Source organism: Mauremys reevesii, linkage group 6 (genome assembly GCF_016161935.1).
Source record: "Mauremys reevesii isolate NIE-2019 linkage group 6, ASM1616193v1, whole genome shotgun sequence".
NCBI classification, from domain to species: Eukaryota; Metazoa; Chordata; order Testudines; family Geoemydidae; genus Mauremys; species Mauremys reevesii.
Window position 1 is genome coordinate 28,439,021 of NC_052628.1, and position 106,508 is coordinate 28,545,528.

General features: G+C 44.1%; 2 protein-coding genes across 3 annotated transcripts; one reads left to right on the forward strand and one right to left on the reverse strand.

The window, feature by feature from the left end:
• Positions 1-369: 369 nt before the first annotated feature.
• On the forward strand, positions 370-73,271 carry NIM1K (NIM1 serine/threonine protein kinase). The gene is made up of 4 exons (XM_039545206.1): positions 370-665; positions 52,534-53,688; positions 70,405-70,673; positions 72,406-73,271. The coding sequence occupies exons 2-4, from the start codon at positions 53,397-53,399 to the stop codon at positions 73,153-73,155; spliced, it is 1,311 nt and encodes a 436-aa protein (XP_039401140.1). The 5' UTR covers positions 370-665; positions 52,534-53,396; the 3' UTR covers positions 73,156-73,271.
• A 1,747-nt stretch (positions 73,272-75,018) lies between these two features.
• On the reverse strand, positions 75,019-94,482 carry HMGCS1 (3-hydroxy-3-methylglutaryl-CoA synthase 1). 2 transcript variants are annotated; one of them, XM_039545204.1, is made up of 10 exons: positions 94,228-94,482; positions 83,738-84,195; positions 83,094-83,219; positions 81,472-81,636; positions 80,619-80,787; positions 80,312-80,482; positions 78,988-79,094; positions 78,483-78,608; positions 77,789-77,952; positions 75,019-77,380 (listed from the first exon to the last, which is right to left on the reverse strand). In XM_039545204.1, the coding sequence occupies exons 2-10, from the start codon at positions 84,183-84,185 to the stop codon at positions 77,288-77,290; spliced, it is 1,569 nt and encodes a 522-aa protein (XP_039401138.1). In that variant the 5' UTR covers positions 84,186-84,195; positions 94,228-94,482; the 3' UTR covers positions 75,019-77,287. The 2 variants fall into 2 exon arrangements, with proteins under 2 accessions (XP_039401138.1, XP_039401139.1); XM_039545205.1 differs by lacking the exon at positions 94,228-94,482 and adding an exon at positions 87,112-87,261.
• Positions 94,483-106,508: the final 12,026 nt, after the last annotated feature.

The window sequence follows — 106,508 nt, forward strand, 5'->3', positions numbered from 1 at the left end:
CGTGTTTCCCCTTGCCTAGAAAGCGTTGCCTGTGTAACGTAAAGCGAGCGAGCGGAGCTGTCCAAGGTTGTCGAGGAAAACAGCGGCTCGCTGGCTAATTGCATTGTAGTTTCTTAAAGCCCCTGTTTCCCCCACCCCGAGTAGCTCTGCCCTAAAAAAGGATGCCCCTGATCTTGGTCCCCCTTCAGTCCAACGCGTTTCACCAGCTGCCAGCCTGGGCTCCCCGCGCGGGGAGCCTCCGCAGCCCTGCGGTGGCCAGGCGGGCTGTGCGGTTCGCTCCTAACCCATCCCGCCGCTCCCGGCCTCGGCTAGGGCCGCCTCCCCCAGCCCGGGGGCCGCCTCCCGCTGCCGCCAATCAAAGCCGAAGGGCGCTTCCCACGGCGGAGCGGGTGCAAAGGCGGCTGGCTCCCCGCGGTGCTGCTGCACCGGGCCTCCCCGGGCTCCGCTTCGCCATGCCCCGCGCGCGGCCCTCGGCCTTCCCCGGGGGCTGCCGCTCTAGCAGCTAGCCCGGCCTCCCGCTGCCCGGCGGCCCGCCCGCTCCCGGGTCTCCCCTCGCTCCCTCCCCGCGGCCTGCGAGCCAGCCTGGTGGCCCCGGCCGGCAGGGGGCGGCAATGAGTGCCCCGCGCGGAACCAGCCTGGGGCAGCCCCGCAGCCTCGCTGCGCAGGTAAGGGGGCGGGGGCAGCGCTCCATTAGCCTGGGATGAGAAGGGAGGATGGGTGGGGCAGCCCCCCAAGTGGCGGGAGGCTGGAGCGGAATGGGTGTGTAGGAGGGGTGCTGGGGGGTGTCTGTGTAAATGGAGGGGCTGGATATGTTTGGGGTAGAGGCAGCAGAGGCTCTGGGGGAGCTAAGGGGATGCGTGGGGAGATGTTGGGATCTAGGCGGTGTCGAGGATTTGGAAGGGTGGGGGTGAGACTGAATGGAGAGTTTATGCTGCACCCTGCAAAACTTTCAGATGTATTTCAAACAGTCCATTGTTATGTGTTAGCATATTGAGATGTAATTAATTAAAATAAAAAGTTTGATGCCAGTAGGATGCTCAAACATCCCAATATTAGGGGCTTTGTCTTATATAGGCAGCTATACCCCAGAAAAATAAAAGTGTCCTGCTTTTTCACACTTGCTATCTGGTCACCCTAGCTGCCCTTCCGGGGCTTGCCGAGGTCATTGCCTCTAGTATCCCTGGCTGCAGCATGTTCCACAGCCTGTATATCAAGCCAAGCGTTCCTAGTGTTTGTGGAGTCAGAGGGAGACATGGTAACCTCTTTCATTGGACCAATTTCTCTTGGTGAGAGAGACAAGCTTTCGAGCATACACAGAGCTCTTCTTCAGGTCATTTGTGAAGTCATGTTTTTCCTATGGAAAACTTAAAGGAGACTGTTGGCCTGTTATTGCTTTAGTTCTACAAAGCATTTCTGAGATGTTCATTCATCTGCAGTCTAGGGCCCACTTGCTCTGGTGGAGTGTGGCAGCTGCTTTGCACTGTCCCATCAGTTCAAAGCAGCCTAAAGCTGGCAGAGCCAACCCAGGTGGGAGGGTGGAATATCTCCCTAGCACAGGGGGAATTCTCTGATGGCATAGAGCTGGCATAGAGCTGGCTGCTGTCCTGTCCTCCTTCCCTGATGCAGACTTCAAGAGTATGATCAAGGTTTTCTTACTCCCCACCAACTCCCGCTGCAGTATGGGATCTGTAGTGTAGTTATGGACTCCCCCAATTGATAACAAAAGGTCTGAACCAGCACACAGCCAGCCTAGTATTGGAGGACTGCAAAGGCCACCTTTTGCATGTCCTCTTCCTGAGCTGAGCTGTGTGTCCCTTAGACATAGTTGAGGATCTGGGCCTATAAATGTATCAAAGAAGAAAAGTTTGTTTATGTTGTAGCAGCGGGTGGCTGCAGTCATTATAGTAGAGTTATTTAATAGTTTCCATTCTAAACCTCTGTCCTCATCTTACACCTTTCTGTAAATTCCACCTTTTGGGCTGAAATATCAGGGCATTGCCTCTGCCCCCCATTGATTTTTCTGTGCAAAATATTTGAGCAAAAACAGTTCAGCTGTATTTGAAAAAGAGAATGAAAATACTACTTTCCTCACTATTAAAATGGAACAGTACTACATTTGGAACCTGAACCTGAAAAGTGACATGCAAATAGACCTGCTTGAGGAGAAATGCCTTTGAGTGTTCCTGGGAAATTTGGTTTTGATCAAAAATTGTTTTTTCATGTGACTGAGTTAAAACTCTTTTAAGGTCACATCCTGCTCAGGCACACGTTGGCTGTTTCTTGGGTGTTGGCCTTTCCTTTGCTAATCTTCTAAAATGAACATTTGAGGAAGCGGGCTATGTGTTCTGCATGGCCAATTTAGCTGCTTATTGAAAAAAATATTAAATCTGTACATAAACCAAGGAAGGAGCTCCACATTATCGCTTTTTCCAGCTACTTGTGCAATGCCTTGCTAAAGTGCACCATAAGGGAGTGAGCTGCTATGGTCCCTCGCAGCTTTCCCCCTGGAGTAGGATCCTGTCAACAGGACTTGGAACTCCACTGGACAAGCACTTTCTTGCGAGAGCCTCCCATTCCCTCAGTCTCCTCACTGTGTCTCACCATAGGGAGAGTTCCTGTGACAGTGGCAAGGTGAGAATTGATTGAGAGAAGGCTTCAGTGCACCATATAAGGGGCACTGGATGAATCCTTGCCCTTCCATACTTTAAGGTCTCTCCATCTGACAAAGACATAAGGTTCCTTGGATATGCAAGAGAGGGGCTCTCCCAAGGTGTATGGGACGGACTGTTCCAGCAGGCTGCTGCTAACTTGTTTCAGATTGAGTCCTGTGGCACCTTATAGACTAACAGACGTATTGGAGCATGAGCTTTCGTGGGTGAATACCTACTTCGTCGGATGCATCCAACAAAGTGGGTATTCACCCACGAAAGCTCATGCTCCAAAACGTCGGTTAGTCTATAAGGTGCCACAGGACTCTTTGCTGCTTTTACAGATCCAGACTACCACAGCTACCCCTCTGATACTTGTTTCAGATTGTGAATGTTACCCACATTATTGTCAATTTTCATTGACCCAATAGAGCTAGTCAGTTTTGAAAATCCTGGCCATAATACATGAGTGCTTATGAAAATATGAATGTAAATACCATAGAAATAAGAGAAAGTATCTTATACAAGGTTTAAATCAATAATGACATAGAGCAGGATTATGAGAATGACGCTAATGAAAGAAGAATGAAAAACAATTGCAAGATAATATCTGTGAGAATTTACAGTTGGAGGGAAAATGGCACTATATATTATCTGTGATGCAATATGTGATTTAATTAAAGATTATACTGTAATACATACAAGGGGGCAGTAACTTTAGAGTGCTTAATCATTAATCTTTAATGGTCTAATGTGGTATTTTTTGTATGTAATAGCAATCCTTCCCCTTACGTTTCTATTTTAATTTTCTTAATCGTGTAAAATAACTTAGGGGGTGAACCAAATCTCCTTGAAATGATTGGAAAGATTCCCACTCACTTCAATAGGCATTGGATCAACTTTATTTTGTCTGTTCATCTGGAGACTCTTGACAATGGAAATACTTTGTTGTTTTAGTAGTTGTTTGGTGCTGTCACGAAAAAAAGAAAGATCTGGAGTAAAACCTTTTTTCTAAAGGGTGCCTAACAATTTTATGTCAAATTTCTAATGACTCACATAAGACTAGTACCTCACTCCACAAGTAGTCCTGCTGATTAACTGGAACTATTTTATGCAATAAGGTGGCACTCTAGTTCTCAGATTTTTCTTTCACAACTCTGAGGTTGTGTTATGAATCCTCCTTGTTAGGCAGAGCAGGATTAAAAGTAAATATTGTCTAAAACAAACTGACAAAAATATCTTTCCCTTTGCCCTATGCCAACCTGAGTTTAAAAAAAAACTGCTGCAAAGAATCTGACCATGGGTACTTAAAAAAATCTGTCCAATATATTCCCACATGCTGTGCTTAACTTTAGAATCCAGTACTATAATCTATAATAAACACATTTCTAGGTTGCTCAGTTTTCATCTACAATCTAAGTATTTTGGGGTAGCATTCCTTTATCTCTTATAGAATTACTGATCTTTTTGGCCCCTGTAAACCAGATAAAATTATTGTTCCCCTGACAAGGTTTGCCTCTTCTGTTTCTGCAAGGTGACTGGTTGTCCTGGTCTGAACCCTCACTTGAAACTGGGCGGTTTCAAAGTGAGGACCAGCATGTCTTCCCCCCACCCCAAAATCCTAGGGTAGGGTCTCCTTCAGCTGCCCACCCACGGTCACACTCGTGGGGGACACCACCCCTCCCTCCCCCTTGGACAGATCATCATCAAGAGGAGGAGGACTCCCCCCCTCCCTCCCCTCTCCCTCTCCTCCCTGAGAGGAGACAGAGATGGCCTTGATCAACCGCTCTGAACACAGGACAGCAAGCAGCCCCCCCCCCTCCCCCCCTCCTGAATTTCCCAAGGAAGGAGGAAAGAAGGAAGAAGAAAAAAGAAAGAAAAGAGAAAAGAAGAAAAAAAAAAAATATGAATCCAAGCTGGGCACTCATAGGGTATAACAGTTATAAGTTCTGGAGAGTTCTCTCTGAATCCTCTCTTCTCAGTACAACCAGTAAGCATAATCAAGAAATAAATATCAATATCAAACACAAACACACAAGATTAGGGATATAGGATTATTCTATAACTCACTATCTGGACTAGAACTAGAAGAAGAAGAAATTAGGAAAGAGAAAACTCAGAGGACTTTGGAACTCTCTTCTGTCTCTTAACTCCTCTTGAAAAACAAAGAGAAGAGAGAAAAACAGAGAAAAAAAGAACTCCTAGGAATTTCTTCCAATCTTCCCTGTCAGGTCAGGTCAGGTCCAGAGTCTTCAACCTTACCTATTACTAACTTTTAACCTTACACTGGTATATACATTTCCTTTGTATTACAGTACATGATTTTTTTTTTTAATTGAAATTGTAAATCAGAAGTAACTGCACTGAAGTTAATCAAGTTATATTGGCATTAAAATGGTGTAAATGAGGCAGAATAGGGCCCCCAGTTTATGCGTTTAGGCCCCAAGCCATCAAAGTATCTATGCACATGCTCAGCTTTAATGATGTGAGTAGTTCCATATATGTTAATGGGACTAACAACATGCTTAAAGTTAAGCACATGGTTAAATGCTGTGCTGTATTGGGGCATTATTAATATTTTATATATGTAATTGGTGCATATGGCAGCATCTGACAGATGCAGTTATTTACAAGAAAATAACATATCCCTGCCCCAAGAAATTTAAAATCTAAGGCTCTGATCCTGCAAAGACGTACACAGAAGTTTAACTTCACACACTATGAGTAGACTCATTGAAGGTGTGTTTGTGTGTGTGTGTGTTTAATAATTTAATTTTCCCATGGGTAAGAAGAGGGAGGCTAGAAGAGGGTACAATATTATATTAATACTATACAAAATTATATTATTTGTATGTCTATAATGTAACAAACATTATTCAATCAAATAAAATTTACTTTTAGTCATACTTACGTACATCCTCTCACACTTCCTATCAGTACCAATTCACTGGCACACTTCCAAAAAGCAAGACTTGGTTTCTTGATTTTTTAAAAAAATATATTTTTATCACTTTTCTTAAATGATTTTTTAAATCTTAAATAGTTTATCGTCTAACATTTTCTGAGATTCAGAACAGTTTCAGAGACTGATCAATCCAATTGCTAAAGTTGAGAGAGAGTAATTTTCCACTATTTATTTACCCTGCCATTTGTATATTGTATGGGCCAAACTCTGGTAGCTTTTCTCCCATTGAGAGTTCTTCAGTAAGGACAACTTGACTTAAAAATAGTCCCACTGACTTCAAGCAACACACATGATGCCAGTCAATTAGACTGTTTGGGGAAGAAGGTAATACTCATTGTGAGGGTATCAGAAAATGGGTTTATATAAAAAAGGTCTCATGAAGGCTGCTATTTCTAGATTTTGATGTACTAGTTTAGGAATTGTGACTTTGGAATCTTATTGTATCATTGTGTTTAAAAACTGCAGAAGTAAACTTAAAGTTTTATTTAAATTATAAGATCTTTGGGGCAAGGTCTATCTTTTTGTTATGTGTTTGTACACGGGGCGGCTCCAGGCACCAGCACGCTAAGCACGTGCCTGGGGTGGCAAGCCACGGGGGGCGCTCTGCTGGTCGCCGCGAGGGCGGCAGGCAGGTTGCCTTCGGCAGCACGCCTGCGGAGGGTCCGCTGGTCCCGTGGCTTCGGCAGACCTCCCGCAGGCGTGCCGCTGAATCCGCGGGACCGGGGACCTCCCGCAGGCAAGCCGCCAAAGGCAGCCTGCCTGCCGTGCTTGGGGCAGCAAAATACCTAGAGCCGCCCCTCTTTGTACAGCACCTAGAACAATGGGGCCCTGATCCATGATTTGGGTCTCAGCGTGCTACTGCAGTGCAAATAAATAATTATGATTAACTATGTTGAAGGCAGTTAAATTACACCAGGCATGAATCCACTTAATGTGGTAGCATCACAATAAACTGAGTGTATATCCTTTTGCTTCCAAGGTCAGGTTTTCCTGTGGGTGCTACCCCCCACCCCCAGTAGAGTTTTCTGGACTCTGAAATAACATGTCCTCTTGAACAAGTATATCAGCAATTCCCACTACACAACGTGATGCAAGGCACAGGCATAACCAGATGTGACATGTCATCCCGGGTGAAGTGCTGAGCTAGCAGGAAATAAAAACAAAACAGTGGATTAATCTGAGCTATGTTTTAAAAATGTTTGTTTTTCATTGGAGCAAATATGAACATGAGCGTATAAATTGTAGCCATACTAATAGGGAATAGGGGAGAGTCCCATACAGCTGGGAACAGCACACACAGCATCTGGCAAACTACTAAAATTCAAAATTTTGGGGAATTGACCCCCACACACACACCTTTTGCATTTTTAGAAGGGACCTAAACCATATCCCTGATACTCGCCTCCAACAATGGAATGGTCTTGTAGAAATTCTACGGGGAGAAACCTACAATTTCTCGTTCCCTATGTGGGTTTTCAGTGTGTAGGACCAGAATGTTCCTTAGTGCTTGTATAATGCTCTAGTATTTCAAAGCATTGTACAAACATTAATTAATTCAGTTTCTCAACACCAATGTGATAACTGAGGTACAGACATATTCAATGATAAAGATTATATTAAAGCTCTACAGGGAGTCAGTGGTGGTACTGGGAATAGAACCAGGCATCCTGACTCCCTTTCTATGGCTTATGAACAAAACCCTCTTTACCTTCAATGAAGCCAGGATATTGGAAGAATTAGAACTCCGCTCTCTAGTTCTCTGAGTGGAAAATAGATACCCCTGTCCCTTGTTTGAACAAGCAAGGTGCACCTCTTTCCTCATAATTTATGTCAGGAGTACTGTATTATTTCTAGGATTGTCAATTAATCACAGTTAACTCAAGCGATTAATGCAAAATAAATTAACTAGTTTTAAAAAAGTAATGATTAATTGCAGTTTTAATCACACTGTTAAATGGTAATAGAATACCCATTTAAATTTATTATAAATATTTGTGGATGTTTTTCTACATTTTCAAATATTGAATTCAATTACAACACAGAATTCAAAGTGTACAGTGCTCACTTCATATTATTTCCAATTACAAATATTTGCACTGTAAAAAAGATAAAAGAAATAGTATTTTTCAATTCACCTCATACAAGTAATGTAGTGTGCTCTCTTGTATCGTGAAAGTGCAGCTTTCAAATGTAGAATTATTATTATTATTTTTACAAAGCTGCACTTAGAAACAAAACAATATAAATCTTTAGAGCCTACAAGTCCATTCAGTCCTACTTCTTGTTCAACCAGTTGCTAAGACAAATGAGTTTGTTTACATTTATGGGAGATAATGCTGCCCGCTTCTTATTGACAATGTCACCTGCAAGTGAGAACAGGCATTCACATGACACTGTTGTAGCCGGTGTTGCAAAGTATTTACTTGCCAGAGATGCTAAACATTTGTATGCCCCTTGATGCTACAACTTGTAGGCTATAAAGTTTTACATTGTTTTGTTTTTGAGTGCAGTTATGTGACAAAAAAAAATTCTACATTTGTAAGTTGCACTTTCATGATAAAGAGATTGCACTATAGTACTTGTATGATGTGAATTGAAAAATACTATTTGTTTTGTTGATCTTTTTTTAGTGCAAATATTTGTAATCTGAAATAATAATATAAAGTGAGCACTGAACACTTTGTATTCTATGTTGTAATTGCAATGAATACATTTGAAAATGTAGAAAAACATCCTGATTAGATTTATAAAATAAGAGCCTGTCTGAATGCTCTGTTTCAAAATACAAATAATCTCATGGAAGTGAATTATAAATATACATATCAAATAATAACCAAAGGTCTCTCTTTCCTTCCAATGTTGCTCTTCTCACTGATTGTTAATTGCAATGCATTTTCAAGTACTTTGCTATTTATTAAGATCTAAAGAGAGCTAGATTATACCTATCTAGGTATCTGAAATAAAATCATCCTAAGTATGTCAGTGCTGGTGATAAATCCTGTTAAAGATACATGGAGACAGACTTGTTGAGAGATGATTAACAGGATACATTGTCTATTGGTTGTCGTGACAACCATGACTCCATGCAGCTGTAAAGCAGCATGTTAATCCAGGCAGGTTAATCTAGTTTCAAAATTAGCTCATCAATATCAAGCCACTAAATAACAGGTGGATTAAATGCCTTTTATTCTTTTTCTTAAAAAAAAAACAGCCCCAAAAACCTATACAAATAACAAAGAAATTATATGACCCAGGAAGATATTTACACTTTGAATTAATTTGTTGATCCAAATTATTATTATTATTAATTACAGCAGTAACCAAAATGTGCTAGGTATTGTACATATATATGTGAAAACAGAGTTCTCCCTCGCCCCCAAAGAGTTTACAATATAAAATGTCTAGGGTTGGGGATATGCATAAAATCTACTGGAAACATAGTGAGAGAAATGACGACTGGTTTATGTCTTCTTACTGCCATGGTTGCCTGTTGTTTGTTTTGTTCAGTTATTAGATTTTTCATAAATGAATGTCTGGCTCATTTCTTATAGATGTCATTGGCAGAAGTGGATGTTGAAAAATGATTTGATATCCTGATACAGCACAGCACATAAGCATATGTTTAACTTTAAATTTGTGAACAGTTTACTTCAGTGGGACTACTCACATGCATAAAAGTAAGCAAATACTTAAGTGCTTGTTCAAGGATGGAATGAGGAATGGCCTGGTGTATAAGCTCAGGAAGAGTGCTCTGTTCATAGTGCTAGTGGAGAAAAGGGGGTGGCAGGCAACATAACAGATACCATGTAATCAATAGGGTGGAGCAGAGTTATGTAGCACCTGGAAGGCCAGGACAAAAAACTTCAAGTCAAGCGGCTCAATTTATGTGATGAAAATTGAAAATGAAGCACTTTGTTTCCACGTGAAGCAAAAGAAAATAAGAGGGTGAGAAAAGGTTCTTAGACTAATTAGTCTGCTGGTCTGGCAAAGTTGCAGACTTTGGCAAAGTTAGAACAGCCATCTAGGAATCTAGATTCTTGGGTTTATTCCTGTCTCGGTGACTGGCTTGCTTTTTATCCTTGAACACATCACTTAGGCCATGTCTACATTACAGGTGCTGCAGCGGCACAGCTCTGGCACCGTACCTATGCCATTATAACACTGTATTGTAAATGCACACTACAGCGATGGAAGGGATTTCCCCATTTCTGTAGTAACTCCACCTCACCTGTGGGTTGACTGAAGCATTCTTCCATTGACCTAGCCGTGTCTACACTGTGGATTCTGGGGCTTTATCTATGGTGCTCTGAGGTTGTGGATTTTTCACACTGCTAAAGCATGGTACCTATGTCAACCTGAGCTTTTAAGCATAGACCAGGCCTTAGTAGCTCAATTTCTCCATATGCGAAGTGGGTGTATTAATACTTATTGTACCTCACAGGAGTGTTTTAAGGCTTTATTAATGTTTACAAAGCTCTTTGCAATTCTTTGGTATAAAAGACCCTGCAGATATGTACGTTGTTGTTGTTATTGTTATTATTATTTTATTAGTTAATAGTCTGATATAACAATGGCACTACTTAAAAATAATCTGAGCTGTCGGCGTGGTCTTGACTATAATCATAACTGTTGAATACAACAAGCATTAATAATTTAGGCTAAATACAACCTAATTTTCTGAAATGTAGAATACGTATGAGTTTTTCAATGAGATAAAATGTATAAAAAGTTTGAAGAGTCAGTGCTATTCTGTTATTCAAATCATTCAAGTCAATGAGTGCTGATGTATTTTTTAAAAATATTTTAAAATGTTTTTCATGGAAAAGTAAGAAAGTTTGTCATCCAGAAAATGAATTAGAAAATTCAGTTGTCCTCAGAGGCACAATTATAACAAATTTCATATGAAATTCATTAATTAAACTATAAAGTATGGGTATTTTAGTCTTGTTTTAAGTAGAAATCTCAACTCAGCCTGAATGGTTTCCTTTTTCTTTTTAAATCCAGCTTCATGAAAAAGAGGAAAGACAAGGGCCTAGATTTTGTGTGGCAAAATGGCCACTTTATGCCACCTCATTGGCATAAAGAAGCCATGAGGGACCCCCACAGAATACACTCATTAAAGCCATAGAGCAGTTCTCCATAACAACTCTATGCCAGCCCTTCTCCAGTGCTGCTCTGTCTTGTCCAACTGGTAACTGCCCTCTATGGCCTGTTCTGCCGCAAAGAAAAGGTGGATCATATTGCATACCAGTCACACTTCAGCCTCCTTCTACACTGGCGGTGGGGGACAGTGTAGAGCCACTGTGCCAGCTGTATGCCATATTGAGAACCACCCTTCAATGGAGGGATTCTGCAAGGACCATTTAAGCCCCCCGGTTATGGCCCCTTTATACGGTGGAGTGTCTGTTTTGCCATATTGAAACTGAGCCCTTGTTTTCCTGTCTTCAGACCAAAAAATTCATTTAACTGAAGACAAGGTTAAAAGTATTGTCAGTCCAGGAGGTGCAAAAGTAGGAACAGAGCACTGAAGAATTTAGAACAAGGTCCCTGCTTGAAGGGGACAACTCACTGTGGATAAGGGTGGCACAACTGCATCCATGGCATGTAGATCATTTTGCAACATCAGTTACATTAATTGTTAGCTTTTTTTGACCCAAGTAGGTCTTCCGGGTTAGTACTGTTAGGTGGAGAAATTGATGATGGAATCAGGTATTTCTTTGGTACGATCCTGTTTATTTACAATGCATGTACAAAGTCCTGTTTCCCTGAACAAATCAAATGGCAGGAGACTGTTTCTTTGCTCACACTTCCAAGCCTCTTTCAACCAGTACTCTACCCAAAAGCGCTCTCTCATGTAGCTTCTTCTCAGGTTCATGGTGCAAGTGCTTCTCCAGGGCTTCCTTGTTTCCTTCTCTGTGTGCTTCTGTGTTGTTTCTGATGCTTTTCTCCACACACATCCAGCCACTCTGCATTTGCATTCAGCCCCCAGTGAAACCCCTTTGCCTGCATAGCTGAAATTCTTCACCACCCTTCATGTGGCCTGTATTTTGTGAGAGGGCTCCCATTATCTCAACTGTCTATTCCATAAAGGAGCTTACTTGTATTTTTACATTTATCCTGAATAACAAATGGTTGTCACACACCCCAGCTTCAGCAAGGTTTCACCCAACCCACAGTGTAGGAACATAAGAATGGCCATACTGGATCAGACCAAAGGTCCATCTAGGCCAGTATCCTGTCTTCCAACAGTGGCCAATGCCAGGTGCCCCAGAGGGAATGAACAGAACAGGTAATCATCAAGTGATCCATCTCCTGTCACTCATTCCCAGCTTCTGGAAAACAGAGCCTAGGGAATCCATCACTGCCCATCCTGGCTAATAGCCATTGGTGGGCACAGCAATATATTTCCCAAGGCACATAATTTAGAGCCATAGAGTGAAATGGGAGTTTTTTCATTGACCTCAGTAGGGCCAGGATTTCATCCATGATTTCTTTTTTGCCATAGGAAAAGTTTGTTTTTTAATGGTTTATGTTGTCATAATCCAATGATATTGTGGAGTCATTCTACAAACAGTACAGTTCAAACTATATTACTCTTTATGTTTCAGACATGTTAGTGTAGAATGTCTTAATTTTCCATCTGTTTTACTTGAACAGAATTGATGCTCAATGCAGGTTTTAATGATAGGTTTGATCTCTTATAAGGTACCTCCTCTGCTAAGTGACTGTACCCCACTGGAGTTGTGATGTGCTGGTCAGTGTAGTGACCAGCCCCTGTGTTTGTGTGCTAGCTAGAAATCCTGCCCTGATGCTGTACTCTTCTCCCTCCAACCCCTCTCCTGAATGGGGTAGGTTTTAACCCTAGGACTCTTGTGTTCTTGTTACAATTAAAGCAAATGTGACTTAAAGGGGTGATCATATTACTACTTATATCTCTTTCCAGATGCTGTAGATTATTAAAATTTCATGGCCTTGGTGCCCAATTTTGTGATTGCCTGTTTATTGTTTCAGTGTAGCACTCTTTGGTGAGAGCTCTGTATGCCTAATTGCTTAAAGAGCAGGTAATTTGGGCAATAGTTTTCTTTCCTTTAAGGCACTGTATTTATTAATGATTTAATCCATTTCTGCATATCTGTTCTGCCATGAGTGCAGGGGACTGGACTAGTTGACCTCTCAAGGTCCCTTCCAGTTCTACGATTCTATTGCTAATAAATTAATCATGTTCACATTATATAGATGCATGTGCACAGACACCATATTCCTTTCTTTTATGTTTTGTATTTATGACATTTTAAAATATACTAAACACAATCCAGGGTCTAGTAATCGAGAAGATGGTTTCCACCACACACCCTCTATGCCTCAAAAAAAGTAATAATGAGAAGATACAACTGTCCATTGCTTAATGACTTCAGTGTGCAGAGATAGGAGTTCAAGAAAAAAAAGGTTTACCTTTTAGAACAGGGAGCAAGGGGTGGAAGGGAGAGGTCTAATCAAGTTTATTCTGGGCCCATTTTATACTCTTCAGTAATGCATATAGCCTGGTTGCATAGAAAAGCTGTTCTTCAGTGTCATTGGGCAAATACCTCGTCCTCTCTTTTTACATTACTTTGTTGAGTGCCCTGCAATATGTTCTCTCAGGAAGCATGGACTTAAGATGAGTCAGGCAGTAAATCTCTTGAGTGTTAGTAATTACTCTCTCAGCTGTGTATCAGAATTGGCCTTTTTGCTGCTTAAACATGCTAAAGGCATAGGGTTATGGCAATTTCATCATGGTTGTGGGAATTTTTCAGTGTCTCTTTCACTGTGATACCCTTCATTCAAATGCCCAGACTTCACAACGCTAAAGGCCCTACTGGCAAGTTGCCAGGAATCCAAAGTCTGCGGCTGATTTACATGTAAATGCATTGCACACTTATGGCACCATAAATAAACACTAAATAATAATCATACTACATGTGCATGTCTTTTTAAAAATAGCTAGTGCTCATGGGCATATCCTTGTATCTTCCTGACAGAGCAATACGAACTTCTTCCTGTTTGAATTCACCAACGATAAACCCTTACCCAACACTGTGCTGTTACAGCACAAGGAAAGCTGCATTTCTCATTTTAGGATGCTGCAAGCCATATTTGTCACTAGGGCTGCATTTGAGCAGCCCTAATCTAGGGACTGATCCTGCAGGGTGCTGAGACCTGGAGCTCCTGTCAATTTAAAGGGAGTGGAGAGCTCACAACATCTCTCAGGAGGTGTTCAGTACCTTGAAGAATTGGCCACCTAATAAACATCAAAGGCAAGCATCTATCTAAAAGGCATCCTAATGCAAACTGTGTGCTGCCACCCATTAGATAAGCAACTGTGATTTATATCATCTTAATTTTGAAGCATAATCAGAGCTTCATGTGAGGAGGAGTTTTATCTTAGTAGCAATTCAGTGGTAATTACTCTGACATGTTCTTGGTTCACTACTAAGGATTTCTTTTTCTATTTTTCTCTCAGGCCTTCCCACCAATTCCCTCCCTGCTCACCATTTTATCTCCCCGCTTCATTTGGCTGCTAGATGCCATTGAAACAACTGATGTCCTGCGAGGTTAGGAGAATGATGCAGGGACTCCCTCCAGAGCCAAAGAGCCAGAGCTCTTGTAAGAGGTAGTAGGATTGGCAACTTTCCCAGACACAGATTACATCCCCTCTTTGGTGTTCTTGGCCTCTAGTGACCCAGCATTTGATGAGCTTCTGAATGCTTGTTTGGCAGAACAATGAAAGTGCTGATTTGCTTGGCCACCACAAACTGGCCCCACATTTTACATGAAAATACAGACTTCAAGAAAAAATATATAAATGCAGGTTGTGAGGCGGGAATAAGCTGGGCATTGCTAATATTCATTATACATATTGGACATGTCAAAAGAAGCAAATTAGTGATTAGTTTTAGTTCTAAATAGGTACTGGGAATGGATCATCCCAGCCCATATCCTCAGAGAGAGCACTTCTTGCAGTCCTTTGGCTGCAGGCAAAACTCCTGATGACTTCAAAGGGAATTTTCTTATATGAGGACTGTAGAATCTGGCCCATAAATGCTGCTGAAGAATTGTTATAATTAGATTGAACTGAAATCAGGTGATTAGATCATCCTTTTGGAAACTCTGTGTCTGATGGCTAGAAAGAAACAGGCTTGTGTGTGTGTGAATTACAGTAAATCACAACACATAACGTAAATCACAACATGAATCGAAGGCACAAAAGGATAGTTTCAAGCAATAAGCTCTCTTAGAGCTCTGCTTCTTTTTCACTATCCACAGGGCAAAGGGAGTCACACTACCAGTACAGGCAGCATCCGTCCTTTTGTCATCAAGTAGCAAATCTAGTCCTGGTTCTCTCTCTATCAGGTTCCCAGCCTATAACTAGGAAATAGCTCCCTTTACAAGTATGTTGCAGAACATCGTTTCCTTCAGAGAAAACCCTGTTTTGGCAGTTCTTCATTCTTCTTTGACATCTTCTGCTATCCTGTGTTATCTGCAAGCTTCTGATTTTACTAGTTAAATTATACTTTGCTCCTTCTTAGAGACTCTTGTGTGAATTTTAAATCCCTAATCGGTTGAATGGTTCCCTGAATACTTGAAAGAGCTGCAAACATGCTGAGCTTTATTAGCCCACTGTGACAGAATGACCTTTAATGAAAAGGTGCTGTAACTGTAAATGCCACAAAATCCTGGGATTAGTAGTTTAGCATTTTTCACTAGTAGAGCTCAAAGTGCTTTAAAAAGGAGGTGAGTATCATAGCCCCATCCCTCACACCATGTATTCAAGTGAAGAACGATGATTCAGAAGCTCTGGCAGGATCCATAGTTTGACATTACTAGCCAAAGGGAAGGAAACTGGGAAGCTTCAGTCTTGATTACGGACAGGAGCAGAAGGAAGAATCCCAGCGGATGCCATCTTTCCATGATTGGTGGCTTTCCTTGGCCGTCATGCGCTCCTATATATAAATCTGGGTATCTAGACAGTAAATTATATATAGTCATGAATTATGAGACAGTAAATTATATATGCATTCATGAATTATGTATCTTAAGTGGTTTTTAAATTAAAATTTAGGGTTAGAATAATGCATATTTTAAATACCTAAAAACCAGAATTGTATACAGGTATGTTTAAAAAAAACCTGACCAAGAACTCCCTCAGTCACAGCTTGTCCACTCACTCCCATATGACATCTTTGGTCCTTTGGTATCAGTTAATGCTGAAATAAAGGGAGCATGCACTTTTCTTGTGTATTGTATTCATACCTGGGAAAAGCTTTCTTTCAGCATGCTGTTGTCATTTAGGACATCTTATAGATGATCAATTGTTTATTGTCAAACAAGGGTAATTGACTGGAAAACTACATGAGAAAGAGAATGATCAGATATTCTGTAGTAGTTTGGGAACCCATATAAACTCAAAACTAGGGCTGGACAAATGATTCAGCACAGAGATGAAGTTGTTGCAGGCTGGAGTTCAGCAGATTATAACCCGTGATATGTCTGTGTTGTGATATGATGCCAGTTGTGTCATTACACCATCTCATTGGAACAACATCCCACAAGAGCCTACACTCTGAGAATTGAGCCCTAAAGCATGAAGAGAGGAAGGTCAGTCCCTTCCCCAGGCTGCAGGCTTTCTCCACTCTAGAGCTGAGATTTAGCGGGTAGGCATTATGACATCATGATAGTTAGTCTGCACTACATTATTGCAAGGGGCGTTGTACTCTTAAACCAGTTTGTCAGTCAGGATTTCCTGAATGCCAAACCTGGCTTGGATACTGATTCTCTCTGCAGTCATAGGCAACTCTGTCAATTTCACTACCTCTTTTTCCCTATCTGTAAAATGGAGATAACTAACATATCTGCTTATAGTGCCAATCTGAGGATTAATCAGTGTGTTTTAAAGTATTTCAGCATACTCAGTGCAAGTGGTGTGAGGAGGCACAAAAGCATGCTTACATTTTATCTGATTCTCATAACAAACACATCCTTCCAAATAACTGGATTATCTGTTGGACCCATTTAAGAGAGGCTGGGGGAAGGGGAGCCTTCTCTCTGTTTTTTATCAGGAATTATTTCCATCATTCTATCTTGCTTGAAACGGTATTTCAAAAATGTCCAAAATTTAATATACTTTTTGTTTTTAATTTCGAAGAGACTTTTGCTGAAACTCTTAAGGTTGGGATTCCTAAAATGGGGCTGAGGGAGTTAAGGGCCCATCTCCCACTGAAAGTCAATGGGTGTTAAGCCCCCAGCTCTCTTAGGCCCCATTCAAAGTCCCAGTCTAAGGGTATGTTTACGCTATGAAATTAGGTAGATTTTATAGAAGTCAATTTTTAGAAATCCATTTTATACAGTCGATTGCGTATGTCCACACTAAGCGCATTAAGTCAGCGGAGTGCATCCTCACTACAGTGGCTAGCATCGACTTATGGAGCGGTGCACTGTGGGTAACTATCCCACAGTTCCTGCAGTCTTCGCCGCCCGTTGGAATTCTGGGTTAAACTCTCAGTGCCTGATGGGGCAAAAACATTGTCGCGGGTGGTTTGGGGTACATGTTGTCAGTCGCCCTTCCCTCTGTGAAAGCAACGGCAGACAATTGTTTCGCGCCTTTTTTCCTAGGTTACCTGGGAAAACGCCATATCACGGCAAACATGGAGCCCACTCAGCTCACTGTCACTGCTGCTGTTGCATCAGAGAGGCTTTGAAAACCAGTTTCATGACTGGCCAGGCTTCAGTGTGACAGTTGTGTTTCTCCTTGATACAAACCCGCCCTCTTTGTTGATTTTAATTCCCTGTTAGCCAACCACCCTCCCCCCTTCGAAATAAAATAACTATTGTTTTGAAACCAGGCATTCTTTCTTTATTAATTAAAAAAAATGAGATAACAGACAAGGTAGCCCGTGTGGGGTGGGGGAGGAGGGAATGACAAGGCCACATGGCTTATTGTAGCCACACCAATAATCAAACTGTTTGAATGACAGCCTTCTGTTGCTTGGCCATCCTCTGGAGTGGAGTGGCTGGGTTCCCGGAGCTGCCTCCCCCCCGTGTTCTTGAGCGTCTGCATAAGAAGGCTATGGAACATGGGGAAAAGGGTCGTAGTTATACAGTGGATGCAGTGGGGTCTGTGCTCTTGTTGGCTTTCCTGCAGCTCCAAGAGACACTACACCATGTCCATTTGCTCCCCCATTAGCCTCAGCATCATGTCCTGCCTCTGCTCTTCGCGCTCACTTAATTCTTTCCTGGCCTCTGCCACTGAATTAAGCTGTGTCCTATCAGTGCAGAAGGACTGCATGAGCTCGGAAAACATGTCATCGCGAGTGCATTTTTTTCACCTTCTAATGTGCAATAACCTCAGGGACGGAGATGATAGGGAGAGCGTAGAAACATTCAACGCTCTATGATTCTGGGGGGACTGCACGATCACCTGTGCTGCTGAATTTGCCACGCTGACCAAACAGGATATGAAATTCAAAAGTTCTCAGGGCTTTTCCTGTGTACCTGGCTAGTGCATCGGAGTTCAAAGTGCTGTCCAGAGCGGTCACAATGGAGCACTCTGGGATAGCTCCTGGAGGCCAATACATTCGATTTGCATCTGTACTGCCCCAAATTCGACCCAGCAAAGTCAATTTTAGCGCTACTCCACTCACCGGGGAGGAGTACAGAAGTCGATTTTAAGAGCCCTTTAGGTCGACGGAATGGGGTTGGTTGTGTGAATGCATTCATTTTTAAATTGACCTAATGCAGCTAAATTCGACCTAACCCCGTAGTTTAGACCAGGCCTAAATGCTTTGGGACAACCTTAAAGGGATTGCAGTTGGTTTCTAAGAAAGCCCAGGATTTACTTTTAAATCTAGAGTGAAGCAGCCAATGTTAGCAAATTTGCTGGGGCCTCACTGACGCTGAGATACGTGCAAATGAGATTTATATGCTAGTGTTAAAACAAGTTACTCAGGGAAAAGGTAAAGGGATTTCCTTCTCCTAAATAATAAGACTGTGCCTATGAGCCAGGTATCAAACTAGTAACCTTATGCTCACACTCTGAAGATTAAGGAACCAAGTTCTACATGATAGTCATGGGAAGGGTATAAAGTTTTTTATATATATTTGCAAATGGTTCACTGAACCCAGTTATTTTTCTGAAGGTAAATATGTTCAAACAGTTTTTGTCTGGATGATATGTATTTTGTTTTGCTGGAAAGATATCAGAAAACACAAAAGCTGACTATGTTGGAAGGAAGAGAGAGCATCATGTGAGGAGAAAGTTAATATGCAAACTAACATACAACCGCTAAAAAACAGTAACCATCTCTACTGCAATCACTGCCGTGCACCTTGTTAGCATGAAACCCTTTTTCAGTACATTCCCTTCAAGCCCAGTGAATCTGATCAATGTGCACGTATAGAAATTGCATCTTATCTCCTTTTCTAAGAAACAAGACAATATAAGCTTTGGAATCAGATTTTTTTCTGTTTTCACCTGATACATATACCCTAGATTTCTAACTCTTGGGTTGATTCACTAGGGTGTTATTCCAGTTTTACATTGGTGTAACTAAATTAAGTTCAGTGAGGATACACTGAAGTCAAACTTGAGTAATGCAAGGGTGAAGCAGATACTATGCTTTTACCATACTTGCTTAACAATAGGTCAAAATAGAAAAGTGCAGAAAGAGAACTGTTTAATTCCTGGCTTATCTCCATCAACTAGAATACAAGGTAATGGATGGAGAATGGATCCAATGTCCATTAAATTCAAGGAGACTCTTCCCATTGACTTCAATTAATATTGGATTTGACCCTAAGTGTGTATGTAGTGACTCCATAAAGCAAGAAACTAGCACAATATGGAAGCAGGCATTTTTTTGTTTGTTTTTTCTGAGGTCTACAATCTATAGAAACTTCCAGTTCTGTTATATATTTAGCAAAATTCTTCTGAGTTATCCATAAAAAGTGTGATCCACTGCTCCAGCTTTGACACTGAAACAAACTTCCACAATAATGGTTTCACATTTCTCTGGTTTTCTTTTTTAATTCTCCCTCTCACTTTTTAATCTGTAATCACTCATGGATGTTCTCACTGTGAAACAGAATTCTCATGTTCTGTGCTATTAACACCAAATCTTGCCTAAATAGTTACCAGAAATTTAAACTTATGCTAAACCTGACTTTCTTTCCTTTAATCCTATTGCATGGAAAACAATAGGATTCTGCAAAAGACAGCACAACAAAAAAGTTTCTTAACTTTTGATTACAGATTAAAACACAGTTGCCAGAGTAACTGTTGTTCTTTGATTGGATCGTTTGTATGGATCTACACTCTTGGGACAGGTGCAGCTAGGTGTGAAAACTCAGAATCATTTAAAAAGCAGTGCCCCTTCATCCTTGTGTAGGTTTCCAAGCATATAAAAAGGGGGAATAGGGAGTTGTCCTAACTGCCCTCCAGTTCCTTCTATTAATTCAGGCCTTCATAACCCAAAGCTCCAAAGAAATGGAAAAGGTGGCTCGATACAGGTCATAATCTTGAGAACATTACAGTTGCTATCTGTTTCACTGAGTTTTAGGGCCAGAAAGCGACCTATTAAATCATCTAGTCTGACCTCCTGTATATCACAGACCATTAATTTAACCCAGTTACCCCGGTATTGAGCCCAATAACTTGTGTTAGGTTATAAAGCATTTCAGTGCTCAGGAGACTAAACTGACAGATTCAGGAGAGACAAAGGTGCCACCAGTGCCCAAGGCCCTGCAGGTGAGGTAATCCTAGATGATTCTAGCAGGTGGTCCATGCTCCCTGCTGCAGAGGAAGATGAAACCCTCCCCCTCAAGTTCCCTGCCAAACTGACCTGGGTAAAAATTCCTTCCCGACCACAAATCTGGCGATCAATTTGATCCTGAGCATGTGAACAAGACCCACCAGCCAAGTATCTAAAGCCTGGTCAAAACTAGTAATTTACTTTGGAATAGCTACGTCTCTTAGGGGTGTGAAAAATCCACACCCCTTGAGAAAGACATCTCTAACCCCCAGTGTAGACCAGTGCTGGGTCAACAGGAGAATTCTCCTGTCAACCTAGCTACCGTCTCTCAAGGAGGTGGATTACCTACACCAATGGGAAAACCCTGCTGTTGGCATAGTTAGAGTCTTTACTGAATATCTGCGGCTGTGCCTTTGCAGCATTTTAAGTGTAGACAAGTCCTAAGAAAAAGGATTCTCTGTGCCAACTCAGAGCACTGGTCCACCCCATCGGGTGTCCTGTCTCCAGCTCTGGCCGATCCCTAATGTGTTAGAGGAAGGAAAAAAACTAGCAAACAAAATACATCCGGCCAATTGTGCATTAGGCGGGGAAAAAGTCCTTCCTGACCCCGCACATGCCTGGCTGATGCCCTGAAGCATTAAATTTAATTATAGTCATTGTATTATTGAAGAGCTGCAAGTTTTATGAGCTTGTTAAGGGCAGTGCAGAGCTTTCTGTTCCTCCCACGGCCTGTGAACAGAGGGGATGAACCAAGGAATTCACAGATTCCAAGGCCAAAAGAACACACCACAACCATCCAGCAGACCCACCCCACCCCCAACAAGTCATAGAATTTCTCCAAGAAGCTGGATTAAAGCATATCTTTTAGAAAGATATCTACTCTTGGATTTTAAACTCCAAGCAGTAGTGAGTCCGCCACCATGTCCCCTGGCAAGCTGTTCCAGTGTTAATTATTATTGCTGCTATTTCAAGGTTGAATTTAGCTGACTTCAACTTCCAGCCACTGGATCTTGTTATGGTTTTGTCTGCAAGATTGGAAGGGCCCCACTATCAGATATCTCTTCTGTGTGTAAGCCCCTATACACAGTGATCAAGGCTCCTCCCAACCTTCTCTTCTGAATAAGCTGAATAGGTTGAGCTCCATAAACCTCACATTACAAGGCTTGTTTTTAAGCTCTTGGATCATTTTCGTGGCTCTTGTTTGAACTCTCTCCAGTATTTCCACATCCTTTGTGAAGTGCGGACACCAGACCTGGACACAGTATTCTAGTAGAGGTCTTACCAGTGCTGTGTATAGAGGCAAGAGCACTGCCCTATCTCTGCTCGCTATTCCCATTTTTCTGCATCCAAGCATCCCATTAGCCCTTTTTGCCACAGCAGTGTACTGAGCTCCTATTGAGGCAATTATCTACGATGACCCCCAAGTCCTCCTTTGAGTCACTGCTTTCCAAGAGAGTCTCCCATCCTGTAAGAATAGCCTTCATTCTTTGTTCCCAGATGTATTCCCTTGCATTTGGCTGTATTAAATTGCATTTTGTTGGATTGTGAACATTTAACCAGGTGGTTCAGATGAGTCTGTATCAGCACCTTGTCAGCCCCACCAATCTTTGTGTCATCTTCAAACTTTACCAACAAAGATTTTATATAATCATTTAGATTGTTGATAAAAATATTAAACAGCATTGAACCAAAAATGTATCCCATAGCCATTAGGTGAACTGATCAGATGACATGGACTCAAGTGCCAGTCATATGCAGATGAGCACCGCTCTATTTATCATTCACCACATGTCCATACCACCATCACCATGATGGCCCAGGGCTTGGACAAGATCAGCGCATGGATGAAGAACAGCTGGCACAAGCTGAACTTGAGCAAGATAGAGGTGATGATGGTGAGCAGAGGACAGCATTTTGAATAGTCCACATACACAGAACAATTTCCTTTGGCTGAAGGTGCACATCTAAACAACAGACTGAACAGACCTATTGTGGAAGTGCTCTTTGATTCCTCACTGACCCAAGCTCTCACATAGAAGCACACACACGTAATACTTTCTGCCATCCCTAGGTGGCTAGGAGACTCCATCCCATCCTGGTAGATGATGTCCTGGCCTCAGTTATTCATGCCTTCATCATCTGTTGTCTGGACTACAGCAATGTGACATACCTGGGCATGCAGCCTTCAGCCCTTAGGAAACTCCACCTAGTACAGAATGCTGCAGCATGTCTCCTCATTAGCGTTGGATTGTGCAAACTCATCAAACCTCTCCTCCACTCCCTACACTGGCTTCCCGTAGACCAGAGGTTTCCAAACTTTTTGCCAGCATCACCCCATTTTCATTAATTATTTCCTCTTGGGACCCCAGACAGCATGGAGGATGCCATTTTGAAGAGCAAAATGGCAATCTCTGCACAGCGTGATCTCAGTCACTGTATGTGTGAGGTCACATTATGTGGAGGAAGCCATTTTTCACTACAAAATAGTATCCTCCACAAAGCGTGATCTTGTACGTATGGTGCATGCGAGGTCGTGCTGTGTGGGAGTTGCTATTGTATAGAGCTAGCTGGCGTCCTCCATGCATCATGACCTCACACACACCATGTCAGGGTTCCCTCCCTGTAGTGTAGACCAAGCCTCAGAAGGAAGAACACCACCTACTGAATTACAAGCACCACTACTTGCAGCTCCCAGATTATGCTTAGAAGTCCCTCATCTCATTTGATCTCATTGGCCTTGTGTGACCCTACGTAGCTGTGAAATGTGACGAGGTTATCCACCCCCTATTTTCCAAATTTTCACCTGTTCACAGATTCAACCTAAAATCCCAGTCAGATTGAAAATGCTGATATATGTTTAGATATATGCAGCCATTGCTGGTAGTACTGAAATGAGCATTGCTTTTAAACCCACCGCAATAAGTGGTTTAGTTACTTTAATATTTAAAGAAACAGAATTTCCACTCATCTTTTATGTTGCTGTGGGCATGTAGCTTTGTGCGAATACATTTTAAACAGCTATTCTACTCATCTGTGACCTCAGCTACACCCACACCTATGGCTTTCACATGTAAACATTTTTTTAGTGTTGTATGTTTCTAAACAGTTGCCACCATGGTAACTTTATATATCTTTTTAATATTATGACTTTAAAACCCACATGGTAAAAAGTATATAAAAAACTAGAATGTATAATTGCATTGCATATTTTGTCAGATTATTTTCTCAGAAACTAAAGTGAAACTAGAGAGGTTTTTTTTTCCTTGATTTTTGTTTTGTTTTGTTTTCCCTTGCAACTTCTCTCCATCTAATTCTGCTCCACTCATGCAGCTGCCTTTCCGTGTGTTGGTGGCAGGTTGCTTTGAAGAGGCACAGTATTAAGGAAATCCAGGATGGATTAGTCAGTGAATGAAGTGCCAGAAGCACTGTTAATATCTATGTAAAAATAGCTTTGGCTATTTCAGAACTTCCATCAAGCAGTATTAGCTTGTAGATTCTACTGCGCTTAAAAGACTATGCCTCAGTTCTCACAATTTCTTTTGAAGTCTAGATTGTTAGCCACAACTTTTATTCAAGATCCTGGGGAGGAAGGGATTCCGAGTGACTTTTAAAAAAAAGATTTTTACACAAACTTTTGATATTGGGTCTGTGGTACGATCAGTGGTTCTGCAATTACAAAATATGGCTTATAACTTCATCAGGTAAGTGCAAATATCAGCGAGAATAAAATGTAAGGATCTTGAGTGTTTGTAGAAGAATTGGAGGTGAAGTACGGTAAATTTAAACATACTAGTGTGAATCTCTCCTATCCAGAAGTAAGTGTATACCGTTCATAGGCTGATCAATAAGAAACTTTAGTCTCCTAAAAATAAAGGAACTGATTTTGATCTCACTTGTAACTCCATAGATTCAGTCAATGGATTTACTCCCAATCTGCACTCTTGCAAATGAGATCAGAATCTGGCCCCAAACCTTTAGGAAGCGATTGTATTTTATTTTCAATGTAAAAGTTTAAACAAGTATCATCTGTCCTACCCTCTAGAAAAATATACCTTCTGGCAGTTTTTATTGTCATCTTTTTTGTGGCAGTTCAAATAGTCTATTATACAAATTTAGCAGCTCCAACATCCTTTGGAATAATATACATAATCTATGTGTTTAATTAGAAATAGCTGGTCTCCTACAGATTACCCCATTATTGCAAGATATTCAGGCCAGTGTTACTCTTTAAGGATGCAAATGTGTAAGAGTCTTCAGTTTATCCAAAAATATTATTGGACCTTTGAGTTTCTAGGCCAGATACTCAGCTGTTGTAAATGGGTGTAGCTCATTGAAATCAATAGAGCTGCAGCTATTAATAGTAGCTGAGTATCTGGCACTCTTTTTGTTTGATTTTGTTTTTTGGCTGCTCCTTTTTATTGTTAATCAAAAAATCTCATTCAGATAAAGCAAACTGTTTTATTGGGATTTTTAAAGTGTGACATGGGGAAACTGGATGTCTGTAGGGATTGGTACTGGAATATGGAGCGTTTAACCTTTAGTTACTACTCTAGTTTATAGGTATATCTAACTGAATGCCATTCTAGCTTATAGCTGTACCTCTGATTGGTACTTTCTGATAGTCCAGCTTTGGCATATGTGCAACAGTGACTCTTTGGTGGCCAACAGAGAAAACGTTTTTGGCACTCCTGCCCCTACCCCAGAGCTGCAGAGGAGAAAACACATGTTCGCATACCTACAGCGCCCCCTGAAAGATAGCGCCCAGAGTGACTGCTCTGCTTGCCCACCCCAGAACTGTGTAAAGTAAGTTTCAAGGTCTCAGTCCAGCCAGCAGGTTCTACATCACAAAACTCTTGACATTTAATTGGAACCTTTTGGAAGCTGAACCGTGCTCAAACCTTCAGAAGTGCTCCAGCCAGGACAGAGTGGAGGCACAGTGGCAGGGCAGTGTGGGCAAGCTTTCATCACTGCTGCATGTGCAGAACTTGTTCTGTGGATATATACAGGTCTCCGCTCTCCAGTGCCATCAATTCAGCATCTCTTTGAAAAGAAGTAAAAAATGTCAGATGTGAGACTTCTGTTGAACTTATGACTGAGGAGTGTTATATATTTCAGTATTTTCCTAACACTGGAAAGTATAAAATTTATGTTTACGTCCAATATGATGAAATGAGACTAGTGTCCTCTTGGAGGTCAAACATGAAATTATATGTTTATCAATGAGAAGGTGCAGTATTTGATCTTGGACATTATTAGAAATTAAATGGGGAGATTAATCTAATTCTTTGATGGATGGAATTTATATTATTATATAATAAATAGTGATCAGATTCTGATAATCTTTTCTCATGTTGAATTGTTCCGTGAATAGCCCCATTGAAGTTAATGAGTCTAATTGCGAGGCCCTTACCCACACTGATGCTCAGTTATTCAGATGTAAGCAAGGGGGTTATTGTCTGGGCCATTGGGACTACTTGTGAAATCAGAAACTACTCAACATGAGCAAGGCTATCAGAATCTGGTAAGTGATTAGGCTAACAAAACTAAGTGATTGGGCAACAAAATGGCAAATGAAATTTAATGTGGATAAATGTAAAGTAATGCACATTGGAAAAAATAACCCCAACTATACATACAACATGATGGGGGCTAATTTAGCTACAACGAGTCAGGAAAAAGATCTTGGAGTTATCGTGGATAGTTCTCTGAAGATGTCCACGCAGTGTGCAGAGGCGGTCAAAAAAGCAAACAGGATGTTAGGAATCATTAAAAAGGGGATAGAGAATAAGACTGAGAATATATTATTGCCCTTATATAAATCCATGGTACGCCCACATCTCGAATACTGTGTACAGATGTGGTCTCCTCACCTCAAAAAAGATATTCTAGCACTAGAAAAGGTTCAGAAAAGAGCAACTAAAATGATTAGGGGTTTAGAGAGGGTCCCATATGAGGAAAGATTAAAGAGGCTAGGACTCTTCAGTTTGGAAAAGAGGAGACTAAGGGGGGACATGATAGAGGTATATAAAATCATGAGTGATGTTGAGAAAGTGGATAAGGAAAAGTTATTTACTTATTCCCATAATACAAGAACTAGGGGTCGCCAAATGAAATTAATAGGCAGCAGGTTTAAAACAAATAAAAGGAAGTTCTTCTTCACGCAGCGCACAGTCAACTTGTGGAACTCCTTACCTGAGGAGGTTGTGAAGGCTAGGACTATAACAATGTTTAAAAGGGGACTGGATAAATTCATGGTGGCTAAGTCCATAAATGGCTATTAGCCAGGATGGGTAAGAATGGTGTCCCTAGCCTCTGTTCGTCAGAGGATGGAGATGGATGGCAGGAGAGAGATCACTTGATCATTGCCTGTCAGGTTCACTCCCTCAGGGGCACCTGGCATTGGCCACTGTCGGTAGACAGATACTGGGCTGGATGGACCTTTGGTCTGACCCGGTATGGCCTTTCTTATGTTCTTATGTTCTTATGGTCCCTAAGAATGGAAAGGCAACAATTCAAAAAATGTAGTGGAAGTCATCTTCACACATAGATACTCACCAGATAAAATAATAGTTTCTTCCTTCATTCTCCATTCACTGCAATTCTTTCTTCTTTTGAGTATTAGTCATTATCTCCTCACTCTCCTTAAAAATTTTTTGCAGACAGGTCAATCAGCTAGCATAGCAGTTGTCATAAACATACAGCTAAGGGTAGCATAAAATCCCTCCTTTATCTGTAAAGGGTTAAGAAGCTCAAATAACCTGGTTGATACCTGATTAAAAAGGACCAATAAGGGAAGAAAATACTTTCAAATCTGTGAGGGGAGGTTTTGTTTGTGCTCTCTTTGTTGTTCTCTCTGGAACAGAGAGGGACCAGGGCAGGAAAAAAACATCTCCTAAAACCCTACCTGAAATAAGCGTCCAAGATTACAAATATTGTAAGTAATAGCAAGGAAATGCGTTAGCTTATCTTTTGTTTTAGCTTGTGAATTTTCCCTATGCTAAGAGGAAGGTTTATTCCTGTTTTTCGTAACTTTGAAGTTTTGTCTAGAGGGGAATCCTCTGTGTTTTAAATCTTATTACCCTGTAAAATTACCTTCCATCCTGATTTTACAGAGGTGCTTCTTTGACTTTTTTTTTCTTTATAATAAAGTTCTGCTTTTAAGAACCGGATTGGCTTTTAGTGTCCTAAAAACCCAAGGGTCTGGTCTGTGCTCACCTTGTTTACCTATTTGGTTGGTATATTATTCTCAAGCCTCCCCAGGAAAGGGGGTGAATGGGATTGGGGGGATATTTTGGGAAAACAGGAACTCCAAGTAGTCTTTTTCCTGAATCTTTGTTTAATTCACTTGGTGGTGGCAGCAATACTGTCCAAGGACAAGGAAGAATTTGTGCTTTGGGGCAGTTTTTAACCTAAACTGGTAGAAATAAGCGTAGGGGGTCTTTCATGCGGGTTCCCACATCTGTACGCCAGAGTTCAGATTTGGGAGGGAACCCTGACAGCAGTGCATTGCATAATGCCAAGAAGAGCCATTCTAAAGAACTTGGAGGCAACATGGCATTACTTCCCTTGCAGGGAACACTTAAATATTTAACATGCACCCACATTAAGTTGCACAGTTATTATTCATTGCTAAACCAGCTGCTGCTTCTGGGGAGCAAAGCAAGCTATACCTTGGTTTACTCATTTGGGGAAGTGTTTTTCATTGCCACATTAAAAAGATTCTAATCAGATTTGTTTTTACCAACCCAAAAATTTCCAAGCATAATCAAATCTCAAGTCATGGACATAGAATTCCTTTGACATTAAACTGCTTCTTTGATATTTGTTTTGTAGGCTTTTAAAAATGTACAGAATACCTAACCGTGATAAGGTCTGAACTTTTGTTTTTAATCTCTTATTATGATGTTTTATTAAATATGTCTAAATTTAGCTCAGAGAGGGCGTGGGGTGTGAAGTCCTCAGTCACAGAAGAGGTACAGCCTGAGTATTAGCAGCACAAGCTTCCCCTCACTACCTGTTAATGTGTCCCAGCCCTGCTATAGAGGCATTATCTGTAGGGATGAGATAACAGTTCTAGCTAGCTAAGGTACTTAGGTGGATCCTATTACCGTCGTACTGGAACTTCTAACAATCTTTTTAATATATGTATCCTCACTATGCCCCTGTGAGGTAGGGAAGTACTGATGTTCCCGTTTCACCGGTGGGGAACTGAGGCACAGAGGGACAGACTTTGAAAGGTATTTAGGCACCTTAGGATGCAGTTAAGGGACTAGTCAGGTTTTCAAATGGGTGTTTAGACACCTAACTCCCATTGATTTGAAACCAATGTGAGTTAGGCACCTGGGCTCATTTGAAAATCCCACCAGGTACCAATCAGCATCTTTAAGCACCTAAAAACTTTTACAAATCTGGCCCAGAGAGACTCCAATTGAAGTCAGTGGGGCTTAGGCACCTAACTTGCTTAGATGTTTTTGAAAATCCCACTAGATGCCTATCTGCATCTTTAGGCACCTAAATACCTTTGAAAATCTGGATCTAAATGTCTTGCCTGAGGTCACACAGGAAAGTCTGTGGCAGAGCAGGGAATTGAGTCCAGGTCTCCCAGGTTCCCAGCTAGCACCTCAACTACTTCCTCTCTGTTCAGTTTCTATAGCCCCTTCAGCCTTTGGACCCCATATTGCTACAGGCTCCCTGTTAGTGCTAAGCACCAACCATGGTGATGGTTATTGTGATTTGTCCACTAATAAGTATTGGTCTGAAACCACCAACTCATTTTGTGAAGGCAATTGAATGATAATCAGTTAATAACAACTTAATACTGGCCTGGGATGGAATAAGACCCCAAGATGGGAAGGACTCCGTATTTAAGGTGACCATATATTCAGTTTTACTGGGACAGACCTGGTTTTTAATATGATATCCTGATGTTTATATTTACATCTTGTGTTTGTATTTACATCTATCAAGCCATGTAATGGCAAATTAGGAATAATGGGACCACACTAACTTGAAATAATACCAATATGAAAGAAAATAGTGCATTAATGTTTTCTCTTATTATCCAGTCATTGCAAATCACTGCAGTAAATTAGCATTGTATGTCTTCTTCTTCTCACTTGCATTGTCTGTTAAATGCACTATCATTTCCTTGAATAAAAACTGTTCTTATTAAAAGTTAAGTTTCTTTTTTAATAGAAACTAAAGTGTCCAATATGTTCTCTATCTGAATGATTTGGAATGGACTCATAGAATTCTATAACCTCCATTTCTTTTGAAATGTCATTCTTTTTCCTGAGTCCCTGTTTTCTCATCTGAAGTCATGGGCTAAACTAATGCCTGGTATAATTCTAGAGATGTAATGGAGCCACATGTAAGTTTGGTCCATTACTTAAAAGGCTAACAAAGACTTTCATTATATGTCTGTTCCCTTTTGGATATACGTTTAATAGAAGCTACTTTTATGTTACAGGAGCAATTCCATTGCAGACTGACCAAGGTACAATTTAAAGCAAAAAGCAAAATGACTGTCAAGGTTAAAGTTTGAGGAGAGTAAAGGACATTTTAAAATGCAGTGGACACAGCTTCCTTTTATTAAAATTAGCCCCGGGCCCCCACTGTGCCACTGACTGGACTTTTAACAGCCCAGTCAGCGGTGCCAGCCGGAGCTGCCAGGGTCCCTTTTCGACCAGGAATTCAGGTAAAAAAACGGACCCCTGGTAACCCTACTGTGTGAGCTGTTGCTGGTTGTATGATATCTCTACGACCTTTGGTCTGCAGTCTCAACACTGCCAATATGTTATTGCTTTGTAAAGCACTTTGGGAATTTATAGTGTAATAAGTGTATGGTCAAACCTGAGTACAGATATCACACTTGTCAGCTAAACTGCACACATGAAATATTGAAAATAGAGCAGGTCTGAGCCAGTCCAGTAGAACACAATGTCATACAGTCCCAGTGTTCTATATCTTTAATATGAATGGTGCTACATGAAATGATATTCAGGATTTTTTCAGTTCCAGTGTTACCTGGAGTTATCTGAACCCAAAGCTATGGTAACTAATCTGTTTTCCAGGCAGTGTCAGGAAAGAAATTAGTGGGGGATGCAGCATCTCCGTCTGATAAATGATTGGTACACACCAGAGAGCTTTCACTCAAAAATCCTTGTTTTTATTGAGTACAAATCACATATCAAAACTAGCAATACTTGAGAAGCACATATAGTTACCCAAAGTCTGAGGTGGTGTTGAGTGACAGAAGCAGGATTCCAGTGGCCAGCCTTTCTCCTAGCTGCTTGGGAGTTTGATGCCAGTCTCCTTGCTTGTAAAAAATCTAAACTTCTGCAAAGTACACTGTCTAACTAAACTCTGTGTAGATTTTCTCCAAACTGGGCACACAACTATCATAATGGCCCCAATAGGCTAACAGTCACCCTAGTATCAGCAAATAAAAATGTATTATTCTACTCATCAGCAAAGCAACTTCAACAAAAAATTTTTATAGACATAGGCACCCAGACCAAGGTCAGTTTTCCACCTCCTCCCCATGAATCTGTCCTTTCACTGTATCTATCCTGTTAGTAATAGTACAGCTTTGTGCAACTGTTTTTGTTCTGTCTGCCTAAGCCAAGGCCAGATTTTCTGACTCTGTGGCATCCTCGCTTCCAGTTTTAAGTGAATAAGATGGCTGCAGGTTATGTCAAATCCAGGTCTCTCATAACACTGATAGCTGCTCTATGGATCAGAAAATAGTCCAGAACCTATGTACAGATGCCATGGTTGTTCCATCCACTGTAGATCCAGGGACAGTGCCGAGCCACAATGTTCCCATTGCTATGCTTCAAAGGGAATTGTAAACATTAGTTTCTTCTTCTGCTGATCCAGAGCATATGTAACGGAGCTGCCTTACCGGTAGCTAGGAATTGCATTATGTGTAACTGGAAGAAAAAATCAATGCCATCAGTAGAGAAGCAGATGCATGTCCTTGATGTCTGAACTCCTGGAGTAGGCTATTTATAAAGTAAAAAGTTCTCCTGAGACTTTTGAGAAAATACAGAATCCTGCTTGTGGCTTCATTGCTCAAGTTCATGTATGATGAATGTTGATTCAGAGGGGAGAACATTTGTTTTGTAAGAATATTTAGTCTAAAGGTTTTTAATATTTTATGACAGGTTTCAGAGTTAATATTTTATGTCTCTTGTGTTTTCCTGTTTGGATTGTTGTTGATGATAATATGTGAGTCCATAAGCATGCTTTGTATAAAGGGCCATTTCTATGAAAACGATTGGATCTGCATAAAACTATGCTACCTGGTTTTCTAAATCCAAATAATTTCAGTTTTATCTCCGTGCCTCTTAACACCACCCTCCTTATCTGACTGTTTTTAAATGGTTTTTGAAACACTATCTTTCATGCTTCAATAGCTCAGAAATAGCTAAATAGATTTTCTTCAAACCTTACAAAACAATTCTGAGCCAAAAAAAATCTCAGTCCAAAAGGTAATTTGAGAAGAAACTGATGAAATTGAAAATCGGGCTTGAATTTAATGTCCCATCTTGGTTGTAGGCATAGTGTGATTTTCTTGTAATTCCTGTGGAATAATCCATTGTTTTGTTTTCAGACAAAATATTTTTATCCAAGCGAAAAGGATAAAATGTTTTGAAAATCAAGACAAGAAAAGTACCACTGAGAATTTATGCTAGACAGGGAAATTAAACTGCAATGCAGTGATACAGCCAAAGTATGAATGGCTGCAGGATAGCCAGCAGATTCAAGTGTGTATGTGCACCCTGGCTGATCCATTGTCTTCAGGCACTCATCAGAGTATACCCATCGTTTTGCAGGGTGGGTATACTGTTGTGTACAATGTATGAAATTCATCTGTGGGTAGAAGACCCACACAAGGGTCTATGTACCATTTAAGTCCTCAAAATAGGGGTTAAGTGGGATTTAATTTGTTCATAACTAGATCTCAATGACATTTTTTGACTGAAACTTTTTTGGCAAAAAATGCAGATTCAGCAACCTGTCTGGGCCAGGGGGAGCATGCAGCTGGCCTCTGTGGGCTAGGGGATGTGAGTGTCTGGGCCGGGGAGGGCCCCACAGCGGGGCTCAATGGAGGAGGAAGAGTGAGTGTCTGGCCTCCCCGGGTGGGCTGTGGGGATGAGGGGGCAGAGAAACAGGAAATGGGTTGTAATAGGGGTTTCTTTAACTCTCTACTCCGGGGGGAAAATGTGTGTGTTTTTGTATTGTTACAGACATATACTTGCTGATAGGTATTTTGAAATAAATTTCCAAAATAATTGAAACTGGTATGATTATATAGTGTTATTTAGACAAATTAAATTTACAGAATTTTAAAATATTATGTGCAGAATTTTTAATTTTTTGGCACAGAATTCCCCCAGGAGTAACATTAGCAGTTTGTTAATGAACTTTGATCTAGTCCTGTTTCAAAGAGGACTAGATCAAAGCACATTAACAAACTGTTAATGCACATCAGCAGGGTCCACATGGACAGTTAGTCCACGGCATGCTAACACAGGCAGGGTAGATTCACGCCCTAGTTTGCCATGAACTAATTGTTCAGGTAAACAAGCCCATACAGTCCAAACCCAGAAGGGATCATTGTGATCCTCTGGTTTGACCTCCTGTATAACAAAGGTCATAGAATTTAATAATTTCTCGAACAAATATTTTAGAAAAACATCCAATCTTGATTTAAAATTTGTCAGTGACGGAGAATCCACCATGACCCTTGGTACATTGTTTCAACGTTTAATGACCTTCACTGTTCAAAAATGTACACCTTATTTCCAGTCAGAATTGTCTAGCTTCAACTTCCAGCTATTGGATTGTTTTATACCTTTCTCTGCTAGAGTGAAGAGCCCATAATAAAATATTTGTTCCTCATGTAGGTACTCATAAATGGTGATCAAGTCACCCCTTGCCCTTCTCTTTGTTAAGCTAAATAATTTGGGGTCCTTGAGTCTCTCAATATAACACGTTTTTCTAATTCTTTAATGATTCTCATGGCTTTTCACTGAACTCTCTCCAGTTTATCAACATCTTTCTTGAATTGTGGACATCAGACTGGACAGTGTTCCAACAGCGGTCACACCAGTGCCAAATACAGAGGTAAAATAACCTCTCTACTCTGAATCGAGATTCCCCTGTTTGTGACCTGTCCTCTTTATTATTTACCATTCCCCCATTTTTGTGTTGTCCACAAACTCTCTACATCATTTATTCATGATGAATTTGTTTTTTTCCAGGTCATTGATAAAAATGTTAAATAGTGTAGGTCCAAGTACTGATCCACGTGGGACCCCATGAATGCACACCCACTCCGTGATGATTCCCCATTTACAATTACCTTTTGAGACCTATCAGTTAGCCCGTTTTTAATCCATTTAATATATGCCATGTTAATTTTATACCATTCTATTTTTAAATCAAATGTGTGATACCAAGTCAAATGCTCTAAGTTATCAATACTATTTCCTTTGTTAATTTGTAATAACATCAAAAAAAGATAGGCTCCAAGGATGTTTTAGTTTGACAGGATTCATTTTCCATAAAACCATGTTGATTGGCATTAATTCTATTACCCTCCTTTAATTCTTTATTAATCGAGTCCTGGATCAGCCACTTCATTATCTTTTCTGGGACTGATATCAAACCCCAGTGTCCCAGGAGTTACTGAAAATCAACATTAATGGTCCAGCAAGCTCCTCAACCAGCTCTTTTAAAACTTTCAGGTGCAAGTTATCTGGACCTGCTCATTAATAAATGTCTAACTTTAGCAGCCGCTGTTTTAACAATATCCTTAGTTACTGTGAGAGTGGAAAGTATTTCATTATCATCATATGATATGATTACATTATCTGTTTTTCCCCCAAATACAGAACAGAAATACTGATTGAACACTTCCACCTTTTCTGCATTATTATTGATAATTCTATCATTTCCATCTAGTAATGGACCAATACCATTAGTAGGATTCTTTTTGTTCCCAGTATACTTAAATAACTCCTTATTGTGCTTAACTCTACTGGCTATAAGATTTCGCCTTATATTTCTTTGCTTCCCTTATCAAATTTCTACAATTCCTAGCTTCTGGTTTATATTCCTTACTATCAACTTTTTGTTTATTTCATTTTTATATGTTATTTTTTAATATTTGAGCTGGCTTCACTTCCCCTCTAAACCAGGTTAATTTTTAATGGGCACGGCCTTCTTAATCAGTTGTGGCTTTTTGGGTATCAAGTAAAGTGTTCTTAAACAATTCCCAATTATCATTCACCTTTTTCTAATTAAACGCTTCCTCCCAGCTGATTTGGCTTGTAATTGTTTTCAGCTTTGTGAAATTGGCCCTTTTAAATCTCCAAATGTATATATTATGTGTTTAGGCTTTATTCTGTTTGCATATTATAAATATGATTAAGTCATTATTGCTTATACCCAAGATACCACTAATTTTTAGTTAATTTCCTCCTTATCCGTCAGAGTGAGGTCTAATGTAGATTTCCCACATGTTGGATGCAACACTTTTTGAGTTAGCAAACTGTCATCTATAATCTTTTGAAAATTCCAAGGATGTTTTCGTTCTGGCACCATGAGACCTCCAGCATATGTCACTCAAACTGAAGTCCCCAGGATCACACAGCTTTTTTTTCCGTCATAAATAGGTACTTAAGGAGCCAGTCATCCTGTTCTTAGCGTGATTTGATGGTCTGTAGGAGACACCAATTAATACAGCGTCACGTGCTTTATCTGTTAGGACATTGGTCCATAAGTACTCAAGTCATTTTTTTCTGAGTTGTCAGTGACTCAGAAATAGGTAATACTGTTTTAACATAGATGCCCTCCCCCTTTTGCCCACTTGATGCTTCCTAAATAGGTTATAACCATTGATTTTAACATTCCGATCATACAAATTACCCCACCAAGTCTCAGTAATACCAACTAGATCCAATTACGCTCATAAATGAGCAATAACAATTCCTCTTGTTTGTTCCCACAGCTCCTAGCACTGGTGCGTAGGCAATTAAAGAATTTCTTCTCTTCGTGTCCTTTGATTAATTTTGTTATGAACATCTTGATATTGTGCTACATGAGTGCTCTTATCTTCCCTCTTTTTACCCTCCCCTTTTGTTATTAGTTTACCCCCCTCCTGACTACGCTAGCCTGCCGCCCCTGAGGAGGTTGGTTCCCTTTCTGTGGAGGTGGAGACCATCCAAACTATTCAGCCCCCTTTCCCCATAGAGAATAGACCAATATGCCATAAAACCAAAGCCCTCCACCACTTACCTAGCCAGCAGTTCACTTCGGCATCCTCCTGCTTCTGTCTTCCTTTGCTTGTGGGACAGAGAACATTGCTTAGTCATTATTATTCTTCAGCACACTTTCTGAGTTTCTTGAAGTCCTCTGTTATCTGTGAGATGTCTTGTGATGCAGTATCATTGGAGTGTTCTCTTTTTAAGTTGCTTTGAAACTTTCTGGTATGTAGGAGTTGTCTTCTAATCTTGACCTTTAACAGCATATGATACTGCTCTAGCGCTGGTGTCTGCAACCTTCTGCAGCCTGCTCAGCTCACGGAGGTGATATAACGTTGGGTTGGCTGGGACCTTAGGGTCTTCACCACATAGTTATTTTAAACTATTAATTTTTTTTATATCAAGTATCCTCAGACTGAACACTCATGTAAAGAATGTGACTAGTTTGCTCTACACGTTTTACTTAGAGAATAGAATCCTAGTCAAAAGTTTGAGTCTGAAGTGGATAATCTGTGGAAACCAAGGATGGTGCAATTTAATCTGCCTCCCGACCCCCACCCCCATCAAAAATGGGTGAGAAAGTCTGACACTAATGACTAGTGATATCTGTAGTTAGGCAGGCAAAGCAATTAAAACCAGTGTTTATCCTGTAATTTACGTGGTCTTAAAGAGCTGCCAGTCATTTCCTACCGATGGAATTTTGTTGGTTTGTAACAGTTAGGGCTCCAATGGCTTGTTTAAACTCATGTGTAATGCTTCCTCACCAGCAATGAGTTGGTCTAACACCCACCTCAGAGATGTCCATTTATTTTTCCTGACGGCCCTGTGACCCTGTATGACCCAGTCTACTTTCAATCTTCCATTGAAGCTCAGAGCCGTTTTGCCAGCAGTCAGTAAAGATCATACAATATCTGATTTTCCCTTGACTGGCCTCTACTGAAGTCAGAGTTTTCCTAAATAAGACAAATGCCTTCCCTGATTCCAGACGTTAGAAAGAAGTTTTGAAGAAGTGTTTGTCCTTTATGTGATGTCAGAGGCCAACATCACTGTGGAACTTACTATATGGAGAACTTTATGCCACTGCTGCCCTTTATCATATCAGCAGCTGACTGATTTCAGCACTCTTCTACCCTTTAAAAAGCAAAAGGATTTTGAGAAGCAGATTACTTTTAATATATCCTCTCACTAATTCACATTGATTAAGGAGGAAGGTTGTTTTTTTTTTGGAAGGATGGGCAGATCATTTAAGATTAGTCTTTTGTGCCCACTGTTGTATCTTCTGCTCTTTACACAACATATATTATATGAACAGGTTATAAAGTATATATACCATACAAGGACAACCTACGTATACACACTGCTTCTCTGGCAGGGTTTGTGTGGCTTCTGAAACATAGTGAGGGCCACTAGAAGGCTCATAAACTATTTAAAGAGACACTAACCAATTCTTTATACACTGCACCTGCCTATAAGTTGTTCCAGACAGTTGTGCCATGCTTGAATATGTTTGGAGCAAGGAGGGTGGTGGTTTAAAAATGTATGCCTCTGTTATATAATGTTGATACAAAAATTCAGTTGGGAGCAAATATGATGAGGAAGACCTAAGCAAATCTCACTGGGGATGGCAACCTGTGGCCTTACCCAGAGTACAATCTGGACTGTTCTCCAACCTGGGGTGCCTTTTGTTCTGCTTCACTGTGAGAGCAACCATTCCTGGCCTACTCCCACACAGCCCCCAGCATGTAAATTACCCCCAGCTAGACTGCAAGAGTGCTTCAGGCAGCCAGCCTGCCACCCTTGAATTACACTGCAGAGTGACACCAGCAAATTCCCAGCCCCAGACTTTCCCCCAGAAATGTGTCTTGTACTGCCCAGTACCCTCCTGGACAATGAAAGCTCATATTAAGTCCATCATTTCATTAATAGAAAATGATATTCACAAACTTTGTTACCACAAATGGAGTTCCCCAAACACTTCAGTCCAAACACACTCTGGCTTATGTAAAACAATAAAACATGTTTATTAACTACAGAAAGATAGATTTTAAGTAATTACAAGTAATGAGGCGTAAAAGTCAGTATTTGGTTACAATTAAATAAAAAAACGCAACTAATAGCTAACTTTACAAGCTAAAGTGAATTCAAAGCAAAGAATCTCTCTCAGCACGTGTTCTAGCAGTCTTACTGGCTGAATCTTTCAGCCAGGATCAACCTCCAGTCCAATGATGCTTCCTTTGTCTTTCAAGTGTCATTGATGCCATGAGTAGAGATGAAGGGAAAGATTATTGTGTCCCCTGTTCTTTTTATAGTTATTTTCTTCTTTGAAAATCATCTCCAGCTGAGGTTCAGGAGACGGAGAGTCCTTTCGTACAGGAATTTCCAGCTGTTCCATTGCCAAAGAATGTTCTTCCTGCCAAAGAATGGTCACTTAATCAGGTGATAGTCCTTTTGATTTTGTTGACACCTGGTTGAGGCATCAGTTTACCTTTTGTCTCTGAGGAACTGGTTTGTGCCTGCTTTTCTAAACTTGGAACATGTCTCAGTAAAGTTCTATAGTAGAATCTTATAACTTTACATACAATGTTGCCACACATATTTTACCAGAACAATAATGACCAGCAAATTATGAGTTTTCAGATGATACCTCGCAAGGCATACTTTGTAAAAAAGTGCATCATAGTCTTATAAAAAGGGTGAATGTAAGGGTACAGACTGTCACACAGCCCTAAAGTTCATCTTTAGATGGAAGGCCAGTAGGAAGAGCATGTTAGCCCAGAGTGGAATCTGTGAGCCAAATTGCACTGGACTAGACTGGTAAGATTTTAACGGATCTGTGGACAGATAGGACTTCAGTTAGCACCTTAGCCACCCAAAATCCACGGAAGTGAGCAGGGATAGAACTTCTGTCCTTCTGCTAACGCACAGGCTCCTAACACAAGATCTAAAAATGAATCTTATTGAGGATTCAATCCTGCAAGGTGCTGAGCAGTCTGGCCCTGATCCAGCAAATTGCTTAAACAAATTTCCCACTGTCTTCAGGGAGATCAGGAAGGGCCCTTTGCCCAGTGGTGGTGATACTTGGTTTACTGAAGGGGCTTCAAATTCATCTAGGGAACGCGTCCTTCTAAAAATGAAGGGCCTGGGCCTGGCTGCAGCCAGAGAGCATTGTGGGTTGTTTTGTTTTGTTTTTTGTAGATTCATAGAGTATAAGGCCAGAAGAGACCACTGGATCATCTAGTTTGAATACCTGTATATCACAGACTGTTAAATCTCATGCAGTTCCTCCTGTACTGGACCCAATAATTTGTCTTTGACTAAAGCATAACTTGTATTTGGCTAGCACATATTTTCCAGAAAGGCATCCCTGCTTGATCTGAAGACATCTAGAGATGGGGAATCCATCATTTCCTTTGCTAGCTTGTTCCAATAAAAATGCATCCCCTATTTCTAATTTGAAGTTGTCTGGCTGCAGTTTCCATTACATCTGCACAGTTACCTTAATGAACCAAATTTGTAATTTCTTCAGAGAATGAAATCAGGTTTTTTTGACAAGACCTATTTTCCATAAAAACTATGTTGACTGGATTTATTATATTTCTATCCTTTAATTTTTCATTAATTTAATCTTATATCAGCTTTCCATTATTTTGCATGGGAATGATGTCAGGCTAACTGGTCTGGTCATTCCACTTGTCCTTTTAGAATATTGACACAACATTAGCTCTCTTCTAGTCTTCTGGAATTTCCCTGATATTCCAAGATCTATAAACAATTAATATCAGTGGGCTAGAGAACTTATCAGCCAACTGTTTTAAGACTCTTGGGTGCAAGTTATCGAGGCATTCTGATTTGAAAAATGTTTATCCTAGTAGATGTTGTTTAACATCATCCTTGGTTATTAATGGATTGGAAAGTATTTCATCCTCATGTGATAAGAGTACATCATCCTGCTTCTTTCCAAATACAGAACAGAAATATTTACTGAACACTTCTGTCTTTTCTGCATCATTATTATCAATTTTAGTATCTCCATCTAGTAATGGATCTATACCATGCTAGGATTTCCCCACCCCTTAATATACTTTAAAAAATCCTTTTTATTGTCCATAACCCTGCCAACCATGGATTTTCCCCTTGATGTCTTTAGCATCCCTTATCACTTCCTAACTTTTAATTTATATATCAGAGGGGTAGCCGTGTTAGTCTGGTTCTGTAGAAGCAGCAAAGAATCCTGTGGCACCTTATAGACTAACAGATGTTTTGCAGCATGAGCTTTCGTGGGTGAATACCCACTTCTTCGGATGCAAGCAGTGGAAATTTCCAGGGGCAGGTGTGTATATATAAGCAAGCAAGAAGCAAGCTAGAGATAACGAGGTTAGATCAATCAGGGAGGATGGGGCCCTGTTCCAGCAGCTGAGGTGTGAAAACCAAGGGAGGAGAAACTGGTTCTGTAATTGGCAAGCCATTCACAGTCTTTGTTGAGTCCTAAACTGATGGTATTAAATTTGCAGATGAACTGGAGCTCAGCAGTTTCTCTCTGAAGTCTGGTCCTAAAGGACCAGATGTTCTTCCTGCCAAAGAATGGTCACTTAATCAGGTGATAGTCCTTTTGATTTTGTTGACACCTGGTTGAGGCATCAGTTTACCTTTTGTCTCTGAGGAACTGGTTTGTGCCTGCTTTTCTAAACTTGGAACATGTCTCAGTAAAGTTCTATAGTAGAATCTTATAACTTTACATACAATGTTGCCACACATATTTTACCAGAACAATAATGACCAGCAAATTATGAGTTTTCAGATGATACCTCGCAAGGCATACTTTGTAAAAAAGTGCATCATAGTCTTATAAAAAGGGTGAATGTAAGGGTACAGACTGTCACACAGCCCTAAAGTTCATCTTTAGATGGAAGGCCAGTAGGAAGAGCATGTTAGCCCACATGTTAGCCTAAAGGATCAGACTTCAGAGAGAAACTGCTGAGCTCCAGTTCATCTGCAAATTTAATACCATCAGTTTAGGACTCAACATGCTGCAAAACATCTGTTAGTCTATAAGGTGCCACAGGATTCTTTGCTGCTTTTAATTTATATTGATTTCTGTCTATTTCTCCTTTATTCCTTTTGACATATATTGCTTTTTGATTTCTAATTGCTGTCTTCACTTCACCACTGAACCTGGAAGGGATTATAACCAAAGATGTCCTCTTTCCTAAGTGTGGAATCATGGCTTTTCGGCCATCTAATAAACTCTTCTTAAGGAACTCCTAATTTTCATTCACATTTTTCTCTCTAAACTATTCCTCCCAATCAACTTCACTCATTTTCACAACAAGAAATTAGCTCTTTTGCCCATTGTACCCTCCCCCTCCCCCACACTCCTCTGATTGGAACTGTCTTCTGTTTGCACATATTGGATGTAATATTACTGGTCCCTCAGCAACCACCAACTTCCAGTCCAGTGATTAATTCATCTTCATACCGCTTGGCACAGCTCAGAAGGGATGGCACAAAGATGTTCTTATTGTTCCCCTAATTCTAGGTTGTCCCGGTGCCAGAGTGGGTCCCAGCATGAGTTAGGACAGTCTGAAGGCTGCTCTAATTTATGCAACCTATCTACAGCCCAGTGGGTTTTCTTGTCAGCCATGGATTGATGGTGCACAGAGATGGACCGTGCTCCTTTCCCACTTTTCTCGGGAAGAACTGAGAAAGGAATCATCTTCCTCCAAGCCATGAAGCAGCAGGAAAGCCACCCCATGATCACTACTGCATCTTCAGGACAGCAGTCTGTCTGCATGCCCCTTATATGGGAGAGACTGGCTAACAGACCTCCGTGGCCATGTGGCCAATCTCCACTCCATGCACTGCATTTGTAAAGGGCAATTCTGTTTATCCTAGGGTGACCAGATGTCCCGATTTTATAGGGACAGTCCCTATTTTTGGGTCTTTTTCTTATATAGGTTTCTATTACCCCCAGCCCCCACCCCCATCCCGATTTTTCACATTTGCTGTCTGGTCACCCTAGTTTATCCTGTGAGCTCTGCATCAGAATATTCAATACACTACTAGAAGTTTCACTTTCTATTAAATCACAGCATTGAATTTCTTTGAGTTACATCAGTGAAAGCCAGGATTAATGTTATGGGCTGCTTTAAAGCAGATCTTGCCAACAACATCCAGAGATTAAAAGATTGTCAAAGAGATATCACTTGAGGTTTAATAATTGCTATATGAAATCAAGACAAAATAATGGCTATTTTTCTTAATATTTTCGCAGCTGGGTATGAGTGGATAAAAACAAGTCATAAAAGAAAGCTCAGTTTTCTTTGATTTTGATTAGTTTTCTGGCTACATACTTGTTTCTTGAAAATTGGCGTGAAAGAGCAAACAAATCAGTAAGGGCAAAATTACCCTTTCCGTTTTACACAATCTGCATTCAATCTGAATTAAATTCACCATGTCTGTAGAGAGCCAGAAAAAGACCAATACACTATTTTAGCCCTTAAATGGGTCTTATGTGTGATGCATAGTCCTTGTGCTGTTTGGTTCTCTGTACAGTGTGAATATCCTTATCTGTGGGCAGAAGTGCCATTGACACCAATGGAAGCCACATACATGGAACAAGTCCTGAGGAACATACTGTGCAAGGATAAAAAAGTTCTCTGCAACAACAACAACAAAAAATAATGATCCCAGCCTGTGCCCCATGTCGAACCAGCTGATTAGATTATTTCTGGTCCTGACTTTTGGCAGCAGTCTTTTTTAGACAGTTGTGGTAAGGTAAGTCAAAGAGCAATCTAACGGTACACCAAATGTAGACCAGTTTTGCCGCATGTTTCAGTCATTTTCCTTTGAGGAAGGTGTCTAACTCATGTTTAGCACTTGTGTTGTGGAGGTGGAAGATGCTCAGAACTGTCTTTGTCACAGCTTGTGGATAAGCTGTTCCAGGACTTTGAAGATGACACATAGCAGAGAGATTGGTCAGTAGCTTGCCGCATTGTATGGGTCCTTTCCAAGTTTTAAAGGGCAATCACTTTTCTTTACATTCTCCAGATGCTTGGCAGGTCACTCTCATTGACAACCTAAATCAGGAATTTGGATAACCATTGATGGGCATTGGTTCCAAGGTGTTTCAGAAACTCCAATATAATGTTGTCATATCTTGCTGCCATTCTGGGTTTGATGTTGCTCAGTACAGTGTCTAATTCAGCACTTGTGAATGGTGCTATGCACAGACGAAGCCAGAAGTCATTGAAAGCCATTTGTTTACATCCAAGAGCAGAATTTGGCCTAGAGTCAATTAATATACACCTCTACCCCAATATAATGTGATCCGATATAACATGAATTCGGATATAACGAATTGGATATAGCAGCTCTCCGAGGTGGGGCGGGGGCTGCGCACTCGGGCGGATCAAACGAAGTTTGATATAATATGGTTTCACCGATAATGCAGTAAGATTTTTTGGCTCCCGAGGACAGCGTTATATCGAGGTAGAGGTGTACAATAGTCACAAAATCATGTCTATAGACTTATTTTGAAAAAAAATTGTCTTTCCATCCACTCCTCCAAATGTAAGATTTTCCTGTGCCCTGATGTATGCTTGTGGTACTTGTTAATGTGAGGTACATGTGCACATTGAGGATGTGTCTATACTGTAATTAGCATAATAGCTAACTTGGGCTCAGGGAACTCGGGCTAAGGGGTTGTTTAATTGTGGTGTAGATGTTCAGGCTCAGGTTACCGCCTGAGCTCTGGGACCCACCGACTTTGCAGGGTCCTAGAGTCTGGATTCCAGCCCAAGCCAAAACATCTACACCGCAATTAAACATCCCCGTAGTCCAAGCCCAAGTCAGCTGGCACCAGCCAGCTGTGGGTTTTTAATTGCAGTGTAGACATACCCTAAGGGGCCAGCAGACTGCTTTGATTTGATGCAGTGTTTGGGTATGAATCAGAGAACTGTTGTTTGATGTTAGGGTCTGTGTATACTGTAGAGTAAGCATAGTCGTTCTAGGAGGTTTACAGCTTGACTGGGCAAAACATTAGTTAATCGGCTGTAAAGATCACTCCTGCATGGACGGGGTAGAGGATGTATCCAGCTCCATTTTTTTGTTATTCTTTGATTGCAAGTTAGGGGCATAGTCATGCTATTATGTTTTTAGCAAAACTCCCCAGGCTGACAGTGTTGCTTGCATTTTTTGGATTTAAACAAGGCGCTTAGCAAAGTTTGAGGACAAACATTCAGCAACAAGAGGTTTATGTGGCTTGTTCTGGCTACCTCAGCCATGAACTGAACCAATATAACACAAGAAAAAGAGCAAAAATGGGGCTGCTTAAAATACTTTCCCTCCGCCTAGAAGAACATGCTGTGTGGTAACACAAGAGTGTTTTTGTGATGGTCTCAGCAGGTCTGGTACCTCTGCTAGTGTGCTTTCACTTCCTGTAAAAGCTGGGCCTTCAAAAATATAAATAAACTAAGGAATCAGTATTTTCTCGAATTACCCAAATCTGGACTGCTGAATTTGGAAAGTGGAACCAGCGTTTTCTTATTAATCCAATCAAAACTGCTATTTGGACTTCAGTTCAATTCCTAACTTGGTTCACAGTAAGTAGAGGGACAACTTCTGCAACAGCAGAAAGAAGTCCATTTGGCAGGGATCAGATAGCTAAATCTTAATCTCTTGCTCTCTGGGAAATACCTTCAGGATCCTGCTATCTTTAGAGACTGTGGTGAGGGACACTTGTGCAGTTAGCCTTCAGACCTGTGATCTCAGAAGGAGGGGAGCCAATCACCAGTGACCTCCTAAAGATCTCTGTGGCACCAAAAGTCTGTACTGTATTAGGCCATCTCGTGTGTTCTTCTGCATTTACAGTTTAAAAATATATCTGTGCAGAAACTGCTCCATTTTCATTAAACAACAAGCACATTACATGCCATGAAATTAAAAAAACAGGGACCAAAGTTTTCAGACCAGGTGTGACAGATATGGCAATTTCTTCTAGTGCTTGCTCACGTCGATTCCATTTTAGGTGTGTGTGCACCCATGTGCACAGTGATTTCTACCTTAGCAATATCCGTAGGGCTGGCTGTGGCACCCTCTGGAGTGGCACTCCCATGTGGCAGTATATCAGGCACTGCTGGCCCTGCACCCTCTCAGTTCCTCCTTACCGCCCGTGACGGTTAGTTGGAGCTCCTTGCCTTGCTTCGCAAGAGCAGTAGCAGTTTTTCCATTGACTTTGTTTCGTTGTTGTTGTACATAGTTTCATTGTAGTTAGTTGATAGTGTTAGTTAGTCAGTGGAGTCCCAGTTGGGACTTTTTATTTAAACCCTGTGCGTCATGCAGGAGGCTCATGCTGATCAGTGAGCCTCACGAAAGCTGTCTTCAGTGTTTCGGAGAAAGCCATAGAAAAGACAGGTGCTGCATCTATAAAAACTTTTGCCTGCAGACTCAGAAGGAGCGAGATATCTGCTTGAGGGCGTTATTGTTGGCAGCCGCTCTTTGTCCGGTGTTGGAACCCTCCACCGCAGCACCCACACTCAGCATTTTGGCCTCAGTGCGCAGTGCACCACCAGCACCGGACTCAGCCCATCACCGTTCCATCTCGCCTATGCCAAAGAAGAGGCAGAAGAAGCAAAGCCCCTCGGCACTGAAGTACAGAGGGGCTTCAGGCAAAGGACCTATGTCAGGCCATGCATCCACTACAGGACTTCACGGGGATACCGCTGAGGTCAGACCCCCCCAGCCCGGCCAGGGACCCGCACCCCACCCCAGGCAGTGGCAAGTGCTCCCAGCCAGTTATGGGGCCTTCAGTGCCTGAAGTGGTTCTGGCAGCTAAAGAGCAAGGCCAACTGGCACCGCAGGTGCCCGAAACGGCTCAGCTCGTGACACCAAAGGGAAAACCATCAGGGTGCTGCAGAAACATAGACTGGCAGAACACCCCAGGTCACCGGACCGCAGGTGCAAGTCCCTGTCACTGCGACCTCGGACCCCAACACTGCAACCTAGTTCCCTGGCCACATGGTATGCCCACATCTTGAATACTGCATTCAGATGTGGTCTCCTCATCTCAAAAAAGATACACTGGCACTAGAAAAAGTTCAGAAAAGGGTAGCTAACATTATTAGAGGTTTGGAACGGGTCCTATATGAGGAGAGATTAAAGAGGCTAGGACTTTTCAGCTTGGAAAAGAAGAGACTGGGGGGATATGATAGAGGTATATAAAATCGTGAGTGGTGTGGAGAAAGTGAATAAGAAAAAGTTATTTACTTGTTCCCATAATATAAGAACTAGGAGCCACCAAATGAAATTAATGGGCAGCAGGTTTAAAACAAATAAAAGGAAGTTCTTCACACAGCGCACAGTCAACCTGTGGAACTCCTTGCCTGAGGAGGTTGTGAAGGCTTTGAGTATCTATATACTCATCCCCTTCCAGCATCGCTGGTCATTTCTGCGGTGAGTGAAAGGGACAGACAGGGCCACGTCAGCAGAACACCAAAAAGTAAAGATGCCAAAAGACTAGACTTGTTTGGCAGGAAAGTTTATTCAATGGCCAGCATACAGTTTAGGGTATCTAATTACCAGGCCCTGCTGGGACATTATAACTCTAACCTGTGGGACTCCCTTAATAAGTTCACGGATGCCCTCCCACAGATCGTGCCCAAGAGTTTGCCGCGTTGGTGAGTGAAGGCACAGTGGTGGCCCGGAGAGTTCTCCAGATGGTCACATTGGTGGTGGCCATGAGACGCAGCTCCTGGTTGCAGGCTTCTGGGCTGTCCCAGGAGAAAGCAGGCCACTATCTAGTACCTCCCATTTGAGGGTTTGGGGCTCTTTTACGAGCTGACTCCAGGCTCCATGGGCTCAAGGCCTCCCGAGCCACTCTCTGCTCCCTGGGCTTGCACACCCCTCAGCAGTCCAGGAAGCTGTTCCGACCTCCGCCCCCTCCTCCTCCTCCTCCGATGCAGTCCTGAGAGGTCCCGGGTCAGGCTCCTACAGGTGGAAGGACCAGGACAAAAGGGCCTGTAGGGAGGCGGTGTGGTTCCCCGGTGCCCCGGAGAGGTACGAGCTCTGCTGGACACCAGTGTGGGCAGAGCCAGAGCACTCCCAGCCTGCCCCCCAGAGGGTCAGAGACCGGACAGGAAGTATAAGAGCCCAACCCCAGAGCTCACTTGAGAGGCAGCCACTGGAGGCCATACACCTCTGGCCCAGCTCCCACTGGGGAGACTCCAGCAACCAGCGGCGGACCTGGAGATTGGCCTGACCGGCTGATACTTGACAGATCAGCATGTGGGAGAGTTGCCGAGCTTACCCCTCGCCAGCTACCCCGAGGATCCAGTGGTGATCGACTCCCCTGAGGACACCACCTTGCCCCAGGTACCTCCAGAGCGGGAGATGGGAATTAGCTCGGGGGGAGCCGACCTGAGTCTGGAAGCAGCACTGCCAGAACCCATGTCAGTGTATCGCGGCCAGGATCCCCACTGACACAGCAGCAGGCCTTTGGCCATGGCTAGGGCCACGGGCTGGGACGCAGTGGAGTGGGAGGGCCTGTGTCCCCCCCCTGCAACCCAACGCTTGGGTGGTGTCTCCCCCTCTCCCAGGCCACTCGCAGCCTGAAGCCTGAGTGTACTATTTACTTGTGTTTGCTGAGCCCCTGCCTGAGTGCCTGATCCTTGAACTCCTTGCTGCCCTGCCCTGACCCAGGGCCTGGGCTTAGTAACTGCTAACAGGTACCTGTGTTTCCTCAACCCCTGCCTAAGTGCCTGAGCTGTGACTCTTTACTGCCCCGCCCTGACCCAGGGCTTAGGCTTGTTGTCTGCTAATTCTTACCTGTGTGTGCTCAGCCTCCTGCCGGACGGCTTGAGCCAGGACTAACTGTGGCCCAACTGATTCCCCAAGGGGCCGTACAAGGACTAAGGTAGGTGGTGTGGTTCCCTGCCGCCCCGGAGTGAGACGAACCCCAACAAAACCTCTCTACAGGGCCTAAGAGACGCTACCCGTCCTCTTCCCACTCTGCTGACCAACCTGACCCTGACCCAGAAGTCAGGGAGGCCAGAAGCAGTCATTTTGAGGGTGCGCTCGAGGATGATCCACCAGCCAATGTACAGGATCCACTCCCCTCCTTCCTCAACCGCCTTTGCCCTTTCCAGTCAGCCTGGTCTGGTATCGCCTTGGACCGCTGAGTGTTCAGTACAGTTTCTTCAGGATACACCCTGCAATTTATAGCCAACCATCCCTCCCAGTCCCCTTCCCTGTCCCTCTTCAGGGACCTTTCTTATGAGCAACTCTTCATTCAGGAGGTTGAAAACCTCCTGCGCCTGGGGGCAGAGGAAGAGGTTCCTCGGAATAGAGAAGGAAGAGGATTCTACTCCTGCTACTTCTGAAGACAAAGGCGGGGGCCTCTGACCAATCCTAGACCTGCATCGCCTCAATGAGTCTTTCAAGAAGTTGAAGGTTCACATGGTCTCCCTGGCCTCCATCATTCCGTCCCTGGATCTGGGAGACTGGGATGCCTCCCTCGATTTAAGGGACACACATTTCTATCTTCCCGGGGCACCAGCACTTCCTCCATTTCATGTTGGGCCAGCACCTCTTCCAGTTCACGGCGATGCCCTTTTGGTCTCTCATCAACCCCAAGAGTCTTCACAAAGTGTATAGTGACAGTGGGCGCTTACCTGCGACATTGGGGAGTCCAAATATGCCGTACCTCGACGACTGGTTGATAAGGGGCTGGTCCACAGATCAGGTGCGGAGGCATCTTGATCTGGTCTGTTCCACCTGTTGCGACCTGGGGTTGATAATAAACAAGAAAGAGTCAGTGCATAGAATTCATCGTAGCAGTCCTCGACTCCACTCGGGCCAGCGCCTTCCTCCCAGAGACTTGGTTCCAGGCCATAGCGAACCTCATCTTGGGCCTATGGACCTACTCGCTCACCACCACCCACACGTTCCTGAGACAGCTGGGCCACTTGGCAGCATGTACGTACTTGGTCTGGCATACACGACTCCGCCTCAGACTCATACAGGTGTGGCTGGCATTGGTCTATGACCCCAACCGGCACAGCATGGACTGAGTGGTCAGGATTTAAGACAGTGTCCTGTCATCTCTCATCTGGTGGCAGGATCCCACGTCAGTGCTGGAAGGAATTACATTCGTGGCCCCAGCCTCATCAGTGGACCGTTGTCTCCAACGCCTCGGACCTGGGCAATCTCAGGACTCAAGGTTGTTGGTCCAGATCGTTCCCTGCATATCAACATCAGAGAACTCAGGGCGGTTCAACTATTGCACTGCAAAGTGAGAAATGGAGGCAAAGGACACTGCCTAATGTACTATGGGTGGGGGGGATGGGGGACTTTTGCTCATGGTCAGTTATGTTAAAATTATGGTTATGGTGTTTTCCCAAATTAATGCCAGGTTCCTTTCCCCTTTTTATTAAAAGTTTTCTCTGCTATACACAGACTCAGTGCTTGCAAGTGGGGGAAGTATTGCCTCTTAGAGGCACCATGGAGTGGTGGTTAATTTTCCCAGATTACTGGGTGGGGGCTCAAGCCGGTTCTGTGTTGTATTGTTCAGAGGAACCCCTGGATATTGAATCCATCCCTTGTTGCTGCCAACTCCACCTAGCAGAAGGAATTACAGATGCCAATATATGGATTTAGAAGCCTATGTTTATGCATCCAAGTCTGAAAAATATTGACCTACATAGTATTTGCAAGTTAAAAATATTCTCATTCTTGGCTTTCTCCTTCTGTTCATTCTAATGTGATGTAAGGCTTGAGCTGAGCCCTCAAATGCCGGTGGTGTCACTGATTGAGGGTGTAGATGTTTGAATAATGGGGTCAAACACTAACATAACAGCAGTGCTGGCTTTGAAGATTTCCTAAAGTTTGATGCCTTCATTCCTTTTGTCTTGCTGGTGGCTCTAATATCACTAGGATTGTTTCTTAGCAATGAGCTAAATCAGACAGACAGCAGGCTGGCCAACTGTTGTGGATCACTGAAGTATTTGGGGCATAAGTTGCCCTTCAGTACATGTGGCTCCTGGCTGTGGTAATGTCAATCTCTCTGTCTGTCTCTTTCCTGGAATTAGTATTATTTCTTATTATAGGCATCTGAGAAGTACCCCTCCACCACAGTATTTGGGTGCATTCTACATCAGTGGTTTTCAACCTGTGGTCTGCAGACCTCAGGGCGGGGGGGCTCCACAGACTATGCCTGAGGGGTCCATGAAAGGGTGCCATTACCATAAAACAGTGGTTTTCAACCTGTGGTCTGCAGACCCTTGGAGGTCTGCAGACATTATCTAGGATTTCCAAAAGGGTTTGCACCTCCATTCAAAATTGTTTAGAGCTCTGCAATTGAAAAAAGGTTGAAAAGCACTGTTCTACATGATTTAGATTAAAGAGTAAGTCAACATTGCCCACAGATGGAGAACATATACACCATTAGCTCCTGCAGCACTGAAATAGCTCATCTTAAAGGACTGAGGAACCCTAGCCAGTGGGCTAAGTGCCAGGAGATTGCAGGGCCTGCAATTAGCAGGAGGGCTGAAAAAATAAATTAATTTTAGGCTGTGTTCTAAAAATGGCCATCTTTGAGCTCAAGAAATATTTGGTAGGCGTAAATTCCAGAAGGACCTGGTATTGACAGTGCCTTGACCCAGTTTCCTCTTTGTCTGGACAGACAGAGAGCTCTGGGTTAAAGCGTTCTCATAGCCATGATATTGAGCTTCCATATACACCCCTCTAGCTGGCCTCTCTTTGCCCATAATGAACATTACACAAGAACTGTTCACGTAGGTCTATCTGACAGGCCATAAGAAGGATTTTCTTCAGCCTTTGTACAGCTGATTGGTGCAAAAGCATAGGTAATTCTTGCAGAAAATGGCCTTTACTGTTGAGTATCCTCTGTGTGCCCCATCAGTATAAGTAGGCTGATTCTTTCACACAGGCTACTGAATGAGCTGACAGGCATAATGATGAGCTAGATTTCTGTGGTTAATTTTCTTTGCCATTAGCACCTTAGTGAATCTGTTTTTGCATTTCTGGTTTCTGCTCTCTGACTCCAACAAACTTAATTTTGACAGCAAAGCAGAACTTCATGTTGGCAGCCTCAGATAGCAGAAATATCCAGGGTAGAGCCTGGGTGCTGAGGGGAGCATACTTAAAATGGTTTTGCACCTCTGTTTAAGGACCCAGTAAGTGTTTTTTAAAAGGGAGCAAGCCCTACTGGTGCAGCATATGCTCTGTCCCCAGGATCAGACCTACAGCTGATTCTGGGTGGGCTGGGCCCTAGCTATGCTCCATCTAGGGCAGGGGTCGGCAACCTTTCAGAAGTGCTGTGCCGAGTCTTCATTTATTCACTCTAATTTAAGGTTTCGTGTGCCAGTAATACATTTTAACCTTTTTAGAAGGTCTCTTTCTATAAGTCTATAATATAAAACTAAACTATTGTTGCATGTAAAGTAAATAAGGTTTCAAAATATTTAAGAAGCTTCATTTAAAATTAAATTAAAATGCAGAGCCTGCCGGACCAGGTAGTGTGAGTGCCACTGAAAATCAGCCTTCGGCACGCATGCCATAGGTTGCCTATCCCTAATTTAGGGTATGTCTACGCTGCAATTAAAACCTGCATCTGGCCTGTGCCAGCTGACTTGGGCTAAGGGGCTGTTTAATTGTGGTGTAGATGCTTGGCCTCAGGCTGGAGCCTGTGAGGTGGGATGCTCCCAAAGCTTGGCCTGCAGCCCAAGCCCAAATGTCTACACTGCAATTAAACAGCCCCTTAGCCCGAGCCCCACAAACCCAAGTCAGCTGGTACAAGCCAGCCATGGGTGTTTTATTGCAATGCAGAGATATCTCTAGTCACTCCCTATTCGGCATACCCTGTGTTAGCTTGTGCTCCTGAAGTGCAAGCCCTGACACCCTGGCTGCTCCCATAGCACTTGCACAAGGGAAGGAAGGATGGGTTATCTGTGCCCTGTCACCACTCTTGTGCACCCATGCCAGAGAGCCAGAACCTAGTGATAAATAGCACCTATACTACTGTAATATAATAAAGATTTTGGTTGGATTACTGTCAGGAGTTTAATTAAATAATAATACTGAGTTCTTATTGCACATTTCAGCTCTTTACAAAGGAAGGTGAGTATCATTTCTGGGGCACAGAGAGGTGATGTGGCTTTGTCTAAGGTCTAACAGCAAAGCAGGAAGAGAAACCAGGTCTCCTGACTCCCAGTCTAATGCCTTATCCACAATACCTTCCATTTCTCCACCTATCCCCAGTGGCACAGGGAACTTGTCTTTGAGCCAGCCAGCTTCATCCTGCAATATATGCAGGACCTGAATGGTAACTCCCCTTTAAATGTGATACCTTAGATAACTACCTGCCAAAACTCAAGGCCTTGAGTCATTGGGGCGTCTTCACCATCCTTACGTACCTCACAGACTTCACATACTTAAAGTGATAATCATTTTGTTGATCTAATTCTATTTAATCAGTTATGTAAGGAAATTGCTCCTGTGTCTGTGCATGGGCGAGGGAGGCTAGAGGCAGCAGTTTCTTTAACATTTCCACGCCTTCTGTGCACAAACTGGTACTGCTGGGTATACAAATGATTAACAGTGTCTGATAAAATTCCTCTTCCTGCCCAGTTATCAGCAGGTAGAGAGGAAAGAACATCTTACTATTATCATGTTAAGTGATTGCTTGTAAGTATGTTTTAGTACAAGCTGTAATTTGTATGTGTGTCAAAACCAAACAGCGTGGACTGTGGAAATAAAATTGGTAAATGATCTATGCTATAATGTAACTCAGTGAAACATGAGGCTATTTATATAAAGGGTTTAATGACTTTCTTCATCTCTCTTCTTAGGAAGACAACGCGTCTTGCAAAATTTTGAGAAGGCTCAAGGCTTTAAAGAGGGCTCGTCTAAATAAAGGAGGGTTAAAGTGACATTGCAGTTACTTAATCCTGTGCTTTCCTTCCATGTGACTCGAACAAGACTGAGGTGCAGCTTTTCTTTTTCCCGGTGCACAGATTATACTGCTCCTAGCATCCTTCAGCAGCAGTTCTGCACATCAAAGTAGCAATGGAAATTAAACAAATCAGTGACAAGCATTTTACAGCAGGGCTGCAAGGTAAAGGTCAGGCATTTCCAAATCACAGTGAAAAGCTTGGTGGCTGAAAAATGAATCAAAGGAAAATCCAACTTTCAGCTTTTGGACTGAGCCTTGAACCAAGAAGGACTGCATCAAATCCTACCGAAGGTTAGCTGTTCGAAGTGATCTGAAAGCTTTTGGACTTATTCAAAGTAGTTATTGAGCTACCAGTCTGAGGTGTGCCTGTCAGTGTTTTCAGGGCAGCAAATTAGAACCTGAAAGTTAAAGAAGTGTCAAATGTATTGCATTTGTTTGCACTCCATTGAGAATGGACTCTTTGCTTTTGTATGTGTACAGTTTACAGCTTTAATTATCAAGCCTTTTTTATCTTACAAATAAGGATTTAAAATTGCTCACTGGAGGTTAAAAGACAATTGGCTTTTAATTTTACTTCTGATTTTGGCTAGAACCAGCAATATATATATGATGGCAAATTTGGTTGTTAAGTCATTTCCACATTGATCTTTGGACCTCTGGCAATTTTTGTTCAGGTTATCACAATTCTGTTATGTCCAGGATTGTATTCCACTGGAACAGCTTATTAAACCAAATGGAAATGTGATTGCTCTGTGGACTATGACAACAGGCTATATGAATGGCGGAGGTCTTGGAAACCACCGATATGCCAGGTGGAATCGTGAGGACAGCGGAGAGGACTACGGGCGGGCTGAGTGCTATGGAGAAGATGAGGAGGGCAGGAAGCGCAGGCTGACCCCATTTGAGAAGCTAACCCAGGATATGTCCCAGGATGAAAAGGTGGTGAAGGAATTAACTCTGGGGAAGAGGATTGGATTCTATCGAGTGAGAGGGGAAATAGGGAGTGGGAATTTCTCACAAGTGAAGCTTGGAATTCATTCTCTAACCAAAGGTAGGCAATGCCATTTGCAACACATGTTATGATTGTGGTGATGCTGTGTAGATATATGGTCCAGGGTTCTTTGGAATGAAAGGCACTGTGTGAATCCTACATACCTATACAGGTGTGGCAACATGGATTTATAGGCAGGGACACAGGTAAATGCTTAGGACTAGATTATCCCTTGCCCTTGAAAAGGGGAAGGATCTTTCCTCTGTCTAGCACCTCCTGTGCCAGATTCAAGGAAAATTGCAGTCTCGGTGTTCCAGGGTTTGCACAGGCTGCATCCCTTGGCTTCCAACCACCCCAAATAAAATGGAGCCTTGGGCCTGCCCCCACATCACTCAATACAGCTCATTAAAGGGTGGTTCTGTGTGCACATACTCCTGAATTCCTTGGAGCACTTGGAGGGATTGTGCCTCTCCCCAGCATCCTCCTGATCAGTATTGCTCTGCAAGCCTTGCTCCAAACCAGCGGAGCTAGTGTTAGCAACAGCAGGAATTTTTACAGAAAATGTCCTTAGTGTAGGCGAGGCTGTTGCATACAGGTAACGATGAGCCTGCTGGGAAATGTTATGTGTGTTTTGCTAACTTGGTACTTTATTCCCTCAGCCACAAGTGAGGGAGATGGGAGTGGCCTTCTAGGAAGAGGCAACCTAACATGCAGGCTTAGCCGTTCTCAGAGAGGAATGCTAGGAGCATCCAGGCCTGGGGCAGAGACTTCAGCTAGGTTTTCATAATTCATAGATTTTAAGGCCAGAAGGGACTGTAATGAGACCTGCTCTAACCTCCTGCATAACTCAGACCAAAGAATTTCACCCCGTAATTCCTGTGTTACTTCATTTTGAATTCCTTTTATGAATAAAGCCAAATTCTCAGAAGGGGGAAGTTTTTTGACCTGCTGCAGCTTGTGTGGGCTGTGTATGGAGCAAGGTGGGAAAACCATCAGCCCAAACCACACTGAAGCCAGTGGCATCTGCACCCATGTGAGAGCTGAATTAAGCCCCAAATGTCAATGCTAACCTCAGCTTTCCTTCTTTTTTGTTTTGAGTGAATGTGTCCATTTTAGTCCCTTTTTATTGTGAAGTTAGCCCCCGGCACTAGGGCTGTATGTCTGCATGGGGAAGCCACAGGTTGCTGTCTTTGCCACAGTGCAATGTGACCAATGCTACAGCAGTGAAAAATAGCCCTTTTGGGGAAAACAGCCTTTTCAATTGTGTTTTGGTCAAAGCCAAAGGTCTCAGTTTTTTCTCTTGGGCACCATCTTACTGTTCTTGCTTCCTGCACCAGTCCACATGAGGAGCTGGGTAATACCCTTAGAGCATCTAGCTCTATAGCTATGTCTACACTGCAACTGAACACCCGTGACTGGCCTGTGTCAGCTCGCGGAGCTCAGGCTACAGGGCTGTTTCATTGCAGTATAGATGTTTGGACTCAGGCTGGATGGAGTCCAGGCTCTGGGAGACAGTGAGCAGGGAGAGTCCCAGAGCCTCAGCTTCAGTCCAAGCCCAAACATCTACACCACAATTAAACCAGGGCCACCCAGAGTGGAGGCAAGTGGGGCAATTTGCCCCAGGCCCTGGGCTCCGCAGGGCCCCCCAAGAGAACAGCTGAGGCTCCCGCCCCGGCCCTGGCCCGACCCTGCCTCCGCCCCTCTCCTGGAGCCTCAGCGCATCCAGGAGCGTCCCTGAACAGCACTGCAGCGTGGCTGCGGTGGGGCCTCTGAGCTTCGCCCCGCTCAGAGCTGCGTGGTCAGGGGGCGGGGCTGCGAGCTCCGGGCCAAGCAGCTCCTCCCCTTACCACGTGGCTCTGAGCGGGGCAGGGATCAGGCCCCACCGGAGCTATGCTGCACCGCTGTTCAGGGACACTCCTGGGTGCAATGCGCTGAGGCTCCGGGTGAGGGGGGAGCCGGGGGTAAGAGGCTGGAGACGGGGGGGTTGGATAAGGGGCAAGGAGTCCCGGGGACAGGGAGGGGGCAGAGGTTGGGGAGGGGCAGACAGGGAACGGGGAGGGTTAGATCGTGGGCGTTCCGGGGGTCTGTCAGGACTCAACGGGGCAGTTGGGATAGGGAGCAGGGGTGGGGTCCCGGGGTGGTGGTTGGGGAGGGTCTCTGGGGGACGGTGAGGGGACAAGGAGCAGGATGGGACTCTGGATTCTGAGGGGGGCGGGCAGTTGGGGGACAGGAAGTGGATGGGGGTCGGATAGGGGGCAGGGCCAGGCTGTTTGGGAGGCACAGCCTTCCCTACCCTAAAGCTGATTCAGCAGTTTGAGGCTTGGAGAAGAGCCAAGCTGTTAGCTTTTCCATTAGGGCTCCCATCCCTTTCACTTCTCAAATGCCAAATTATAGTCTATATTTAATTTCAGTGCCGTAGGGAGATTCGTGTCAGGGGAGGGTAGCTTCATTTAAAATTAGCCACTGGGGGAGGGATCACATGAGAAGAGCAATATCTTACACCACCTACCTCCTTCCCAACCCTACCAAGGGAGACCCTCCTCCCCTGCATTCCCTGAGGCTTCAGAGGGGTTAATTCAGTGGTTCTCAAACTTTTGTCCTGGTGACCCTTTCACACAGCAAACCTCTGAGTGCGACCCGCCCCCCCTTATAAATTGAAAACACTTTTTTATATATTTAACACTATTATAAATGCTGGTGGCAAAGTGGGGTTTGAGGTGGAGGCTGACAACTCGCGACTCCCAGTAATAACCTTGTGACCCCCTGAGGGGTCCTGACCTCCAGTTTGAGAACCCCTGGGTTAATTTAATTTTAGGACCCTGTGTCCATTCACAGGCATGTGCAATTTTGAGCATTTCAGTTTTCATAACATAGGCTCATCCCAGATTCTGGAACAAGCTCAAATGCTCAGTTCGTGGAGTATGTACATAAGCTATACTAAAGACAAACCCACAGTAACCATCTCCAGTTTGTGAGGGACCCCATGGAGCCAGTCTCTAGGAAACAGATAAATGCGTGGAGGTTAAGTCCATTAATGGCTATTAGCCAGGATGGGTAAGGAATGGTGTCTCTAGCCTCTGTTTGTCAGAGGGTGGAGATGGTTGGCAGGAGAGAGATCACTTGATCATTACCTGTTAGGTTCACTTCCTCTGGGGCACTTGGCATTGGCCATTGTCGGTAGACAGGATGCTGGGCTGGATGGACCTTTGGTTTGACCCAGTACGGTTGTTCTTATGTTCTAACCTAAATGAACCCAAAGTTATGGAGACAGGTATGAGTCAAGGAAGCCAGCAGAGTATCAGAAACCTGGAAAAATCTCTGACTGGATGGGCTCAGGCGTTTGGTCACAAGCTGAGGTGGTTCAAAAGTTTTGGATTTTTTGTAAGCAGAATTTTATTATTTCTTTAAACAATCAAACACAGCAAGCAGCAAATATTTGGCCACACACTTCTGAAACCTCAAATCATATTCAGGTTTTGGCAGACTAATTTCAGCTTTTCTATTAAAAAAACACAACAAATTTTGAAGGAAAGCAGACATTGTCCGTGATTTTTTTCTGCTTTTTAAAAACCCCTAGTTTTCGATCCAAAAAAAGTTTTGACGGAAAATATTTGTCCAACCCTTTTAATGAGCTTTAGTACCTTTTAGCACTAGCTGATGCTGAGAACCAGTGATACCTTGTAAAGAAGTTTTCTCAAAACTGGGTTTGTGCTGAGATGCGGAAGGTTTATTTTTCCCAGGTGCGCCCGTGGGGGGGGGGGGGGGGAGCAAGAGGGGCAATTTGCCCCGGGCCCTGCAGGGGCCACCGCGAGAATATAGTATTGCCATTTTTTTTATGGAAGGGGCCCCTGAATCCTCTGGGCGGCCCTGAATTAAACAGCCTCATAGCCTGAGCCCCATGAGCCCGGGCCAGCTACGGATGTTCAGTTGCAGTGTAGATGTACCCTCAGCGGCAGTTGCGTGTTGTGCAGCAGATCTTGTGGATGGTCACTTTTCTGTGTGCACAGGATGATGCCTATTTTCTCCTTTAGGGAGAGTGTCATAGAATGTAAGGCCAGAAGAGACCACAAGGTCGTCTAATCTGACCTCCTGTATATCACAGGCCACCAACACTACCCGGCACCCACACACTAAACCCACCAACTGAAATTAGACCAAGGAATTACAGCCCTCAGGAGACACAACTATTATGAGCCACAAACTGTGACAGGCACATTCAAGCAAGTTGTCAATGAGCCCTGTTGAGAGTGTATCCAAGGTCTGGGTGCACACAACCTTTGGATACATGCGGAGTGCACTGATTTGGAAAAGAGGATTCAGTTTGCCAGGCTGTGTCTGCACTGCTCTACTTCCACCTTCCCCCCTCCCAGTTCTGGCAGGCCTGAGAAAGGTGGAATTTAGTAGACAAGAGAGCATCAGTGTCACGCTGTGTAGGTTGGGGGGCAGAAAGGCAACAGTGCCCCTCTGCAGCCTCTCCACAACTGTGACTCCAATTCCTAGACTGGACTAGGAGCTGTGACTTCTGCACAATCCCAACATAGGGAGTTGTGTCCACTGGATCTATGTAACCCTGCCCCTTAATGTCCTGTCCACAATGGTGAATTCAGAACAGGCCCTGGGCCCACTTTCGCTACAGTCAGGGGTGCTGAGGCCCTCTGTGTGTCCACTCTCTAGCTGCCAACATCCAGTATAGCAGAACTACCATAATCCACTACAGCAGAGGCCTACTACAGTCCGTACGTTCTTAGGTGAATGTCACCCAAGTATCAGTTATGCCCCAGGTTTTAATATGTTTTCTTAGACCAATATCCTCTGCTGTGCATTGTAAAATCAAACCTTGCCTTACCCCCACACTGCAATGTAGGTGGGGATCATTAGCATTTATATTGCAGAACTCACTCCTGGTGGAATGGTGCCACCATGCTGACTTCCAAATCAACAGCTGCATGAAAACTTAAAATAGGGGCTATTACTCAGTCACTCTCAGGAGTCATTTATTGGCTGAGATACAAAAAATGCTAAACTGCATCAGCTTTTAAATTCAAGATTATGGAAATATATACAAAGAACAGGCTTTAACAATGTTCATTGTAGTTTTCTAGTCTTTCTAATGTCTGGTAAATAAAGAGTAAGTACCACAATCAGTGGATGCTGATTTCTGCCATGTGACAAAGGTAAGAATCTTTTGAAACGCTGATCCGTGTCAGGTGACTGGTGCAGGGAAACAAAGACAAATCTCTCACTGTGATTCCTGAATGTCACAACTTTAGTATAAAACCTATGACACACATATGTAAATTTCAATTAGGATTCAATCAATGTTCATAAAAAAGAGTTCACCCTACCATTGTCTGAAAACACTGGGAAGAGACACCACTTTCCCTCTCTAAGATGTCCCATTTTTTCCCTGTGCCCTTTTATCCCTTTCTCCTCTTTTTGATCCTCATTTCCATCTCTTTCCCTTTCCTTCTTGCATTCACTCTCCATCCACTCCAAGAGATGTTTTAAAGCCCGAAGCCCTTCCCACTCTGACTTTTTATTCTTCTCTTCTCTATACATATACAGAATACATACATATTCTAAAGGTTTGCAAACCCTCCATCTTTCCCATGCATGAGGCTTTTGTTCTATTTTCTTAGCTCTTCTGGTACCAGTGAACAGTGTATCTGCTTCATCTGACCCACAATATGTTGCTTGCTTTGTTGGTTCATCAGTGAGTTTGCTTTCCAGGGGAAGCAGTATCTTGTCATTGATATTAAAGATGTTGCTCAATCACACAGCGATAAAGGGAAAGGAAGGAGCAGGGAGGGCGTCAGGGTCAGAGGTTGGTCTGGACCCGCATGTATGTTACTGAATCCTGGAGTGATATCACTTTGGCCTACAAATAGGGCTTGCTGAAAATTTTCCACTGAAGCTTTGTATTGATGGAAAATTGGGGTTCAAGTAAACAAAAATTTTGTGGGAAATCTGCTTGCCTTGAAACATTTTGGGTTTGGTTTTTTTCACCACAAAGCTGAATTTTTTTTGGCTCTCTTTAGCTGACAGTTTTCATTCTTTAATTTTCAACCCTAAAAGGGTTACAAATTTTGATAAAAAGTCAACATTCTCCAGGGGGGAGGAGAATTTTTCAACTAACTCTACTTATTAGCTCATGTGTTCTCATAAATTAAGCAGAATCAGGTCAGGTTAGTATTTGGATGAGAAACCAACACAAAAACACTTACATGCTTCAGGAAGGGGTGTTAGTAATTCCACCTTGCTGAACCAATGCGCCATCATGGTGTTAGGTGGCACTGGCCTATTGGAAGAGTTGTCTTTTGACTAAGACAGAAATCAGACGTCCAAATTATTTATGGCTTATAAAAATTCTCATGCTCTTTTTGCATGAGTTCTGGTGTTACCCTGATGTCCTGGTCAAATTCTAATTATATTCTGCCTCTTGAAATTCCACTCATTATTAAAATTGGAAATAATGTTACTCTTCACCCGCTGTTAAAAAATGCTGAAAGGTTCTTTTGCTCATCAAGGACAACAAAACAAAGATCATTTGGCGTTTATAAGCCAAGCAAGTTTGGAGGTGCGGGAAGCCAAAAGAAAAAAAAAAACCCAAAAAGAGAAAATGATATTTTTCAAAAGTTAAGACAGAAAATTTTCAGAACGCTGTGGAGCTTAGTCTCCTTTCACTTCACAACCGTGTAACTGCAGCAGCATAAGTGCGCTTATGTCTGAATTACACCGGTGTGAGAGAGGGAATCAGGCACTTCAGCTTTAAAATGCCTTTTCAGTTTGTTTTTTTAACCAATGTTCTCAGTAAATTTTGTATCCTGTAATGAGATGTGGGACATGCAATGTGCAGGGGAATTAGTTACTTAAAAAAAAAAAAAAAAAAAAGTCCTGCAAGAGGCTGAAAAATCAGCTTATAATAAGAAACATGCTTCAATCTTAACTGCTATAATAGAATATCAGTCACTATAGTATCTGAACACTCATACTGGTCACGAAAATCGATATACTGTAAGCTTTGCGTATGGCAGTAATTGTTGCCCAGTAAAACACCAAAGTAATAAGGATTCTCTAGATTAGGATTGTTAAATTGCATTTTGTGAGTGTAATGTATAATTATATTTCCTCACTGGGGACAGGGTGGATCAGGCAGTTAATAATAGGATAAGGAGCCTTTCACCAATCTGAATCCTGCCAAGGCTGTTATTAACCATAAGTTAACATTGGCTAGCTGGTGTGTTGCTTACATGAAATGATTTGGTGATTTCTGGCTGTTTCAGACTGCGCAGGATTAGTCAGCAAAAAAGGACTTCACAGGTCACGGTGGGGCAGTGGTGGGAAGCTTGTCCTGCCGTGGCTCATGTTGCACATACTTGTTCTGTGCATTTAAAAAAAAATTCCTCATACATTGGGCTAAAATTGCAGCATCTTTTAGAAGCATCACATTAACTAATGTATATAATTACAGTTTTGATATCAGGATGGTTTTGTGCATTTTAAATTACTAGGAAACATAAATGATGCAAAATGTGGAGGTTTCTTAACCTGTACAGTGACAAATTTATATCTGTTAGAATGACATTTCACCCAGACATATTGAAATGGTGAACTGAAGTTAAAGTATGTTGCAATAATAGCAATATTCAAGATAAAGGTGTTTTTTTCAGATTTCTTTATTAACACACAGTTTTGCCCCATCTCCGCCCCCCCCCCCCCCCCACACACACACAAAGTAATGGCCTGCTCATGCTACCATTGACGTAACTAGGGGGCTCCTAGATGTAGAAAATGGTGATACTTCGGTTACCTTAGGATCCAAAGTGCTGAGTTCCTAGGTACAGGATTTGGAGCTATAATGAAGATTCAAGGTTTTAACTTTTGACCTAACTCAAAATTTAAGATGATTAACTATTAGAAAATTAATTGACTGGGGCTAAAGTTGCACTTAAAGTACATCCTGGCTTCTTTGTTGCTTTGCAAAGCAATTCCTTCCTGCCTGTTCTAAGCTTTGTTTCAGACGTGTACATCAGCAGCAAAGATTAGACTCTGTCTGATACCACAGACAAGCTTAAAGTAACCTTATCTTATAAAAATGGCAGATTTAATTTTCAGAATGATCCACTGATCCAATTAGCCTGATTCAAAGGAGGGTCTGAGAAGAAGAGTGACTGGGGGGCTACGTGGTGAATAAGATTCCTTAAATAGTAATTGGGCCAACAAGAAAGTTAAATGATGCTATAGCTTAGTGGCTAGGCCACTGAGCAGGAGGCAAACCAAGTTCAAGCCCCTGCTCTAATGACTATTTAGGCATTGATACAAAGTGGAACAGCTGCAGTAGGAAAGAATAAGAGAGCCACATCCCACTACCCTGCTGGTTTGAGCATTTAACTCAGAGGTAGGAGAGCTGGGTTAAAGTGGCTGCTCCTCAGCAGGGGTCTGAACCTGGGTCTCCTATGCTCTGAGTAGTGGGCGATTACATTCAAGGGAGGCACCACCTCCTTCTTGGTTTTTGTGAGAAAGGACTGCTCGGGCTTAGGCTAACTTTAGGAGACTTTGGGTTTCCAGCGTGAATCCCAAATCGAGGGAGATACCGCTCTCACTTTCAGTGGTGGGGCTTGGCCCCGTCCTTCTCCACAGCATTTCTTACTGATTAGCTTAGATTGCTCCCTGCTCAATATGCTGGCTTCTGTGAATCCCTTTCGTAGGCACCTAACTCTCCCTGTGCGTTGTATAGGGAGCTGGGCAACAAAATCAGGGCTGTGGATTCCATTAGGCTGCAAGGCATCTAAAAGTTAGGTGCTGCAATGCTGAGTCTAAGCCCCATTAGGGATTCAGCCCCGGGTGACTTTGAGAGTAGCAGCAGCTGAGTAGTGGTTTTGTGAATGCCAGTGGTGCCTAAAGTGGCAGTTAGGTGCCTAACCCCCCTTGCCAATTTAGCCCTAAGATTCTAGCCTCTTGTACCAAGCTGATCATATGATAACATACATTGTTGAGGCAGGTGCAAAATACCAAAGGGTTAGTCACCCTTGTGAATGGCCAGACAATGGACAAAACAAAGAGGGATAAGCAGAAAGGGAATGTGATGGATCCCTAGCAAGTAGCAGTGATTTTGCCAGTGTTTGCATCCAAACCAGTTAGGCTTTTAACAAGCTTGTCTTTGTGGTGTGTCCACTGCCCATTTCCAGTGCAGTAGCTGTCCATGCTCCAGCTATTGCTGTAATTCCTGCTTTTTCCACTGAAGCCTCTTGAAGCCACAATGGTTACCTAGTGGATTGAGGCTGGCGCACCCCATGGAAAAAAATTAGTAGGTGCTGAGCAACCATGGGCAGCCACGCTCCCCTCCCCCCCCCGCAGTGCCTCTGCCAATCAACTTCTCCCTCTCCCTCCCAGTGCCTCCTGCCCGCCCGGGATCAGCTGTTCCATGGTGTGTTGGGGGGGAGGAGCAATGGGGCACACTCAGGGGAGGGGGCGGAACTGGGGAGGGAAGAAGTGGGGTGGGGGTGTGGACTGGGGAAAGGGGTCAGCGGAGCCTGGGGCAGAGCGGAGCTGGGGGGTTGAACACTCCTGGGGCCCAGAGGAAGCTATTGCCTGTGTCTCAAAGTATAGGCTGTTTGGGACAGAGACCATACCTTCCTCTATGTTCGGCATTGTAGCAAGCACAATCATAGAAAGGTAGGACTGGAAGGGACCTCGACAGGTCAGCTAGTCCAGTTCCCCCGCACTGAGAAAGTATTAGCTAGATCATCCCTGACAAGTTTGTCCAACCTGTTCTTTAAAACCTCCTTTAGGGTGACTAGATGTACGGATTTTATAGGGACAGTCCCAATTTTTGGGTCTTTTTCTTATATAGGCTCCTATTACCCCCTATCCCGTCCTGATTTTTCACACTTGCTATCTGGTCACCCTAACCTCCTTTGATGGAGCTTCCACAGCTTAACTACCCTTACAGTTAGGAAGTTTTTCCTAATGTCAAACCTAAAATCGTCCTTGTTGCAATTTAAGCCCATTGCTTTGTGTCCTGTCCTCAGTGGCTAAGGAGAACAATTAGATGTGTGCATGCCACGTGCACAGTCGTCAGAAAGTTTTCCCTTAGCAGCTCCCATCGGGTCAGCTGTGACGCCCCGTGGAGTGGCGCCTTCCTGGCACTGAATATATGCCCCTGCCGACCTGGGCCCTCCTCACTTCCTTCTTGCTGGCTACTCCAACAGAGGGGTTGGAGTTAAGGAATCGCTGAGTGGAGCACTGCTCTGCCAAAAGCTGCATCATCTCTGGCTTGCTGGATCATGGTGAATGTATGCACCAAGGACCAAGTTGCTGCCCTGAAGATTTCTTGTATTGGGACCTGGGCCAGAAATACCGACGACAAGGCCTGTGCCCTTGTGGAGTGTGCCGTAAGTGCCAAGGCTGGTATCTTGGCCAGCTCGTATCACATGCAGATGCAGGATGTGAGCCAGGAAGATATTCTTTGAGAAGAGAGCAGGAGACCTTTCATCCGGTCTGCCACTGCTACGAACAACTAGTTCAATTTCCTGAACGGCTTAGTGCATTCAATGTAGAAGGCTAGTGCCTGTTGACCATCCAGAGAGTGCAGCCTCTGCTCTTGGCTACTGGTATGAGGCTTAGGATAAAAAACAGGCAGGAACATGTAACACAACTTTAGGAAGAAAGACTGGGTGAGTTACACCTTATCCTGAGTTACACCTTATCCTTGTGGAAAACCGTATAAGGTGGGTCGGAGGTGAGGGCTTTCAACTCAGACACCCTCCTTGCTGACGTAATGGCGACCAGGAAGTCTACCTTCTACGACAGGTAGAGAAGGGAGCAAGTTGCCAGTGGTTCAAACGGAGGCCCCATTAGTTTGGCAAGGAGCAAGTTAAGATCCAGTGCAGGAACAGGCTGTCTAACGTATGGATGTAGCTGTTCCCTTGAGGAACCGGCCAACCATGGGGTTGGTGAAGACGGAGCATCCAGATGCTCCCAGGTGGAAGGCCGAGCTAGCAGCGAGGTGTACCTTTATGGATGATGCTGCCAGGCCTTGCTGTTTCAGGTGCAGAAGGTACTCTAGGACAGCGTTTCTCAAATGAGGCCACCGTGGCCGCATGCGGCCACCAGGGGGTTTCCCTGCGATCATGACAGCTTCCTGAGTGGTGATGGGGGAGAAGCAAAGCATCTGCCCCGCCCCTCTGCCTGCCTGTTCCTCCTGGATGCACAGCCCTGCATGGCCCCTGGAGACAGGTGAGGCACAACACTCCAGGAGCACAGTGAGTTCTCTACCTGCGGCGGAGCATGGAGGCAGCCCTGGGGCGATTGGGAGGCAGGCTCCAGTGGTGGGATTTAGCGAGCCTGGCTGCGCGGACCAGGATGCCAGCCATGAGGCTTCAGGTGCCAACACCTGGCTCCGGCTGCAGGATTTCAGGCGCTGACCCCCAGCTCCGGCCACACAGCCCTGGCCTGTGGCCATGGTGCTTCAATTCAGGCTCCAACCCCTGGCCACGTGGCAGCAGCCTCCAATCCCCGTCTCTGGCCAGGTGGTGCCAGTCCTGGGACCCCACCCCCCGATCCCGTCAGCAGCTGCTGGCCCCAGGCACCAAACCCCAGTTGCGTGCTCCGACCCCCAGTCCTAGCTGCTGACCCCGGGCGCCAACTTGTAATCCCAGCCATGCGGCAGCAGGCGCCAGCTCCGGATGCCAGTCCCCAGCCCCAGGCACACAGCAGCATGCGGCGCCATCCCCCAGTGCCAAGCCCTGGTGCCAGGCATGCGGCAGCAGGCACCAATCCCTGGCCCCAGGTGTGCTCTGATCCCTGACCCCGGGCACACAGCAGTGAGTGCTGATTTCAGCCTCTTGGGGGTGGGCACTGACCCCTGGATCCGGCCACACGGCCCCAGGATCTCACTGCGTGGCCGTGGGCATTGGCCCTGGGCTCCAACTCTCTGCCCTGGAGGTGCAGCTCTGGGCTTTGGCCATGGGTACTGACCCCTGGCTACCCAGCACCGGGTGCCAACCCCTGGCTCCAGCCGTGCAGCTGCAGGCCTTACCACCCACCCTCCTCTCTCTTGGCTCCGCATCCATATCCATATCCCCCTCCCCATCACCCCTGGATCCCACTGCTTTCATAGACCATATTTTTCGTAGAATATCAGGGTTGGAAGGGACCTCAAGATATCATCTAGTCCAACCCCCTGCTCAAAGCAGGACCAATCCCCAAATCCCTAAATGGCCTCCTCAAGTATTTAACTCACAACCCTGGGTTTAGCAGGCCAATGCTCAAACCACTGAGCTATCCCTCCCCCCTTTCCTTCCCTGCAGCCATCCTTCCATCACCCAGGCCCCCACTGCCTTCCCAGCCCACATCCAGCCCACCATGTCCCCCACTACGTCTACCTCTGATTCACCCCCCCCCCCCAACCCAGGGCTTAAATTGTCCTGGGCCTTGCTGAGAAAAGTGATATTAACAAACATGCAAGTATCACCTTTCACAGCCTTCCACATAGCTACTAAGTGTTCTGTGAAAAGTGATTGATATTAACAAACACAAATATCACTTTTCACAGTAATATTTTTATTGAGTCTGCCAAAAAAACAAAAACCCTACATGAATAAATTACAATTATGTGGCTGTGTATATGTGCTATTTATTTGTTTTTCCTAAAGTTAATCAAGCATTTTAGGAAAAAGTGTCAGGGCGGCCACCAGCAAGAGCTGGTGGCCCCCAAAACACTTGTTGCGAGAACCCTGCTCTAGGATGAGCGATATAGGCGCCTGCAGTGGGGATGTACAATGCTGGTCACACCAGCAAGTAAACCTTTTCCACTTTGCCAGATATATGACCCTAATGGCGCGTTTCCTGCTCCCGAGTAAGACCTCCCTTACCTGTTCCAAGCACAGAATCTCTATGGGGTTCAGTCATGAAGCTTCCAGGCAATGAGGTGGAGGGACTGGAGGTTGGGGTGATGAAGACGACCGTGGTCTTGAGTGATCAGGTTGGGGAAGAGTGGCAACGTGATCGGGGCATCTACTGGTGGCTCCAGGAGTGTGGTGTACCAACATTGGCAAGGCCATGCTGGTGCCAGCAGAATTATCTCTGCCCCGTCCCAGGGGACCTTGAGTAGGACCTTGTGCATAAGAGGGATCGGGGAAAAGGTGTACAACAGACACCCCCCCTCCAGCCCCCACCCCGGGTAGCAGGAATGCGTCCATGATTGAGCCAGGGCTGTGTTTCTGTAAGGAGCAAAACATTGGGCACTTTCTTTTGCTCTGGGTGGCGAACAGATCGACCTGGGGAAACCCCCACCTTTGGAAGATGGAGTGTATGACATCCGGCTGGATGGACCACTCATGATTGCAGAAAGATCTGCTGAGGTGGTCTGCCAGTGTGTTCTGAACTCCTGGTAGATAGAATGCTTCCAAGTGCATGGAGTGGGCTATGCAGAACTCCCACAGCCGGAGGGGTTCCCGGCCTAGGGGAGAGGAACGGGCTTCACCCTGCTCATTGATGTAAAACATGGCAGTGGTGTTCTCCATCATAACTGCCACCCACTGGCCTTGTAGCCAGGCCTGAAAGGTTCTGCGTGCTAGTTGTACAGCCCTCAACTCCTTGATATTGATATGGAGAGAGAGCTCCTCCTGAGACCATAGGCCCTGTGTTTGGAGGTCTCCCAAATGCGCACCACATCTCAGAGCTGATGCATCCGTTACCAGGGACAAGGAAGGCTGGGGGATGTTGAAGGGTCTCCCTTGCACACTGTCAGAAAGTCAAGCCACCATTGGAGGGACTCAAGTACTTGCTCTGGCACCGTGACCACTAAGTCCAGGCTGAAGCGAGCCATGGCTGGAGTGGCCTGAGCCTCAGTCTGGCATGCTGGACCACGTAAGTGCAGGCTGCAATGTGACCGAGACTCAGGCATCCTCTTGCTGCAGTGGTCAGGTACTGCCTGAGGCCTTGAATAAGTCTGTTATGGCTTGGAATCAGGTCTCTGGCAAAAACGCTCTTGCCTGTACTGAGTCCAACACTGCCCCGGTGAACTCAATTCTTTGGGTCGGGAACAAAGTCGACTTGTTCACATTGAGGAGGAGACCCAGTCTCTCGAAAGTGGATCTGACTAATTGGACTTGAGACTCCGCCTCCTCCCTGGTGAGGCCCCAGAGCAGCCAGTCGTCGAGGTAGGGGTATACCTGCACCTGCCTCCTTTGGAGGAAGGCTGCTATGACCGACATGCGCTTGTTGAATGCTCAGGGGGCCGTCGACAGGCTGAAGGGGAGGACTGTGGACTGATAATGATTGTGGTCGACGACAAACCAGAGGAATCGTCTGTGTGCAGGCTGTATAGCTTTGTGAAAGTACGCGTCTTTCATATCAAGGGCGGCGTACCCACCTCCTGGCTCCAGAGAAGGGATAATTGTACTGAGGGAGACTATGCAGAACTTTAACTTTACCATGACCTTGTTGAGTCTTTGAAGGTCTAGGATGGGTCTGAGACTCCCCTTGGCTCTGGGGATTAGAAAATAGTGGGAATAGAATCTCTTGCCCCTGAGGAACCTCCCCCATTGCTCCTATGGCGAAGAGCGCCTGCACCTCCTGCATAAGGAGTTGCTCGTGAGACGGGTCCCTGAAGAGGGACGGGAAAGGGGGGGGCAGCAGAATTGGAGAGAATATCCCACTTCTAACGTGTGAAGAACCCAGTGGCCCAGTGTTATTTGAGACCAAGAATGGTAGAAGTGGAATAGATGGTTAAAAAAGCACGGGGAAGGATCCGGTGTTGAGGCAGGTGCTCCATCCTCAGGCGCACCTTCAAAAGGCCTGCTTTGAGCCTGACTAAGGTTTGGTCAGGCCCTGGCCCTGCCCAGGAAGGGAGTGGGAGGGCTTGCACCTGCCATTCCCACCCCAACATCTGTAAAAATCCTGCTTCAGCCGAGGAGGATATGATCGCTGTTGTTGCAGTAGCAGTAGCCTGGCCCTGCAGCAGGACTTGTGCTGGAGTGGTCTCGGCAGCAAGCTGGACAGGCGGTGGGGCTTCTGTCAACGTCGTCTCGGATCCCCAAGGTGTAGGACGGTCCTGGGATGGTTGAGGTGCTCAGGTCTCAAAGGCCACCGAGCGGGAGCCCCTGGAGAGGGAACCCTGGGCCTAATGGCAAGCCCAGGGGGGTCCAAAAGGGCCATTGCATCGGAGGCTGCCACTGGGGATGCCATGCCATCAGTGTCTCCCTCTGTCGCCAGTCCAATCTGTGCCTGCTGCGGCAGGAATAGAAGGAGTCCTCATCAGAGTTGGACGAGATCGATCTCAACCGTGATGACCATTGTGGCGTCGAAGGATATTGTGCTGAGGACTGGTGCCTAGGTGTCCGAGCTGGGAATCTGGTGCGGATAATCGGTGTCAAGAGTACAGTGCCGGGGATCGGTGATGCTCCTCTCGCAGTGCCAGAGAACTGTGCTGCTCCTCTTGCAGTGCCGGGGATCAGTGCTGCTCCTCTCACAGAGCTGGGGAAGGGGAGCGTTGCCCCTCTGGTGCCGGGGAGCCATGCCCGGAACCCGGTGCCAGAGAACAGAGTCTTGGTGACAGTGATCAGGAGCAGCGCCAGGGCAAATGGTGCCAGACTGGCGATGGTGATCTCCTCAGCATGACCGGCTTGCCTCTAGACAGTGCCGGACGATGCAGCACTGGAGGCTCATCCCTGACCGCCGGGGCTAGGGAGCTGTCATATCATTGACATCCCTGGCGGCTTCAAAAGTGTCCAGTGTGGAGGGCAGCTCTAGCTCCTCTACCTAGCACTGCTCTGAAGAGTTGCTGGGCACCGGACTTGACGGTCCCCTCAGGGGAACCAAAGTCAATGGCGCCAACTCCTCCTGTTTGAGTACCAAGTGCTCCTTCGCGGGACACACTGGGGGTGCGCCTGCCGGTCCCGCTGTCTTCGGCACCAGGGAGCGCCCCCTGTCAGTCTTTCTATGCCGCTTGTGTGGCACTGGTGAATGGGAGCAGTGCCAGGCCAAAGCTTGCGGTGCTGGGGAGCGCCGTTGGTGAGGGTCTCTTAGGCTAGAGTCGTTCCTCGGCACCGTGTCACATACTGAGGCCGGGGCACTCCGTACACACATGCTCAGTGCCGGGTCTTGACGATCCGTGGCATGCTGGGGATGAAGAGCGGATTCCATCAGCAATTGCTTCAGTCAGAAGTCTCACTCCTTTTTTTGTCCTGGGGCAGAAAGCTCTACAGATTTTGCACTTATCTGTTTTGTGTGCCTCCTCCAGACACTTCAGACACAAGTCATGGAGGTCACTCGTTGGTATTGGTTTGCTGCAGGCTCCGCAGGGTTTGAACCCTTGAGCTCGTTGCATGCCCCGGAGCCCAAGGAGGGAAGGGTTAGGGATTGGGGAAAAAAACCTCACTCCCCAACCTTATCTATCACTATCTACACTATTACTACTAACTAAGAACTAAACTACAACTATCAGAAAGTACAGTAAGGGAAGCACTTGCTAAGCAGGCGCCCGTAGTTCCAAGGACAGTCACCGGTGGTAAGAAGGACTGAAGAAGGGCTGGGTTGGCAGGGGCATATATTCAGTGCCATGAAGGTGCCACTCCAGGGGGCTCCACAGCCTACCCGAGGGGAGCTGCCAAGGGAAAACTTTCCGACAACTGTGCACACACCTAATTGGAACCTATATGAGCAATCACTCGTAGAATTGAGCTTTTTAAAAGTTTTCAGTTAAATGAGGATTGTTTTAAAGTAAGAGTGTTGATATAAATATTTGTTTGCCAAATACATTTTTCTTTCCAGAAAAAGTTGCAGTTAAGATTTTGGACAAGACCAAGTTAGACCAGAAGACTCAACGCTTACTGTCCCGTGAAATTTCCAGCATGGAAAAACTGCACCACCCAAACATTATCAGACTTTACGAAGTGGTGGAAACACTGTCGAAACTGCACCTCGTGATGGAGTATGCAGGAGGTGGGGAACTCTTTGTTAAAATCAGCACAGAGGGAAAGTTAGCAGAAATGGAAAGTAAATTAATTTTCTCCCAGATTGCATCTGCTGTGAAGCACATGGTAAGTTGTTTTTCTGTAGGCCTAAGTTACCCTTCATTACTTTAGCAGACTTCATGTATGTATTTTTGTTTTGTTTTGCACCAAGTAGGAGCAGTGCTAATGAAAGGTTCCTGAAAGGCAGCTCTGGACACTAAAGTCCCCATAGAACAGATACCCCCATGTGCAGTGGCAATGTAGACTTCCCCACATCACTGTTCTTCAGCCTTTGTCTAGGGCTACCACTTTTAGGGAGAGACAGTACTGCTGTCTCCATGCCCATTCAACTTTTGGCCTCTCTGTTTAATGCCTAACTATGCTGCCTTTGTGGTGTTTTAGTGGGTATTCACCCACGAAAGCTCATGCTGCAAAACATCTGTTAGTCTATAAGGTGCCACAGGATTCTTTGCTGCTTCTACAGAACCAGACTAACACGGCTACCCCTCTGATACTTTCCCCTGATACTATCACCTCTTCTTTGAGTATTGGACTGAGAGCACAAAACTCATTTCACATACAGCAACACATCAGTATGACAACTTTCCTTGTTCTTGTGCAGCACTCTCGTCCACATGTGAAGTCATGACCCAGGTCTTACATCTGTAAGCACACTGAAAGAGGTAGTCTATATCATGCCAACTATTGGAACCAAAAATCAGCATGTTAGAGCAGGTTTCTGTTTTTGTAGGTAATGGAAGCTAATAATGGAGAGAGAGAACACAGCAGATGAGCATAATGGCACTTGTTAGCACTGCCTTAGTTTTAGAATAAGTGATAGTCTAAAAAGTGATCATAGGCCCACTTAGAAGATCCTTATGGATCAAATTCAACCCTGGCCTAAACTTCAATAGAAGTCAATGGGAGTTTGGTCTGCTTTTTATCAAGACTAAAGACTAGAGCAAGGGTCGGCAACCTTTCAGAAGTGCTGTGCCAAGTCTTCATTTATTCACTTTGATTTAAGGTTTCGTGTGCCAGTAATACATTTTAACGTTTTTAGAAGGTCTCTTTCTATAAGTCTATAATATATAACTAAATTATTGTTGCATGTAAAGTAAATAAGGTTTTTAAAATGTTTAAGAAGCTTCAGTGAGAAAATCAGCTCTTGTGCCACCTTTGGCACGCATGCCATAGGTTGCCTACCCCTGGACTAGAGGCTGCTGAGGTATTCTCCACAGAAACATTCAAAAAGAGATTAAAGGATGTTCTGTTTGGATCCAGGATAGGCCTTTATGCACTATCGCATGCCTTTTGGCATTAAAGTCTATCCCCACACAAACACAGTAGTAAGATGGAGGTATGGTTAAAAGTACTTATCAGTAACGTAAGGTTAAAAAACATGGAAGATTATAAGTTATAAACTCCTTAAAAGAAATCTAAATATTAGGGTTAGGAAATACAGGTAGGTTGTTCAGGTGCCTTTAACCGTACAACTATGATTAATGCATGTGTTGTTATGGTGTCAGATTACACTAAAAACATCTTGCATCTTTTTCTCCCCCACCTCTTTGGTGTTAGCACAGGGCAAAATTAAGTTTGTTTGGGCACCTTAACTGTGCATTTCCATACTTTACATCTAGACTTTCCTATTCCAACTATAAGGAAACAGTGGAGGACCTCAGACCCACTGTATGGTAACTTGGCAAATGTTGACTTTTTAAATGGCAACTTCTGTATAGCAAAGATACAGGAAAAAAATGAGCTGGAAAAGCCTTTGCATATATACTAATACTTAGTTTGCTTTCCTTTTGCTCTGTAGCATGATAACAATATCATTCACCGGGACTTGAAAGCAGAAAATGTATTCTATACCAGTAACACCTGTGTGAAGGTGGGAGACTTCGGATTCAGCACCATAAGTAAAAAAGAGGAAACTTTAAACACTTTCTGTGGGTCTCCTCCTTATGCTGCCCCTGAGCTCTTCCGAGATGAAAACTATGTTGGTGTTTATGTGGACATATGGGCGCTAGGTATCCTTTTATATTTTATGACAACTGGTACAATGCCATTTCGTGCGGACACAGTGGCCAAACTGAAGAAGTGCATTCTTGATGGAACATATAGCCTGCCCCCATACCTTTCAGACACTTGCCAGAAACTGATCAGAGGAGTTCTTCAGCCAGTCCCAACTGCACGATACACTATTGAATGTATTATGAAGAACGAATGGATGCAAGGGATACAGCATCCAAAAGCCTTGGACCCATTTAAACTGGATCCAAAGTATTTAGCAGAGACTAGTACCCTCAAAGAGGAGGAAATTGAAGTGAAAAATACCTTGCAAGATTTGGGAATCACAGAAGAACACATTCAAAATAACCGTGGAAGAGATTCTCGAAGCTCAATAACTGGTATCTACCGAATTGTTTTGCACAGAGTGCAAAAGAAAAGAGCCCTGGAGATTGTTCCTATAGTCATGCAACCAGAACCCAAAGAGCAGGATTTAAAGAAAGGTCACAGTTCGTACCGTGGTATCAGACATACATCCAAGTTGTGTTCAATTTTATGAATTGCATATAGCAGACTTTACATTCAGTAACTTTAACAAGGGGGTTTATTCATTTTACAGTAAGCTTTGATGTTACATTTTTGTAATTTTTAAATAAACCAAAACTGCCTTAAATCTCAAAATGTATTAGTTCATCCAGAGGACTGATTTGCTCAAACAGACTTGTTTGTGTTTGCACTTCGGCCCACAGACCTCACATGTAAAATGGAAGATATACTAATTGATTAACAAATACAAGTTGTTTAATAGATGTTGTCTTTTAATAATTGAGTAGAATTACTCAATATACTGATCTTTTAGGACAGCTATTTATAATATGTGGCCACTTGCAGAAATATTACGTTATTAGCCTGATGTTAAGTCACAACAGTACAGTAATCTAAATGACTGCCAATTTGCAATGGACAAAATCTGGTTATTTAAAGAGACTGATTCCTGAACAGCTGTGAATATTTATTTACAAGGACTCTATAACTATTATTTAAGACAAGACTGTTAGGTATTAAATGTTAGCGCTTCATTTTTAGCTATTACACTTTAACAGACAAAGAAGCTCTAACCTTTTTTTCCTTTCTCATCATTAGTCCAGGATCAGCTTTTGAAAAATCCTTAAATTGCTGTAATGTATCACAGGTTATCCTGTATTTAAAATCAAACCCTAACATGATGCTCCACTAACTCAAATCAAACATTTGTCACCTTTATTTTAGTACCACTGTGAGAAATGCTGCTACTCCTAGGTCCACTCAACTATGCTGCCATCTACTGGAACTTATATGGTTTGATCATTGAGTAAATTAATAAGTAAGGCTATGATTTTGTCATGGATATTTTTAGTAAAAATCATGGGCAATGAACAAAAATTCAAGGAAGCCGTGACCTGTCCTTGACTTTTACTAAAAACAGCCCTGACAAAATGGAGAGGCAGGAGGGTCCACTACCCTGCCCTGCTGCATGCAGTGGCATGGAGCTTTGGCCCCTCGCCCCTGCCCAGTGGCTGGGAGCTTGGGCGGGTGGCTGGGAGCTGAGGGGGGTCCCCTCCTGCAGCTGGACTGCTGAGGGAGAGAGTCCCGCCGTTGGCAGCAGTGGCTGGGCTGCTGCAGGGCACCAATGTCATGAAGGTTGGAGAAAGTCATGGAATCCGTGACTTCTGCTGTTCCATGACAAACTTATTAATAAGGCTACAAGTAAGGAGATGAGGCATCAAGAATGCAGAACTGTGGCGTACCTAGCCCTGCTCCAAATGAAGGCCATGGGCTATTGCTAACAAGACCAGACTCCAAGTTTATCTGGCTTTAGCTTCACTTATAGATTCAACACTCATGTCCTTGCATAGGGCATTAAGGAAACATACCACAATGCAGTGCTTCTGGCTCATGTTATTTCAGCAGTAAAGATTAGCACCGAAAGCCAAAAGGGTTTTTTTTTGTTTTACTTCTAATGGTCACTGGTATCAAAATCAACCACCAAATACTACAACCCATACACAAGAGTGGGATAAGGTTGTTTTGGGAGTTTTCTGATAGCCTAGTCTCCTGTAGTAGTGGTCTCCTTGCCTTAGTCACATTACCATGTACCCTTTTAAGAGACAGTTGCCCTATGCAATCCTTGTGTGTAAGATAGGTGACAAAGATACCCCAACTTCCGCTTAAATCAGAAGTTTGGGGCTCTGCTCCCCTACATCAACTTAAATACAAACTGTAAGAAAGGTTCCCCAATAGTTATACCACTATGAGCTGGCACAGTTAAAATAGCTACTTTGACAGCTAGAGGTAAGCCCCTGTTAGGCTAAGTAAAAACTGAAGTTGCACAGCTTCCGTTAGTAATACAAACTGACAACCAGAACTTAAGTTCAGATGCAGCTTTTCCATATTTACACTGGCCTGATAGGTTTTTAAATAGCTTTTTTTATACATTAAAAATGAAGAGGGGTGGTTCATTTGCTTTTATGTAGTAAAAAGGAGCTTGGATTTTTTTAAAAGTAACAGGAAACTGCAGTCATCATAGTCATAGATGAGTGCAAAGCAAGAGGGCAGTCAAGAAAAATTAAGCTATCAAGTCTTTTTCAAAACATTGAAGGAAAGGGGATGGGAAAAGAATTGTTGCAGACTACAGCTGTGTTAGAAATGGTTTGGGTTTAAAGAACAAGCAGTACATAATAGTGAAAGATACAGTCCTAAAACATGATTCTAAATATTTTTGGGTTAGAGTGTCAACTAGACAGTCTGATTCATTTTCCTCTTAATATTCCACTATAGAACGGAAAAGTGAAGCATTTATACTAGAAAACCTGCATAGGTTGGGTTCCCTGATCAGTAACATGTACACTCTCCAGTGTTTGCTGGGTCATTAGACTCTTCCTAATCCATTTAAGAGATGTATTCCACACCACTTCAGCACTACACCAAACACCGTTTTGAGTATCTCTAAAACTTTATTTACAAAAGCAGCTGCTTCGGTGTTAGTGAGGATGGCAAGTTAATTTTTTGTGCCAGTAGTTCTTTGCCTGTCCATTGCCAGCAATAGACTTTATTCTGTGATAAATTTGTCTTCTGCCAGCCAATAGAGTTGCTCTTATGAAACTAAAAACCCAAACACTTGGAAAAGTATCTTCATGCATCATCTCTCCATCACTTTCCGTAAAAGCACTTAGACCATTAGTCCACATCAGTTTATATTAAATGAAATTTTAGAAAGTTGACTGTACAAGTCCAACAAAAAAAGTTATCAAATCCTCATGAGTGACATACGGTGTATTATACAAACACTACATTACACAAGAACCTGCATTTCGCAACATGTCATTTCTGCAAGTTTATATTAGACAATTAAGTTTTGAAGTGGACAGTGAAATACAATTAAACAAGAGAATCAGTCCTGTACATTAGAACAATTTAAATATATTTTACAAACTAGCAAGGCTCTTGATAGCTCAGAATGGTCTCCCCACTAGTTTTGGACATTTGCTCCTTGCATGATGAACAGCTTTCAGACTGGAAGGATGGAAAAAGGTTTGTGTGTTTTCCTGCAACAGTCTTGTTATAGAAGTACAAGGGGAGTGTGAAATATGAAATCAATCATGAGTTCAGAGTTAAAAACTGTCATTAAGAAAAATACAGTAGAAGAGCTAGGAGTCAAGAAGGAGCTGTCACATCTTTTCCCTCTGTGGTTTGTCAGTTTGAATAAACTCCCCATAGTATTTGGAAACTGAGGACTAGAAGTCTGCTCTGTGATCATTCTGACCAAAAAAACAACAACAAAAAAAGGAGTATTAAACCTAAATGCTTTTTAAAAGGTGCCAGATTGAAAGAATTAAGGAATTAAACCCTTTATTTGACAGATGCAGCTTTCTTCCCACTGCCCTGCCAAGAACTGCTCAGTGGAGGGACAACAAAAGACTCCAACTTCATTCAGTCCTTGGCCTCTGCTCTTGTTGCCAAAACAGTATAGTGGTGGGCTTTAAGGATGTGGATAAAAGTGATGTGATACAGACACTAGGAGTTAGATGGAGACCAAATCTATAAGGTGGTCACAGATTTTTGATCACTTAATACCTATTCCTATCTTAATTTTTTTAGCCGGGGAAGAAATGGGTATATTGTATTTAGAAAACTGACTGCTTATTGTCAAGTCAGTGAGGACCCCAACATTAAAAACCAAAGTGACTTCTGAAAAAGAGAGAGAGAATGGCTTTTGGTCAGTTTTTGGGGAGAGGAGGGAACCCATTTGTTTCTCCCCCTCCTCCATTTAGAAAATTTTACTCCCAGGGTGAGTTTGTGCATGCACATTTAAACCTATTTTAGAAGGTTTCACTTAAATTGGGAAATCAAGCAAAATTCCAGTTTTTCTGTGTCCACTTAGCAAGATCTTGTAATTAGTACACCCATTCCTGAATCTTTTTTTAAAATCACAACAACATCCAGAGTTATGAAAGCCCTCAGAACCTTTGCCTTTTTCTTTTCCAATACATTCATGCTTTAGTGTTATGAAACCACATTAAACAAAGCCTGTCAAGGAGTTTAAACAGTTTTCCATGCTCCAGTTAGAATATTTCTATACAGTGAAATTTAGATAATATTTAATCCCTTTTCCTTTCCCACCACACGCCCATTTCACACCTCACAGAGGTATATTAATGCTCTCCATTGGAAACAGAGACAACAACAGCTTCAGATTCTGTGGTTGCAGGGATTCTTGGCACTTTCTTAGCAGGGCTTGGGATAAGCTGAGGAGGAAAAAAAAAAGTTTTAAAAAACAGAAGTTTCCAGTTCCTGCTTAGATTTCATTGCTCCTTCCTAGACTCCCAGCATTATCTCCCAGACAAAATTCATGCTACACTAGTTAGAAAGTTTGGTTTTAGGTATTCATGTTTGATTGGGTGTTTCTGCAGTCTTGGTTTATATACAAAAACTGACTCAGTCTCTCTTGCACCAAAACTTACATTCTGCATGTGTGATTTTTTTAAAATGTCTATCTTTGATTTTTTGGCTCCTATTTTACCTATTTTAACAAATTAGATGGAAATAAGTTAGCAGCCCCTTGTCCTCCTTTTACAGGGGATTTGCATAGTGCCACCATATAGAAATAGTTTTGCTATTTACATCAATTATTAACAAAAATACAGAATTTTCACCTCATGAACTATGCTTGGATGGACAACCTCAGCTCCTGCTTCCAAAAGCCCATCACCCAGCACTGGACGTCGAGCATAAGTTCTTCTGTGTTTTTCATCCACTCGCACTAGGTACCACGTTCCCTCAAAGAGATCATCCACTGAACACTGTGGAATGTAGTTGGCTATGAGGAAACCAGTAAAATATTGTTAACTGATTGTTGATGGTTAAGAATGAGGAGTCACTTTAAAGATGGTAAGGCATCTTTTCTTGTGCTATATATTTATGCCTGCCTACTGTAATTTTCTCTCCATACATATGAAGAAGTGGGTCATAGCCCATGAAAGCTAATAAATTTGCTAATAAATTTGTTAGTCTTTAAGGTCCCACAAGGACTCCTCATTGTTTTTGCTGAAACAGACTAACACCGCTACCCCTCTGAAACTAGATGGTTAATGTTTATTGTAATATTCACTGCCCCTTTCCAAACTGCAATAGCAGAAGAGCATGTGTACTAATACCAAAGTATGGCCTTCACTTTAGCTCAAATTGTGCCATGAACTGCTGCAGTGCTTGACTGAAATTATGTAAAACTAGAAAGGTATGAAAGCCCCGGACTTCGATCCTTAACTGAATTCGTGGATTTGATGATAATATCAGGAATTTACTTTGTTAACCATATTGTAATTTACTTTATATTGAAAATGCTTTTACCCAAGTGATGCGTTTCCTGTCTAATCTTCATGTTTTCAGCGAAGACATCTGGTGCAATACACTTTCTTGAGTCAAGTCTTGTTTTCAGATCAGATAGGCTAGCAGTTATTTTATCCAGAGAAGAACCTGGAACACACAAGACCTCCACTAAGTCAGTGCTAACATCATAAGTAAATGTCAATGCACTAATATTTCAAAAGGACTTTCATACAAACTGGAAGACTATGGTTGTATTTTAATATGCAATTTCCATGATCTCTGGGACACAAGATTACATTATTATAGCTTTAGTCATTATAAGTGACAAAAAATTATAAAGCTAGCTTTTGGGGAGTTAGAACATGGTGAGACAGCATCTCGAAATTTAGTCTTTTCCCAATGGCACAGAAATACATCTATCACTGTTAGCCAGTCTGTTGCATTTCTGCTTATACCAGTGTTTTAGTGTAGCCAACTTTTCAGGTGGGCTGTCCAAATGAGAAATGCTATAGACAAATTAACTTACCAGGTGTGGCATCCTGTGTAACTCTAATGGAGTAGAGTGTAGCAGCAAAACCAGAGCCATAGGAGAACACACCAATTCTTTGTCCTGCTAGCTGCAGTGGGGAGTACCTGTACATCAAACAACAGTTAAGAAGAATTAAGAGAACTACGCTTAAATGCCAAATTTTAAATAAGCAAATGTGATATTTAGCTTCCAGGAAGAAGCCTGCTAAGACCAAAGATTATTGGATGGGTGCAGCTCACATCTCGGAATACAAGCCACAGTTCCTATACATAAAACAAGTAACACAAAGAGTGCTCCTCACTTCTTGTTTTTTCACTTCTCATGGTGAGACATCTACACATTGCATTGCCTGTATTAGACTGTATGCATCTCAGGGAAGGGGTCTTCTCACCTTCTAATCGAGAAGTGCCACATACATCTACAGTACTATATAATGATCTTTGAAACAAGATTTAGGACTCTGCGGTGCAGCTACCATCAAACTCATTTAAATGGAACATTACAATCCTCAGGTTATTAGCTTTTTCCATGCCTAAAGCGTATCACCACCTCTAAGAAAACTAAAAAGCCCAGGCCGAGAGAAAGTTGATGCTAAAGAGTGGGCTTGCTAGAGTTCCCTTTGGTGTTGTCACAGACTCAGTGGCTGCACCACAGCTGATGCTAGCTGGAACTGTCTGCAAAGAAACAAATGAAGTTGCTCTTGGGTATGCTTGTTTTGGTGGCGAAGAGAAGATGTCTTAATTTCTCTCCTCTTAACTTTTTGGGAGCCTGGGAGAGGTGTGCACTAGTAAATGAGAAGTTTAGTCAGTGGCTAATTAGTTTGGATAGTAGGGAAGCAGCTATTTCTGGATGCAACTCACGAAAGATGGACGGATGAAGTACAGTAACTCCTCACTTAAAGTCATCCCGGTTAATGTTGTTTTGTTTCGTTATGTTGATCAATTAGGGAGCGTGCTCATTTAAAGTTGTGTAATGCTCCCTTCTAACTTTGTTTGGCAGTCGCCTGCTTTGTCTACTGCTTGCAGGAAGAGCAGCCCATTGGAGCTAGCTGGTGGGGGCTTGGAACCAGGGTGGACCCACTTCATTTGCAGGACTAATGTATCTAGAGCACTTTGCTATACTTACGTTTGGGTTTTAAAAAACAAACAAAACAGACAAACAAAAAAAGATTGTTACCTGAACTTCATCCAAGGGAAAAGATTTTTTTGGGATAGTTTGTTTTGGTTACAGTAAAGCTGTTGACAAGCTCTAGAAACATAACTTATTCCCAAGAGTTAACAGGTCAAGTCACAACTTCTAACTTTTCTGGCTTTATACTTACTGTGCTAGAAGAGAAGCAAGGCAGCCATAGACTGAAGGTGTGTACATGTTTCCATTTTGATTGGATACAAGTAAAGAAGCTTTGGTTTTCTGATTAAAGAGTTCAGCACTAGCTTTCATAAAGGCCTTCTCCACATCTCTGTCAAAATAGGTATCCTCCAGTTTTACATCCCTATTCAAAAAATAATGAGGTTTAGAAACTGCTACTACTCACTGAAACAGCTGAAAGGGAAAAACATATAGGATGTGTAGCACATTTTAGATTCCCTTCTTCCTCGGACTAATTAAGTGATAATAGCAGTTCTCACCTGAAAGCTTCCAAGCCACTATAGATACCATTTTCTGTTTTAGAGTTCTGGTCACTAAGAAAGTCATTCAACAACAGTCGAGCCACAGATTTCTGTACAAGTTTACAGTATGGAGAATGGAAGATCATGAAGCCAAAGTCATTCAAGGTAAAGTCTCTGTCACTTCCTTCTGGAAAAGGCAAAAAGAGGCACAGTAAGTTGTAACAATACGTGTACAATTGCTCTCTTAGCCACTTTTAAAAAAAAAAAAAAGACAAGCTATAGTATGGTAGCATCCAGGAAGTTACTGTAAAACCTAGCCTTTGCTGGCAAGTTACTAGAAGCACTGCAGTTATTTGCATTTCAAAATATAAGGTAATTTCTGGCCATCAAAGAAGTTCTTCTGATAACAACTGGCAAGTTGTGCCTGTATTGTAAATTGATGTATGGTTGTGGTGCTACATAAAAAAAGAATGGTATTTTGGCACATTGGTAAGATTTAGCAGAGGCAGGAGGTAGTTATTTATCTCCAAAACAGTGCTGCTCAATAAATATGAAACAAAATGCTTATATTTATTCTGTATAGTTGTTGAACAATTGAATACAAATGTCAGTGTCACAGGATTAAGGGATCATTAAAAAAGCAACACACACTTACATCCTGCTAGGCAAGTTACATTGGAGGTAGAAACTAGCCAAAGTCCTGGTCACAATGTTGCTTCCCTGAGGTTTATTTAATATTTATTTAAAATTTCCTTAGGCTGGATATATAGATATATGCGGTTGTACATATATTGCATTCTCATTATGTGCTATGGCAAATAGAATTGTAGATTGCCACTGATGCCTGTAAACATTTTACAGTAATACATACCTTTTTGCCACTGAGCACGGATTTTGTTGCAGTAGACAAAATAGCAGCGATCTAATGCACTGAGGTAGCACTGAATAGATAGTTTACCATCAACTACAGGATATTCAGACACCATATCTGGCTTATAAAAATCATAGGCATGCTGCATGTGGGTCCCACGCAGTCCTATTAAAAAAAAAAAAAAAAAGTGCTTAAGAGAATCACTTTATAAGTCAACCTGAATACACGTCACCCCAGGTTAGTGGCATGCAGATAAGATTTGGTGCTGGCCAAACAGCTTAGTAGTGCACTCTCTCATCCATGGTGGTTTGACATACAGCTCCAGATCACTCACTACCCAGGTGAGAGTGGAAGTGCTGGCAAAACACCAGGCTAGATTCACAAAATGATTTAGGTGTCTTAGTCCCAGAATCAGGCCTCAGTGTGATCCACAAAAAAAACTTTCACCTCAGCTGTTGCCAAACCTTCTAGATGTCTAAACTCATGTAGCACCTGAATTTGTGCAGTAAAAGTTCCCTAGGTGCCTATGTTTCTGTTTGAGCATGTGAACTGCAGCCCCAATCTGGACCTTTTGACACCTAAGCCCCAGTGTGATTCATGACCTGGGGGAAAAGAGGCATTTCTCGACCTAACTCCCCTGTGGGGTCCAACCCAGCAGGTGTCCTCAGACCTCACCTACCACATCAGGCCCATATAAGCAGGCATATACCAATCAGGCACTGGGGATAGGGGATGACCTCCCTCATTACTTATGGCCCAATGGTTAGGGTACTCACCGGGGTTGTGAGAGACCTCAGTTCAAAGTCCCACCTCCACCAGGAGGGGAGAAAAGGTATTTGAACGTGGATCTGGCCCCTCTCAGGTGAGAGAACTGGACACACTATTCCAGTTGAGGCCTAATCAGCACAGAGTAGCACTTGCTTACAACATTCATGCTAATACATCCCAGAATGATGTTTTCTTTTTTTGCAACAGTGTTACACTGTTGTTGACTCATATTTAGCTTGTGGTCCATTATGACTGCCAGATCCCTTTCCGCAGTACTCCTTCCTAGACAGTCATTTCCCATTTTGTATGTGTGCAACTGATTGTTCCTTCCCAAGTGGAATACTTTGCATTTGTCCTTATTGAATTTCATCCTATTTACTCCAGACTATTTCTCCAGAGGTGCCTAACCCAGGTTTTGTTAATCCCAGTAATTTTCTAGGCTCCTAGGAGTTGGGTGTGCTGACGCTCAGTGTCACTACGCTTAAGTTCCTTCATGAATCTAGCCTATCCTGCCTGTAACAAGTTGATTTTCATCATTTGACAGCCCTCCTGGTGAGAAAACTGCGCTGACAGGCACTAGGCTAGACAGTGCAGCCCTGGTATTTCCATTGGTGAAACTCTGAAGGAAGGCAGGCAGTACCTTCTACTCCACCCGCAGGTGAATCCCGCCAGGAGCAGCAAAAAGGCCAGTCTAGACTGAGATAGAAGGTGTAAATTCTAACACCAGAAAGTTAATCTGACTCCCTGGAGGCCTGGAATGACAGTAACTACAGTACAGGACATCCTGGAGTTGAAGGTGTTCTGCAGGCCCCACATATGGTATCCGTTTTAAAATCTTTCCACATGACACTAACCTCGCTCAAAAATTAAAGGAGCATTTGGACCAATTAACATAGCAACAGCACCAGCTCCACCGGTTGGCCTGGCATTTCCACTGGCATACACAGCTATGTCTCCAGCAACAACAAGCGCATAACGACCTGGAAAAGACAAGAAATAACTATGGAAAGAAGTCCCTGGGAAACTTCATTTTTAGCTTGCAATGCTTAGTTTTTCAGTTTACAGGAAGAAATGGTTGCAGGATTGTGCGAGCTCTAATAGCTGACACTTCTCCAAATTTATTTCTGCCTTTTATTTTCATTCCTTGGAGCATTCCAGATTTCCAAGAAAAAATCAATGATAAGTAGGTGTCTCAAAATCGCTTTTTAAAGCATATACAATACATCTAATTTTACATTTACACAAGGTGTAACTAGACGTGTAAGTCATCTTGGAAGTATACATTTTCTGTCTAGCGTATTTCCCAAGAAACCTATCTCAAGTCCAGTGTCTGTTTTACTTAGCATTTTTTAACTATAGAAAGGAAATCTTATGAAGTATTTTTAAAAGGCTTGCTATCCAAGTGTAAAGTTATGTGCTGTGTATTTAAGGTGGTTACTAGGAAGACTACTGGACAAAGACTTAAGATGTAGCTTTCGAACAAAGACACCAAACTTACCATCCCAAGAACTGGACTCAACCCAGTTAACAGCATTAAAGATAGCAGCAGTGCCTCCATAGCATGCATTTGTTGTGTCAATCCCTTCGACATCTGTATTACCAGAATCCTCAAAGAGCTGCATCAGGACAGTCTTTACAGATTTTGACTTGTCAATGATTGTCTCTGTTCCAACTTCTAATCTCCCAATGCAATCATAGGAGAGATTGTTCCTCTCCATAAGCTTCTGTACCACAGTCAAGCAGAGTGAGTTGATATCTTCTCTATCTGAGCAGAATCCCATCTTCGATTGACCCAAGCCAATGGTGTACTTCCCAGCAGCCACACCATCAAATGCTTCCAATTCTGTCTGGTCAACATACTGAGAAGGAAAATAAATCTCCAGGGCAACAATTCCCACATCTTTTGGCCAACAGGCTTCAGCATTCACAGGAAGAGACCCAGGCATTGTTGTAGAGCTTGGAGGAGGAGAAAAAAACAAAACACCACCAAAGCTTATTTAGACACATTCACTTTAATAAGTAATTGTGCAGTAGACTTCTAAATTCCCACAAACTCCTTGAAAAACTATTTCCTACATATTCTCTCTAATGCTGTTTGCTATGACATGTCCTACCCTCTCATACCAATATGGGAGTACTCATCTTCTTTAGAGGTGCACTTCACAAACATGCTTAACTCCCTGAAAGATATTATCCTTTTTTTTTTTTTTACAGTGTAATTAATTTTAAATTTAAGGGAAAAAAATTTAAGTTTCTATTTCTGTATTGCTAGTTATTTATTTTCTTCCCATTTTATTAGTGGATGTTTTGTACTTGTTTGATTTCATAATTGTCAGCTGAATTTCTGGTCTGACACCACTAAGAATTTTTGTAATTATTAAAAATACAAATTTAGTCCCTGAGGATGCAAACACTTATGCGTATTAATAAGCCCACTGACGTCAACTGGATGATTCATGTGAGGACAAGTCTACCAACAGAAGGTGGCTACAAGTAGAGGTCTGCCATAGAGATCTAGGCTCAGAGGTCTACCCATAGGGCAACTGCTACATGTAGAATTTTTTTTAACTGAAATCTAGGTTAAGTAAACATGACACAGAATGTAATTATGCTGGTATTCTAATTTGTCTACTCAGGGGCAGAAACCCTTTCAGTTAGTCACTTCCTGAACAATGCAAATCAGGGGATCTTTGCAGTACTGATGCCACCTTTATTGTTGAAAGTGTTTCCCTGATAAATTAATAAAATGAAATTGTCACTGCAGTGACAATAGGTACCAACGTTTAATTTGAGATCTTGATCTTTTGAATTGCACATCCCTCCTGGAGACCTATCATAACCCCTTACAGGTACTTGAATCAAGATGTGCATTGTGAGGAGGGACCCATCAGCTCTCAGTCTCTGAAGAAATAAACATGGGACCCCTTCATATCAGGAAGACGACCAAAGCAGCCAATTCCATGAAGACCTTTGGATCCCAACCACCTGCCTATACACTGCCTGTAATAAATAAAGTGGGGGGATAACTCCCTTTAATGGACACCCAGCCAGCCAATTATCTGTAAAATCCCTCTTGGTAGCTACTCTTTACATGCTTTACCTGTAAAGGGTTAAAAAATCCCCCAGATAAAGAAAAAAAAAGTGGGCATCTGACCAAAAGAGCCAATGGGAAGGTAGAACTTTTTAAAATTGGGAAAGAAACTCTCCCTTTGTGTCAAGTATCAGAGGGGTAGCCGTGTTAGTCTGGTTCTGTAGAAGCAGCAAAGAATCCTGTGGCACCTTATAGACTAACAGACGTTTTGCAGCATGAGCTTTCGTGGGTGAATACCCACTTCTTCGGATGCAAGCAGTGGAAATTTCCAGGGGCAGGTGTGTATATATAAGCAAGCAAGAAGCAAGCTAGAGATAACGAGGTTAGATCAATCAGGGAGGATGGGGCCCTGTTCCAGCAGCTGAGGTGTGAAAACCAAGGGAGGAGAAACTGGTTCTGTAATTGGCAAGCCATTCACAGTCTTTGTTTAGTGTCCCTTTATGTCTCTCCAGGCTGAAAGGACAGGGCAACCATGCTATAAGCAAATAAGCCAGGTATGATTATAATTCATCAGATCCTGCCTAGGGGCTTGGCTACACTTACAAATTTGCAGCGCAGCAGGGTGGTGTGAACACCCTCTCTGCAGCGCGCTGCAAATGCTCCCCAGCCCAGTGCCCCAGTGCCCCAGCAGCTGGCCGCGCGCTCCCCGCGTCCGCGCTGTCCCCACGGGGGGGGAGAGAGTGGAGACGCCTGGGAGGAGAGTTTTCTCCCAGCGGCGCTGCTAGCGCTGCGCGCGCTTCAGCGCTCGCTGCCGCTGCTGCGGCAGCGCTTTTAAGCATAGCCTAGAACTACTTATCTGAACTCCAGTGTGTAAGTAGATCAGAATGTTTAGCTAGATGTGATTAGAGTTCTTTCCTTTATTTTTTATTGGTTTGTGGACTCCTCTGTGCTAACACCAAATGCTTTTGTTTGCTTGTAACCTTTAAGCTGAACTCCCAAGAAAGCTATTTTGGGTGCTTGATTTTTGGAATTGCTCTTTTAAAATTTAGCAAAAGCTTAAGTTCCAGATATATTTTCTTTTTCTTTTTAATAAAATGTACCTTTTTAAAGAACAGGATAGGATTCTTGGTGTCCTAAGAGGTTTGTGCATGTTTGATTAGCTGGTAGCCACAGCTAATTTCCTTTGTTTCCTTTTTCAGCTCTTCCCCGGAGGTGAAGGGTGAAAGGTCTTGAGAGCCCCACTATTAATAAATAATTAATCCCTAGCTCTTTTATAGCACTTGTCATCACTAGTTCTCAGAGCGCTTCAGTGTCATTATCCCCACTTACAGAGGGAAACTGAGGCAGAGCGGTGGGGTTTCTTGCCCAAGGTCATCCAGCACTCTGAGCTCCTGAGTCCAAGCACAGCGCTCTGTCCACTAGGCAACATGGCACTCAGGCACTCTAGTCAGTATCTAGCCTCGGGGTCCTTCTGACTCAGGGTTACTGGATGCCCCAAAATGGAGGCAACACCTCACCCCTCCCCCGCCCGCCCCTCCCCACAGGCACTGCCATCTGCGAAGGGCAGAAAAGAACAACAGCCGCAGAGCGCCCAGCCTCCCGCTCCGCGCCCCCCGCCCCCGCGGCCAAGCCTGCGCGGTACCAGCTCGGCTCCGCGCAGCACGGGGCAGGTCCCGGCCCGTGCCCGCAGCCCCCCCCTGCGAGCGCGAGGCCCAGAGCGGCCGGATGGGGCCCGCGGGCTCAGACGCCCCGCCCCCGCCTGGGCCAGGCCGCGGCTCCTCAGCCACCCCCGGGGGCGCCCGTCGCCTACCGCGCCCCTCCGCAGCGGCCCCCTCGCTTACACGTTACGGAATCCCATCGCCGCCCCGCGGAACGGGCCAGGCGGGCAGACCCGAGTGCGCACGCGCGCTCTTGCAGCAACCCACGCGGCAGCCCCCAGCGGGCTACTCCACCCCTCGTAGTGCTGTGACGTAGCGCCGGTTAGTGCTGCAGTGCAGAGACTGCCCTGCCCAGCCCGCGCGCGGCCGCGGCGAGCACAGCGCCTGCTCCTTGCGGGCCAGGGGCCGCGCTGGGAGCGGGCAAGGGCAGGGCCGCGTGGGCGAGCCGACAGACAAGCCCCGGTCCTGCCCGGCAGCCTTCCCTTTGTGCGGGGTCGTGGGAACGGAGGGAGACAATAGTGGCCGCCGCCCCAGAGCTGGGTGCGACACAGCTGAAGTGGCTGCTTGAGTAGCTATTACCCACCCACATGTGGTATTTCTGCTGCAGCCTGCGGGTCACTACACCTGAGCCGTGTTGTGAGGTAGGAGGGGATCCCCAGCTAGCTGAGGCTAAAGCTTTCCCGAGCAGTAGGACCCACAGTGGAGGAAGCTTTTTTATTTTGATGGAACTAGAGGCTATGCAGTTTCCAATAAAAAGAGTCATCCACAGGAACAACAGACAATAGCACCAGTGGTACGCCCAAATGTTGCGTACTATGTGCAAATGTGGTTGCCCCATTTCAAAAAAGATATATTGGAAGTGGAAAAGGTTCAGAAAAGGGCAATGAAAATGATTAAGGGTACAGAATAGCGGCCATCTGAGGAGAGAGTAATAAAATGGGGACTTTTCAGCTTGGAAAAAGAGATGACTAAGGGGATATGATAGAGGTCTACAAAATCATGACTGGTGTGGAGAAAGTAAGGAAGTGTTGTTTTACTCATAACAAAAACTAGGGGCCACCAAATGAAATTAATAGGCAGCAGGTTTAAAGCAAGAGGAAGTATTTTTTCCACACAACACAGTCAACCTCTGGAACTCCTTGCCAGAGGCTGTTGTGAAGACCAAGACTACAACAGGTCAAAAAAAAAATAGATAAGTTCATGGAGGATAGGTCCATCAATGGCTATTAGCCAAGATGGGCAGAGATGGTGTCCTTAGCCTCTGTTTGCCAGAAGGTGGGAATGGATGACATGGGATGGCTCACTTGACAATTACCTGTTCTGTGCATCCCCTCTGGAGCACCTGGCACTGGCCCCAGTATGGCCATTTTTATGTATGTCCAGGATGTAGTGCTATGCTGTGAAGTGCAGGCTACACCTGGATCCTACAGAAACATGGGGTGTAGATGAGCCACCACTGTGTGTAGTAGGGGCAAGGATCAGCACACGTTTTCCCCCTCCCCTGCTGCCTTCATTCCACAAAGGAAATAGTAGCCTGACCTGAACAGGCTAGGATGTGACAAGGTAATTAGGCACAGTAGAAGTTAGAGGTTGGCTAGGTCTATGTTTCTCAAGCTTTTTGATACCAGGGACTGGCTTGCTGCTTTCCTAAACTGTATGAAGGGCGTTGGTCCATAGCCCAGAGGTTGAGAAACACTGGGCTAGGTCCCTGACCACCTAAATAAAAAGGTGTGGTTCCTGCGGTGAGGTGCTGGCACTCTGCATTAGACAGAGAGGGCAAGTAGGAATAACCGGAGAGGGAAAGGCTGAGGTATAACACAGGTTACAACAAGACTTTTTTGTTTAGCTGAAGTGAATGTATGTAGTAACACCTACCTGTACTGTGTGATAAAGGGAAGGCACAGACTAGTTTTTATGAGAAAGTTGCATGGATAGAATCCAATTTGTTAATTTAAACCTATAGTGCCCCATTTAGGCCTGATTTACATTAGATGGTTAGATTGACATAAGCTGCTTCACATTAACCTAGCTGTGGAAGTATCTTCACTTAAATTTGGCTCCTGTCCAGGGAAGTGCCTCTCTACACTGCTTTAGAAACACTATCTCTCTGAGCATCCCAGAATCACAGTCAAGGTAATTAGGTCTATGCAATGTCAGTGTAGACACTACATTGCTTATGTCAACTGTTACTGGCCTCCAGGAGCCATCCTACAATGCCCCACATTGACAATACAACTGATACAAGCACTCCTGGTGAGGGCATGCGCTGTGGACACAAAGAGCTAAGTGTGCACACACACAAGCAATTTAATAAATTGTGGCTGTAGGTCAACACAATTTTGTAGTGTAGATATGGCCTTTGGCCATGATCCTGCAACCATTTATACAGGTTCTTAATTTAACTACTTAATTTGAATAGTCCCTTTTAAGTCAATAGTTCTACTGGAAGTATGTGTTTGCAGTATTAGGGTTTTAGTTTAGAGTAAAAGTGGCTTTGTGGTCTTGTTATACATAGACTGGGAGCAGGTTGAGTTAAATGACAACACAAAACAGAACGAAAGAAAACCTACTCAATCCAAAACAGGAGGGGCCACAGAGGGATTTAGACAAGTTATACTTATTCAATTTGCCCATTTAGTTGCTACCTAAAAGACAAATATAAATACTCAGATGCATTTATTACTTTGTAAACATGAAGCCAGAGGATTGTTACTTGACAACTGGTTGGTTTTATGATTAGAAGCAACTGCATAAGGATACCTGGAAAAGAAAGTGCATCAGGGTAAAGTTATTTTAAAGTCATACTAACTAGTACGAACTGTTTAATAGTGTTGTTTTCCACCTGCTAAGTTTGCTTGACATGCATTTTGGGAGCACTAAAATAATGTAGTTATTACTTTTATTTAAGTTTCTAATCAGTCTAAATTACTCAAGTTTTATTCCACAGGTTTAAAATTAGTTTGTCAGTAGTTCAGATATTGTTCCTTTATCTTATCCTTGAAGTGCTTGCTAGTACTGTAGTAAATTCAGATTTATATTTTGGTGTCCCAGCAAAGTGAAATAGGACACTGGCTTCATCTCAGTAAATATTAATTGGTATGTTTATGCTATAAGAATGCAAAGCAAAAGCAGGTTGCATATATTACAAAAACAGTGATTTTATTAGTGTATCTAATCTGACAAACCCCAGATTGAAATTAATAATTAGTGGTTAATTAGGCCCTCTATCAGAAGAGATTTGGAATAGACAGAGTTTACAAGCAAACTAGTCCTAGCCCAATGAGGTCAACTGAGGATGGATAATTTTGATTGAAACCTGCCACACAACAAAATGCATTTCCTAAGTTGTAACACTGAGTAGCAACAAGAATACCACTGACATTTCCTATTAAGGGAAAATAAATTTCAGTTGCAAAACTGCTTGAATCAGAAGCAATGCTATTAACAGTATTGCTGTTCTTCCATCTAAAGTGAGTCCATGCCTTGAAGTTGTATGGTCATGGATAAAAAGCATTTAAAGACAAAACACTATACAAAAGATGGAGCTCAAATTACTCCCATTGTTGTAGTTTAAGTTATCAAGATAGTTTTTCTATCTTCAGCTAAAATGCTGTTTCATGTCAAAGACAAGAATATTTTGATACCAGAGTTACATTATAACAATAGCGAGAAGCCTGCACATCTCAGAGGATTGAAAGGTCACAAATCCAGCTTTCACTTCTGTTCAAATCCAACATACACTGATAATGACCAAAAAGTCTTTGCCATCTGACAGGTCTGCAGTTGAAGGAACTGGCAAAACAGTCCATTTCCAGTTTCTGTTGCACCGATCTCCACATCACAAGTGGTACCCTTATTGATAACATCAGCAAAGATCATACGGCAGACTAACCCGGGTGGTTGGCAAGTGGCCTGTGTTTTTCTCTGGATGGGCACAATTGAAAAATAAAATCATTCATAAGATAGATGGAGACCAGTGGAAATCATGTCTAGTGTAACCTGCACTTGTAGCATAGCATCCTGGCCCATGACCCAGTCAGTCAACCCTTGAGAAAGGCCAAAGTATGAGTTATGGAAACTGAGCTACCCTCTAACTCAGGGGCAGGCAAACCTTTCGCCCAAGGGCCACATCTGGGTATGGAAATTGTATGGCAGGTCATGAATGCTCACAAAATTGGGGGTTGAGGTTGAGGAGGGGGTGAGGGCTCCAGCTGGGGATGTGGGCTCTGGGGTGGGGCCAGAAATTAGTTCAGGGTGCAGGAGGGAGCTCCAGGTTGGGTAATGGAGTTTGGGTGCAGGGGAGGGGGAGGAGGGCTGGAGGGGAGGGCTCTGGGCTGGGAATGAGCAGTTTGGGGTGCCAGAGGGTGCTCCAAGCTGGGACCAAGGGGTTCAGCAGCTAGGAGGGGGATCAGAGCTGGGCCAGGGGGTTGGGGCACAGGGCATCAGGGGTGCAGGCTCTGGGCAGCGCTTACCTCAAGCAGCCCCAGAAGCAGCAGCATGTCCCTCCTCCAGCTTCTATGCAGAGGTACAGCCAGGCAGCTCTGTGTGCTGCCCTGTCCACAGGCGCCGCTCCACAGCTCCCATTGGTCACAGTTCCCGGCCAATGGGGACTGCAGGAGTGGCTCTTGGGGCGGGGGCAATGTGCGGAGCCCCCCGATTGCCCCTACACGTAGGAGCCAGAGAGGGGACATGCCACTGATTCTGGGGGCTGCATGGAGTGGGGCAAGCCGCCTATCCTACTCCCCAGCTGGCGCACCAGAGCGGGGCAAGCCCCAGACTTTGCTCCCCAGCGGGAGCTTGAAGGCCAAATTAAAACGTCTGGAGGGCTGTAGTTTGCCCATCCCTGCTCTAACTCCTACTACAAGCATTCCCTTCAGGAATGGAATGAGGCCCATTAACAGGAAAGTATGGGTAGGGTTGGGAAGATTATAGTGTTGCTTGTAATGTTCCTATTCTATGGTAAAAAGACTTCAGCCTTCATGAGTGAACGTTCAGCATCTTTCAAACCAGCTTCGTTCACAATGACAGCAATATTAAATTAAGTCTAACTTTTGTATTAATAGCCCTGGAAGACAAGATGACATAATTGATACCAAAACTGATGCATGTAATAACCCTTAAAACAAATCTAAAACAGGCAGCCAAAGGAGTTCTTAGAAAGATTAATGTCATCAGTATCAAAAGGAATTTGTGGCACTGATGATAATTAGTTATGTTCCCTCACACTACTGGAAGGCCTTTTTTAAAGAATCTCTCTGAGGCATAATGTGCAAACTACAACAGTCCTTGCCTTGGTTGCAAAATGCTACTAGCTCAGTTTTTCCATAATGGGAGAGACATCATATGGTGGCACACACTGTTTTGTTTTTTAAATTAGAGCACGTTCTGCTAGTTTGCTTGAGATCATTCTCTAGACTTTTCAGATTATTTTTATAAGAGTCTGCTGAAAGCTACAAAAACAGAATAAGAATTCATATCTTTGGTTCTTGCAGGCAACACAATTGGTCATTCACTTTTTTCCTTTTATTCCTGAAATGCTTCATAAATAAAACACTCAATAAAAACTATTATTTTCATTTCTGAAGAAATACTGCTATGATGAATTTGATCAGTTAATATGCTCTTTAACTTAATGTAGTTCCTTTCTCCACCTATTTCAAAATACATTTAATCAGTGTGCATTGAATACGGCATGTACTACGCACTGACCAGACCACAAGTTGATATTTCTACCAAACGTATCAGAAAGGTTATCTGCAGATATCCAAAGATTTTAAGAAGGCTGCTGCTAAACCATGAAGTGTTCATGAAGTACAGCACTCTTCTGGTTACAGCTAAGGTTTTAGGTAGCAATATGCATTTATAAAAAGAAGTGCAGTGCATGTACAATTTCTCAGAGAAATATTCTCTCTTCCCATATCAGGTTTTACATTGCTAATGTAGCAAATACAGGATTTCAGTTATTAACAAGCCCCTTGCATAGTAACACATAGGCTCAATTCTGTGATTAGGTTTGATCTGGGTACTTGCCAGATATAGAAGAAAAGCAAGGGAGACACTTAGCAAGACTACTATATGATCAATGGTAAAGAGGGCTGAAGTAAGGAGATGGAAAAAAAATGGTTTTGGGACCTGGAGTTCTGACCACAATGAAGTCGTGTATTTAATGCACACACAAGGCTTATAGGACAGGAAGAGTCAGTGACATTATCCACTAAAGTCATGCCTTGTACTCAATTCCTGCTTTTGGTTACCTGGTCAGTTCAGTTCCTGAATCACTGAAGCCAGATACATTTCTAGAGTTTGTGTAGAAAAGACATTCAGGGGAAAAAATAGTTAAGCTACATGTTTTAATGTGTGACTGAATTTCAGTAGGATAGTGCCTCCGACTCCTTTGATTTATTTCTTTTTCTTCTTTAAGACATACAAAATCCCTTCAATTTTCTGCCTCCAAAAGCCCCATACTTGTGCAGGCAACATTCCCAGTGACATCAAGGACATTCATACCCAGGTGGATCAAAGATAGAGTATGACAATCTATAGAGTTTTATTAGCTGAAAAGCATTCTGCAGAGGTTCTGGCCGCACAAACACCATGCAGTAAAAGACTGTCCTATACCTTACAGTGGTAGCCATTGCGGATACTAGGGCAGTGACTGCTGTCCTATGCGCCTGTACAAGCCTGGCACATTTTGTATAGTACTATAATACACAAAAACAACCACCATCGCCTCGTTGGCATACAGCCTTTGTTTTCATAGTATGTCTCTATAGCTTCCTTGATCCGCTAGTGAGGGATACACTAAATCTACGCAGGATGCCTTTTACTGCCAAGTCCAATTACCTGGGTACCTGGGCTGGGCAGGCACCGCGAGGTGAGCCAGCGCCCGCGGTTCCGATGCCCCGATTCTGGGGGCCCGGCTCCTTGGCATGCCAGACACGGAGAGTCCCCGTTTAATGCAGCCGCAGCCCGCGCAGCCAAGCGCAGGGCAGCGCCCACCCCTGTCTGTGCGATGCGCGCCGGGCAGCCGAGGAGATGTGACACGGCGCTGACGGATGGCACCCAGGCGCCGGCACCCAGCCCACCACCGCAGCTCCGGGCCGCTCGCTCCCCGCAGCCCGGGGGCTGGTCTCACCGAATGCCAGGCAGCCGCCAGCCCCGCCGCACGGAGCGGGACGGGGGCGCGGATCTCGCAGCTCCCCAGGGAGCCCCTGCGCGGGTCCCAGCCCCGCGCGGAGCCGGACAGCTCAGTCTCGCCCCGCGCGCGCGGCTGGGGATGCGCCTCTGCCCAGCTCTCACCTGCGTGATGCGCCGGTCCCCGCTAGCCGCTTCGTTCTCTCTCCCTCAGCCACTGGATGGGGCACGGGAGTAGGGGCGGCGCCTTTAAACCAGCCCCGCCGCCCAAGCGGCCGCTTGAAATGTGAGCGGCAGCTCGTCCGCCCAATCAGAGCCCCCCAGTCGCTGGGTCCCCTTTTGTCGCCAATCCCAACCAGTCAGCGGACGGGGAGGCGGGTGGTGCTGGCGCATGGTGTGAGAACGTGACGCGGCCTGGGCAGATTGCTGTCCGCCAATGGGAGCGCGGCTCAGGGAGAGGCCGCCCAGTGGGAACTCCGCGCGGGGCCCAGCTGACCAATGGGAGGCGTGCTGCCGACTACGGGTAAGGGTAGTGTGGCCGCGCGGGTCCCTGGCGCACAGAGGAGGATGTTACCTAGCAACGGGAGTGAGTCTCAGCCCAGGCAGAGGGAAACCAGAGCCTCATGTTACCTTAATGGGAGAGGCGCGCCCCTGGGGGGACTAGGGGAGCTCTGGGAGCGCTCATAGAGAGGCTGCTATGGGGGAAAAGGGGAAAGACATAAAGGTGGACAGGCAGGGGGATGGATGGAGGTTCTCATGGAGATGGATGGGGCACAGGCTTCCTTAGGGAAGGGATGGACCAGGGACTCCCAAAGGCAAGAGGAATAGCAGTGGGTGGGGGGGGAGGCAGGTGCCAAGCATAATTTCTGTGAGTTTAACATTAGGGTCATTAAGCACCTAAATGCCCTAAATCTTATAGGCACCTAAGTCCCTGTTTCGATCTGCAGAACCCCTGCCGAACCCTGTTGGTGCCTAAAAATACTCAGAGTCTAACTTTTTCAGAGTAAAGGTTCCCTAAGTGTTTATGTTCTTGCCTCTGGGCCTGCCTGCTGCTGCTTCCCTTAGGCATCCAAATGCCTAGATCCCTGCCTAAGCCCCAAAGTAATTTACAAAGTGGGGGAAGACAGGCATTGGCAGCCTAACTCATGTGCAAGGCCCAATCTGAAATTGCTTAGAGGTTACCTATCAGGTCAGCACCCAGCCATAATACTAGGGTGGAGAAGAGGTGGTGCACATACCATAACTTTTAACCCAACAGTTAGAGCATTTACTGGGAATGTGGGAAACCCAAGTTTAATTCTGCCCTTCTCTGCCTGAGGGTGTGAAAGGATTTGAACTAGCAGTCACCTGCTGCACTATTTAAAAGTGCTGTCTAACCACTGAGCTATGGGATATTCTAATGTAGCATTCCCTCAGTCCCTCCTGTTGAAGCTGTTGCACTCTGGATATATAATGAAAGAATGATTGGAACAGGGGGACTGGACCCTGGGTCTCCCAACTCCCTGATGAACTACAGAGTCACGTTCTCTCCCAATGACTGATCCACTGTGGATAAATACTTAAAGAATCATTAGGCTAGAAAGAGAATGACTCCCAACTTTTGCATCAGTGGTAAACATCCATGCAAGATTCAGAATTTGTAATACCGCTCTTCCCACATAAATTGCATATCACCTAGCTGTTGCACTAATATTTTTTTCCAAAAGCAATCTTCTGGTTCTTTAGTCCAAGAACTGAAAACAACGGAGGTGAAAGCTCACTGTGACACTAAGGACCCCTGTATTCACACCCAACATGCTGTTGTAATAGTCTTTGTACAAAATATGCCTTGTGTGGTATCATTTGAAAACTAACAACTCACTGATCATTAATATTCTTTCATGATGTACATACATGGTGGGTCTCAAGAGTTATGGAATATGCTGAAATTATGATTGAAGTGTGTGTAAACCAGGTATGTCAGGGGGAGCTGGTAAACAGGTCTGCACTAAACAAAGACACGTGTTTTCCCCAGCTAGGAGTTGCTTCCAAAGTATTTTGAAGGACAAGGAGAATGTACTTACATATCATGTAAACAGACCCATCAAGCTAACAAGGGACGGAGGCAAACCTCAAACTAACACATGGAGGAAAAGACAGCATGGCGTCTACACCCAGCAGGAGAGAGAGAAGCTTGGTCTGGGTTTTACTTTTCAAATAATGCATTGCAAAGGTTTCCTGGTCTAAAAAGACAGGGGAGGGCTGAACCTCAACTGATAAATGATTGTATACAATATTACTGAATTTATATAATTTTAAGCCAGAGTTGGGCTGTAGGCAGGCGCCTGGGGTCAGAGCTGTTGCACTAGGACTATCTGGCATAGGGTTGCCAACCCTCCCAGTTTCACCAGGAGGGTCCTGGAATCAGGCTCTATCTCCTGCTACTGATGCCAAACCGGGAGATTTTAGGCTGCTAAAAGTCCAGCAGCACAGCGGAGGTAAAGCCTGCCTGTCCTGGCCCTGCGCCGTTCCCGGAAGCGGGTGGCACGCCCCTGTAGGGGGACCAGAGGTCTATGCGCACTCCCCAAGTGCCGACTCCACAGCTCCCATTGGCTGGGAACTGTGGCCAGTGGGAGCTGCAGGGGCGGTGCCTGCAGGCAGGGGCAGTACGTGGAGCCCCATACTCCCCTTTGCCCCCCCAGGGGCTGCAGGGACATGCTGGCTGCTTCCGGGAGCAGCACATGGACGGGGCAGTGCACGAAGCCTCCTGGCCCCACTTACCTCAGGTGGCTCCCAGGCGGCAGCACAGCGGGGCTAAGGCAGGCTCTGCCCTAGGCTCAGCCCAGAGCCCCCTCTCACACTCCAAACCCCTTTGCCCCAGCCCAGAGCCACACCTCCTGCATCCCTGCCCCAGCCTGGTGATAGTGAATGAGGGTGGGTGAGAGCAAGTGACGGAGAGAGTGAGTATGGAGTGAGCAGGGCGGGGGCCTCGGAGAAGGGGCGGCACCTAAGGGAAGGGAGCAGAACAAGGTTGTTTGGGTTTGTGTGATTAGACAGTTGGCAACCCTAGTCTGGCACTCCACCACTCATCCTGGTAGGCTGGTAGTGAGCAGCCCAGGTTGGGAGCTACAGCAGCAAAGCATTGTGTAGCACCCAGGGTTACAGGGCAATTGTTGACACAATTCCTCACTGGTCTGGGTTACACCCTGCACCCAGCTCTGTGACATTCACACAGAACTTTTCTATTTTCTGTAGGTTCCTTTGGTGGACTTAGTTCACACTCATTGTATGGAGAAGATCAAATTCCATTTTTAATTATGTTCCATAAATAGGTAAAAAATAGAAACTTTCATTCAAAAAATAGTTTAGATCAGGGGTCGGCAACCTTTCAGAAGTAGTGTGCCGAGTCTTAGTTTATTCACTCTAATTTAAGGTTGTGTGCCAGTAATACATTTTAGTGTTTTTAGAAGGTCTCTTTCTATAAGTCTATAATATATAATTAAACTATTGTTGTATGTAAAGTAAATAAGGTTTTTAAAATGTTTAAGAAGCTTCATTTAAAATTAAATTAAAATGCAGAGCCCCCCGGACTGGTGGCCAGGCCAGGCATGAGTGCCACTGAAAATTAACTCACATGCTGCCTTCGGCATGAGTGCCATAGGTTGCCTAAACCTGGTTTAGATTCTGAAAACGCCATGCAGTCCACAGATATATCTTGCAGGTTGTATTATACCTACAGGCTATATGTTTGACAGCTCTGTTTTAGTTACTTCTGAGAGGATGACTGCCTAGTCAGAAACATTATTTTTTTCCATACTTTGTTTAGCTTTTAAAAAAGGAAACCTGTTTTTTCAGCCTGGACTTCGAAAGTTGTGCCTACTTCAGCATCTCATCATATACTTCAGTAATGTGGGTTCCTTCACTTTCAAACACTTTAACTGATATGGTTACAAATTCTCATGTACCTGTGCAAGAAAAACATTAGACATTCAGCAAGAGTAGAGTAGTTGTCATCGTTGAATTCAAGGAGAGAGAATGATGCTTTTTTGCAGTTCATGGATGCATTGTCAGTAATATGTGCAGTTTTGTTGTGCAGTTTTAAGGATATTCTTTTCCAGTTTGGGTCGAATCTTTATGGATTTCATTTGAAAGAGGTGTTTTCAATGTGAGATAGGGACCTGGGTGCCAAGTAATTTCAGCTCAAAAAGACTAAAGTTACAACCTAGACCAAGAGGAACAGAGATCAGGAAGTCCAAATTATTAATAATTGTTTTTCTGCTATAAGTTTCTTTCTATGCCTTCGGGGCTGCCATGACTTAAACGAGCAAGAGAACTCAAAGTTATTTATTATATTTAATTTATTTTGTAAATAAATTAATAAAACCAGGAAATTGAACAGTGTTAGTTCAGTTAAACTTTTTCTATTGTCACTCTTGAACTTCAACTAAAATTACACCCAGCTGCCATTGGGAAACTTTTTCAGAAATAGTAGTTAATTATATCCAAAAAAACCAATAGGTGGATCCTGTAATAGATTGTTATTACAGTTGATTGATGAGGAAATACAGTGTTACTAAATTTTATACGACAAGAAAATTTCAATATCTAATTACAGTCAGTTTCAGTAACAAAAACTTAGCCAAACCCTTGGTAGCTGTATTGCAAGATTTCATCTTATCATTTTAGGTGGCGTCTTCTTGCAGCTGTGATAAATTTGGCCTACAGATTCCAAAAGAGACAGGAAGTCCAAATTATGTTCAATTTACAAATGTAAAGGTGCCTGTTTTTTTTAAATTTAATTGTAATTTAACCATGTAAATTCATGGTATCTGAACATCAAACTGGATTCTTTCTTGCTCCCCAGTAATACAAGATCAGATGTACAAAGGGACTTGAGAGCCTAAAGCCCAGTTTTAGACACCTGTGTGTGTACAACTCCTTTTCCACTGCCACCTCACCCTATAGGTATGTGAACTCACTCAGTGCTTACATTTTCACTGTAAAAGTTCCCTGGGTTTCTGTCACTGGGCATGTGCATTGCTGCTTCAGGCAGGAGCGTGGGCACCAGTCTCATGCCTAGGTCCCAGCACATTTCTCAAACCAGGTGAAGATAAGCATTACGCCACCTAGCTTGCCTGCAGGGTAGGTTTTGCTCAGAGCATACCTAGCTCCACACAAAATGGCCACTGGGGACGAGGGTCAGCCATATAACCTTTAGCCCAGCAGTTAATGTATTTATCTGGGATGTGTGAGACCCACATTCAATTCCCCCATCTACTTGATGAGGAGAAGGGATTTGAACAGAGATCTCCCACCTCTCAAGTGTATGCCATAGCCACTAGACTTAGGCTATTCTGATGTGGTTCTCTCTCAGCCTCTCTTATTGAAGCCATTCCACCTTAATTAAATATTAATTGGGCCAGAGACAGTGTAAGAAACATTCTATATTCCAGTGGTTAGGACACTCATCTGAGAGGTGTTGTTTCAGAACCCTTCTCCTCAGGCTGCGGTGGGGACTGAACCAAGGCCTCTCCCTTCTGAGGTGAGTTCCCTAACCACTTGGCTCAAGTTTATAAGGGAGGCTGGTGTTGCCTCCACCCCCCCCCCCCATTCTCCTTTTTGCATGGAATCAGGTAGGCACCTTGCCATGGAGTGTATAGACCAGGGGTCGGCAACCTTTCAGAAGTGGTGTGCCAAGTCTTCATTTATTCACTCGAATTTAAGGTTTCACATGCCAGTAATACATTTTAACCTTTTTAGAAGGTCTCTTTTTATAAGTCTATAATATATAACTAAACTATTGTTGTATGTAAAGTAAATAAGGCTTTTAAAATTTTTAAGAAGCTTCATTTAAAATTAAATTAAAATGTAGAGCCCCTCGGACTGGTGGCCAGGACCCGGGCAGTGAGAGTGCCACTGAAAATCAGTGCCATAGGTTGCCTACCCCTGCCTTATAGTAAGAGATTCAAAGATCTCAATTTGTTTAGCTTCAAAAAGAGAAGGTTAAGGGGTGACCTGATTACAGTCTATAAGTACCTACACGGGGAACAAGCATTTAATGATGGGCTGGCTCTTTAGTGTAGCAAAGAAAGGTATAACATGATTCAATGGCTGGACGCTGAAGCTAGGCAAATTCAGACTGGAAATAAGATGTACATTTTTAACAATGAGAGTAACCATTGGAACCATTTACCAAGGGTCACGGTGGAGTCTCCATTCTTGACAATTCTTAAATCAAGATTGGATGTTTTTTTCTGACAGATCTGCTCTAAAAATTATTTTGAGGAAGTTCTATGGCCTGCATTATACTGGAGGTCAGGCTACATGATCACAATGGTCCCTTCTGGCCTTGGAACCTATTAATCTATGGGGGTGGTGGGGGAAATTAATGGACGTTAAACACTTAAATACCTTTGAGGATCTGGGCATAGGTCCCTATCTGCATCTTTTGAAAATCTAGCTCCCAAGACCCTCCACTCAGCAGAGAAAACAAACATTGATAGGCCACAGGACCCTCTTTTCCTCTGAAAAACAAAATGCAGAGACAACTTTACTGAAAGAAAACGATTGTATTTTAATTTTGTTTCCAAGTAGATAAATAGCAAACGTCAAAAAATAACATGTCACAGAAGTGAGCGAGATTTTTCGAACGGAGCGTTTTGTTAGGAAGTGGACAAGTGAGGTTTATCCCAATGCTCAAATACTGTTTTAATAAGTGACAAAATGTCTTACTCCAATGGTTCACACTAGCATGTGGCATTTAGAGTTCACAATGGTTTATTTTTTACGTATCTGTGTGCCAATGTTCAAGCATGTTGTAGAGGGCATGCGGGGTTACATGCCCCCTCCCCGCCCCCCCAGATTGCTTGGTCCCTTCCCTGCAGAGCAGCTGAGCCAGCAAGCTGCATAGGGTAGGGAGAGGCAGAGGTAGGAGCAGAGGAACAGCTGGGAGCTGCAGCAGGGGCCATTGCTTTCTGGAAGGGGAGGGGTTGTGGGGGGGCAGTAACTGAAGCTGTTCTGGCATTGTGCTCTCCCCCACCAGGGGCGGCTCCAGGCCCCAGCATGCCAAGCACGTGCTTGGCGTGGCAAGCCGCGGGGAGCGCTCTGCCGGCGCCATGAGGGCGGCAGGCAGGCTGCCTTCTGCGGCTTGCCTGCGGAGGGTCCGCTGGTCCCACGGCTTCAGTGGACCTCCCACAGGCATGCATGCAGAGGGTCTGCTGGTCCCGCGGCTTCAGAGGACCTCCCACAGTCCACCGAAGCCGCGGGACCAGCGGACCCTTTGCAGGCAAACTGCCAGAGGCAGCCTGCCTGCTGTGCTTGGGGCGGCCCCTGCCCCCCACACACCCGCTGTCAGCAGACATGGGGTGTCCATGCTGATAGACATAATTTACACCTAATTCCTGCCCCAAACAGCATACATGTTAGACCAACACACTCACACTCGATTACTGACTTGTAACTTACACCGCCTCACATGTCACTTTTGAATTTGCCCTACTGAGTCCAGAGGAGACAGGTTGTAAGTTGTACTTAGTCTCAACATTGAATTGGCCCTGATAATGTTGCTTAATGGAGCAAGTACTGGACAGGGACTCAGCAGACCTTGGTTCTATTCCTATTCTGCTACTGGCCTGCTGGTTAGTCACTTCACTTCTCCATGCCTCAGGCCTGGTCGACACTAGGAGTTTAATTCGACTTAACCGTGCACCCGTCCACACCAGGAAGCTAATTAGTTCGACCTAGAGGGCTCTTTAGTTCAAATTCTGTACTCCTCCCCGACGAGGGGAGTAGCGCTAAATTCAACATGGCTATGTCAAATTAGGCTATGTGTGGACGGAAATCGACCTTAGTAGCTCCGGGAGCTATCCCACAGTGCACCACTCTGTTGACGCTCTGGACAGCAGTCCGAGCTTGGATGTTCTGACCAGCCACACAGGAAATGCCCAGGGAAAATTTGACATGCTCCGGCGCCTTGTGGATGTTCTGCAGGACCACAGGCAGGAGGACAGAGCCCCCCCTGCACTGTATCTGCAACCGCCCTCCCCCGCCACAAAGTCCCAAACCCCCCTCACCCAAAGTAACAAGAAGGAGGGGCGACAGGGGCCGTGAAAACTGTCACTGCACCCCTGCAGAGTGCACAAATACAAGAAGGCTCTCATTCCCTAAATGTTGAGAAGTCCTTCCCTTCCTGGCTCACCGAAGCCCCAATCCCAGTTTCATCCCCTAACTGTGTAGTTGAGTATTAAAAGTAGTTTGCTGTTAATTACTATTTCCGTCAAGTTTTTCTACAGAAGACTGTCTGTGAAACGGGGAGGGGTTGTTAATTGCATAGGACAGTCACCTTTACCAGGGTACAGACATGGGGGCAGGATCAACAGCAGGTCACACACACAGTGCAGTCAGTAGGCACTCTGGTCGGTCTGGGAGGTGTTTTCCATGTTCTGTGTGGGTGGGGGTGGGGTATGTGACTTTGTGGCATGGGAGGGCGGTTACAGAACTTATGCAGCGGTCCTTGTCCCGGACCACAGAGCCATGCAGCAGGGGAATCTGTAACCATCCTCCCCCGCCACAAGGTCACATAGCCCCCGCACACAGAGTCCCGAAAAGGAGGGATGGCAGGCTCTGTTGAAACAACCAGTCCGGCACTGCAGACCGCTCTAGGAGCAGGAGCAGGTCATTCCTCGAGTTTAGAAGCGGTGTTAACATCACTGCACACCCTACCCACCACAGTCTGCGTCCCTGTTTCAACCCTTTAACACGAATTCATTAATAAAGAAAACGTTAATTAACAATGTTCCATTAACTTTATTTTTAAACGTGTGTTGGAAGGGAGGAAACATGAACAGGGTATGTAACCGCAGAAGAAAGTTAACAGTAACTGAAGCAGGGGCAGGTTCAGCTTCTCTGTAAAGAAACTGAACAGTCACAGGTTACCCTGCTCCCTGAGGAACCTAGCTTTCAAAGCCTCCCAGATGCACAGCGCTTCCTGCTGGGCTCTTCTAATTGCACGGCTGTCTGGCTGAGCATAATCAGGAGCCAGGCGATTTGCCTCAACCTCCCATCCCTCCATAAAGGTCTCCCCCTAGCTCTCACAGAGATTGTGGATCACACAGCAAGCTGCAATAACAATGGGGATATTGGTTTCGCTGAGATCCGAGCGAGTCAGTAAGCTCCTCCATCTCCCCTTGAGACGTCCAAAAGCACAATGACAGTTACCCAAGACCACCCTCTACACATTTTTCCCCCCAGCATGCATTGTGGGGAAATCCCAGAATTCAAATGGGCAGCGGGGACTGCGGGAACTGTGGGATAGCTTCCTACAGTGCACCGCTTCCAATGTCGATGCTTGCCCCGTTAGTGTGGACTCACAAAGTCGAATTAGTGTCCTTAGTGTGGACACACAAATTTGACTTTGTAAGGTCGATTCCACAAATTCGAATTAAGTTAAATCGAACTAATCTGGTAGTGTAGACATACCCTCTGTTTCCCATCTGTAAAATTAAGATAGTTATTTGTAAAGCCCTTTGTGATCTACTGATGAAAAGTGCTGTATAAGAACAAGCTGTTATTAAGTGAAACATTTTAGTGGTGTCTGAGGACTTAGCTCTGTGTGATTCTTACAATGCCAATGGCTTTGAAAACATAAGTGCTCATGTCTTGTTGTAACTATACCAGTCATCAGCAAGTGGCAAAAGTGTGGTTAGGCACCCTCCCCACAGAAATGTCACTCAGCAATTGTCTATTAGATGGCTTTTCTTAAATGCTATACACAGTTTTTGTTTGCAGAGTCTATTTTATTTTGGAGAAGGACCAAAGGCAGATCCAGCTATGAATCAGTAAGTTCTCAACACATAAGAATTCAGGAGATGAAGACAGAGGAATCTAGCGACAGAGGATGTACAACATAAATATATAAAGTACACAGACAATCACCTGTAACATTCTTTATTTGGCAGACCTTACTCCCTATGCTAGAACTGGCATTCCATTATAACATTGCGCCAAATCCTCCCATTGTATTTCACCCTCAATGCAGCAGAGCTGTTTTTGCGAAACCTGTTGGGGTGGCGGCCCTGCAGGCTGGAACACACCCTCGCAGGCAGGCAGGTTCCAAACCATAAAAGAATTGTTACACCCTCAAAGTGCTGAGCATGTTGGGTTCACTGACAAAAACACTCCTGATGCCTAGCAGAATGCCCCATGCACCGTCTGCCAAGCAGAACTTCATGGAACTTCCTACAGGCCCATATTAACCTCTCCATTTGCTGAAACACCCATCACTCTTCTTCCCTCTCTGGGCAAGAGAATGGGAATAGTTGATGTTTGGGGAGGGTCCTCTTCTCTGTTTCACTGCTACTCACCTGGATGGGATTGCATCTCCAGGACGTCTTGGGTGCCTTCTCTCCCCTTGCTTGTGGGTTCCAGGACTCTACTCCAAGTGACTGCTGCTGCCTGCCCCTGGCTGGAGTTGCAGCTTTACCACTCCTCATTCTACCTCTACATCCTCCACTCTTCCCTTCTCTCGTCAGCCTGCCTCTGCACACCGCTGTCTTTGATCAACCATGCTTTCTTGGTTTGCGTGTACAGTGTGAGGAGACTGAATGACTGCAGGGGAGGAAACAAATCAAATGGGCCCATAGAGGGCCTAGGACATACCTGAACCAGCTTTGCGAGACAGGTGCGTAGGTCAACTCCTGTGACGAGCTGAGCACCTCCTGTAGAACGTCAGTGGGAGATAAGGACACTCAGCAGGAACAAGCCATTGGTGGAGACCACTTACTTACACAGATTGATAGGAAACCCAAAGAGGGCCTGAAAGCCAGCATAACCCTGGCCAAGAAAAATGCCTAGCTCCAGCGGGAAGAGTCCAAAGATAAGTGTGGCGACTGGCAGCAGAACACAGGCCAGGGAATACTCATATGACTGCGGGAACTAACAAGGTACATTATATAGGGCTCAATCATACATGGAAGTGAACAGGCATTGAGAGTACTCAGTACCTTGCAGCACCGGGCCCTACAGCATTGCTTTCATCTAATATGTTCAATATATTCAAGCAGTTATTCAGGGCCAGCCCTACTGGTGAGGTGAGAGGCCTGTCGGCTGGGCTCCACTAATGGATGGCTTTGTTGGCCCATGCAGTGTCCCGGCTCAGCAGAGGGGACAGGCAGGTAGGACCAACTCTCGCTGGGGAAAGGCTGAAGTTGCGGGAGTGTTGTTGCAACTTGCAGCTGGGGAGGGTCTGCCCCGGGGCAAGCTGTGGGAACCCCAGCAGGCACAAGGGAGCACCCTGCAGGGCAGGCTGGGGCCAGGTTTGGCCTTGCCCCGGGGCTGTGCCATGTGCCAGTCCACGCTGGGCTGGGTGGGGCAAGGAGAGCGCCAGAAAGAGCTGCTTCTCCCTGGTGTCTCCTGCACTCATTCCGGGCTGCGTGGTGCAGCCCACCTGCCAGAGCAGCCACTCACCTGCCCCCAAATGCCCATGGAGCAGGAGCAGACAGGGCATACTTGGGCTAGTGGTGAGCACTCCTGGAGGCATACAGTGGTGTCTGGGCTTGGGCAGTGCTAAGGAATGGAGGCAACGGGGCTCCCTGGGCAGGTTTCTGGCAGCTTGGGGCAACAGACCCCATGCCAGGTGTGTGCTGGGCTGGGCTTCAGTTTATGCCTCACAGTGCTGCCACCCCCACACATCCCCAGCGCTTCACATGGCTGTCAGCCCAGCGTTCTCATCGCTGGTACCAGCGGCTTGGATGCTTCAGTCAGCCAGTGCTGAGCATATGGGCTGCCCGTGCCATTTGCAGCGGTCTCAGCTATAGGTGAACACAGTCCCTACTATAACTTAAAAGCTTCCCCAGTGAACTCAAGATGTGTGACCATACTGTGTATCTGTACTTAAACTCAGAGAAAGGGCACAACAGTACAGCTTTGCCCAGGTTGCCATCTTCCCTCAGGCTGGCCCTGTAGTTATTTATTCAAGTCAACCAATGGAAAATGTGATGTAGAGCAGATTTGTTGCATACATCAGGCTCACATCTATATAACACAATATAATTTACAACATATATAGCTATGTCATTCATGTTTATAACATATCCCATATTTGGTAGTTTCAAAATGGTATTTTTATTATATTTAGCATATACTGTACTTGCTGAAAACATACTGCAAAAATAGCTTTTTCAAATCATGTACATACTATGGCTGAGGCATTTTCCCTGGCCTAGGTCTGTGTTGTGGGCTCCATTTAAAAGGGTCAGATTTCTAAAGGTATTTAAGCGCCTAAAGATGCAGATAGGAACCTAGTGGGCTTTTCAGAATTGCCTAACTCCCATCAAAATCACTGGGAATTTGGCATCTATGTATTTTTAAAAAGACCATTAGGCTCCTATTTACATCTTTTAAGCACCTAAATACCTTTCAAAACCTGCCCCACAGTGACTATTTGTACCCTGGCTAAAGGTTCACCGAGC

Excerpts from the sequence above, each read along its gene's own strand:
- NIM1K (XM_039545206.1), top strand. The coding sequence starts at position 53,397 with ATGACAACAGGCTATATGAATGGCGGAGGTCTTGGAAACCACCGATAT. Across the intron at positions 53,689-70,404 it reads AATTCATTCTCTAACCAAAG|AAAAAGTTGCAGTTAAGATT; the intron begins GTAGGCAATGCC and ends TTTTCTTTCCAG. Across the intron at positions 70,674-72,405 it reads CATCTGCTGTGAAGCACATG|CATGATAACAATATCATTCA; the intron begins GTAAGTTGTTTT and ends TTTGCTCTGTAG.
- HMGCS1 (XM_039545205.1), bottom strand. Across the intron at positions 80,788-81,471 it reads CCGTGCTCAGTGGCAAAAAG|AAGGAAGTGACAGAGACTTT; the intron begins GTATGTATTACT and ends TGCCTTTTCCAG. Across the intron at positions 77,953-78,482 it reads ACAGGAAACGCATCACTTGG|CCAACTACATTCCACAGTGT; the intron begins GTAAAAGCATTT and ends GTTTCCTCATAG.